Source organism: Micropterus salmoides, unplaced genomic scaffold (genome assembly GCF_014851395.1).
Source record: "Micropterus salmoides isolate LMB-PRFRI ecotype aquatic unplaced genomic scaffold, ASM1485139v1 Ms_hic_scaffold_4, whole genome shotgun sequence".
NCBI lineage: Eukaryota > Metazoa > Chordata > Actinopteri > Centrarchiformes > Centrarchidae > Micropterus > Micropterus salmoides.
This window is the reverse complement of record NW_024043372.1, coordinates 24,576,626-24,701,393: the sequence shown is the minus strand read 5'-3', so window position 1 is coordinate 24,701,393 and position 124,768 is coordinate 24,576,626. Positions and strand designations below refer to the sequence as shown.

The following is a 124,768-nucleotide window of genomic DNA, read 5'->3' as shown; positions in this document are numbered from 1 at the left end:
CACAGTGCACATAGTTCCACATAGCGATTTAAAATATTCGTGATGGTAATGGTAATAATACAAATGTCAGTGAATAGTAATAATAATGATAATAATAAGACTATAATATTAATTGTAGCAGTGGGTGTTGAGTAGAAACATAAGGGCAGTAGGTGGCTTGCAACCACAAATCCAGACTTCACAGCAGAAACACCTGCAGAAAGCGTCAAAAGGAGAGAGACAAGGGACGAGAAAGCACACAACTACGGGAGAGGAAAGAAGTCGAGTTAGTAACATGTATTAATGGGATACAAATGAAGATGGAGAAGAGGAGAGGGAAGAGAGGAGCTCAGTGCATCATGGGAAGTCTCCCAGCAGTCTAGGCCTATAGCAGCATTGGGGTCAAGTACCATTACTTAAGATTTGTCTGAGTTTAACATAAGCAAATTCCAGGTCATCCAGGTTTTTATGTGCTTGAAGTTTAGCTAACTGATTGGTTTCATCTGGCTTGACCAATATAATTGGGTATCATCTGTATAACGATGAAAGTTTCTGAAGTGTTTCCTGATAATATTGGCTAAAGGAAGCATATATGAATTAGATTGATCCAAGCACAAAAACTTGTAGAACTCCGTGTTTCACTCAGGTGTGCAGGGGTGATTCATTGTTAACATGTACAAATTGAGAGTGATCTGATAAATGGGACTTTTACCGGCTTAGAGTGGCTTAAATGTTCCAGTTTCTTTAATAGAATGTGATGGTCAAACAAGATAATCTAACAAGACAAGTGCTTTGACTAATACAAGTAGACGGTAATTTGTAATTTTCACAAGTGCTGTCTATCATGTAGAGCCCTGCGCGGGACTGTTTTCTTGATCCCGCTTCCGCTGATTTTGTTCCCATTACTGCCTGCTCCCGCAACATGTGTATCCACTCCCGCCCGCACCCGCAAACATTGTGACATGCAGAGTGAAAAAAAGGACACATATGTTTGTGCAAACGTTCAGAATAACCGACATAAATCATTGCATTCATTTTTGTCAGTAACAACTGAGAAGTTTTCCAAATTTTAGACTTGGCTTGCTTTGGTATTGTATTGTATAAGCCCACTTTAATCTTCTTTTCAACTTCGTTTGTTGACTCCATCTTACAGGTTGTTTTTTTTTAACAATTGCTAACAAGCATTTTTCAATAATGAGTTCACTTTTTCAAAACTCTTCACACTGTTAGCACAACAGAAGTCTATGTGGACCAAACTGAGACCGACTCTTGCCTTGCTGTAATACAAAAAGCATTGATTTAACACAAAAGACATTGAATGACCTCAGATTTCAAAATTCAAGAATTCTTTTCTCACTCAAGGTCAACCACCAGAAAAACCATGTATATCCACAGCCAACTTTGCAAATGCTTACATAGTCTTTTCAAAAACTGCATTCAAATGGACAGTGATTTGCCAAATTACCCCATTGAAATACATTCATCCTTAAAAAGATGGTTATGGAGACAAGTAGTGATATAGTATTAACTGAAATTATTAGGGCTACTGTGGTAACCAGGTAATCAACCATGGGCTATCACTGAAAGAGACTAGTCTCAGAGAGCAGCTAAATGTGGCCCACTCAACGGTGGCATCAATTCTCAGAATCTTCCAGTGAACCAACAGGTAAAATGTGTATTCTGAAAAGGCATAATTGGATACAGTCTCCTCCAAAAGTATTGAAACGGTAAGGCAAATTCCTTTGTTTTTGTTGTTCACTGAAGACATTTGGGTTTAAGAACAAAAGATGAGTATGAGACAAGAGTTCAGAATTTCAGCTCTCATTTCCTGGTATTCACATCTAGATGTGTTAAACAACTCAGGACATACCCTTTGTTTGAACCCACCCATTTTTCAAGTGAGCAAAACTATTGGAACATGTGACTGACAGATGTTTCTTGTTGCCCAGGTGTTGCCTTTTAGGTTGATTGTCCAAACATTAAGTAGCTCTGCATGACTAGTCTAAGTTTTCATCCTTGGTTCAAACCTATAAAGACTGCATTTCCTGTTAAAGAGGATAAATCAACATGAAGACCAGAGAGCTGTCTATGGGAGAAAAGCAAGCCAATGTCAAGCTGAGAAAAGAAGGAAAATCGACCAGAGCCATTGGACAAACATTGTGCGTAGCAAGTACAACAATTTGGAATGTCCTGAAAAAGAGAGAAACTACTGGTGTACTGAGCAAAAGACATTGAACAGGTCGGCCAAGGAAAACAACAGTAGTTGATGACAGAAATATTGTGAAAGCTGTGAAGAAAACACCCAGATCTGTAAGTGACATCAGCGGCGACCTCCACAGTGCAGAGGTGAAGGTATCACAATCCACTGTTCGAAGAAGACTCAGAGAGCAGAAATATAGAGGCCACAACACAAGATGCAAACCACTCATCAGCAGGAAGAATCGGATTGAAATTTGCAAAGAAGTACAGAGATGAGCCGCAAAAGTTCTGTAACACAATCTTATGGACTGATGAGACCAAGATTAATATCTACCAAAGTGATGGAAAGGCCAAAGTGTGGAGAAAGAAAGGAACTGCTTATGATTCAAAGCATACAAGCTCATCTGTGAAGCACGGTGGAGGTAATGTTATGGCTTGGGTGTGCATGGCTGCTTCTGGAACAGGCTCATTAATATTTATTGATGATGTAACTGATGATGGTAGCAGCAGAATGAATTCAGAAGTGTACAGAAACATTTTGTATGCCAATTTACGGTGAAATGCATTGAAACTAATTGGGAGGAAGTTTATCATGCAGTAGGACAATGAGCCAAAGCACACTGCCAACAAAACAAAGGACTTCATCAGGGGAAAAAAGTGCAAGGTTTTAGGCCCCATCCACACTGCTGCTTTTTCGAATTAAAACGGAGACCTTTTGCTATGTTTGCACCTCCCGTCCAGACTACAACAGCGAAAACGAAGACCTTAAACGGAGAAGTTTGGAAACGCTGCCGTTTTGCGTTTCAAATCTCCGGAGGGCGTTTTAGTGAGAACGGGCCAAAACGGAGGACTTTAGAAATGATGACGCAGCCGCTCAGGCTCGGCTCTCTGATTGGGTCTTACAAGTCATGCAAAGCAGAAACACGATGCTACTAACCGGGTTTTTAACATGGTATTTTTATTAAAATATTCTGTACCGTGCAAATAACACTTATCTGCCTACACTTGCCTACTGTGCATGTCGGCATTTACTATGCAACGACTCCCAGTCTGTTTTCCGCCGCCACAGTCCCGTGTTGCATTCAGTAACAGTCCCAGCTCGTTATTGGTGCATGCAAAAAACCCCTGCTCTGATTCTTCATCTGTATTTATTTATTCTTTCGCTAAATCTTCTGTAACTACGGAATAAACCATCTGCTTCATGTTTACACTGGCATGCGCATGCCCAGTGTACCTGAATGGCCAATAGATGTGTGTTTTCAGTCATTTTAAAGTAGACGGAGATCAACTCCAAAACGCAGCTAAAACGCTGGTGTGGACGGAGATCAGATTCATTTTAATTCTCTGTTTGTAAACTAAAGTAGTGGAGTAGTGTGGATGGGGCCTTAGACTGGCCAAGTCAATCACCTGACCTTAACCCAATAGAGCATGCATTTCACCTCCTTAAGAGGAGACTGAAGGGAGAAACACCCCGAAACACACAAGAACTGAAAGAAGCTGCGGTAAAAGCCTGGAATAGCCTCACAAATGAAGAATGCAACAGTTTGGTGATGTCGATGGGTCGCAGGCTTGAGGCAGTTATTGCAAGCAAGGGATATGCCACCAAATATTAAATGTTATTTACTTTAAGATTCTTTGTTCCAATACTTTTTCTCACCTAAGAATGCTGGGTCTAATACAAACAGTGATATGTCCTAAGTTGTTTAACACATCTAGATGTGAATACCAGGAAGCAAAAGCTGAAATTCTGAACTCTTGTCTTATACTCATCTTTTGAAATTAAACCCAAATGTCTTCAGTAAACAACAAAAACTAAGGAATTTTCCTTACTTCCAATACTTCCAATACTTCCAATAATCCAATACTTTTGGAGGGGACTGTATTACCAATGCATTCTCATCTCAATGCGTCATAACTGACATTTTTAGACGTGAGAAAGCATAAGGATTTTACGCTAAAGGTACCCTTCAGCGTCTGTATGAAACACTCCCGTTTGCTACGTTGCAGCAACTCAAGGGAGGTTAACCCTACCTGTCACGGCCGATGTACGCAGCGTTTTTGCAATATGCAACCAACAGAGTGCAAAGGATGCAGGAGAAAATTATTATTGCCATTAATGTTATTATTATGTCGGAGGTGGATGTGATACACAGGTGCACATACACATACAAGCATTCATGTACACAGTGTGATGAGTGCAAAGAATGCTGGAATAAATAAGTTTTATGTGCAGGTGTTATGTACATAAGGCATGGATTTGGTATACAGTATATATACAATATGACAATATGAACAGTATGAACAGCTTTGAAATGAAGAATGATGAATAAATAAAGAAATGGTAAGTGGTTGCCAGTAAACTGGAATTATTGCACAGGAATAGTTCCTGACACTGTGAGTCAGCTGTTCATCAGAGTGATGGCTTGTGGGAAGAAACTGTTCCTGAGTCTGTTGGTTTTGGTGTACAGTGCTCTGTAGCGCCTACCGGAGGGGAGAAGCTGGAACAGGTTGCGACCGGGGTGAGATGGATCTGCAGTGATGTTTCCTGCCCGTTTCCTGACTCTGGAAATATATAAGTCCTGAATGGAGGGCAGGATGGTGCCGATTATCTTTTCCACAGTCCTGTCTGTCCCTGTCCTTTTTGGTGGCAGATCCAAACCAGACAGTGATGGACGTGCAGAGGACAAACTGGATGATAGCTGTGTAAAAGTGGATCAGCAGCTCCTTAAGCATGGTTGTGCTTCCTGAGCTGGTGCAGGAAGAACATCCTCTGCTGGGCCATCTTGATGATCGTGTCAGTGTTGGGCTCCCACTTCAGGTCCTGGGATATAGTGGATCCCAGAAACCTGAAGGATTCCACAGCAGACAGAGGACTGTTGAGTATGGTGATGGGGGGCAGAGTCGGGGGGCTCTTCCTGAAGTCCACGGTCATCTCCACAGTTTTGATTGTGTTAAGCTCCAGGTTGTTCTGGAGCCAGCTGATCAAGCTCCCGTCTGTAGGCTGACCCATCACCGTACTCATCAAACCTACAATAGAAACCATTCAGCTCGTCAGCCAGTCATTGAGTACCAGCAGAGTTGGGGGATGGTCTCCTGTAGTTAGTGAGTGTACGCAGGCCTTTCCACACTGACGCAGGATAGCTGGCTGTGACGCTTTTCCTAGCTTTTCAGAGTACCATCTCTTTGCTGCTTTGACCTCTTTAGTCGGAGTGTTTCTGGACTGGTTATACAGGACTCTGTTCCCACTTCTGAAGGCCTCTTCTTTGGTCTGACGAAGCTGCCTGAGTTTCGCTGTGAACCAGGGTTTTTGGTTGTTGTATGTGCGGTAGGTTTTAGTCTGCACACACATGTCCTCACAAAAACTGATGTAGGATGTCACAGTGACAGTTAGTTTGTCCAGGTCAGTGGCTACAGCCTCAAAAACACTCCAGTCAGTGCAGTCAAAGCAGGCCTGTAACTCCAGCTTTGACTCGTTGGTCCATCTTTTCACACTCTTTACAACAGGTTAAGCAGATTTCAGTCGCTGCTTGTAAGACAGGATTAGATGAACCAGACAGTGATCAGAGAGTCCCAAGGCTGCACGGGGGACAGAGCGATAGGTGTCCTTTAATGTAATGTAGCAGTGGTCCAGTATGTTAGTGTCCCTGGTGGGACACTTAATATGCTGTCTGTACTTTGGAAGTTCATGGCTGAGGTTTCCTCTGTTGAAGTCCCCGAGAACAATGAGCAGGGAGTCTGGATGTTTTTTCTCCACGTTAGTTATCTGGTCGGCCAGGTGTAGTAATGCCTCATTAACACAAGCCTGAGGTGGAATGTAAACAGCCACCCGGACAAAGGAGGAAAACTCCTGCGGTGAATAAAAGGGTTTACAGTTTATGAATAATGTCTCTAAGTGAGGACTGCATGATTTCTTCAACATTGTGACATACACCAACCTTCGTTTATGTAGAGACAGAGTCCGCCTCCCCTTTTTTTTTCTGTGAGCTCCGTTACGCGGTCCGCCCGGAAAAGATTAGACTTGGAACTTGTTGAGCTGACAGTCACCAGGAGAGAGCATCTACTGCTTCAGGGAAGGACTGTGTGAATATCACCATTGCCCCATGCACTCAACAACTATATCAGCTAAAATATTAGCCTTATATACATAAGAGTCTAATTGTAGCAATATTGTAACTCCCAGTTAATGTATTAAACCAGAACCAATTAAGTGAACCAAGTTAAGTGAACCAGCTCCATGTACACGTGTACGAAAAGAAAATGTTGAAACATTTATTGAAGAAAGTGATATTTATTTTGACCTACAGTTCCAGATGGTGTTCCAGGTATGTCCAACTGGGAGGAGGCCTCGGGGAAGACCCAGGACTAAGTGGAGAGATTATATCTCCACACTGGCCTGGGAACGCCTCGGGATCCCCCAGTCAGAGCTGGTTAATGTGGCTCGGGAAAGAGAAGTTTGGGGCACCCTGCTGGAGCTGCTGCCCCCGTGACCCGACCCCGGATAAGCGGATGAAGATGGATGGATGGACGGCTACAGTATTTTTTATTAATTGGCACTGATAGTTTATAGAAGCCATAATGTATTCTCTTATTTGTGACCTACTTATACTAACCATTTGGAAAAACAATGTTAACACATTTCAGAGCAATTTCTATTTCAATGCATTTTAAATCACTTGCATCCCAGAACATTATTTTGTTTGCTACTCTAAAATAAATAAAACATTATCATCATCATGTTTGCTTTTCCTCATTTATTTCTTTTTCATTTGCACGTGATCATCACCAGCAATGTTTGGTACATTTATTAAATCATGAGGTCAGTACTGTCACAAGCTGTGACTCACTTCTGCTTTTGCCCTCTGTTGTTTTCCCTCCTTTTGTATTTGTGTGTGTGGGTCTTAGCCAGGCATGGATGACTATGTGTAATAAGAAAGCAACTTGTGAGACAAAATAACTGGACGTTCATTGGAGAAAGATCACCACAACTATACAATTACCTGTTCTATAGGCATGAAGTGTATGGAATTGGATTGGTTTCAAAGTAATCAAACAAAACTTCTTAAATATCAAACAAAAATAAAAATTTGAGAGAGAATAAAACAAAAAAATGTAATCCCAAAAGTAAAACTTGCAATCAAACTATTGGACTATTACTTTTTGGATAATATGTCCCTCTGTTCACAGTTCATTGTGCTTCTTTCTCACTGAGCTCCCTGTCTCTGCCATGTTGCAGCTAATCACTACCCCGGATGCACCCAATGAATTGTTTCCTTAGCCAAAATGACCGTTACAACCCTCAACCCACCTTTACCGGAGCTCGAATTACTGCAGCAGACTCTGGTGTCTGAGTTGCTGCAAATTCTTGTTTCCCTGGAATCACTGACTCACCTATTAGGCCCCCTGTTCTCATTGGTTTCCGGCCCGGCTGCCCTGTCATCGGCATCCAGCCTGGTCATTGTCTTGCCAGCCTCCAGCCCTTTTGCTCCGTCGTCGACCTTGAGCCCTGCTTCTCTGTAGCCGACCTCCAGTCCAGCTTTCCTGTCACCGGCCTCTAGTCCAGCTGTCCTGTCACCGTCAGCCTCCTGCTCTGCCTTCATTGCCTGCCTCCAGAGGGTCTCCGTCTTTGCTGCCAGCCTCCTGCCTCCTGTCTCTTGCACGGCCTCCTGCCCAGCCTCCTCAGGTTTCCAGTCCTCGTCTCTGGCCTCCTGTCTGGCCTTCTGAAGGTTTCTGCCCTCTCTCTCAGCTCCCCAGCTGACCCCCAGACCTGATTGTGTGCAGTCCAACCCCCAGACCGCCCGCCTGATCTGCTCAGCCTGTCTGGTCGAACTCCAGCTAATTCCCCTGAACTGTTCAGTCCCCTTGTTCTGTCGTTGGGCCGTCCGCCCTGAGTCTGCTATGCTCTTTTCTGATCATGGACTAACAGACTCTATTTTCGTTTGTTTTCTGTCCCAGGACTTATCTTGCTTACTTCCCTTTGCAGTCAGACGATGTCCAGCAGTGCCACCCGCTCAGAACTGATAGAAAACAGTGGCACCCTGGTACACCCATCTACTGTCCATGGGCCAAAAAAACATACCTCTGACATGGAATCAAAAGGCCGAGCGACTCAGCTGTGCACGAAAACCCAAGAACTGGTGTGCAGAAAATTGGCAGCTGGTACTCTGGACTGAAGAGTCAAAATGGAAAATATTTGGCTGCAACAGAAGGCAGTTTGTTCACCGAAGGGCTGGAGAGCGGTACAAGATTGAATGCCTGCAGGCAACAGTGAATCATGGTGGAGGTTCCATGCAGGTTTGGGGATGCATTTCTGCAAATGGAGTTGAGGATTTTTTCAGAATATATGGTCCTCTCAAAGCTAAAAGGTACAGGCAGATACTTATTTATCATGCAATACCATCAGGGAGGCATCTGATTGGCCCCAAATTTATTCTGCAGCATGCAGTATATGGTACAATTTCAGAGACCCAAATTCGTTTGCAACATTTGTATTGGTGTTTTATTTTCACATATAAAGCAGAGCTTTGTTAGTGCACAAAAAATTGCTTCACCTCCGCTGCTACTGGAAACACAGATAATCAAACAAAACAGTTGGAAACCAACACTAGGAGTGGCAGGAATATGAGTCGAACAACATCAACGAGTTGGACAACGCAAAGTGAATATGGATATTAATATTATTTACATGTTGCTGAGTGCGAGATGGAGAGAGATTAAGTTTTTCCAAAACAAGGAACTACTGTCACTCATACCATATTTCTCTAGATCCTGATTATTTTATGATGATATTACTGCACTGTATATCTGAACATTGGTCTCAAATACTCACTAAATTCATTATGTAGTATTGTATTATGATATTATTGTATTGTATTGTAGTATTGTTTTATTATTATACTATAGTATTGTAGTATTGTATTATACTATTGTATGTATCAGTGTCTAAAGTGAATTAATAAAGATGAAAATAAAATATTTGAGATTGAGACAGTATTAATGACATTGTTTGTGTAATGGTACCTGTCCAGACTGCAGAAGTGGAGTTATCATATGTGTCATGGGCTGTACAGATGAACTGACTAGAAGTTCTTCTCTTCACTGGAGTCAGGAGAACAAAAATAGTTTACTTGATTGATTACTTTATTTTATCATTGATAAAATAACAAGCAAGCAGGTGTCTTTAACAATATAATAAATATAGAAATCTACATTTTTGGAGAAACACAAAAGCTAAGATTCGAAATAATTTACTTGATGGTGTCTATTCATAGATCGGAGCCTGCATGTCATGGTAAAAGACTATATACATAGTATAAAAAAAGTGGAAGTAGCCATTGTGACTCACCCATTGGTTTGTGGACTACCAAAAAATTAACAGCTCACTCCTATCTTTTAGTACAACTGACCGCTGAACAATACATTTTTAGGCAACCAAAAAGTTACCATGAAACATGAAAACACAGAGTTCTTAAACAACAACACCGACAGCATGCAAAAACAAGTTCATTGCTAGTTAAATGTACACAGTGCAGTGGATATGATTCGCCTCTATCCTGATTGACAGGTCACTGTGGTAGCAACATGTCAATCACAAGGTAGCCTAAAGCATACTTCGCTTTATTGTCTATTTTACTCCAAATGGGACCATAGTTTACATCATGTTGTATTAATGAAACTAGTGATTGAAAACATAAACTCATTAGGAAGGTGTTTACTGAGGTAATAAATCAAGTGAGAAATATGGCCATTTTGTACAGAGACCTAAGGGGACAAGGGCAAAGAAAAAATGCAATTGGACTCCTTTTTGCAACCAGCGGAGTTGCCCCCTGCTGAGGGAATGCAAGTTTATGGCCCTTCAGCATTTGCTTCACTTTTCAGACCCGGAGGTTCCTGCTTGGTCACAGTGGAAGGTGTGGCTATTTAGAAGGTTAATGTTTCAATTTCATATACCCAACAATATTTCATGAAAATTGGTTAAGAATTAAGTGAGTTACAGTTGATTTTGCAATGAAGTCTGCATCTCTCAGTACACATTGTATTTGTTTACTAGCAGACTGTGACCTCTGCAATATGACGGATAGCGGCAGCCAGTCCAGGACACTGAGCTGTCACTTAAAAACTGACTAGCCAATGGGAATGCACCACTAATTTTTTGCTAACTTAAAATTATTGATTAGAGTTTTAAGAAAAAAAGACTCAAAGAAATTATGATAAAATGCTGTATATAATTATAATTCCAACACTTTGTACTGCTGTATTGATTAATCAATTTCTTATTGTTCTTGCCATAGTGCCGCATTGACCTTATAATTTAATACATTTACCAAACTTTGCTGGCAATGGTCAGATTGAAAATCATTGCCACTTTCATCTGCTCTTTTCCCTCTTGACATAAAATCATATGAATATCACATGCAAATAAAAAGGAAATAAATGGGAAAAAGCAAACAAATTATGGTGATAAAGTTTTGTTTTATTTATTTCAGGGTGGCAAACAGTTCAATAATGCAAGTAATTCTAAATAAACTGTAAAGAAATTTAACTGAAATATGTTAACATTGATTTTGGTGGGTTTTGATGGTTTGTATAAGTAGGCCACAAAAAAGAGAATATGTTATGGCTTCAATAAACTATCAACGCCAATTTTAAAAAAATACTGTAGTTAAAAATATGATGATATTCAAGCAGTCCTCCCCTGAAGCAGTGGACGACTCTCTCCTGGTGACTCTCGGCTCAACAAGGTCCACAACAACAAAGGCACTGATGTTACCGCCGAGCTGCCTCCAAAGTTGTCTTCTCTTAGTGGTTGGTACTGCTTGGACCGTCTGTTTAGAAACATAAAACAGTTGGAACAGATTTAGAGATCCCACTAATGAAGTGACAAAGTTCAACTAAATTATGTAGTTTTCCCCTGTTAAACGTTTGAGTTTACATGAAATCAAATGAAGAATAAACTGCCTGTCAACAACAAACAAAATCATAAAAATAATAAACAAGGAATCAAAACAAGATGAAAGATAGATGCTTCTTGTGTTGCAGTAGTGCTAATTATACTGCATGAAATGGTTGTTTTTGTTTGCCTATTTTGTCTTTGTTTTAACATCATTCTTGCAGTATCATTCAGTTACATTATTTTTTTGCTAGAAGATATTATTTGGACATGGGGGATGGTAAGTTTTTTTGGTCAATATTGGCAATGTATGAACAACACTAGCTGTGTGACTAGATGGATGGCAATGTTGGCCTGTTGGTCAACATCTATTTGATGGATTGTTACAAACTTCTGTACAGACATTCATGGATGCATCCAGAGGATGGATCTTACTGACTTTGGTGATCCCCTGATTTTTCCTCTAGCACCACCAGAAAGTTGACATTTGTGGTTTTGAGTGAATTTTCTCAACAAGTATTGGGTGGATTCCCATGAAATATGATAAAATACTTTTTTGAGAAAATATGTGCAAAAGTAATACAAGGCAGTACTTTGATTCAGTGCTTGTTAGTAAATGATAGCATGCTAACACGCTAAACTTAGATGGTGAACATGGTAAATATTAGGGGTAAACCGGGGCGAAAGTAACACAGGACGAAAGTAAGTAAAGAAGGCGATTTTCTCAGAGCCCTGATTGCATTTGCAGTCCAAGCTGTGAGAGCACCTTCAGCATGCAACCCTTGATAAAGCTGTCAAATATCAGGTGATTTCGTCATCGTTTCCCGCGGCAGTCTCCGGAAAACTGTTTTTGAGCACGGTAAATAAATTTCTGAAGCGGGACTGTTCTTCGAATTACAAGTTGTGTCTCTCATTTCATGTGTCACAGTAATGATTAATTAACAGGTTATTTAGTGCTTTAACACACCCTGAAGTAGTGCCCTGTCACAGTTGTTCAGTATAAAAATAAATCGTGTTTATATCTCAGGAGTTCCAGTCGGGACTAAAGTAGGCCTAACACTTGTTACTTTTGTCCCGCTACACCTGACCACAAGTGTTTATTTTGTCCCGCTGCTAATGTGGTGACTTTCTCTGCGTTGCAGCATGTATTGAAACATGTTTATGTTATATTATACCAACAGAATATGCCAAGAGTGAAGGTCAGAAAGACAGACAGAGGTCTGATTCTGCACGATGTATGTGAGACGGCGTTTCTGGACATCTCTGTCAGAAACATCAGTCTCAGGGCAGCTGCTAAGTCGCATGGCATATGCCATGTCACTTTGCTCAGGTACTGCAGGAGGAGGGCAGAGACCAGTAGGGAGAAGACCAGACCGCCAGGGTACAGATCATATTCTAGAGTCTTCTCTGTGAAGAAGCTGCAGGCTTACATCAAGAGGGCAGCTGATATTTATTTTGGCATGTTGACTAAGGAGGTCAGTAAGCTACAGTTGTTAAAAAACACTCAACATGCAGCTCACTCACACTGCTCTTACTAAAACAATTTTAAAGTCATTACAAAAATGTGAAATTTGTATTTGCTCTTATTAGCTTATTGGTTTTTACCTTATTTTTATTTACATTTAATCCATATCTTTCTACATTATGTTTTTTTCCATTTTTTCCACTGTCTCTGAAGCTGCTGCAACATGCAAATACCCCCAGTGCAGGATCAGTAAAGTCTCTTGTTTTATGTTAATCATGTCAGGTTCATAAACAATGTCCATCTTACCATTTCCCCCTGTTTTAGGTGCACACATTTGCATATTTATATATTATATTTATAATATATCCTTAATATAATATGAAATATTCTAAGCAATTCAAGTTTAGGCTGTCAGGTTACTTTTGAAAGTGAATATTTAAAATAAAAATGTAATTTAAATTATTTTTTAAAGATAAAGGATAAAAGATATTTGCAGTTACACATTAACAAGGTCACAGTCATGTTGTTGACCCACCTGTGTGTTACTTTGGTCCAAGCTGACGGGGTCGAAAGTAACATTGTGCCACTTTTAAAGTTATATTATACAGCAGTCGTTCTACATTTGTGCAAAATACCACCTGATATTGATAGACCACACCTGTGACTTCACAGTGAGTGATCACAGCAAAAATATATCTCTGTCTGAAACCTTATCCTTTAAAATCATGTTTTTCTGAAAAACAGTACTTTCGCCTTCGCTCTCCCCTACCTGTTAAACATCAGCATGTTGATCCTGTCATTGTTAGCATGCTGATGTTAGCTCAAAGCATTGTTGTACAGACTCTGATCAGGAAGCTGTCCATTTGGACATCCACAGGGATCCCTGGCCCCCTAAACTTCCTAATACTGTGTATGTAAATTATATGCTGCTGATGCTGCAGTTTTGAAAATATGATTTGATATTGTGCATGCTGGCTTGCTGACATGGCTTCTGACCCTTAGCCATCATTAATGTTAACACCTGTGCTTTTCCTGATATGATAAGTAAAAAAATCGTATGTGAGCAGGGCTGGACTGGGAATCTGGCCACTGGGGGGACGCATCTTGGGGACGATATCATTAAAATAATTTATTTATTAATTATAAAAAAAATTATAATGGGTCAACAGCTGGTCCATAAAGCAAAGACAGGCAGTGGCCCACAAATAATTTTCTGTACTGACACTGGGCTGGCCCAATCACATCTCTTAATAGCCCCCAACTGCCCTCATGTCTGTCATGTTTCTCATGTCAGAAGCTGCAGGTTTAGAGCCAGAAATCTGTGGATGGATAAAGGCGTCATAATAGACAAAGCAAAGTGCAAGGGGGGGCCAGAAGCGTTTCAGTCCCCGACATTGTGCAGCCACAGGTACTTGAAGGAGGAAAGGACAGCCATAACCACAGAGGAGGATGCATGTGACTGTGACTTTGATTTGGAAAAAACAGCTATTTGCTCATTCCCAGTATTATATTGTTGAAACTGTACAGCTTTATCAGGGAATTCCAACAATTCTGGACCTACTACTAATTTGAAATGACACTGTGACTTGAGTTTTTTTTCTTTGAGAATTACTTGTACTTGTACTTGAGTATGCGTTGTGTACTCCCACCAGGAAGTCAGTAAAATGCGACTGAATATACTGATCAACCTGCACTGGTACACTTATCCACTGCTCTTACTACTCAGATTTATAGTGGTTTAGGGGAATATAACAGTAAGTGCATATTTAAGGGGACTGCAAGGATGGTGTATTGGTGAGGGGTGTCTGACCGATTGGGGTGGGCCACCTGGCCCAAAAATGACCTGTCCAATGTCCCAATCCAGCGCTGCATGGGAGAAAGGTCTATAGGACCCACCCACATTAAAATAGGTTCAAAGTATGATGATTTAATGCTGAGGATAAGAGTAACGGAAACATGTTTTTCACAATGAAACCAGGATAATCAATTTATCATAATTACAGCTTATAATGAATGATTTATTGGTTTTGTTAATCACAAATTTTATTTGTCTAATGTTTCATTAAACCTCAAATTAAATTAGATTGATATATTAGGAACTCACCTGTGCATCAAACCAATGCAACAGACAACACAGGCGAGAACCATAACGCCCACGACTGTGGCTGCAGTTCCAGCTGAGGAACCACCAGAGGCTGAAATTGAAGCACATTATACTAATGAGAGAATTATCTAGAGGTACTTTAGTGGCTATTAATACATTTTTCTTTCACCCACCTGCTGCTACACTGACTCTGGCACTTGCCACAGCTAGACTGACATCATTGGTCAACGAGACATTGATGCAAAATACTCCGGTGTCATTGAAGACCTGACGAATGATCATCTGACAGTCTGGAGAGGGTGTGGCTGCATTACAGATGGTCTCCACCGGTGTGATACAGTCAGCATCAGAAATGGTTGTGCAGACCTCACTTGGCAGACTGAAGGAAGGATAGTGAAGGTACAGAGACATAGTTACAAGGAGAGCAATCCTAAATGGATATGTTATTTTCACAAATGTGTTTCAGTGTAGGCTAACCAGAAGATCATTTTTGTATTAGTTATAAAGAACGTCAAGACAAATCAATACACTTGAGCTGAACAGTAAGTGAACCTCTTGATCCTCTCTGTGTGCTCTGTAGCCTAATTGTAGACTGATATAAATTAACAAACTTTCAACTAGCTTGTGTAATTGATGAATGTCACTGCTCACCTTCCCTGACAGTCAATGGTGATGTCCACAACATTTTGATCCAACTCAGTCGCCACTGATACAACGTTGGACACCTCAACAATCTCTACACTTTCAATACCCTCTGGAGCGTTAAAAGAGGTAGAAAAAAGTTAAATTATAAATTTATTATTATTATTAAATCATACTGTTTCTACTAAAGCATAAAATGATCTGTTTAGGTTTAAGGCCATAACTACAAAAACTATATTGACTTACGGACAACATCTACAGTGGTGGTGAGGGAGCCATTGCGGAAGATCATGCAGTCAGCCATCAGCTCTGGAGCTTGTCTTTTAACCAGAACAAGGGCAACCTGTGCTGGATCTGCTTCCACCTCTGCTTGAACAGCTACTTCATCACCCGCTGGTTGCACTGGAAAAATAAGAGACAATTTGTCATAATGCTTTTGTTAAAAGAGCTTGATTTTTTATTTTGTGTTGTTTTAATTTACATTAAGTACTCACTTGCAGGAGCTGCAACCTCATATTCAATTGCCTGTACTGCGGCATCAGCTGGTGCTGCATCTTCTATTGATGTGGTTTCAGTGGCAGCAGGGGCTACGACATTATCAACAGGGGCTTCTGTTACAACTTCAATAACCTCTATGGCAGCAGCAGCATCAACAGTATCAGGAGCCACAACATCAGCTTGTTGCTCTACAGCTACTTCTGCTACAGGAGCAGCAGTGACAGCATCAGCGACCCCAACTGCTGCTTCTTCTCCCTCTGCAACAGAGGCAACAGCGTTGGCGGGATCTTGTTCCTCTGGAACAACAGCTGCATCAATTCCTGCGGGTGCTACTGAAGCAACCTCTACTGCCTCTGTGTCTGCATCAACAACTGCTTCTCCATCTTCTGTGGCTGCTTCAGCTGGCTGCACAGAAGCAGCAAGTGGAGTGGCATCAGCAACATCCAGAGCAATTGCATCTCCTCCCTCGTCTGGTGCTGCTGGGACAGTTGCAGGGGTGGAGGCCATCACATCAACTGCTGGCGCAGCTACTGCATCAGTAGGAACAACTGAAAAAAAAGTTTGAAACAACTGAGCAAAACTTAGTTCAGACAACTTATAGGACAGTACATATGTACTTAACATAAACATAAAATATAATTAGTTTAAAATCTCACCAGCAGTGGGGTTTCCACAGCTGTTGGGAATGCTTGCCATGAGAACCACCTGAGGTGTGAAGTTCCCGACTGCGAGGTATGTGTGTGTGACAGTGAGGTCTTTGGATATCAGAATATCAGTGCTGTCACCAAAGTCCCAGCTGACGCTGATGTTGGCGCTGTTGAGATACTGGCTGGGATCATGGAGATTGATGCTGAAAGTAATAGCTTGGTTCTGGATGAAGTTCTGGTCGTCCTGGTTGACATCAGTTACTTGAGCGAGTGATATGGTGAATGGAATCTGGTCTGATGACGGAGCATAACAGTGTTTTTAAAAAAATACAAACATTGTAGAATCCTTTTCCTCAAGTTAGGTTAGAAATTGTTTGGTAGGTCACCTGTGATGCTGAAGACTGTGGAGGCATAGCCGAGAGGGATGAACTTGTCTTTTCCACGGTAGTGATAGATGACAACCTCCATGTTGTAGGAGCCCAGGGGGATGTTGTCTGTACCGATAGAGAGGGAGGAGGATGGTCCATCTGCCACCTGCCAGTAACGCCCTTGAATAGAGCAACATTTTGATTATTTAGGATGGTTTGGTAATCAAGGTGTCACTTTCATTATATAATACATGAGATACTATTGTAATGGTGGTAAAGTAAAACAAAGGCCTGCATTTGATTCACTGTGAAGCAAAACAGAATAAAGTGTACTTTTTGTTTTCAGAATTGTTCTGAGGAACAGACTTTTAGTAAAAAAAGCCAAAAACGTCTGCAAACGTTGTGACCTTTAGTACAGGTGAGGGTTTTCCACACTGCATAATTAGCCCAAGAGTTGACCCTGTGATGACAGCCCCTTCTCACATACACATTGTTAACTGAAGCTATAGGACTCATGCTGCCCAACTACTTGGACTGGTAAAAATATCATTTAAAAGACAAGACTAATGTTTACATTTTTGTGTACTTTAGCCCCGAAATAACAGCTCCCTTAGCCTGGGGCTAAGTGCAGTGTGAAAAGTCCTGCTGGCTTCTTCTTTGCTGGTTAGGTGATCAGCTATTGTCACAACAGCATGTTCACTTGAATATTGTTAGACTTCATAAGTCGTTTACCAAAGCAAGTACGCCTGATGAACTAAAAATGGTAAACTAACACCACTAATTTAATCCACATAATACAAATTATTCACAGTGCAAGTTAACAACAACATCATTTTCTTGAGTTAACAGCACAATTTAAGAAGGTCTTCAGGTGTAAAAGTGATTTTTTTCATGACAAATATAAAATGTAACAGCAGATCATTTTTAGGGTAGACAAGTTTTTCACTGAAAAGGTTGTGTTTGTGATACGGCCTGAGGCAAATGTTAAACTTTAACTTCACTGGCTGGAGGAGAAACTTCCCTTTTATTCTCTTACAGAGTTTTAATGGTCTTTGTCTCTATGGAGGTTTGACATGTTAATGTAATGTTTTCAAAGCTGCAGTTGGTCCTTTTTCTCATCATTGAGGGTTGTCTGTAACATTGTAACTGTGAGTTGTTTTTTGTGCTCACAAGGAATTACCTAAACTGAAGCACAATGTTACTACTGCAGCATTAATTACAACTAATGAGCAGCCTATATTTAGCAGACTATTTATTACTAAATTAAATATATTTACCCCATGTCTTCCACACAAACACGTAGTGGGGTCTCCTGTTCTGACTGATGGGGAACGGTGTGCCGTCAGGGAAAACTCCGGTCTGCTCGGTGTCCTGGTCAGGATACACAGCCTGACCCTCCTGATACTGCTGTCCTGAAAAAGACGATGACCATGGACCAACATCAATAACAACAGATACATGGTATTTTAGATCAATATGAGGCAACACAGGTGAAATAAAATAAGAATAACTTGTCTTTTGTCCTATAATAATGAAACATCATAAAACATTGTCAGTTAATCAGTAATTAACAAAATTATCATTTCTACCACAAACAAAGTGTCTGTAAGTTATTTATTTCTTTAGGAAACACCATCTCAAAAAATGTGACATGGTGTTGAGATGAAGATCATGTTGCCGTCACATCTGAAATAAACTGATCAGCTTCCCGTTCATAATTGTTTGTTACTTCTTTTGAGCATGAATGAAATATCAAAAATAATGACATCACACTAGGCTACATAGTAACCTGCGGTACGTGCCCTCTGCAGAGTCACTTGCTGTTTCTGGAAAGGTTGTCTTACCGTTGATTGTGGTGTTTTCCGCCCAGACCACCTGCCCGTCAGAGAGCACTCTCTGGCTTGGTGGGAAATTAAGATTAATAGAGAAGGTCACTCTTGCTCCAGTCAGAGTGGGTGCATCATTTTTGAGATCGAAAGTTACTTCACCACCTGGAAAGAAGAACATCTTTAGATTAAATGGCAGAGAAAATCTTTTGATAGCATTTCTGTTTTTAGAAATAGAGGAATGAGCCTCACCAAGCCAAGAGTTCCTGAATCTCCGGTCTCCATCTCTCCACACCGGATACATTTTTGAGTTCCATGAGCGGTAACTTGCGAACTTACTTCTCGGCTCTGGAAAAGATAGTATTACAAACTCTTCAGGAAAAGAAGCCCCATCATGCAACATCATGTTATTCTCCCAAGTATCATCATCAACCAACACAATCGATAAGAAATAATCCAAAGAATCCAAAGAATTTCAAGTGAGGCAACATTTGCAAAGCATGTTAAGATTTTTAGAAAGCTATTTTATCTTTACAATCTATTCCTTAACTGCAAAACTATGTTTCAGTTTTTCAGTTTTTTGTCAGTTAGTTAATATGATATTTATATTTTTGTTGGTGAGAGATATTGGTTATACCATTAACTACATATTTAAGCAGAGTTGCTTTTTAAAAGGGGCACAACTTTTCCATGATAATCATGCAGGTTTTGAACATAATGATAGAAATGTTGATGTTTTCACACTATTATCAGCTGTTATCAGCAAAATGCCTTTGAAATCACATAAAAATGTTTTGAAAGTCAAAATTGGTAATAATTGTCATAATGCTGGTGGTTTAGCATTTTGGCAGCCCTGAGTAATGGTTATTACACACAAACTACCGCAGGTTTTTTCTTTAGTGTCTTTCTTTAGCTTTAGTGTTATAATATGGTATTTATTACCAATTTTGACTTCCAAGAATTTTCATGTGATTTTGAAGGTATGATGCTGATAGTAACCTTTAATATTATTAAAACATAAAGGGACCTATTTATGTCATTGCTATCTTCAAATGTGTTTCCCCATTGTAAACCTTTGTTTTTGGCCCCTCCTTACGCTGTTACATATATTAATAAATATTACCCAGCTATAACCATTATCAGTACCAAGCTATTTGCTGTTTATTACTTTGGTATTACTTAATGTTTACTCTTAATCAAACTCTAAAAAACTAAAGGGGAGAATAGTGTATTTCCACTTTATCCCTTTGCAGTTTCTCTTGTTTTTAAATCTTTTGTGTAAAATGAAATAGAAAACAAACTCAATGTAGATGCACAGTGACAAAAAGTTGTTTTCTAGTGGATTACATGTACATTGAAAAATCACTTTTTTGATAGCAGGGCTGATGATTACTTATTAAACTATATATTTAGTCTTAGAAAGAAAAAAAGTATGTTATGGTCTTGTCAGGAAATTGACCTGATTCAGATGTACTCACTTGTCGCAGTGGCAGATATAAATGCCAACACCAGCAGCACCAGGTTCAGAGTCGTCATCCTGGATTTGGTTGTGTGTCTCTTCTCTCTGAACCCTGATCCACACCCAGCAGTCCTGAACCCCAACACAACTCCCAGACAGACTTAGCAAACGTCTCGTCAGTCTCTTTAAGAAAGCCTCAGACCTGAATTACCATAAAGTTTCTTCTCACCTCTGACATCATTGGGAGTCTACAAACTGGCACCGCCCCCTCTGTTCAACTGTAAGAACAGATATGAGTACTGTTTTCGTAATTATTGTTGTCTTTTCCAAGAACTGTTTTGATATTATTATTAAACTTTATATTCTCACCTGAGCTAACAATGTTTTTACTTGTGAACCACAAATTAAAAAACTTTTTCTGATTTCCTGATATAGATGCAATATCTCCAATGAAGCACTCAGGAGTGTGTACAGTAACCTAAAATGGAGAAAAAGCTGCAAAAGATGGATAAAGTGAATGTTAATTATTCAAATGAACACAAAGTAACAAACAGGCCTGAAGCAGGATAATATTGTGCATTATTGGAAAATCAGTGGATGTTTTCTTCCCAGTGCAAATCAAAACGCACCTGACGTGAAGTCTGGTTTAGGATGGAGAGAGTGGTGAGATCTGTGATCAAAGCTCCAGTCATGCCTGTTCTTGACATTAAAGCTACTTATGCATGGTTGTCACTAGGCCTGGGCGAAAAATCGATTGAATGAATTAATTCGAATTTTTTGTTGCGGGCGATTTAAAAAATAAGTAAATCGAGTTTTTGTGTAATAGCACATTTTTGGCTCCCCGGGGTTTCCGTAGTGTTCGTTTCCCATAGCGACAACATCATACACTAAACAGCAACAGCAAGCGACAAAATGGCTACCGGTGAGAGCGGGAAGTTTGTTCCCAAGAAAGGAATAAAGTCATCTGTTGTTTGGAACTGGTATGGGTTTGCTGCGACAGATGTGGAACAACAGACACCACGCTGCAACATTTGCCTAAAGCCTATCGCAGTGAAAGGCAGCAGCACCACAAACCTATTCCAACACCTGAAACAGAGACATCCAGCCGAATATGAAAAATGCCAGTCTCTCCGCGATGAACAAAGCCGCACTGACCAACAAACCTTATTGCTTTCCTTAAGTAGGGGGGAAATCGGAAAAAATCGTAAATTGAATTAAAGTAAATAAAATCGGAGATTTTATTTTTAGGCCATATCGCCCAGCCCTAGTTGTCACAAGATGAGTGTGTGCATGGCAAATCAATAGCATCCTTTTGTTTACTCAGTCATTCCTCGGTATACTGATGTCCGCCTCAGGCTGCTGCAGCTCTAAGAATCGGCTTGTAGCAATGCAGAGCTCAGTTTATGAGAAACATCCTTCTCCATAAACCTCTAAAATTTAAACTCCATCCTCCTTTAAAATGTACTCAGAGTAAAAGTTACTTAGTTACTTTTTAAATAACTTATTTATAGTGATTTAATATCTTATTTATACGTATTAAACTTCCATCCATCCATCGTCAACCGCTTTTCCTGCATACAGGGTCACGGGGACGTATTAAACTTATTTAAATTGCAGTCTTTTGCGATTTGATAGGGGAACAGAGCCATATGGTGCTTTGAATTTTATTTTCTTTGACAGATATTTTGCCAAAACAATGGCAAGAAACAATGACATTTTATGTTATAAGGAGAAGTTTCACAGTGTTTTTGCTTCATTAAGAAGAAGAGTGTTAATAATATAATAATAATAATCTTTATTTGTAGAGCACTTTTCAAAAACAAGTTACAAAGTGCTTTAACAAGTGTAAAGACAATAATACCCAAAAGACAATAATACAAAAACAATACAAGATAACCATCCAACAAAGGATAAAGTCAAGATAAAAGCAAGAAAACATTGAAAAGACTATAATACAGTAAATATAAATTAAGTAAAATAGAATAAAATAAAAGGGATAAGATAAAGTCAAATAAAATCGGGAAAGGCTCTCCTATAAAAGTATGTTTTAAGAAGGGACTTAATATATAACAAGGCGAGAGAGCATGAAGAGCTTTAAAAGTGATCAATAAAATTTTAAAGTCAGGTCTAAAACACATTGGGATGTGGTCATATTACTTTGTTCTGGTTAAAAGCCTGGCAGCTGAGTTCTGGACAGTCTGGAGTCGATCAATAGATTTTTGGGTTAAACAGGTGAAAAGGCTGTTGCAATAATCCAGGCGTGATGAGATGAAGGCGTGTAAAATGGTCTCAGTGTCCTTAAAAGTTAACATAGATCGAATTTTTGCTATATTTCTAAGTTGATAAAAAAATTATTGAACAAGCTTTGTGGTGTGCTGCTCGAAATTTAAATTACTATCAAACCAGACACCAAGGTTCGTTGCAACAGGCTTAATGTCATTTACTAGGGAACCAGCAGATGGCAGTATTTGGTTTGCCATCTGCTGGGACCCAATGACCAGGATTTCTGTTTTGTCTGAGTTCAGCTGGAGGAAATTATTTGACATCTATTTTTTAACTTCACAAAGGCAGTTGTTAAGTGATCTCAGCATTCCAGGATCTGTGGATCTGACGGGCAAGTATATTTGTGTGTCATCAGCATAAATATGAAAAGAAATACCATGTTTATGGATAATATGTCCAAGGGGAAGCAGATACAAGGAAAACAAAATGGGTCCTAAGACCGACCCCTGAGGCACACCATATTTAACTGGACAGAACGAAGAGACATAGTTGTTTACAGACACGCAAAACTTCCTATTTGACAGGTAGGATGAAAACCATTCTAGGGCAGGACCAGAGATCCCCACCCAGTGCCTCAGTCTGTCTAACGTGATGTTGTGATCAATGGTGTCAAAAGCAGCGCTAAGGTCCAGGAGTACCAGGACTGAGCACATGCCTTCATCAGCAGACATTAAAAGGTCATTGGTGACTTTAAGCAGGGCAGTCTCAGTGCTGTGGTACTTCCTGAAACCAGATTGGAACTTTTAAAATATATCATTTTCTTCCAGTACAGTGAGTAATTGTTTGGACACAATTCTTTCTAAAATCTTTGCAATAAAAGGCAGTTTTGAAATTGGTCTAAAATTTTGTGGGAGGGAGGGATCTAAACCAGATTTCTTTAAAAGTGGGTTCACGCAAGCCATTTTAAAATAATCAGGGACACAACCAGTAGATAGGGAGCTGTTAAAAACAGAGATCAAATGGGGCCCAACAGAATCCATTACTTTCAGTAAAACCTTTGTAGGTATTACATCAAGTGGGCTGGAGGACATTCTCATTTGTGATACTGTTTTTAAAAGCTCAGACAAGTTGATGAGATAAAACTGGTTAAAACTCTCTTGTTGCTGGAGAGGGACCTCTGAGTAAGAGGCCGTGGGGGTAATAGAGGCTCTGATTGACACCACCTTATTGGTAAAATAAGATAAAAACAATTCACAGTCATCATTACTTCCAGCTGAGGCACAAGGAGGGGTTGGGTTTACCAGCTGATCCTACCCTTACCACAACCATCAGAAATGTTAGTGCCTAAACCTAAGTCACTGACTTTATGCATGTTGACCGACCAAACCTATAGCTGTGCACATCGGCCGCTGTAGGGTACCTTTAGCTTAAAATAATTAGGCTAGGCCTATGCGCTGTCTGAAAGCATTGGTAATGAGATGAGAATGCATTGGCAGTCTCTCTAATAATGAAAGTAATTTGTTAAAGCACAAATAGGCTTTAGAAATCTATTTACCATGATCCATCAGGGGAGCTATCGTCTTGTTAAGTGGAGCTGAGCTCCCTGGTAGTTGCCAACAATTTCGACCAACAGGAAATAACGTTACTCTTTTACTCATGGATTTATTTTTCTGCTGCCGAAACTTGGTGTTGGTGAATTATTAAAAAAACAAAACACCACTTTTTAATTTTTTTTTAGTAATGTGTAATATTACTGTGTTACAACAAAAAGCAGTGCATTACTGTGCTTGCCTTACTTTTGTAACGCATTACTCCCAACACTGATTAAGAAACTGTGGTGGAACATTTTTTGGGCTGCACTGGACTGGGAAAACAGGAAACACTTTACTGTAGGCCTATATGAAGTCATATCCCTAGTTACATTCAAACAGTTTATTAATATTTTATGGGGAAAAAAATATTTTTTCAGTAGCTTCCATGTCATGTGATTCATGGACTCCAAACCAATTTTCACAAATATTTATATAAAATAAAACAAGTACTCAAATCTAAAATGAAGAGGTGTGTCTGATTTGCCTAATGTACTACTACAAGTCGGCATTGGTTTGGAGTCGGTAGGTCACATGACATGGAAGCTATTGAAAAAAAAGCATTACTTTAGATTTACATTTACATTTGCTCATTTACATTTGTAAAGTGAAAACCAGCAGGCAGTCCACCCCTCAGCTACACTAAAACAAAGCAGAGTGATGCTGCTGTCTTTGTTTTATACTTCATCATCAACAGCAAAACCACAGAGATCAGTGGTTTTCAGGTGATTTCACGCCTTTGAGGCTGCTCAGGCTTCACAACATGTGACACCTCATGTGCTAAGAGCTGCAGACTAACAGCAGAGATCCTTACCGCAGAGATCCTGAGTTTCAGGGAATTCCCAGAATTAACATAGATTTTACAAAGCTGTATTTCACACAGGGGAAGTCATTGGAAACTGTGAGAAAAACTAGTAAATGTTTAAATTTTTTTCAGAGCAAGCCAAAATGAAATGATTTGCCATTTCAAAAAAAGAGTTAAAAAATATAATATATAACATAATTAAAGAGGTGGTATTGTGCTTTTTGGCTTTTCCTCTCTCCTTTATTGAGTTATGTCTTTTTTGTGCATGTAACAGGTTTGCAAAGTGAAAAAGCCCAAAGGGAGTTCCCATCTCCCACAGAAAGCACTGCTCTGAAAACAGCTCCTTTGTAGTGCAGCCCTTCACTTCCTTTACTTGTGACGTCACAATGAAAACGCATCATAAAGCTTGCCAAGCGGCCTGCTCAAACCGAGCTAGTCTGAGCGGAGGCCCTTTGGCTTGACTCAACTTTGTTTGGTTTTCCATTGTAGAAATTTTGTACCTGTACCTACTTACAGGTACTTTTTTTCGTATCACCTCACCTCTGTGGAGGTTCCATGCGAGCTGAGGGATACTAAAATGTAACGTGAAAACACGACAGACTGCTGATTGGTCAGAGAGAATATTCACTATTCACTGCATCATCATTGTGTGCGCCAGACAGAGGCCAGCAACAGAAGGTTTTATATTTTACAGTTTTTGTATGGAATTTCATCACTAAATCCACTTCTGAGAAGTTTTGAGGTGAGAAATCAACTGTGTAGATTTCCAATATTGACAGTTATAGGAATATTTTCGGAGTTGAGTAGCTCTGCAAGTGGCTGCGGGAGAAGCCTGTGCCAACCCGCGGGAGGAGCGTGTGAGGCCGGCCAGCCGCTCGTTCACAGAGCCCTCTGCTCCCGCCGTCACACAGACCGCTGCAGCAACAACGGCAAAGGAAAACACAGCTGGAAGGTTTTCATACCGCTTATCTGTCTTTACATTCTCAGTAATGTTGAAACGTTTTAACTTAAAAAAGAGAAAGCTGTGTGGATCGCTGGTGTGTGTGTCGCATTGAACATAACGTTGCAGTTGTGTGTAGCTATGACGACAAGCTACGCACTATCTCTTGGTACTATCTGTAATGGAAAACGGAGCAGGGCCGAGTAGAGTCGAGTCGAAAATCGATTTGCGCTACGGTAGCATTTTTCGGCAAGGCAGCATAGATCGTCAGAACACCGGCAACAGTTCAACGTTTAGTCCTAAAAGACGATGCAACTCCGACTCTGTTTTGGCCTGGAAATTCACAATCACAACCTGTAAGTATGCTTTATTGATTGTGAATTATATTTAAAATAAACATGGCAATGTAACTTCACAGACTGTTCAAGTGCGGAGTTGGTGTAAACGTTGGCAAACACAGCTAAAGTTATAGCTATAATGCTAATGTTACACCTGATGTGAAAGCTACTGAGCAAACGTTCAAATTGTTTGGCCAATTTTTATGTAAAATTTAGTTGAAATACGGTGATTTTTGTAGTGGTTTATTGTAAGATGTGGAACAATGATGTTGTGTGGTTGTGGACTTGTGAGTAACTTATACCATCTGCTAGGTTACGGTCGCAGTAAGAAGCAGCTTTGATTTGGATCACACTACCTTGTTTCTTACAACCCGCCCTTCTCTGCTTCTGATTGGCTAGTAGTCCTTACCTGGGAACTGCGCATGTGCAACTCCCAACAAAGATTTTGTAAAAGTAAGATGCATCACTCTGTAGCTCAAGAGCGGAGCGTACAACACATACGGTGAAAAGAGGAGCTGCAGCAATGTGCAGTATGAGAAAAATATGGTGTTTTTTCAAAATTAAACCATGTAAACCTGTTCTGGTACAACCCCTAATTAAGATTTTGAACATGAAAATGAGCATAATACCACCTCTTTAACAAAACTGCTTGCTGCAAATCCCTGTCACTGAAGTACTGCAGCTATTGCCGGCCTCAAGTCCATCTGTACTGTTGCTGGTCTCTGGTCACACACTCCAGCCATCAGACTCCGGCCTTGGTCTCCATTCTTCTCGCCAGCCTCTAGCCCATCCTCCAAAAGGTCTCTGCCAAGGCAGTGGCTCACAACCAGCTATGCAGCTAACCCCTATTTGGGTTTCCTCAACTATGCCTACACAAGCATGCGCCAAAAAGCTCTTGTAAGACGTCTCTCTGACACCAGCAATTCCTAACAAACTAAGCAAGAAAGTCTATTCTAATTCAAATCCAATTAACTCACATCGTGGCCTGATAGCCACTCGACATGCAGAGTGCCAGCTCTTTGTTTGGAAGACAAAGCATAACAGGTGCTGCTTGCCAACAGGTGCCTCTTTTTTGCAAGTCACTTTTCCACACCAAAAGCAAGATCAATAAGGCCATCTGGTTTTTTAAATGGCAGTACAAGATCAGACCAGAAAAGCAAATCTTTTCACAGATACAGCAAGTGTAAAAGTTATTCAGTGCATCCACAAGGCTTACATGAACAAAATGTCCTCCTTTTTCCTCATTGCCTCAAACACCAACACTCAAAATGGGACAAAAGATTAGCATAAATAGAAACTTAAAAGAAGGGAAAACAGCATACGCACACTCACAAAATTTCACGACTTATATCAGGGTAACTTTCAGTTGTTAGAAATACGATTAACAATGCCAACACAGATTATTCCAAATCTGTGAGTGACCAACACTTTTGGACGTGTACTAGAAGCCAGAAAGAAACGAATCACACAAAACTGTTCAAAGCAGCATCTTAGCCCATCCCTTCACAGATAAATCTGCTGGATGGATACATGTTGAGCCTCTGGGCTTTGATCACGTGCATTACTGGTATGAATGCTTCCATGTCCAGACTGGCCCAGGCAGACCAACAGAGGACACCCAATGCCTCATGACCAGTCCTGGTCCATTGTTCAGATTAATATAGGCCTTTTTCACTGTGGACATTTTGACTTGTCATAATAGGAAAAGCACAGGTGTTAACTTATAACATTAACAATAATGTGGCCTATTGATTTAGGGAGGGCGGGGCATGCATGATCCGATGGGAAATTAAACTGAAACTTAAATTAAAAAGACCTTTTGCACAGGAATCCTTTCACGTTGCCAACACAAGTGTGACTAACAACATTGTTATTGCTTCAACACATTGCATTAATTGGTGGAACAGAACCATCATTAATGTTATTTGCTCCACCTGCTGTGACAAGTCAGAATGTTTGTGAATCATGTTTAGTTAGGTATAATAAAGAAACAAGAGTTAACAAGAATTTTTTTTTCAGCTTCTACAAAGGGGTATGACCAACATACCAGACCACATGATTTCTGTTTTCTTCAAAAATTATATGAAAATAAACAAAGTTGCCAATCTTTTCATGACATGTAACTACCCACTAACCTACAGTAGTGGAGGAAGTACTCAGATCTTAAGAAAGAAGAAAAATATAAAGTCCTACATTCACAATTTTGAAATAAAACTACATAGGTCTTAGCATCAAAGTATTCATCATGCAGTAAGGCACATTTTAGAACAATAGATATGACATATATGATATTACTGAATTATAATTAGACCTATTACTTACATAACTTTAATGCCGTAGCTGGTAAAGGTAGAGCTAATTTTAAACATTTAACATAATACGTTTGGTAGCTTGTGTATTTTCCATCTGGGGATCGATAAAGTCTTAATCTTAACGTATAATAATGCATAATCATTAATTTATTTACTACATTTTGTATTATTAATCTGAAACTGAAAAGTAAGTAAAAAGTATAATAGAAGTATTAAGTAGCAGAAAATGGAAACACTCCTGAAAAGTACAAGTACCTCAAAATTGTATTTTGTACTTGAGTAAATTTATTAAGTTTTACTTTTCACCACTACTAAGTTAAAAGTGCTGTTTATGTGCACTTTATAATGACCACTTGTGTGTTGTATGGTAGGCTACAAGAAGTTTGTATTTGTTCTTTTATTTCAATTAAAAACACTCCGAAAAACATAGCTGAATGTCAAACTGTCTTGGTTTCATCGGATAATTCGATAAAAAACGATTAAAGTTAACTAAAGCTAGAACAAAGTATTTGTAAGCACATAGCCTATTGGTGACCTGTAAGAGACCTTAAAAACTTCTCATTGTAAAATATTGATTTATGTTAATTACAAGGGCGTCACTTTGTGTTGGAAAGTGGTGGGGACATAGTCGCTCAGATTAGGGGTGTGAAGAGACACTTGAAGAGAAACTTAAAACAGTGTTTTAAAGATATCCTCAATTCTGAGATGTATGAGCAGGGGGTCTGGGGGCACCTCCCTCAGGAAATTTTGGATCATTAAACACTTAATTTCCTGTATTCTGGTGAACGTTTCTGCACCAACGTGACATTTCAATATATATAAATATAATAGAATCTAAGTCAGTGCAGCTCTCAGGCGTTCTGTGCTGCTTTCAGATCTGTTTTTCCCAACTTTTCTCATGTAATATCATCCCTGCTGAGGCAACACATATGTAGGCATGATTTAGTCTTCCGTCCTCTTTTGTCAGAAGAATCAGAAGGAGCTTTATTGCCAAGTAGTGTTTTACACATACAAGGAATTTGCTATGGTGATAAGGTGCTACACGCAGACAAACATACAGTCGGCATAAATAAATGTCATGTTCAAAGGGAAAGACCGTATAACTTAACACAAAATAAACTGTCAAGAAGTTGTTATAGTTACTGATTGGTGCAGCACGTTTTTGGGTCATTTTAAAATCAGCAGCTTGTTTTGATTTTTTTTTAGCTTAAGTTACTTTTTTTGGATACTGCACCTATTTTAATTGCATTGCATGTTTTCTTAATGTGCAAATAAACTTTTCTAAAAGCATTTTCATTTGTTATTTAACTGCAAGCTACACGTTTTAAACAAAGTATGCTTTAAAAAAGTGATGGGGACAAAATCAGCGATTTCAGAAAGTGGTGGGGACATGTCCCCAGCATCCACAGTGTAAATGACACCTATGGTTAATTAATTAATTATATTAAATATTTTAAATGCAGCCTGAGGTATTGTTTTTCTCATTTACTTACCTGTGAAACTTGGTGAGCATTACTGTGAGTAAACAAGCATTGATAGAGTTATTTAATCTATTATTTCATCAGGGAAAGGCAGTGCTCTGCATTGTGAAGTTAAATAAAAGTGAAATTTAGTCATTACATTTTTTTCCACAATTTCCATGGGACTTACTCCAGGAAGCTCATGCGGCTCACCTCCCCACATTTACCCAAAGACCTGGGGGATCTGAGTCTGTGCAGGGTTTGAGGACTGATGATAGTAGTAAGACCACCACTCTGTCTTTAAATAACTGCTAGATTGACAGGACAAAACAGCGCACAACTTCTTCCTCTTGCACCATAAAAGGACCATAAAAGGGTCTTTCTGGTCGTAAAAATGTTTTATAATTGTTAATAATATAATAATATTTACCACACTGGTTTAATGAGGATGCTAAAATGTTCTTTAAAAAAGCCTCCATGTTGAATACCCACATATTTCAATATCCTATCTCTTTGAGCTCTCTGAAGCAACATGTGAATGTGACCTACTGACCAAAGTACATTATACTGTATATGATATTAATACATACTGAAATACATTATCTTTATGTGCAAAATCAGTGCCACAATTACAAAGTGTGGCTTATCACATATCGTTAACTAAATATACAACAGGTGCTGGAGAAAGGAATGGTGTCCTGCTTTGTCCTGCCAGCAGTTATTTGAAGAGAGAGTGATGTTAAGTGACTGGGGCCACAGTTACTACTACTACTAGTATAATAGTCGACGATCAAGTAATATGTCTTTTTTAAATACTGTCAGTTGAGTTTAAATTGATGTTTAATGATGTTGTTTCACATTATCGAAGTCGGTAGACAGAAGCGGTAAGAAGAAAAATGTAGCAAGCGTTTTTTTTGCCTTTTTTGTTGAAAAGTAAAAAGTACGTATAAACTTCTTGTACCATACTACACACAAAAAGTACTCATTCTAAAGGGCACATTAACAGCAATTAGTTTAGAAATATTGGAACATTTACTCAAGTACAAAGTACAATTTTAGGTACTCTACTGAAGTTTTTCCCTTTTTTGCAACTTTATATTTCTACATTTCAGAGGGAAATATTGAACTTTTTACACCACTAGATTTCTAGATAGCCTACTAAATAGCTTTAGTTACTTTGTAGGTTTAGATAAATAATACAAAATGTAATCAATAAATAAATGACTATGTATTAGTAAAGTTTAAGATGAAGACTTTATTAATAATAATAATCTCTGGGAGAGAAATTTAAAGGCTATCCAGCAGTATGTAAATGTTTAAAATTAGCTCCACCTTTACCAGCTGCAACATTAAAGTTATGTACACATGCATTGATTTGTTATTAACAGGCCTAATTACAATTCAGTAATCTCACATATATTGTTCTGAAATGTGCTATACTGCATAATTAGTACTTTTGCTTTTGGTTAAGAATTATAGAATATTTCAACAGCTTTTAAATTTATAAAAAAAGGAATGAGTCAAAAAAAAACAATGTTTTCAAATGTGTGGACACAAATTTCAACACAAGAAAAAAAAATAGCAACACAGTTTACTAAATTACAAAAAAGGGATTATTCAGCTTCAGACATCACCATTTTTACAGCCTGTAAAGTTGTTTAAAAATACTGTAAATGATATGTAGACTGTCAGGTTCTTTTATTTTCATATAACTTTTGAAGAAAACAGAAATCAAGTGGACTGGTATGTTGGTAAATGTCAAATAAGGTAGTAAATGGCCCCACATTGAATTTCTCAGTGTACCCAACAGGGCAGGATGAAGGAGAACACAGTTGCTCCCTCTAGAGGCAGTAAGTGTAGCTGTGCAATTTCCAACACATTTCTATCCCCCTCTGTAGAAGCTGAAAAAAATCCTTTGTTAACTCAACAAGATTCACAGACATTTTGACTTGTTACATCAGGGTGAGCCTGTAACATTAATGATGGCTCTGTTACACCAATGCAATGTGTAGCAGAAATTCCCTAAATCAATAGGCCACATTATTGTTAATGTTATAAGTTAACACCTGAAAAAGGCCTATATTAATCTCAACGATGGACCAGGACTGGTCATGAGGCATTGGGTGTCCTCTGTTGGTCTGCCTGGGCCAGTCTGGACATGGAAGCATTCATACCAGTAATGCACATGATCAAAGCCCAGAGGCTCAACATGTATCCATCCAGCAGATTTATCTGTGAAGGGATGGGCTAAGATGCTGCTTTGAACAGTTTTGTGTAATTTAGTTTAATTTACAGAGATTGTTTCTGACTGTCACTACTCCTTCTGGCTACTAGTACACATCCAAAAGTGTTGGTCACTCACAGATTTGGAATAATCTGTGTGGACATTGTTAATCGGATTTCCCACAACATAAACGTATTCTGATGAAAGTCATGTTGTTTTACTTTGTGCTTTTAGAAGTGTGCGTATGCTGTTTCCCCTTTTGTCAGTGCTGGTGTTTGTGGTAATGAGGAAATCAAAATTACAAACTAAAAATCTGGATCTCTGGCCAAAATGAGGGAGGCTTGTAAACGTAAGCCTTGTGGATGGACAAAATGACTGTTACAGTTACTGTATTCGTGAAATGATTTGCCTTTATGGTGTGATCTTGTACTTGCGTTTTCACAAACCAGATGACCTTATTGATCGAGCACATAGATAAACTGGAATGATAATCATAATTGTAGCAGTGGGTGCTGAGCAGGAACATGGGGGCAGTACGTGGCTTGCAACCACAAATCCACATTCTACAGCTCCGGAGGCAGAAACACCTGCAGAAAGCGACAGAAGGAGAGAGGAGAGGCACAAGAAAGCAGAAGAAAAAGAAGAAGTTGAGATAGTAAATATGCATTAACGTGATAAGAATGCATACAGATGCAGAGGGAGAGGAGCAGAGAGGAGCTCAGTGCATCATGGGAAGTCTCCCGCCAGTCTAAGCCTATAGCAGCATAACTAAGGGATGGTTCAGGGATAACCCGAGTCAGCCCTTACTATAAATTTTATCAACCAGGAAAATCTTAAGCCTACTGTTAAACATGGGGATGGTGTCAGCCTCCCAAACCCAAACTGAGACCTGGTTCCACAGGAGAGGAGCTTGATAGCTCTGGCTTCCAACTTACTTTTAGAGACTCTAGGAGCCACAAGTAACCCTGCATTCTGGGAATGCAATACTAGTTTTTCTGCATCATTTTGAGCCTGATTTGTGTAATGTTATGTAGGTGAAAAAAGGCAGTCCTTGAAATCTGTTTTATATGGGAGTTAAAGGACATATCCTGATCTCCAAGATTCCTTAGTCGAGCTGGAGGCCAGAGCGATGCCATCTAGACTAACTATATGTTTAGATGATGTGTCTCAAAAGATTTATTTAGGCTAACATATTCTCCATGTAAGACAAATAAATAAATATTATAATCTGAAAATAAATAATTTCCTAATACAGCTTTATGACAGACTCTGCATTTCATTCTCATATTTTTTTTTGTTCAGCAGTGCTGTCAGATTTTATCAGGTTTTTATGCACAGCTCCTCCTCCGTTTGATTCAATTAACTGAAGTGGTCGGGGGGCAGACACCGTCACTCTGAGGTTTTGAGTAGGTAATTGCTCTAAATAAGCGCAGAGAAGCATGTAGGACTTCAACTTTGCCTGCTGGTCTCAACTCAACTGGTTTGTCTTGGATTTGGTCCACCAATGAACTCGGTCAGATTTCTAGATGTGAGAGCTGCTCCATCCAAAATGGGATGAATGCCGTCTCTCCTAATCTAACCAGCTCTACACCAGAAAGTCCAGTAATTATCTACAAAGCACACATTGTGTGCTGGACATCACATTGACAGCCAGCGGTGGAATGATATGTGGCTAAACATATAATCAATGATCAGATTTTACAGTCCACACGCTATATTTTGACAGTTCCACAAGCTATAAATGTGATTATTCCCTTCTTTGTTTATATTATATTTATTTAACTCAGAGAAAATGTATTATGGAAAATCATTTCACTTTGGCTTGCTCTCAAGAAAACTGTCAAATATTTCAATCTTATTATTAGATAAATCCAGGAATCTGTGGGAAGGATTTTTTTCTGCTGTTACTCTGCTGTTAGCACATGAGCGGTCACATGTAGTGAAGACTCACAGGCATGAGATCACCACTGATCCATGTGGTAACAGAGCTCATAATGACTTTGTCTTGAGAGTCAATTGCTTTCTATTAAAGTAACTGAGGGGTGGACTCCCTGCTGGTTTTTACTTTACAAATGTAATGTAGCTTTTCTATTTTCCAGCTCTATATAAAAGAATAACATGAATAACTGTATCAATGTTATCTTGTTTCAGGATATATAAATATCATTTGCCTTGTGTTACTTGAAGATGCTGTGTGGAGTGCCTAATTAGACTAGATGTGACTCATATTTCTTCTGACTTCATGAGAGAAGTCAGATTAAACAAGCGAGAGGAAAATAACAGTTGTGGAACTTGATACAGAACATTTATGTTCAATAAAGTGAAACTTTCTGATTACTGCCAGAATCAATCACCTCATTTCCTCCTCAGAGTGAAACTTTGGATGTAAAGGAGGATGTTTCTCATAAACTGAGCTCTGCATTGATGCGAGCCGATTCTTAGAGCTGCAGCAGCCTGAGGCGGACATCAGTATACCGAGGAATGACTGAGTAAACAAAAGGATGCTATTGATTTGCCATGCACACACTCATCTTGTGACAACCATGCATAAGTAGCTTTAATGTCAAGAACAGGCATGACTGGAGCTTTGATCACAGATCTCACCACTCTCTCCATCCTAAACCAGACTTCACGTCAGGTGCGTTTTGATTTGCACTGGGAAGAAAACATCCACTGATTTTCCAATAATGCACAATATTATCCTGCTTCATGCCTGTTTGTTACTTTGTGTTCATTTGAATAATTAACATTCACTTTATCCATCTTTTGCAGCCTTTTCTCCATTTTAGGTTACTGTACACACTCCTGAGTGCTTCATTGGAGATATTGCATCTATATCAGGAAATCAGAAAAAGTTTATTTTTTAATTTGTGGTTCACAAGTAAAAACATTGTTAGCTCAGGTGAGAATATAAAGTTTAATAATAATATCAAAACAGTTCTTGGAAAAGACAACAATAATTACGAAAACAGTACTCATATCTGTTCTTACAGTTGAACAGAGGGGGCGGTGCCAGTTTGTAGACTCCCAATGATGTCAGAGGTGAGAAGAAACTTTATGGTAATTCAGGTCTGAGGCTTTCTTAAAGAGACTGACGAGACGTTTGCTAAGTCTGTCTGGGAGTTGTGTTGGGGTTCAGGACTGCTGGGTGTGGATCAGGGTTCAGAGAGAAGAGACACACAACCAAATCCAGGATGACGACTCTGAACCTGGTGCTGCTGGTGTTGGCATTTATATCTGCCACTGCGACAAGTGAGTACATCTGAATCAGGTCAATTTCCTGACAAGACCATAACATACTTTTTTTCTTTCTAAGACTAAATATATAGTTTAATAAGTAATCATCAGCCCTGCTATCAAAAAAGTGAAATAATTTTTCAATGTACATGTAATCCACTAGAAAACAACTTGTTTGAAAGACTTTTTGTCACTGTGCATCTACATTGAGTTTGTTTTCTATTTCATTTTACACAAAAGATTTAAAAACAAGAGAAACTGCAAAGGGATAAAGTGGAAATACACTATTCTCCCCTTTAGTTTTAAAAAAACAAAGTTTAAATGCTAAGGCTGTGTCTAAATAATTTGTTAAGATGAAGCTTTTGTGTTTGATGTAAGACCTTTATACCAACACAGTTTAGCAACAGTGAAAGTGATTCATTTTAATTTCTACTCTGCACTCTGTTAAAGAGAGAGAAAATGAGTCAATGATGCCAATTTTACACGAATACAATATGTTTTATGCCAATTTACATTCGTGAGTATAGGCAAAAATATTTTTCAAGGCGTGTGTTATAACTCAGAATACTGTACTGTAATTCATTATCTTTTCTTTTAAAACTTGTAAATGTGAAAATAATAAACATTAAGTAATACCAAAGTAATAAACAGCAAATAGCTTGGTACTGATAATGGTTATAGCTGGGTAATATTTATTAATATATGTAACAGCGTAAGGAGGGGCCAAAAACAAAGGTTTACAATGGGGAAACACATTTGAAGATAGCAATGACATAAATAGGTCCCTTTATGTTTTAATAATATTAAAGATTACTATCAGCATCATACCTTCAAAATCACATGAAAAGTCTTGGAAGTCAAAATTGGTAATAAATACCATATTTTAACACTAAAGCTAAAGACACTAAAGAAAAAACCTGCGGTAGTTTGTGTGTAATAACCATTACTCAGGGCTGCCAAAATGCTAAACCACCAGCATTATGACAATTATTACCAATTTTGACTTTCAAAACATTTTTATGTGATTTTGAAGGTATTTTGCTGATAACAGCTGATAATAGTGTGAAAACATCAACATTTCTATCATTATGTTCAAAACCTGCATGATTATCATGGAAAAGTTGTGCCCCTTTTAAAAAGCAACTCTACTTAAATATGTAGTTAATGGTATAACCAATATCTCTCACCAACAAAAATATAAATATCATATTAACTAACCGACAAAAAAACTGAAAAACTGAAACATAGTTTTGCAGTTAAGGAATAGATTGTAAAGATAAAATAGCTTTCTAAAAATCTTAACATGCTTTGCAAATGTTGCCTCACTTGAAATTCTTTGGATTCTTTGGATTATTTCTTATCGATTGTGTTGGTTGATGATGATACTTGGGAGAATAACATGATGTTGCATGATGGGGCTTCTTTTCCTGAAGAGTTTGTAATACTATCTTTTCCAGAGCCGAGAAGTAAGTTCGCAAGTTACCGCTCATGGAACTCAAAAATGTATCCGGTGTGGAGAGATGGAGACCGGAGATTCAGGAACTCTTGGCTTGGTGAGGCTCATTCCTCTATTTCTAAAAACAGAAATGCTATCAAAAGATTTTCTCTGCCATTTAATCTAAAGATGTTCTTCTTTCCAGGTGGTGAAGTAACTTTCGATCTCAAAAATGATGCACCCACTCTGGCTGGAGCAAGAGTGACCTTCTCTATTAATCTTAATTTCCCACCAAGCCAGAGAGTGCTCTCTGACGGGCAGGTGGTCTGGGCGGAAAACACCACAATCAACGGTAAGACAACCTTTCCAGAAACAGCAAGTGACTCTGCAGAGGGCACGTACCGCAGGTTACTATGTAGCCTAGTGTGATGTCATTATTTTTGATATTTCATTCATGCTCAAAAGAAGTAACAAACAATTATGAACAGGAAGCTGATCAGTTTATTTCAGATGTGACGGCAACATGATCTTCATCTCAACACCATGTCACATTTTTTGAGATGGTGTTTCCTAAAGAAATAAATAACTTACAGACACTTTGTTTGTGGTAGAAATGATAATTTTGTTAATTACTGATTAACTGACAATGTTTTATGATGTTTCATTATTATAGGACAAAAGACAAGTTATTCTTATTTTATTTCACCTGTGTTGCCTCATATTGATCTAAAATACCATGTATCTGTTGTTATTGATGTTGGTCCATGGTCATCGTCTTTTTCAGGACAGCAGTATCAGGAGGGTCAGGCTGTGTATCCTGACCAGGACACCGAGCAGACCGGAGTTTTCCCTGACGGCACACCGTTCCCCATCAGTCAGAACAGGAGACCCCACTACGTGTTTGTGTGGAAGACATGGGGTAAATATATTTAATTTAGTAATAAATAGTCTGCTAAATATAGGCTGCTCATTAGTTGTAATTAATGCTGCAGTAGTAACATTGTGCTTCAGTTTAGGTAATTCCTTGTGAGCACAAAAAACAACTCACAGTTACAATGTTACAGACAACCCTCAATGATGAGAAAAAGGACCAACTGCAGCTTTGACTACATTACATTAACATGTCAAACCTCCATAGAGACAAAGACCATTAAAACTCTGTAAGAGAATAAAAGGGAAGTTTCTCCTCCAGCCAGTGAAGTTAAAGTTTAACATTTGCCTCAGGCCGTATCACAAACACAACCTTTTTAGTGAAAAACTTGTCTACGCTAAAAATGATCTGCTGTTACATTTTATATTTGTCATGAAAAAAATCACTTTTACACCTGAAGACCTTCTTAAATTGTGCTGTTAACTCAAGAAAATGATGTTGTTGTTAACTTGCACTGTGAATAATTTGTATTATGTGGATTAAATTAGTGGTGTTAGTTTACCGTTTTTAGTTCATCAGGCGTACTTGCTTTGGTAAACGACTCATGAAGTCTAACAATATTCAAGTGAACATGCTGTTGTGACAATAGCTGATCACCTAACCAGCAAAGAAGAAGCCAGCAGAACTTTTCACACTGCACTTAGCCCCAGGCTAAGGGAGCTGTTATTTCGGGGCTAAAGTACACAAAAATGTAAACATTAGTCTTGTTTTTTAAATGATATTTTTACCAGTCCAAGTAGTTGGGCAGCATGAGTCCTATAGCTTCAGTTAACAATGTGTATGTGAGAAGGGGCTGTCATCACAGGGTCAACTCTTGGGCTAATTATGCAGTGTGGAAAACCCTCACCTGTACTAAAGGTCACAACGTTTGCAGACGTTTTTGGCTTTTTTTACTAAAAGTCTGTTCCTCAGAACAATTCTGAAAACAAAAAGTACACTTTATTCTGTTTTGCTTCACAGTGAATCAAATGCAGGCCTTTGTTTTACTTTACCACCATTACAATAGTATCTCATGTATTATATAATGAAAGTGACACCTTGATTACCAAACCATCCTAAATAATCAAAATGTTGCTCTATTCAAGGGCGTTACTGGCAGGTGGCAGATGGACCATCCTCCTCCCTCTCTATCGGTACAGACAACATCCCCCTGGGCTCCTACAACATGGAGGTTGTCATCTATCACTACCGTGGAAAAGACAAGTTCATCCCTCTCGGCTATGCCTCCACAGTCTTCAGCATCACAGGTGACCTACCAAACAATTTCTAACCTAACTTGAGGAAAAGGATTCTACAATGTTTGTATTTTTTTTAAAAACACTCATCATAACAGCTCTACATGTTATGCTTCGTCATCAGACCAGATTCCATTCACCATATCACTCGCTCAAGTAACTGATGTCAACCAGGACGACCAGAACTTCATCCAGAACCAAGCTATTACTTTCAGCATCAATCTCCATGATCCCAGCCAGTATCTCAACAGCGCCAACATCAGCGTCAGCTGGGACTTTGGTGACAGCACTGATATTCTGATATCCAAAGACCTCACTGTCACACACACATACCTCGCAGTCGGGAACTTCACACCTCAGGTGGTTCTCATGGCAAGCATTCCCAACAGCTGTGGAAACCCCACTGCTGGTGAGATTTTAAACTAATTATATTTTATGTTTATGTTAAATACATATGTACTGTCCTATAAGTTGTCTGAACTAAGTTTTGTTCCTACTGATGTAGTAGCTGCGCCAGCAGTTGATGTGATGGCCTCCACCCCTGCAACTGTCCCAGCAGCACCAGACGAGGGAGGAGATGCAATTGCTCTGGATGTTGCTGATGCCACTCCACTTGCTGCTTCTGTGCAGCCAGCTGAAGCAGCCACAGAAGATGGAGAAGCGGTTGTTGATGCAGACACAGAGGTAGTAGAGGTTGCCTCAGTAGCACCCGCAGGAATTGATGCAGCTGTTGTTCCAGAGGAACAAGATCCCGCCAACGCTGTTGCCTCTGTTGCAGAGGGAGAAGAAGCAGTAGTTGGGGTCGCTGATGCTGTCACTGCTGCTCCTGTAGCAGAAGTAGCTGTAGAGCAACAAGCTGATGTTGTGGCTCCTGATACTGTTGATGCTGCTGCGGCCATAGAGGTTATTGAAGCTGTAACAGAAGCCCCTGTTGATAATGTCGTAGCCCCTGCTGCCACTGAAACCACATCAATAGAAGATGCAGCACCAGCTGATGCCGCAGTACAGGCAATTGAAAATGAGGTTGCAGCTCCTGCAAGTGAGTACTTAATGTAAATTAAAACAACACAAAATAAAAAATCAAGCTCTTTTAACAAAAGCATTATGACAAATTGTCTCTTATTTTTCCAGTGCAACCAGCGGGTGATGAAGTAGCTGTTCAAGCAGAGGTGGAAGCAGATCCAGCACAGGTTGCCCTTGTTCTGGTTAAAAGACAAGCTCCAGAGCTGATGGCTGACTGCATGATCTTCCGCAATGGCTCCCTCACCACCACTGTAGATGTTGTCCGTAAGTCAATATAGTTTTTGTAGTTATGGCCTTAAACCTAAACAGATCATTTTATGCTTTAGTAGAAACAGTATGATTTAATAATAATAATAAATTTATAATTTAACTTTTTTCTACCTCTTTTAACGCTCCAGAGGGTATTGAAAGTGTAGAGATTGTTGAGGTGTCCAACGTTGTATCAGTGGCGACTGAGTTGGATCAAAATGTTGTGGACATCACCATTGACTGTCAGGGAAGGTGAGCAGTGACATTCATCAATTACACAAGCTAGTTGAAAGTTTGTTAATTTATATCAGTCTACAATTAGGCTACAGAACTCTAATATATCGTCAACCTACTGACACACACACAGATTCATAAAAACAAACGCAGTAATGTAAGCACCTGCATGTTCACAGTCTCCAACATGGAAATAAAGTGGCTCCAACTCAATGTATAGAGCACACAGAGAGGATCAAGAGGTTCACTTACTGTTCAGCTCAAGTGTATTGATTTGTCTTGACGTTCTTTATAACTAATACAAAAATGATCTTCTAGTTAGCCTACACTGAAACACATTTGTGAAAATAACATATCCATTTAGGATTGCTCTCCTTGTAACTATGTCTCTGTACCTTCACTATCCTTCCTTCAGTCTGCCAAGTGTGGTCTGCACAACCATTTCTGATGCTGACTGTATCACACCGGTGGAGACCATCTGTAATGCAGCCACACCCTCTCCAGACTGTCAGATGATCGTTCGTCAGGTCTTCAATGACACCGGAGTATTTTGCATCAATGTCTCGTTGACCAATGATGTCAGTCTAGCTGTGGCAAGTGCCAGAGTCAGTGTAGCAGCAGGTGGGTGAAAGAAAAATGTATTAATAGCCACTAAAGTACCTCTAGATAATTCTCTCATTAGTATAATGTGCTTCAATTTCAGCCTCTGGTGGTTCCTCAGCTGGAACTGCAGCCACAGTCGTGGGCGTTATGGTTCTCGCCTGTGTTGTCTGTTGCATTGGTTTGATGCACAGGTGAGTTCCTAATATATCAATCTAATTAATTTGGGGTTTAATGAAACAATGATGGCTCAGTGTCATACGTCATGTCAGCAAGCCAGAATGCACATTAGCAATCATATTTTCAATTTACCAGCAAAACTGCAGCATCGGAAGCATATAATTTACATATACAGTATTAGGAAGTGTAGGTGGCCAGGGATTGATCCCTGTGTCTGATCGATCTGATTGAGCGAACATCAGCATGCTAACATGCTAACAATGACAGGGTCAACATGCTGACGTTTAACAGGTTATATTCACCATGTTCACCATCTTAGTTTAGCACGTTAGCATGCTAACATTTACTAACAAGCACTGAACCAAAGTCCTGCCTTATATTAATTTTTCACTCAAAAAGTATTTTATCATATTTCATGGGAATCCACCCAATACTTGTTGAGGAAATTCCCTCAAAACCACAAATGTCAACTTTCTGGTGGTGCTAGAAGAAAAATCAGGGGATCATCAAAGTCAGTAAGATCCATCCTCTGGGAACCATGAATGCCTGTACAGAAGTTTATAACAATCCATCAACTAGTTTATATATTTCAGTCGGAGAACGGACTGACCGACAGACCAACATTGCCATCCACATAGCCACGCAGATAGCATTGTACATTGCCAACCTTGGTATTGACCAAAAAATGACTTACCATCCACAATGTCCAGATAATATGTCATGTTATTCATGATCATATGTCATGTTAAGACAAAGACAAAATAGGGAAGCAAAAACAACCATTTCACCCAATAAAATTAGCACTGATTAAATTAATTAAATTAAATTTTTCATTATGTTTACAGTTTTCATTTCTTGTTTACTTTTTTTATGATTTAGTTTGTTGTTAGTGGGATCTCCTCATCTGTTCCAACTGTTTTATGTTTCTAAACAGACGGTCCAAGCAGTACCAGCCACTAAGAGAAGACAACTTTGGAGGCAGCTCGGCGGTAACATCAATGCCTTTGTTGTTGTGGAACTTGTTGAGCCGAGAGTCACCAGGAGAGAGTCGTCCACTGCTTCAGGGGAGGACTGTGTGAATATCATCATATTTTGCCAGTATTTCTTTTTAATTGGCACCAATAGTTTATAGACGCCATACCTTACTATGTTATTGTGGCCTACTTATACTTACCCATTGCAAAATCAATGTTAACACATTTCAGTTAAATTTCTTAATAATGTATTTTACATCACTTGCATCATAAAACGTTATTCTGTTTGCTACCCTGAAATAAATAAAATGAAACTTTATCTCCATCATGTGTTTGCTTCCCCATTTATTACTTTTTCATTTGCATGTTATCATTATGTGATTTTACTTCCTGAACCGTTAAAAGAGCAGATGAAAGTAGCAATTATTTTCAATCTTAATATCATCACCAGCGACGTTTGGTAAATTTATTAAATCATAAGGTCAATGAAGCACTGTGGCAGGAACAATTAGAAATTGATTAATCAATACAGTAGTACAAAATCTTGGAATTATATTCATATATGATATTTTCTTTTGTTGTTGTTGTTAAAGCTCTAATAAATAATTTTATATTAATGATCAAATGAGTGTTGTAGTGTATGCTATATTTCTGCATTTAATAAAGGATTCACTTGTAGTTATGAGATAATATCATCTGACTCCAGTTCCCATCAGTGTTTTAGCCTTTTAGCAACAATAAAGCTCTGATACTAACTGTACCAACAGCACTTCTTCCACAGACAAGTTGGGGGAGACCAAAACTGAGCTGAAAGTTGAGAGAATATTGGATCAGGTGGCCGTTAATATATATAACTCCCAATGAATTCCAGTGTTTTCTCCCTATCTGCTGGATGTGTAAATAGATAACTGTTTGCTAACATGCCACCAGTGCTTGTAACCGCTTAATTATGGCTGTCAAAGAAAAGCACAAATAAACAGAACAGTGACATGGCAATTTACATTGAGTCACATAGAGGATTAATTAGTAGAAAGAGAACATTTAGACAAGACACCAACACATAACACTAAATAATTCTGTCCTACACATTACGCAAAGTATAATATTCTAAAAACAATTAAAAAATGCCTTGCTTGTACTGAATACACAATTTTATAAAAATACATACAGGCATTTCATGAACATTTCACATACTGTACGCTGTCCGAAATGATGGTTATAGGAACACTACAACTGAGTATGCTAAAAAAAAAAATACTGCCATCGCGTTCTGCTCTCTGCTTAATTAAAACGATTTATTAAGATGTTGCCAGCTACCTTAATGCACTGAGCTGAGAAAAAAAGCTTATTGTAACATGTACTACATATGACATACTGCAGTGCGGGGGAAAGGTCTGACGTCACTGCAGCAAAATCTTTATTGGAAGAAGCTATGGCTCGGCCTACACAGTAGAAACAAAGATGTGGAATGGAAGTTGAGGAAAAGATGGCTCTTGATTACATGGTTTGCATTTATGAATCAAAGTATAGCTCAAAGTGAAAGTTGTTTTTGTGAAGGCTGTTGCATCATGTAATTTTACTGACTTTTAAATTCAATCTATTGTAATATTGTAGTGTGGGTAGTCATCTAAATCTCTGGGCAGTAAAATATGAGATAAAAACATACCTTTCTCAACAAAACATTTTGGGATATCAGGAGGCAATTTGTATTGATTTCACCCATGCATGCACTACTCCACAATATCCTCTTTCTGTCTCTCTTTTTACTTACATACACAAATATTCCAAATGAATATCCTTCCAACAGACATGTGTAACACTGCAGTACTCTATTACAGTAATTACCAAACACAGCCGTTAATCATCCTTAACATGTCTCTTGGTCACATGTTCCAAGTGTTGTTCAGCCATCTCTGTTCACCTCCGGACGTGCACTGCAGCCAAGACAAAACCCCTTAGCTTTGCTTGAAGGCCATCATTTTTCACAGATGATTTCTATCTTGGACCTGACAGCCCTCCCAGATCTTACCAGGCCTGCAGCTTTTAATAGGTCACAGCATCCTCACCACTTGTCCCAGTCAAACTGTCTGGACTGTCACTAAGCTCTAGGTATTGGCATCTCCTTTCCAGATAACCAGACCAGACTTTTCTATGAGTCCTCTCTAAACAGTGAACCTGGAGATGAGTCGGTAGGGTGACACCACTCAAGCAGCTACACAGCTCTGATTCACTTACACATTATTGCTCACCACTCCCTAACAACTGATCTTAAAAAGGATACTGTTTCCTTCATCTGTCCTTTACACTGCAGAAACCTACCACAGTGAAGGATTAAGTGATAAGTCTCACTGCGGCCCGTAATTAGCATATCCAGTATAATAACCGGTTCTTGCCAGAACGCAGTGTTCTGACTGAAATTGTTCTTCTATATTTTACATATACTACATATATAGATTTATATATATATATGGTATACTACCATTATGAGTTGGCAAGATCTTACACATAGGGGCTTTAAATGTTAAAAGGCTACAGTGAATAACATAAACGAAACTCAGTTTTCTACGCAGCAATGCTCTATGCTTTTGTCACTGCTGACTGCTGTTAAGTTTGATTAGATTTCTTATCAGAGACCAGACCTCGACCAGTAATTGTTTTTTAAATTTATAACACAATATTTTTCCCTATATTCGCTATTATTTAGTTTTGAAACATGACACGCATGCTGTGAGTTCAATATGTGAAAATGGGAACAGATATTCTAGACTGTCAAAGAAGCATTATTGAATTAGAGGCCCCTTTGGGAGTTCTCAGAGAACCAGGAGGATCAATTTCTAATGGGTGATGGTTAGCATTACTAGCATTACTTATGCAGTCCAGTTAAAAATTGAGCTGCATGTTTTATGCATGTGTGATGAGTAAGTGTGTGTGTGTGTGTGTGTGTGTGTGTCTGCCATACATGCTGTTAATTAAAGTGTAGAAATGAAGATATCGTCTTTACACTGATAAGACAGTTGGACATATGGGCAGATTGAAGCAGGATCTAGTGAAATAATTGAAAGTGAAATGTGCTCTGAGGATAGAGATTGAGACAGAGGGTGAGATAGAGGGGGCGGGAGAGAGAGGAGAGACTTACTGACCATAAAGCAGGTTGATTAAATTACAGAGCCAAGACTAACATGGGCCATTTATTACACAGAAGACCAGGCCTCGGAAAAAGCAGCCATGCAGACATACAAAGAGGGAAGAGGAAACGTGTGTAAGTTTGTGAATGACAAAGAAGAAAAGAAGAAAAAGAGATAACGATACTAGTGTGCTCCAGATGCTCCATTAGGAACAGGAAACAGGAAAGTGAATCAGAAAAATTGCTGAGTATAGGTTAAAATAAGTTAGGTTAATAAATTTGTTTTAAACATATATGAAACAAAATGTTATATTGGGTTGTGTGTTAGATATGAGAGAGCATAAGTGGACACCATGAAAGGTACCAATCAGCATGGGGGACACAAAGGGAAGAAAGTGCCACACCTATTCACTACAGAGCATGCTCAGAATTACGTCAGCTTTAGATGAGATTGGTAGCCTGTTTGCAGACCTCAAAATTACTATATACACACACACACACACACACAGACACATGCACACAATGTCTCACATATGAGCGATATATTATAACAAGCTCTTATATCTTAAGACCAAATTACACTTTTTTCTGAGTTACAGGTGCTATAAAGTTGTGAGTTTGATATGAAGACTGACTAGCTAAAAGAGCATCACTATCAAGCATCGACTTTATTGCAACAGCTATGATTGTTTTCAAAGTTATTTTATACTCAGAGCAATGAAACATTTTGATAATGTCTTCCTAAACTGCTCATTATTTGTGCTCGGTAAGTCACTGGACCTGCTAAAACAACAGTCACTATTCAACGAGGGTTAAAATGAAGGGCAACTGGACTTGGTTGAAGATACTGGAAGACGTTTCGTCCCTTATCCAAAGGACTTCTTCAGTTCAGAACTGAAGAAGTCCTTCAGTATCCTTCCTTCATTTTAACCCTCGTTGGATAACTATGACCTGGATGACTGAGAATCTTCATAGACAACAGTCACTATTCTTTATGTCTGATTCAGACTCTATATAACTTTGTCAAAAATCCGATGTTCACCAGAAATACAGACAGAGTTATTTGACAACTCTAACAGGGATTACTGGATCTAGTGCATTTCCAAAGGGCAAAATAATTGCAGAGTCATGGCTCTGCCCTCAACGCCCAGAATATCAATAAAGTATTCCATTACTGTAAAAGGAGAAAGAGACAGAGAGACATAAAGGGGGGGAATCAGATCAATGTATCCATGTGATTCAATTTAGGCCACAATTTCACAGTTTCTTATTGACAACCAGGTAACAGAATCATTGGGACTCACTTTTAACTTAGTAAAGTTAGGAATATTACACGTGCAAGTAAAAGTGAAATCATACACGTACGAATGATATGGAGAACCAACAATCCAAAGTGAGTAAGAACCAGTGCAAAGTGACAATGAGGGTATTAATCAAGATAAGGAGGGGTGGGCGTGAGGAGACATCTTAGAAATCAGAGCAGTAATGAGGAGGCCAGTTTGGCTTCCTGCCAAGTGCTCTGGTTAAAAGGGTGGAACAGTCGAGACAGAGAGTTGGAGAGAGAGCCGGTGAAAGCACAGAGAGAGGCAGGGTCTGTGTCTGAAGGGTAGGGAGTGGCCAAAGCTTGTATGCTGATGAGTGATTGAGAAAGGAAGGGTTCATGTGGGTGGGGTGAGGAGAAACGAGCTAGGGGGAGGCGAGAGGATGATGGGATAGCCAGCTTGTGTGTATAAAACCCCCAGCACTCCTCAGTCTGATGTCCTGTTGCCTCACGAGCATCTCCAAGCCTCCAGCTCTCTATATTTCCACAGCGACAGAGAACAGAATAAAACCAACCATGAGCCACTCTTCAATGCATACCTCCACTTCCTACAGGCGCACCTTTGGAAGCCCTCACCCCATCTCCATGTCTTCTTACTCCCCTGTGTCCTCCCGTATGCCCGTTTCTGGGGTGCGGTATATGCGATCAGCGTCACCAGCGGTGATGTCCCGCTCCACCACCTACCACCAACAGCGTTCCCGCCCCAGCGCCCAGGCTCCTCGCCTCTCCTATGACAAGGTGGACTTCACCCTAGCTGAAGCCATCAACCAGGAGTTCCTAACCACCCGCAGCAACGAGAAGGCTGAGCTGCAGGATCTCAACGACCGCTTTGCCAGCTTCATCGAGAAGGTGCGCTACCTGGAGCAGCAGAATGGTGCATTGCAGCAGGAGCTCAACCAGTACAAGGGCCAGCAGCAGCATGGTCAGCCCAACCGCGCCACTGACCTCTTCCAGGAGGAGCTGAGGGAGCTGCGGCGCCAAATGGATGCCATCGGAAAGGAGAGGGACCAGTACCAACTGGAGAGGGACAACCTGGCTGAGGACCTGGTCCTGCTCAAGCAGAGGTTGGTACCAACAAGATAATAAAGAAAAGTATTAATTAAGATCAATAGATAGTCAACAGTTTTCTCTCCTCTTCATGCCAATATTTCACTGTTTTGAGTTTGTCAGTCATATACATTGAGCCATGGGTGTGGGCTACTGCGCTTACTGCCAATCCCGCTACCACATCATTCAATGACACTGTTGTAATATACTGCACGTGGTCCACTTTGTGTACAGATAAGGTAGAGAGTCCCTGGGCGTTTACCACTTGAGTCCAGTAATGATGGTGGAGTAGGGCGTGGCACATCAGCAGACTGAACAGAGCGGCAGCATATACAGGACACTGCACTGCATCTTGCGCATGAGACTGTTTCTATGTATGAGTGTATATGTTTATTGAATGCCTTGTGTACTGGCAGGATTCAACACAAAATGAGAAGAGCATCACCAGCCTGATGAAACTATGACACATCAGTACTAGATGCCAAACTAGACATGGAAGTGTTTGGTGATGAATCATTCCCTTAAATAACGCTCACTTAATAACTTTTAGAAACATGCATAATTACCTATGAACACATTGAGATGTGAGGAGAGAGGAGGAGGATGGATGGGCCAGACACAGGGTGGGGCCGGCGGGAGGGGAGAGCGGGAGAGGAAATGGGAGCAGAGGAAGAGAGGTAGGATATCAGGCGTGGCGAGAATAGCGTCAGGAAAAATCAATGTGACTCAATGACTCCATTAGGTGTGTTTTCAGTGTCCCTCTGTGCTGATGGGATGGTGCCAGAGACCCCATTAGGACAAAAGGACCCCTGTAACACAACATGAATTAAAGATGAGGAAGCAGGGCCCACTGTGTGATGCTTTCCCCACTAATCTACTTTGTGTCCGGATATGACTTCTGTCTGACTAGACACATGGAGCTGAATTCAACTGCAGATCCAGACATCAACCGCACAGACAATGTATTGGTATAATTTGTGATGACTCATGAATTGTGACTGAGTTTGCTAGACCATTTCCATTTTTGCAGAAGCACCAAGTGATATTCTGGCTGAAGACAGGCCACAAATGTCTGTGTTTGCCAAAGCAAATCCCACATGCTTCAGATTATATATCGCTACCCCATAAACGTCACTCTTATCATCTGTACTCCACCATTTTTGTCCCTTCACTATATACTAGCCAATATTAAAATGCCTCATTTAAAATCTTTAAATTGATGGGAAGAGTGTGTACATAACCTTATTGAGCTTATTGAGTGTGTGCAGATGACCTTATTGAACTACAGAGAAAACACATTAGTTAAAAGGAGCTTCAGATCCCACTGGGTGCACTCCTGAACCCTTTTTACAGGACAGTGAAATGACAAATTGATCCAGAAAGCTTTTTGCCAGCTGATGCCCTGCTGCAAACTTAGACAGAAAAGCTGTTCTTGGGTAAATGCATCAGGTTCTTCTCACTCCTCTTTTTGTAAAAAAAAAAAAAAGAAACAAAAGAAAAGCACACACACATAGAGCTTGAAGGAAATCTGAACACTGTTTGAAATATTTTATCTCACTTTTTGTCCTCAAGGTTGGAGGAAGAAGCCCAGAAGCGGGCAGACGCTGAGAATAATCTGGTTGCCTTCCGCAAGGTAAACACTCAGCTCACTGGACCGTGATTACCATATTGATAACAGTGTCCTCAGATAATAGGTCAAAATGGAAAGCTTTGTTCCGTCCCCACACACATCCACAATAGTGTCTAAGTAATATGACTGGGCAGATTTCTAAAATGTCATTGATCTAGAGTACTAGACAGGATAGAGACTTTTCTATTAAAATATTTCCCCCCAAGGCTGCAAATGATTTATACGAGTGAACAATTACAAATCAAATGTATTCTGTTGTTGACTGTTATTGGCTTTCCCTCCTTCAAAAGAAATCCTTGTAAATTATATCCTGGAGTTTATACTTTTTATATACAAAGTCTATCCTTTACGTTATAACTTGAAAATATTTCTTTGCACTAAAGGAAACTTGTAATGACATTTTTACGGCCTCAAAATGAGTCGTTATCTAACATACTCTCATAATGATTTCAGCGCATGAAATATTATCTTTAAAAAGTAAGTTTATGATGCAGAGGTGTTTAAGGTAGCAACATAAACTCTGTTTCATATAAAAACTAGGATGTGGACGATGCCACATTGTCCCGTCTGGAGCTGGAGAGGAAGATTGAATCTCTGATGGATGAGATTGAATTCCTTAAGAAGCTCCATGATGAGGTAAGTGACGCTACCTCCTCTGCACTTTTCTGCTGTGCTCGTATATATGGAAAAGTCCTTTCTTTCTGTAGTCACCTATCACAATGTTGTGCAGGGACCTGTAATGGTAATACTCAACTTTGGCATGCACATTTTTCCCAAATGATTGTGGTAAACTAGTAATTAACTGATTGATTTTCCTGCAATGAGATCATCCCAGTGTTTAGTTGACCAACAGTGCAAGAGATGTGCTGAACTAACAAACTTCAATTGATTATCTACAGCTGATTTAAATAAACACATTATTTTATTTTATTTTTATAAAAAATTAAATGTGATTTAAATAAACACATTATTGTATTTTATTTTTATTATTGATTTAAATTATTTTATATGTAACTAGTTAATTTAGTTTTTTATATTAAATGAGTGGATGGACACCACTAGCACTTCGACAGCCTTTGACAGTTGAGCAACATGTAGAGAGCAAACACTAAAAAGGTGTCAGTTCAGATTTGTTTTGAGCATATGGGACATTAGTCTGCATTTGAAGTTGTCAATATCTGATGTGAAGATCTGTACTGGGAGCACAGGTGGCTATGTCTGCAAGGCAAGCAGTTGCTGAGGAAAATAAAAGATTATTTGAAGGTGTCATCTACATAGAAGAAGGATGAATTTCGATGTTAAGTGATTACAACAAGAGATCTTTGTGTAAAAAAAGAGTAGGGGTCCTGAAACTGAACCTCGGAAGATACTGTTGGTGAGATGCACAGGTCTCCGAAATAAATGTTACTCTTTGTGTATAAATTGTTGGCAAGCTTTTGATATATATAGTTTTGTGTTTCTGACAATATTTTAGACCATTTTTGACTATTTTTCTAAATATTGGTATTATCAGGAAATCCAGGATGTACAAGTGAGTGTCCAGACCCAGCAGTTGAAGATGGAGGTGGACAGCTCCAGGCCCGACCTAACTGGTGCTCTGAAGGAGATCAGGGCCCAGTATGAGACCATCGCCCTAAAGAACATGCAGGAATCTGAGGACTGGTACAAGTCCAAGGTAGGCAGACCGAAACAATGACAGCCACACATGAACGTACAAACACATACAGTATTCATTCTTCTGTGCTTCCCCTTTTATTCCTGCAGTTTGCCGATTTGACTGAGTCTGCAAAGCGCAACACTGATTCTCTGAGGCAGGCCAAGCAGGAGGCCAATGAGTCCAGGAGGCAGATTCAGTCTCTCAACTGTGAAGTTGATGCACTGAAGAATACGGTGAGGCCAAACACCACCTGTCCTTTGACTATATTTGTCTATAGTCTATCATTGTACACAGCACACCCTCTTATTAACTGTATATGCTACTGTGTTTTTCAGAATGAAGCTCTGCTGAGGCAGATGCGTGAAATGGAAGACCAGTTTGGCATTGAGATTGGCAACTACCAGGACAACATAGGCAGACTGGAGGATGAGATCCGCCACCTGAAGGATGAGATGGCTCGCCACCTTCGCGAGTACCAGGACCTGCTCAATGTCAAAATGGCTCTGGACATTGAGATTGCTACTTACCGTAAGCTGCTGGAGGGGGAGGAGAGCAGGTGAGGGAGAAAATACTGGGTCTCAGGTCCAAATCATTGCTGTTTTAATATGATTTGTTTTGTTTTTTTACTGTTGATTTCTCTCGATAAGATGTCAAAAGCTCACGTCATGTCAAGATGGGCAGCCTGTTGAATGTTTGTCACCTCACTGCTAAAATGTCCTAAACTCAATCCTAAACCCTTTCTGTGTGCAATTGATGTTAGTGTCCTCAAGATAATCTAGTTTTCTCACAAATTAAAAACAAATGCAAGACAGATGCATATAAATTGCTAATAGTAAACCTATTGTGAATTTTCTTGTGTTATAACTGACTTTCTGGATATTTAAGTTTTCATCTTACTAAATGTTACTGTTGTGTTTCTTATATGGTCTAGTCTTCAACCTGAGTAATTGATATGCAGGATTTGTTTATAACACCCAAATTTTACTTTCCCTGTTTAGGATTACCGTTCCCATCCTCAATTTTGGCATGAGCAATCACTTCAGTGAGCGAGGTAAGCAAATATACCAAATCTCTGGGATCACTTTTACCTTTCAATTATAGAGTTGTTAAATAGGAGGAGTCATTGGTTCGGGAAGTGGATTTCCCCATTCTGTATTCACATTACAAAATTTTCATAGAAAAACATAGAAATGCGGATCAATCGATCCAAGCCCTGAAATGCTCCAAATGGGAGTCAAGTTACACGATCTATGTGAAAAATCCATCAGATTCGTTTACTTCCAGAACCAGCAGTAACCAAAATAGCCCCTTCCACTTTCCTATCCAGCTTATTGCTGATTAATAACAACTCTTGATTATTCAACCTGTAAAGTGAATCTTACAAATCTCTATATTGTGAATGCAAATGTATCTGAAAAATCTCAGCAGCGCCTTAATCTGACTTTTCACAGACTATGAACAAGCTCCAGGCACTAAGAGGACTGTGGTGATAAAGACAGTTGAGACTAGAGATGGAGAGGTACATTGATCTATACAAATGTTACATGACAAATGTTACATAACTCACTAGCTAATTTGCATTAAGGACATTTTTAGGAATGTATTTACTTACACCATATGAATGGGAATTTCAACAAACCTGTTTCTTTTCCATCAGGTGGTGAAGGAATCCAGGAGGGAGAAGGAGAGAGACTCAAACCGCACTGATAGAAGCGACAAGGACGACAAGGACGACAAGGACGACAAGGACGAGGAGTAAATAAAAACTGATTAAAAAATGTGAAGACCACAGCCATGAGAAAAAAAAAACACATAAAAAAGGAAGAAAAACTCTGATCTATATAGTCCTCATTCCCACTAGTTATGTGTTTCATTGTCTAGCAGAGTCTCGCAGTAGGTGCAATGCTGAATGAATCCCTTTAGACCAGAGGTTTTCAAATTGGGGGCCGGGCCTCCCGAGGGGGGCTCCAAACTGTTTCAGGGGAGGCTCAGTGAATTGAAGTGAATGGTTATTACATTAACTATCAAAAAGAGATTAGACCTACATAGAATAGACTAAATGTGTGTGATTTGGTTAAAGAGATGGATCAGAGATAGTAGTTTTGGGGATTTTTACTGTTTTTCCCACTTTTCCATAGTCAGAAACCAATAAAGGCCTCAGGACAGACTTTTTAAAATTAATTTAGTGACTAAAGTTATGTCAGACCGTAATATTAGGCTATCTTGGCTCAATTGTTGAGGGTCTATAGGACTAACTAACATAATTATGATCCCATAGGAATCCATGAATTGAGCAAAACTAAGCAAGCAAACTAACAGAGGTGTGAAGGGGCTCCTTTTTCCAAGCTTGGTCTTATCCAGAGGCCCACAGTCTCAGACTTTGAAAACCCCTGCTTTAGACAGTGTCACTTTGGTGCTATTTCAGCTTCCCGATTTTTGCTAAACACTTGTGTCATCTGTAGGGCTAAGCAAAACCACTTTATTAACATACCACCTGAGGCCTTGATTTACAGTGCAATCCCGTGGAATTCTTAGACGACCACATGTTAGTAGCTGAGCATTAAACTACATACTAAAATAGGAAGTTTAAATGCAGACATGTAGTAGTTTGTGTCGTAGATAGGATGTACTAAAAAAACTTCAGACACTGCCCTTTGGTCAACACACCTTAGAAGACCGACTGAGAATAAGTTAACTTTTTTGCATTTGTTTTAGAAGCTTTGCTATCCTCTTATTGTGCAAACCAACAACTCACCAAAGACATGATAAACACGTTAGACACAGGAAATGTTGACACTGAAAATATGACAGTCACGAACTGAAAAGACTTTCGCTGAATGTGCTTTGCAATGCTGTGTGTATCTGGCACGATTGATGAATGAATATGTAAGTGCAAATAAACTTAATTGGAGCAAATCTGTGTTGTCTGTCCACAAAACTTCTTATGAATGTACCAAAAGATATTTTTACTAATTTCCTCTTTTGTATAAGCAGTGTTTTGTTGCATTCATGCCAAGGTCTCTAGTCTATAACCTGCACCATTTGTCCAAGAGCAACTTGTACTTGTAAAGCAACAGGTTTTAGAAACTAAGAGTGTTTCTTTGATGTTTCTTCTCACAATGTGAATGATGGAACTTGGTGAACACTCTACAGTGATAAAAGAAAAGTCAATAGAAAAAATTAGAAAAAAAGTACGAAGCTCAACTGACATATGCCAAGGAGGTTAATAAACAGCACCAAAGACACAGGAATATTTTTATGTTGCAGCAATATGACGCTCTCTTCCTTCAGCTGCCCTAAGTTCAACCTTCCAGGCGACACCTGGCTCAACCACTGCAAGTATATTTCGCTAAATTCTCAAAGTCTGGCACAGCCAAACGTTAATCATCCCAAACCCAAACTTACGTAATTTGCCTCAACCTGACACTGCCATTTAATTGATTTTGGTTAGTTTGTTTTTTGTCGGGTAGGTAAACCTTGGAGGGCGCTGCCTGAAATGCTCTACTCAGGGCATGGAGTTTGTCAGTGTGACGACATTCTACATCCGCTTCTTCTCGCTGGCTTGGCGCGAGACTTGTCCGACAGACAAGCAGGTTAAAACCGACTTTACTGGAAAGGCTCCTAACTTTATACGCCACAGGCTGCTGAACACGACACCTGCAGAGTAGCTTCATTTGAGCGATTCGGTGAGATAGTCCGTGTTGTCTTTCTTCCTCTGAACCAAGACTCGTTTCAGATGTTGTTAGTAAACTGAAGCTAACTGCCCCGGCTACATAACATTAGCGATATGTGGACCTCCTATGTGTTTTGATTAACGTTAGATACAGTAGCTAATATAAACCCAGGGATAGTTTTATAATATATATATTTTATAACCTTATAATAACAGTAAATCATTTTAAATTTGATATTGCTAAAAAATGTTTGTATGGCATGTTGGATAACTGACTTGAGCTATAACGCTAACCCAAGTTTGGGATCTTCAAGTGAACGCCAGGTCAACATGTTTATCTGCTTCTAAGTTTACACATCATGTGCAGGTTCACGCCCATTAACAAATATTAGTTAGAGTTGATCTGGTCCTTCAAGAATAGCACACAAAATCTGAAGTAACTACGTAGTAAACACAACTTGATGCATTGGTCTTGTGTCCTGTATGGCTGATCAGACTGAACCTTCACCTGCAGGCTGTCTGATGGTGTGTGGACTCACTCAGAATGAATTGCGAGCTTTTGGCAACGTGCAGTGCTCTTGGCTATCTGGAGGGAGAGACCTATCACAAGGAAGCTGATTGCTTAGGTGAGTGGCTTTTATATATTTGTGTACATATTTTTTATTATAATGAACAAAAGATTTCCCCTGCATCATTAGAGGGATGGGGAGTATATATAGGTTACACATTAAGAACAGGAAAACATTTGCTCTTACCCTCCTCAAACTGTCTTTGTGTTGCAGAGAGTGTGAAAGACTTAATCAGGTATTTACGCCATGAGGATGACACCCGTGATGTCCGCCAGCAGCTGGGTGCAGGTCAGATTGTACAGAATGACCTTCTCCCTATTATCATTCAACATGGACAAGACAAGGCCTTATTTGATGCCTGCATCAGGTATAAACCCTAACATGAAACTTCTCTCGAACTTGAAATGTATGCTTATAAATATATATAACATGGGCAGGACAAACTATCAAAATGTTTATATATCCTGATGTGTTTTTTAAAGTAGATTATTGATACACAAAAGGCAATATTATACTGTAGTATTGTAATACTGGTACCTGGTATTATTTTGTCTATATATAGAAATGTGTTATTTTAGCTGTAGAAGTTGGTGAATAGGAAAAACTGTTGCTCCTCTTTGCTTTTTCTCAGGCTCATGGTCAACCTCACTCAGCCTGCCATGCTTTGCTTTGGTAAAGTCCCTGATGACCCGGTGTTCAGACATCACTTCTTGCAAGTGACATCCCATTTACAAGCTTATAAAGAGGTACCATATTCTCAGTATAACAATACCATATGTAATAATATTAGTACAGTGAATATTGGTGGACAAGTTCTGCCATTACTATAACTAGTTTAAATAGTACTGCATTGTGTAATAATGAGCACTTTTTGTGTCCTCTACTTCCATTTTAAGGCATTTGCCAGTGAGAGAGTGTTTGGCATTTTAAGTGAGATATTATACAACCTTCTACAACTGGTGAGTGTTTCACTGGTAAAACAAAACATTACTTTCACCTCACCTGTTTCCTACCTTATGTCAGTGAAATGTTTCATCTGTGCGTTTGTGCTTTTGTCTGTCCTTCCTCACCGTCTTGTCTTTTCAGGACTGGGAGCAGAGACAGGAGGAGGATAACCTGCTGATAGAGAGGATCCTGCTTCTGGTCAGGAATGTGCTTCATGTACCCGCAGACCCCTGTGAAGAGAAGGTCTGGCTTTAAAATGAATGCCAATGTGTCTTTATTAGACTTGTCAGAAAGGCAAGTTATTTCCCTTACCCTTCATCTCACCTGTACTTCTTCCCCAATCTCTGTCCCTCCTGTAGAAAGTGGACGATGATGCCAGCATCCATGATCGGCTGCTGTGGGCCATTCACATGAGCGGTTTCGATGACCTGGTCAAGTTTCTGGCGTCGGCCCAGAGTGAGCAGCAGTGGAGTATGCATGTGTTGGAAATAATCTCCCTCATGTTCAGAGACCAGGTAAGACTGAAGAATCCCTCGGTGGTACACGTATGGACCTCCAGCTGTTCTGTTTTTGAGCTGTTCTCCTTTCTTTACAGACACCAGAAACTTTGGTCAGCGCCGGTCACGCTCGTTCAGCAGAAGAGAAGCAGAGGGATTCTCAGGAGCTGGAGGCGCTGAGGCAGAAGGAGCATGCAGAGAAACGTTCCCGCACATTACAACGAGGAACTAGGTACAATCAAGCTGATATACAGCCAGCATTTGTAAAACGGCCTTGCAATCATACTGCTAAATACATTTCCTTACTGTGCCTTCACAACACAAACAAGTATTTGCCTGCTAGGGAGGACAGATCTTATTTCAGTCATAAAAGGGTTGTAATTTCAACCTCTGAACACCTCAATCTGAATTACATGAGTGACTTGTTCAGTCACAAGAGTCAGTCAAGAGATGAATGAATCTTTGCCTAAAAAATGTCACGTAAAAACCCCTGCATGTTATTTACAGATGACTTTAGTTTGTGTTAGATATATAGTGACTCCTTAACCTGTATATGGCTAGTTTGACGAACTGGACTGTGTGTGTGTGTGTGTGTGTGTGTGTGTGTGTGATGTATTTCTTTCAGACACTCTCGCTTCGGCGGGTCTTATGTTGTTCAAGGCCTTAAGTCGATTGGGGACAAAGATGTGATCTATCACAGAAATGTTCATAATGTGAGTAGTAAACTCCTGCAGCTCATCTGTGATGCAAAGCAGCCTTGTTTTAGGTGTGGTGATCCTTGCAAAAGAATGGAATAATTGACAATATCTCTGGGGAATTTTTGTCTTTTTTTTAGTTCAAAAATTATACTCATGACATAGGCAAAGCAGTGAGACGTGTTCCTAAGAGGAATCGACAGGCTCAGGAATGTAAGGACAAACGCCGTTCAGCCTTAAATGTTCGACTCTTCCTGCGAGAGTTTTGTGTGGACTTCCTGGAGAACTGCTACAATCGCCTCATGTACCTTGTCAAGGTCAGCCGCTGTAACATTAATGACTTATTTTTTGTATCATAGACTGACAGAGGCAATAAAATGTGTTTTTAAATATATGTGTTTTATAATGAGCTTTGTCGAAGGAGAATTTCTGTCACTGCTTTGGCACAGTCTCTCTCTCTTTCTCTCTCTCTCTTTCTCTCTCTCTCATATATATATATATATATATATATATATATATATATATATATATATATATATATATATATATATATATATATATATATATATATATATATATATATATATATATATATATATATTAAGAATAAGAAGGGTAAAGTTAAACAAACTTTACAAGACGCTCTGGGGGATGCACTGAAAGAGTTAAAATACTTATTTTATTATTAAATTACTTTACATAAAAATCATTTTACAGTATTCATCAATTTCTATATCCATGTCTCCTCTACAGGAAAGTCTAATTCGAGAGCAAACTCAGCAACATGACGAGACGTACTACCTCTGGGCGCTCAGCTTTTTCATGGCCTTCAACCGTGGCAACGGTTTCCGTGCTGACTTGGTTTCTGAGACCATGTCCATCCGGGCTTTCCATTTTATTGAGCGCAAGATCACCGACTACTATGAGATGATGCTCACGGACCGCAAAGAGGCCACGTCCTGGTCGCGCAGGTAAGAAGGACATTAGGAATCTGGTTAATAGACAAATGTCACATCGGTGCGTTGGTCCCAGACTGATATCACTTGTCCTTTCTAGGATGCACCTAGCACTAAAGGCCTATCAGGAACTGCTGCTGACTATAAACGAGATGGACCGCTCACAGGATGACAGCATCCTTCAAAGTTCCAATGTTATTAAAAGTAAGATGCCAACAGCTCAGAGTACTTTATTAAGTGAATTTGATAATATGTGGATATGCTACTAAGACAATATTGAGTTTAAAATCTTGTTTTAAGCCTGAAAAATAAAAAAATGTTTGTATGTAATTGTAGTGCCAGTTGCCTCATCTATTTACCTTTCCTTTATAGGTAACATATTTTACCTGATGGAATACAGAGAGATTTTCCTGACCTTGCTGAGGAAGTATGATGAAACCAGACAGCCCCACTCTTACCTCAAAGACCTGGTGGAGTCAACCCATCTCTTCTTGCGCATGTTGGAACGCTTCTGCAAGGGTCGCAGAAGCTTAATGGTTCAGGTAAGTTATTGAGTTAAATGTATATTGTGTGAATTCTTGCTAATAAATACCTGCTTAAAATATTAATGTCTAGCTCCGTTACCTCCACAGAAGAAGAAGGTGAGGCGGAAAAAGTCTCGAGGTGGAAAAAAGCCGTCAGCCGCAGAAACAAGCCCAGAAGCCCTGACGGAGATCTGGAAGGTAGTAGAGGAAGAACTAAAGGCGACAGGGTTTCAGGTCAGTGTGAGACCTCAAGGGGGGAGCAGAGAGCGTTTATTGTCAGAAGGCAGAGTCTTCACTTTTCAAAGAGCCTCTCTAAAGTTGCACAGTAAGGATACTCTCTAAGGATGCTCCCTAATTTACAAAAACTAAAACCCACCTCTCTGTCTTCTGTGTGCAGTTGTCAGAGTCTTTAACTGAAAGCATTGTGCCTTTTGATGCCACTTCTGAAACTCCACTTGAGGAGCAGCGGACTGAGGCCATGGTGCGGGTTCAGGATGCCCTGCTGGTCCGACTGGGACCAGAAGCACTGGCGCTGCTGCGTGCTGCCAGGTCAGCCATACTCGACACGCCATTAACCCCTGTGCCTAATCACACAAGTTTAGGTATTAAAGGATTGACCATCTTCTTGTCGTACTCAGGGAGGTGTGGCCAGAGGGAGATGTGTTTGGTTCAGCTGATGTGGAACCTGAAGAGGAACTGGAACTCCTTAAGCAGATCCTGCATGCCAACCTGCCAAGTAAGTTTTAAAAATGCATATTTACGTGACCCTTTGTATCACAGCATCTGTGCAGCATTCAAACCTTGCATTTTAATTTTAGGGTCATCTGCTCCTGAGCCTGTGGTAGAGGAGGAGGATTTTGCAGCTGAGTTAGAAGAGGAAGAGTTTGAGTCCGTCCAGATTTCTGAAAAAGAGTTCAACTTTCTAGACTTCATCAAGAGGTGAGGAAAGGAGTTAATCACTGCCAAATAGTACTTTTGTGACCTTCTTGATGGGGCACCTTACCCTCCTCTTAACCCCTCACAGGTTTGCCAACCCCGGTATTGTGCGTCCATACCTCCTCTTATTAAAATCGTATTCGAAAAACACACCTCACACAAATCACTGCATCGCTCGAATGCTGCACCGCTTAGCTGTCGACCTCAAAATGGATGCCCTGCTTTTCCAGCTATCAATGTTCAACCTTTTCAACAAGATCCTGAGTGACCCCGCCGCAGCCGCTTACAAGGTACAGCAATGACATGAGAAAAAACATTGCTCCGTGTTAATAGCCAGCTATTGGTGATATAAGGTCAGCTGTAGATTGAACACAAGAGCTTATGTTGATTCTACCCTTCACAGGAACTGGTGACCTTTGCCAAGTATGTGCTGAACCGTTTCTTTTCACTGGCAGCAGAAAACAGCAAGGCATATGTTGAACTGCTGTTCTGGAAAAACGTAGGGTCTGTACGTGAGATGACTGAAGGCTACAGCAAAGACGGGTTGGTGCTCTCTTTTTTGTTTTTTTCTCTCTCTAGTTTTTGTTTACCATCACGCGTCATGTTAACATGACAGTTACAGGTTGAAGATTGTCATTATAAAACAAATGGCATTTACATTAATTGCAAATGAGCCTTGGCTTCTGCAAGTTGAAATATTGCATCTCGTTGTCAGAGGGGGAAAGAAACCAACATGGACTGAAGAGGAGGAAGAAGAGCTGCGCAAGCTGTACGAGGAGCACCGTCATTCTGAAGGTCTGCTTTGTTTTTGTTTGTTGCAGTTCCACACTATTGACTCAGGTCTAGATGCGTTCATTGACTGTTGGTTTTTGTGTTTAGAACCAGACATAGTGGAGGCTCTGTTGCCACTACTCAGCAACAACACTCGCACTCGACGCCAGGTAGTGACGCAGCTGGTGCATATGGGTCTGGTGGACAATGCTAAGGAACTGAAGAAACAGAAGTATGTTTTCCAGACAGGATGAGTGATTATATTAATGTTAATATACTGAGGAATATATTGCAGAATGGCTCTATACACTGCAAACCCACTTGTTAAAGGGCGCTTTTATTTTGTTTTTCTTTTACAGGAAAGGTACCCAGATTGTTCTTTGGACTGAGGAGCAGGAGGGGGAGCTGGAGATGCTCTATGAGGAGTACAAAGACTCTGACGGTACCGGACGATCGATCGATCGATAGATAGATAGATAGAAAGAAACTTAATTTATCCCATGGGAAACTGTGCAAATTTTATCGTTGTGCAGTGCATTACAGGAAAATTAAGTAGCCTTTCAATCTACGTCTGTTCTCAGTTCCAGGCCTTGTACAGCTGTAGTCTCAAGAACACTTTGTTAGTGATCATAACTGTATTTTCACAGATGTGCTGGGTAATATCCTGAAAAAGCTCACAGCCAAGCGCTCCCGTGCACGTGTGGTGGACAAGCTGCTCAGTATGGGCTTGGTGTCCGAGAGACGAGAACTTTATAAGAAGAGGAGTCGCAGTGCTCAAGGGAAGAGCTCTGGAAAAGGAATGGTAAAGTTCATTTAGACGTATCTGATCCATGTTGTTATTCTAAAAGATCAATCGTGCATTTAATACAAAAATAAGTATATATCAAAAAAACCATGTAATATACACATGTTGGGCATAGTACAACGTAATAAATTATATTTCAAGAAATGGTGCTTCGACAATAAAGGTCACTCTTTCTGCCACAGACTGAAGAAGAGTTCCTGGAAGGACTAACACAAGATTTCCCTGATGATCCTGTGGACAGAGACGATGAAGATGATGATGGGTCTGAAGAGAGTGAGGAAGAAGAAGAGCAAGAAAGAGGACTATCACAAAATGGAGGAAGGAGGAGCCAAAGCCTGCACTTCCCAGCAGAGAGGAGAGAGGATGTAGTCTCCATGGTGTATGCTGTACAACAGGAAGGTGAGACAAAGGCCAAAAGGCACTTTGTGCTCTGTGCTTTCTTTAGTTGGGTGGAGATGGAAGATGGTGAAATGTGAAATATTTAAATAATATCCGAGTCTTATTGTTAAATAAGAACAAAGAAATGTACAATAAATGTGTTGTATGTGTAAAGATGCTTGTGGTATGTGTGTTAATTCCTTGTATCTTTAAGATTACAAGAATAAAATATTCTTCCAAGATGTACTCATAAGATTGGTTTCATGCTGTTGTGTTTTTTTTATAACAGGCATGTCTGGACCCCTGTTGTGGCTTCAGAAGTGCCTGAACAGAACAGCAGAGGACCGTGAAGAAGATGGTAAGAGCAACTGTCAAAAGTATCCAAACATTAGCATGTTATGTGATCAGTGCTGTTTGGTCTGTTAATAAAATACTTGTGGTTCTTTCACCAGGTTTGTCCCAGCCTGTGCCACTTGTTCCTCTGTCAGAGGCAGATGAAGACGCCATGGAGAACAAGAGCTTCCGCAAGCTGTTGCGCAAACTGGGAATAAGACCACCTGCAAATGAACAGGTATGTTTTTGTTTTGTTTTCTGATTAGAGTCCCGTGATATGGTCTTTGTGCTTTCATTTGAGACTGTTTTGGAGGTGCAATTTTGATTGCAAAATTAATTCTTATTAATGTATTTTTATAAAAACACCTGATGGTAGAATGCTATTACAGCTGATACTTTATATTAATTTGATTTTTCACTGTTCCGTTACCAGGAGAGATTTTGGAGGATCCCAGCGAAGATCACTACATCCCAGCTCCGGAGTGCAGCTGCAGCTCTTAGTCCAACAGAGGAAGCTGCAGCTCTTAGTCCAACAGAGGAAGAACCTAAAGGAGGCGAGGAACAAGACGGCTCCAAGAGTCCAACTGGAGAATCCCAGGAAGAGGAGGAAATCTCAGGTGAACAGAGAGCTCAGGCTCTGAGAGCTCTGCTGCTCACACGCAAGAGGAAACACCACACCTCGAAGCATACCGGTATGTGTCTCTCAGCTGACAGAAGTTAATTACAGCTTTTTCACGTTGGTACGCGTTGAGTTACATGGTGCTTGCCTCTTTAATAGTATGCTTTGGCTAATCTAGCAGCCAAGAACACGGTATTGAATATTTTTAAATGTAAAAATTCTTTATGCTTCAGTTTCCTGAGAATATAACATTCATTGTAAAGAATATTTTACCTTTGTTGTGCATCTCACTCGACATAACTCATATTCCCACAAGGTTAAAAACGGAAAGTGAAAATCAGATGTACTAATAACATACCTCTGGTCAGTTTAAAACTGCAAGATGGGAAGCATCAGCAAAACTGCCACTGTTCACTTTTTAGGTGTAAAACATTAAGGATGCAGCATTTTACACCAGTTGAAATCTGCTGCTAATCAAAGATGAGTCAGATGACTTTATATTTACTTTTTTGTTGTTTTTAGTGCCCGTGTCAAATTTCACCCCTAATGAGGATACAGACAGAACAACTGAGAGGTGAGGCATCGCCCTATGTTTTTGTTGATCTGTTAAGCCAAACCACAGCTGAGAAAGTTCTATTTTTAAACTAATTCTTAATTTAACTCTGCCTCCACTCCTGTTCACATCAGGTCCCAAGAGAAGACCTCAACTAAAAGAAGCAGAAGAAGTGTGCTGGACGATGATGACCATGAGGAGAATGGTATTTTACTGTAACCAAATTAGTGTTTTAATGTGTTAGTTTAATAACTAGGCATGCAGCCAGAAATCTGGTACAACAGAAGGTTAAAAGTAGGTTTAGTTTTCCCTTCTTATTTCATGCTAAGCTTAACAACAGCTCTGACAGTGGTGATTTTGAAGCGTGACTGAACAGCAGCATTTTGGCTCACACATTACTGTCTTTACAGAGGACGACTCCACCACTGCATTGCATATGGACACCAATGGTGATGCAGATTCAGACACGGAGGACATCTCTGCTCCTGTGAAGCGTAGACGGAAGATGGTCTTAATTGATGAAGAGGAAGATGAGGATTAGAGACTCTCTTTAATGGACTGTAAAAACTGCAGACAGGGGAGACATTAAAATCCCTTACTTTGCTCAGAGGTGGATGCAGAGGGCCCTCTTGGGGGCTGCAGTGCAAACAGGGGAAACTCTATTAATGGAATACCAAACAACCCAAAGAAATAGACCCTTAGACCTGCCCCTCTGGATCCAGGGATCCTGTTAAGCAATTAAATTTAGTCATTGGTGCCTTTATGTTGTTATGATATATAAGTTCTGTCAGCCTTCTATTTTGTTAGTCATTCTTTTTCTCCCCAGCATTCGCAGCACGGACGTCATACAGATTTTGCTGTCCTAGAAAGTTACATGACTTTGTTTATAACTCAATAATTTCATCTTTGATCTGAAATCTTTACGTTTTTATATCTCATTGTTTTGATAAAATTGCATCCATACAAATACTTCTCGAATAATGACTTTTGATTTTAGAGTAGACTACTTAATAAAAAAAAAAAGCACTGTTTTCAAAAAAGTGGCTCACTGCTGGATTTTGCTTTGTGACTTTGTTGCACTGCATCGTTTTCAACACTAGAGGGTTACATGCACAGCTCTTCAGAAACCTAAGGCTGATGTCACAGGCACAGGTCTATTTATTTGAATATGTACAATATCTCATTTGAACTATGGAATATATTTTATATCCCTTAAAATGGAGTTTTTGAACAAAACGTTAATTAGCATTGTACCTCAGTAGTGACTGAGGAGCAGTTCAGTGAAAACGGGGACTGATTGAAATCTGATTCTGTACATATTTGTCTTATAAATGACATGAACTAATGTTTTTAGATTGAGCTCCCTTGAACATGGGGATCCTGTGCATGTCTGCAGTCACTGCCTATCCATGTTTTGCAGCTGTTGCGAAGGTGGTCTCTTGTCCTTACATCTGGACCATGTTAGTAACTTCCTGTCACAGTATCTGCTCTGCCCCCATCCCACAGGGCCAGAAGCAGACCTGACAATCCACAGAAACTGCTGTGAGCTATGCATGTGAGCACAGTGGTGGGTCGTTCAGAGGTATACACTTCCTCTGCACATAGATATGTCTCCATGTGTTAACCTAAACCAGGCTTGGGCAGTCTGTAGGTTTAATATAGAGGGGCGACTCATTGTTTTGTAAACCAGAACATAAAAGCAAATGCCTGGAGCCTGTATGTTAGTAACATATGCATTATACAGTCATTAAATCATGCAAACTCTCCTTTTGTTAGTGAAAATGAACACCTGATTTTTCATTTAAAAGCTGCAGAAGTGTTTGAGTTGACACATTTTATTCCTTGAGTTTTAACACACACACACACACACACATATTACTCAGTTTGAATGTGTGGGATTTTTTGAAATTCATAAGAAAAGAAACTCAGCCACAGACAGAACTGCAAAGGTTGTAAAAGGCCTGTGTAGTGTTTCTCCTGCTGTACGTCCCTTTGGGGCACAGACTGGTGCTTATGTAAATTCTCAGTGAAATGTACTTGTCTGCTGAGTTTGTCAGGGCTGGAAACAAACAACCTGATTTGTTTGTGGCATAATTTCTTTTTCCTAGAACTCGCTTGGATTGGAAGTGAGGTTTATGTCGCAACACAACAAGAGGCACATAGCTTTTAAAATGCCACCATCTAGTTTTGTGTGTGTCAGCTAGTCCATATGGGAGTATTTGAAATTTCCTTTCCCTTTGCTTTGTTTGCTTTTGTGTATTTATGGATTACACAGACCAGTCGTGATTCATACCTTTCGGAGATGAAGAGGTTGTAATGGAAAGGAGAGACTTTACTTAGACTTTACTTACTTTTCCAATAGAAGAGCATGAAAAATGAGTGTGGGGCTTGTCAACAATGACATCATTGCTTCACTATGGCAAGAGCAGAAGAATGTGCAATTGATCAACTATTTATGTTCTCGGCAATATAGCCAAACATTTGTCTGTTGCTAAATCCTCTTGGAAATGCAGTGAAAGGGGGTGATGTAGAATAATGTGCCAATAAATTATCAATCAACTGGGCAAACAACTGTGGAATTTATAAGCCACGTCACAGTAATACTCTGTACACATAGACATTTTTTTCCTGAGGAAAAGAAGCTGCCTAAAAATGATGCAAACCTTGATATAGGGTGCTGATCTCCTCAGGCCACACCTTCCCTCATTATACAAATACACCTGATATGCATAAATCCAATAAGCATTCAACTTTCTACAGCTTGGAGTTAGAAAGTATGCATAAAAATGATGATATAGTCAAAATACTCACTTGCTTAATAATTGTGCACACAGTGTGATCTGCTCAGTCCAGTCAAACCTGACAAACCAGATCATAAAATGACCTTCATAGACTGTGAAGTGGTAAGTAATGAACACCTGTGGGTGTAGTTAGTTGTTTAAATTGGCCGTGGCTAAAAATAAATAAGACCCTGTCCTTGTCTCACACACACAACCACCCTCCGGTAGACCCTGCGGTGAGAATGGAGTGCTCCTACAGTCTCAGCACTCGCAGCTGTAGCTCATTCCCTCTGCAAGTACCAGCACACTCCACAGGGTCCTGTGTCACCAGTTGTTACTCTCTGGGCACCAACCCCAAATTCCCAACCTGCCTCAGTGTGTAGCTATGAATACAAAAGCAGAACAGAATAAAATATATACAACTTGTCTGCCTTTACATTCAAACACTGGTCACAGTCGTAACTCTGTGGAGCTCATTATAGGCATTTAAGACAGTTTTATATGTTAAGTCATGTCTGTATCACTTTCTAAAGAGGCACCCTTTAAAAGGGTTTAGAATTTGTAACAAATGTATAAATGGTTAAATAAGTTAATTACTAATATGGGTCACAGGTCTCTCACTTTCTACAAGAGCACCAAAAGACAACAGCAAAAATTAGTAAGTCATCTACAAATGTTACCAGTCAATAGCAATGAGTTTTAATTGTTGTTATGGTGAACCCAAGACTCCCTGGAAAGCAGTACTAATACTGAGTGGATTATACTGGCGAAATAAAGTAAATTGAATTAAATCACTCTATAGTTGTGCAGTTTAATAACTTGTTAATAAATGGATTCTGGCTTCTGCAGCACTTTCTCACAAGGTCAGAGGTCATAGGTCCTTCTGAGACATCTGAGATAAACTAAGGAGCTACAAGGACAAGAAGTGTCCTGCTGGAGTAAGAGACAACCTGGCAACCCAAAATATGTCCTAAGTGGTATAAGTGCCTTATAAACGGTTAATAAAAGAGTTATTCATTATTAATAAAGCTATTATAACTCACAAATCCTTTAAAAACGGTGGATTTACTTAATCCTTAAAATGTGTCTTCATCATCATAGCTGCTGTAAGATAGCAAGGTTTTGCTGTGACTCCTATCAGTTCATTACTATTTATTCTATATCCAGCTGAGTGTGAAAATTAACACTACCCCCCCCCCCCCCCCCCCCCCCATGTTAACGTTAATTGCGGTATATTTAGCGAGCTCATCAACGCTGCGGCCTCATCTGTCGCTGTGCCTCCTCGCCCCTCCTCTCCCCGACCAACGGTCCAACGGACGACACTGGATGGAGATAGAGAGGGGATTACCTCAGAGGGGGGGAAAAAACTTTTTCACCTTCTTTTGTTTTTTAAGTGCAGTTTACTTCGGCGGAGAGAAGGGGAGAGGGGAGGAGTGTGAGGAAGATTTTCCAGTGAGGTGGATTTGGAGTTGTTGGTGAGGAGTCACAGACGGGAACTTCACCGGTTAGTTTGTTAAACCCGGGCCAGAGTGGAAACTAGCTAAGCCCTCCTCATATCTGTGGGCAGAGCCTGTTTCGCATTTTAAAAAGATTTGCATGAGGCAGGGAACAAAATGATTGCCGTTGTTGTCGGTTTAGTTCAGCCCTTGAGTTTAAAAAGAGCCTAGGGAAAAGTTGGGAGAAAACCGGTTTTCCCTGGTACCCTGCCGCCGCTTTTGTGTGTGAATGGTGGGGTGTTTTTCCTGGTTGACAGGGCCGATTGTCAAGGAGAAGTTAGCGTTACAGCAGCCCAACACACAGGCTCATCGGTAAGTTTTTAAATCACCTTTACTAAATAAAGTGTGTGTGTGTGTGTGTGTGTGTGTGTGTGTGTGTGTTGCAGATGTCCTCATCACTGGGCTACTCTTCGTTTTAAACCCCAAGGTGTGGTTGTCTTGTAATTCTCTGCCAGTGTACATGTGGATGCAGTTAACTCCAGTTTATCCTTGTGAACAATAGCCGCACACTTCTATACAGATGATGATTGATTGAAGTTGAGAGATTCCACCTCCTGACTGATCAGTGCCAAACAGCTGGAAATGTTTGCAATAACACGTAGCAAGCCAGGCTGCTCCCATGGCTGCACAACTTTTAAAGCATTTTGCACTTGAGGCACATCATGCAACTTATTCTTCAGCCTTTGAGGACAAATACATAATGATCCAGGATAATAAAGGCTTTATTGGTGTGCACTGAACCAAAGATTTAGACCACAATCCCCCAGTACAGTGCTTTAATCAGCACACTGGCTAACAGCTCCAGGTTTTAAGTTAGTGAAGCAGGACTTGTGCTAGTGGAAGATGGTTAGTAGCTTACAGCTCTTGGTTTGTTTTTTTGTTGGATTTAAATCCAGTCATATGTTAGGTAAACAGGTTGTTCAACAATTCTTCACTCTTAACATAACTTGTGTTTCTTTGTCTTTATATTTACCCATATATGCATAAACATTTGTATATGGAAACATCCTTAATCTTGTGATGCAAACATTTAATGTTCCTTTATGGCCCACGTAGCGTGCAAGAAAGCCCTGGCCCTGCGGTTCTGCTGTGTGATCCAGGGTGGGAGTGCCTCTTGGGGTTTTGGGCAGTTTGATGACAGCCTACAGGTCCTGTCTTTACTGGGAACTACAGTCTGTAGTTACACCCCCTCAGCGCGCACCCCCCCCTACTTGACCTACTCTGTCAGCCTGCACCAGATGGTTTTGCCCCTTTGAAAAAGTAGAGAGGAAGCCCTTCCCTGCTTTGGGGGGAAAAAGAGAAGGCAGGGAAGGAAGCACGAAGAGCAGCGGTTGATGAAAGTTAGACTGCACATGTTGTTTTGCACGGTAGCTTTTAATTAGCAGTCTTTGTCATTAGAATATGCTGACTTATCTTCAACGATTAAACACGTGTAATGAAATTAAACAAACATATTGAACAGTATACTCTGACAATGTACTGAGTGTTGTTGGGGAGAGAGTGTGCCCATTAAGAGCAGCTGACCCGCACAGCAAAGCAGGAATTCCCATTTTATGAGGAGAAGCTTTAGCTTGAAGTTTGGGTTAATTACTGTGTTTGGATCCACTTTCTTCTTTAAACACAAGCAGTCTTTCCCCCCCTCTTAAAACAACAGGGCCATAGGCTAAGGTGTATTCTTCTAATTAAGGTGTTGGCTGGCTAGCCATCTCTACATCTACAGCTTCAAACGTATGTGAGATGGCAGCATTAGTTAACTTTGTGTATTGTAGTAAGTAAAAATAAAAAACACAATTCTAACTTTTTAGTTCACATTATAAAACAAATCTCTGTGTCTAAAGCTGCCATAGAGCACTTATTTGAAGTTTAGGGAATGTCTTGTTTTACTCCCCAGCTGTTGTAACAGCTGAAAAAGATGAACTTCCTTGCTTTCTGTGCTTACTTTAAAACACAATTAAGTCATTTATTCAGTAGTATTATAAAGTGTATGTTCATGAGTATTCAATAGGATCCAATGACAGAATCATTCTTAGTATACTAAGCTTCTCCTCTGTCGTTAGTTGTTGTTGGGATGTATAGAAATTATGTAAGATCATAAACACAGTTACACAAGTAATGATTTTTTAGCAGGTTATCACAGAAGTCTTCAGAATATTTTGGATAGCTCTCCAGCTCTGTGGGGCCTCGTGCTCACGCCTCCTCCATCTGTCCATATGCACTGCACATGGACAAATCTATACTCTGAGGAGTGATTCTAAGCTAGGGCTGCTCAATTACGGCAGAAATCATAATCGTGAGAATTTTGGTCAATATTGTGATTACGACTATTTAACACAAGTATTCATTGAATTAGGAAACATCATGCATTTGTTGAACTTTTTAAAATTGAATGCGTCGTTTCAAAAAATGATTATATATCATTGCAACAAAATTCCTAAATCCCACAGCTAGGCTAATTCATGCAGTGTGAAACAGTCTTAACGAGGCTGAAGCTAATGATGTTGACTAACAAGTTATATCAGTTATAAACCACGTCATCTTGGCTCAAATTGATCTAAACGCGCCACAGCCTGGCTGAGAGCGAGTTTGGGCTTTTAGGGATGGGCGAGAACCACCGCTGTAAAGGAAAGGAGGGCGCTGTGTTTATAACGCAAGACAAAACGAGAGCATCATTGCAAATCCTGGCACAATAATAGCTTTATCTCAATTACCTTGTTTTTATAATTGTTAATTGGGAGCTGAAATCATACAAAATAAAATTAGATTAATTGCACAGACCTACTCAAAGCTTATCATTATGAATAAGAGAAGTGTTGAGGAAGAGCTGTGCTGTATAATCTGTACAAGACTTATCGCTGTGGTTAATCTAGGAGGCCGCTTTGCTTTGTACCTGTAACTTTCTCCTGTTTTAGGAAAGTGCATCTGGTGTGTTCCTATTTGATACCTCAAGGAATATTTTTAAAGTAAGGGAGAAGAAATGCAGAGGAAAATTTCAGTAGTGCCAAATGCAATGCTTTATGTCTTTGTTATTTTAATGTAGTTAAAGGGCATAAATTGAATACACCTATGGTTGTAATTGTTTTCGGCATTCAGCGCAGTCGATGTCCTCACTTCCTAAATCACTCACTAGTCTTAACTGAACCAAGACCTGAAATGGCTGATGAGCAAACCTGAGTTTGTGTTAGACTCTGAGATTGAAGGATCTGGAGACTCCTGGGTGCAAGAAAAAAACCATTGTCACATGGAAACCACATAAAAACTGACACCAGTGATTTTGAAACATCCATCCATAGGCTCCTTATAGCACTTTAAACATTGGTTATAGTTGAGACATGAGAGTGGTGTTGAGTCGGCCTGAAAAATGAAGGACGCGTGATATTTTAGGCTCGTGACATCGCTGTAGGAGGTACAATTATTGTTAAATGGCTTGCTCTAAATGATAGAGCTGCAGACATACATAGGCACTGCATGGAGGTCTGAACCACTACTGCCTTCCTACAACAAACCTTTCTACAAATTATCTCAATTCAATCAGTGTCTTACTTGATTTTACTTTGGCACTCTGTCTAAGCAACCGTGTTTCTTGTACGCCACCTCCCTGTTAAAACAAATAAAAACACAGGTTTGATAAGAGCTATACTAAGATTAAATATACTGTACATTTTATCATATCCCACTGAAATTTCCCCCAGCTCGACTTCATGTGGAGGTCCGATGGATCTTGTCGGATGTTGGCGTCTTTTTCAAGGACACTTCTGCACGATGGGTGGTTACATTTAGGTTCTTTACGCCGAACTAGTGTTCATCATCAGCATATATTATCATACACAGAGCTGTACTGTCATGCTCTCACTAACATATGGACATCAGACTCCACCACACCGCCTACTAAATGCTACTCTCTACCACAAACCCAGTAGAGCGATGCGCAGCTGCCCCTCCTTGCTGCACTCACTGTACGCTCCTTCCTCTGCTGCTGGATCACAACTCCAACTTACTGCAGTACAGAGTTAACTTGGACGTTACTATGTTAATGACCATGTGTATTTCTGATTTACAGTATGTACACGCATGCGCCGTTGACATGTGACTCTTCAAAAGACTGCTCATTGTGTTTCTGATTTTCTGTCTTTTAAGGCCTCCCTATAAGTAGCTGTTGAAGTTGAAAGACCTCTATTGTTTATACTAACGTCAGGCCTGCAGGAGATTGAGCGATTATGAGGGGGAAAGAAGTTAGATACTAATAAAATATTACAAAGTTATTGTTATTGGGGTCCGTGGCCACAGGGCAAATGATTTGTGAGAATTAAAATCTTGATCTTTTTTAAATGATCTTTATTCGGAAATAGGAGACTCAGAAATCTTACAACTGCCAGTGAGATTGTGAACAGCTTGAAGTTGGGTTGGGTGAACTGAGTCAGCTTTGGGAGGCAAATAGTTTAGCATAAAATTTACAATTTTGGAAACTGTGTTCACAGATCTGTGTTAAAAGTGAAACATCTTTTTTCTTCAGATTCTTAGGTAAAGAAAGATCCACATACACAGTGCACCATGTATTGGTACATTTCTAATTGCAATGGCTTTGGTATAAGCAGCTGATGACTGGGAAAAGGCCATGTGACACCCTGGGAAGACAGCTTCACAGAAGAATAGACCTGACTATGATTATATGAATATGAATGAGTTACATCCCAGATCTGCACAGCAAAGCCCTGTCGAGGTAGTTCCTGATCACAGTTGCCCCTAAAATGGCACAATGTAATAACACAATTGTGAATGCACCAATAAAATCTGGATTAAAAAATAAAAGGTTTAGAGCCCTCACCAGCTGCAAAATTGAAATGACAGGAATGTGACTGGGGCATGTGACAGCGGAGACGCGTGGCACCGGCAGGTATTAACTTTTGGATAAAAGGTCTGCAGAAATTTGTAACATTTTTACACCTTCATGACCAGTGCATCATTATGGTTTGAAAATGGCTGCATGGAGCAGCAGAACCAGAGTATTTGGATAAGAATTACAAAACTTCTGGGCTTTCAAAGTCTGGAAAAAAGTGTAAACTGATTATCACGTGGTGCTTTGTTCATTATGCAAGTTGTTACTACAATAATACACAATAGCAAGTATTATGTAGATCAGCCTGCGAGCCATGCAGATTACAAGCCTATTATGCGAAGCTGCCTTCCCAGCTGTCTCCTTGAATGGCCAGATTACTCTTGTCCAGTCGTTCGTATTGACAATCCTAAATTTTCTGGCAGTGCAGCGTCCTACCTAGCTGCCTTGTGTTTCCTGTTCCCAGACTCTCAGTTGAAATCTAGAGAATGGTGTTGTTGAGGTGAAGTGATGTTTCAGTGCTGATGATCCAGCATTTTTTTCTTGTGTCTGCTCCGTGTCACAAACACATGGGTAAGTTCCTGCCGAAAGCTGATGCTCCACTTCCTCATCTTCCCCCCGAGCTTCCTGCTATGGAGGGAGAGGAAGCTCAGTAGTGGCCTATATGATGTCTTGCTTAATATGACTCATGGTGAAAGCAGATGTCATTGTGATGATGAGCATAACATTTATCCATGTTTATCCACTTTTATGCTTAACACAAGATGGCATTTTAATAACCCCCGCTGCGACAGTTAGCTTAATGGTTCCTGTTGTCTGGGCTCGATCAGTCTTTCAGCTGGTTGGGGTGTTCAGCTGAAGGTGGCATGATTTATGGCCCCAGCAGAGCACAGACCCCGGTGCATCTCACATTCTTGGTAGAGTCTTCCAAGTGAAGCTGTCAAACAGCCAAGCCATAACACTGCAGGTTTTCAGCTTCTCAGCTGGCCCTGGTCGTCAAGTTGGAGGAGCACTTGCAGAATCCTTGGCTGTGATTATCACACACACCCACCCTTTCATTAAACACACCCAAATTAGCTATGTGGGGAAGTTGTAGTCAGCCCTGCCTGTTTCTAAGCAGCTGAGCACTCAAATCTGCACTACTCAGCCCCCTGTATTGTTTGTTCAAGGGGAGTATACTCCTGACTTGGGCAGGTTTTTGTTTCAAGGGAAACTTAATATTCCAATAGCTCATCTGCAGCTGATGCTTACTGTGTGTTAACACACCATCCCCACCTATTGCCTCTTAAGTAAATGCAAGTGATACTTCTGGAGGTCATTATGGGTGCTTATTGTTCTAACCATTCAAGTACAAGTAAAGAAATGTGACACTTTTCGAGCCTCTAGTAGTCAAGCTAGTCCATGCTGTAAATGAAACAGTTGCTAAACTTTTGACCTGTGGTCAGTCAGTCGGTTGACCCGCCACTTTGCTCCAGATGGAAATATATCAACAATATTTGGATGGATTTTCATTGTATTTTGTGGAGTTATGGTCCCCAAATGATGAATCTTGCTGACTTTGGTGATCCTCTGACCCTTTCCTCTAGCATCATCCCTTGGTTCACATTTTTGTTTCTGAGAGAAATATTTTGGCAACTCCTTGATGGTTTGCTGTGAAATTAAGTGCGGATATTTTAGGTACTTAGAGGACAAATAACTTTATTGATCCTCTGACTTTTCTAGCAGTATCATCAGTTCTGTTCAAAACCTGAAAAGCTAATGACATTCCCATGAGCCTCAGCTTAATGGTTAGTGCTAATTAGCAAATTGTTAGCCTGCTAAGTGGCTAAACTTGGTGATGGTGTACCAGGTAAATATTACTTTTTAGCATTGTCACTGTGAGCATGACGATGTTAGCAGCTAGCTACAGTTACGTACAGCCTCTCAGAGCTGCTAGCGTGGCTGTAGACTCCCTAGTCTAGTTGACTTGTATTGGATTAGTTGCCAGGCAACTTTTGCTAGTGGAAAATTCAGCTAGGAAGCATTATCAAGGTTTTGGGGCCTCCAGTCATGAAGATAGATAGTTCTGTGTCTAGTTAGGACCCCCCCTCCCTCCATCACTCACCAGCCCCCTGAAGGCAAATACTCGGCACCCAATTTTAAGCAAACACTTGGGACCTACCAGTCTCCTTGGTGCTCTCAGCTATCTTTATGTGGTCTCCTTTTTCGTCTGCATGGTTTCCTCTGAGGGCCACTAGAGGTCACAGCATGGGCCTCAGAGTCTTTGTCTTGCCCCATAATGGCTCTATTCTCCCACAGCGGCGAGGACTTCCAAGCCTGCTAAACATAGGACGCCATTGTGACTCACGGAGGGGTAACAGGAGGCAGACGCACAGAGGCATGGGAGTGTGTATATGGGTGTGCATGAGGAGTTTAATAAATTACTGTTAAAATGGTGAAATATTAACTAGTTAACACTAAACTGGTAAACTGGAAAATAGTTGTTTTACCTAAATAAAATGTAATAGTAGCCAAATATGATACGTGGTAAAAAGAAAATAGGAAACTGGGCTGGAAACTTGTGAAACTTATGTTAGTGTTGATGAATTATTCTCATGGTTGAACTATATTAAATAAGTTGACCACAAAACAGTAATTCAAAGTCCGGGCAGGCTAGAAGCAACAGGACGTTATTGGCAAGTTTTGTTAGTGTCCAATTACAGTAATTGCTGTCAAAATAAGTTACTGTGTAGTGTGAAAACTACAGAAGAATTACATGAGTTTAAAATATTCAGTAACATACGCAGTATCTCTGGTCTCCTACAAAACTACAAAATGGTGCCGGTTTATATTAAGGTTTCACATTTCCCAAAAGGAAAAAAGGCCCACAATTGCAAACAGCAAAAGGTCACCAAGCAGGTAAATGCTTAAGAACAGAGGCAGTCACAGAAAAGCTCTACAAATGACAGGAAGCTAGCGGGTGCAGGTGTTTCATATCCAAACCAACCAGGTGGCCTTATGCTGCATTCTTGTCATACTGGACAAGGGCAGACTGGGGCAAACATTTGACTTAAGTAAACTATCTGCTGAATAATATCTGCTGAAGTTTGTTGGCTCATTTTTAAAACATACATGTCTTTTGAAAGTACACATTGACATGTTAACAGTTTCACATTGTAACGTGAAAAAAAACCCAACTCCCATATGACTGTATCAACACCAAGGCCGATCACAGTAATGAGACCAAAGAGCGGGACAAAAGCCCATAACAATGAGTTTCCTGTGTCAGTCAGTCCATTTTCTAACCTCTTATCCTGTTCAGGGATCACATGTAGTCCTCGCTTTTTGGGCATAGGGAAGCCAGTCTATCACAAACCCACACTCATATTCACCTCTACTAGAAATTTAAAGTTTAATCTGAGTGTCTACAGACGAGCAGTAGAGGTAACCCCTACAGATATGAAGAGAATATGAGACACAAAAAACCACTAACAAACATATTCAAACCCTTCTTTCTTTGAGGCGATAGTGCTAACTGCTGAGCCGCCGTGCTGCCCTGTGTGTACTTTCACATTATCCCACAAGATTTTTAAATTGGTGTGAAGATTATAGTCTTGATTGTATACAGAGATCTCTCCTGCAGGGCTCATTTTGTTAGAAAAGTTAGATTTTATTAATGCTCTGTCTCATCTATCCAGTCTACTTTTCTTGTTATAGTCAATAAGATGTCTAACGTCTTTCCTCACATTCACTATAAAGGTATTTTTTTCCCAACCTTTACTTAGGTCATCCGTTAGATCTGCAAGTCATTTAAAGTTTTGTAAGTAGAAGTAAAAACAAGTTAGTTGCATATTATTATTATATTATAACTCAAAAGTCACTTTAGTATGTGATGTTTTTATTAGATTTATATGTATAAATATAAATATATAACCTCATTACTGCTCCCACCTCATATCATTTTACATAGATAAGATGTGCCTTTATTGGTGATGACCCAGCAGCATGCGGGAATGTATTAAAAAATTAAATAAGATAAAATAGGAATAATATACAATAAATAGACCTCTTATATACTATACATATTATCTTAATTTCAACAATTTTCATGTATCCTTTTAATACACTATATAATATAACCTACAACAAACCTCTGTAGACTTGAACTGGACACACACATTTGTGGACACATTTTTCCAAAATTTTGTCTTTCAGCGAATAAATGAGACATTGCAGTTGTTGCTGATGGAAAGCAGAAAGAGAGGGAGATAGGAACTGGAGAACTGCGAGGGACTGTAGAAGAAAAGAAAACTTTCCAACGGGCTCTCATTTTTTCCGTGTAAAGTCATTGATAGGCAGGACATACAAATTACACGGCATTGTGTCTGAGAAAAGGACACAACAACTGAGGCACACTTCAGTGTTAAAGAGAGAATAGATATCAGGAAGCGAGAGCTCCAGGTGAAGAAAGAGAGGGAGCAGGTAGACGGGGCGGAAAGAGAAAGTAAATGCAGGGCCGACTGTTCCTGACCGTTGTCTCAAGTAGAAAACGTGAGTTAGCTGTAATCGGATCTCGGCTGTGGTGAGATCATGCATGAGGCCTGCCAGCAGCCTCAGAGAGAGAAGTCCACCCATGCGCCTTTTGCCCCACTGCCGTCCTCTGTGGCTCTGTACAGGCTTGAAAGTTTAAGTATCATATATATCTTTTCAAGAGTACTAGTTGGTGCGCGTTCTAGAAATGACGAGGAAGGTGGAGGTGAAATGTAAACTACTCGAAAAAATGTTGTAGAGCATTGTTTTGCAGACAATCAGATTAAAAGGTTGGCTTCATGCCATTTTAGACATGTGCATTTAGTATATAAGCTTGTTGCTGTCCACTGAAGACCATGTATCTCCAAATAAGTGATGGGTTTTTTTTGACTAGACTGAGATTGAGCCACACACTTTATTTTTTCCTAATTCATCAACACATTTTCTCCTCTTACAGTCAACAAACCTGCTCAGATGGACTTGAGATAACGCCAGCGGAAGTTCTAACCTCGTCCCAAACTTCAGCCTCCTACATTCACCCAGAATGGCAGATCCCACTGGGCTGAGCCCCGAAGGGGCCGGGGCAGGCATAGCCGAGGTCGACGCCTGTAGTTTGGAGATAGAGAGGAAGTATGATATCATCCCTGCCGTCATCTGCTCCATGTGTTGCCTGTTTGGCATCATCTACTGTTTCTTTGGTGAGGTGATCCCTGCTGGCTCACAGACCTTGACATTATACAAGCTGTAACGTACTGTTTTTGGGATGACGTAATTCACGATCAAAATGTCACTTGTAACTGTAAACTTGTGTCCACAGTGCAGCCATTAAATATATCATATCAAATCGGGTAAAACTGTACATGTTACTGATTTCCTCTGCAACCAGGTTCTATTAGTAATACTTTATATTTATAAAATGAAAAATAGTAATTGCTTATTCACTGATCTTTCCAACTCCTAACTCCTAATTCTGCATTTTATCTCCCCTGTCTTCTAGGTTACCGCTGTTTCAAGGCTGTCATGTTCCTGTCTGGTCTGATGTTTGGCTCCATCATCATCTTCTTGCTGTGCCACAAGGAGCACGTGCTGGACACCCAACTGAGCGTGGAGGCCAGCGCGGGTATCGGGCTCGGCATTGGCCTGCTGTGCGGTCTGGTCACCATGCTGGTGCGCAGCGTCGGCCTCTTCATGACCGGCCTGCTGCTGGGCTTCCTCTTGGCTCTCGCCGCCCTGCTGGTAACTCACCAGTTCTACACTCCGACCACAGTCTGGGTCCCACTGGGTGCACTTCTGGGAACAGGCATGCTGTTTGCCGTGCTGACCCTGCAGTGGCAAAAGCTCTTCACCATGCTCTCCACGGCTGTGTTCGGGGCAGCTATCATGACAGTGTGTGCCGATTTTTTTGTGGAGATGCTGGCTTTGGCCAAGTATGTGTATGAATGCTTGCGCCTCACACCTGGGCCACCTCTCTGCTGGTACAGCTGGGTCATTCTGGGCATCTGGCCCGCCCTCAGCCTCATAGGAGTGCTGGTCCAGTGGAAACTGACCGATGACAGCTTCTCACACACTGAGGGTAAGGAGGAGATATCGTGACACTTTGAGGTTGGCTGTAGGGGTGGGTAATAATTTCACTTAAGAATCCTCTTAAGCAGTGGTTCTCAAACTTTTTTTTACATCACCGACCCCAATACTGACACAAAACAGACAACAAACCCCTTTTTGTTTAGCTTTTGTCCCGGAGTCCCCCATCTGAATGCATTTTTGCTTTTAGATGTTTTATTACTGAAAGTGTTCTGCAACGGGCTTCGAGGTATGTTTGCTCCTATTTGCTGGGCATGTCTCAGGTGTTACCCAATCAGCTGTGTAAACGTTTTGCTACGTTTTGTCTGCGCTGAACTCGCCCTTGGTGACTCTCAAGTGATCACATGATTAATCGTGTGCTCAGATCAGGAACAGCCAATCAGAGATCATCTGACCATTTCCTCATTCTTGTTCAAAAAAAATCTTTACATTTTCACAGTGACCAAAAGATTATGTGATTTTGGATTTTTTTTGTGAAATCCTTAGCATCTCCACTAGCAATGAATATGTGGCATTAACACCAATCTAATAAACATACATATAGGGAAACAAAAACAAATCAGGAGATATGTTCTGCTGCTGAGAAAACATGTAATAGGGACAATTTAATACCACATAGAACATGAATTTGCATTGAAAGTGATTGCAAACAAAATTGCTTATTTTAAACCCGGATATATGAAAATAAATATAAACAAAGGAAAAAGAAAAGATGGGGTTATGTCCTAGTAAATGTTCAAATCAAGTGCAAATAAAGGTCTAAAATGATTTTATGTTGAATATAAGGTTTTATTCATCATGACCACTTAAGACACCTCCTCTGCTCTCTTAAATTTAAGAGCATTTTTAGGTCTTAAGAAATCTGATAAAAATCTTTGATTTTTACGTTTGCTAGAAAAAGTGATAGATAATGATTTATTAAGTCCAAACAGTTTGATTAATATGATCCCAGATGTTTTAAGTTTATATTTTACAAACACACAGTGACTGTGATGAGAGTGGTGATGAAGTGATGTTAAAAAGCTGCCTCTGAATCTCCCTTTCTCCTCACAGTCGTTATCAGTCGGAGACAGAAGAGAGTCCAGCTGATGCGGATTCGGGAGAAGGACGCCAAGAAGCGACAGCAGGCAGGTGGGCAGGAAGGCACGTACCGCCGTAAACCCACCCCAGTGAAACGTTACGCTGGGGATCTACTGGCACCGGTCAGTGTCACCCAACATGGCGTGTGCCGTAGATACCGATACTGATTCTGATGTCATAAAATCCTTGTCAAGTTGAGTGCACGTAAACTCATCTCTCCCATCTCCCTGTGTTGTTCTTCTCAGAGCTACCTGCAAAGTCTGCGGGACAGACAGATGGGCACAGGCACTTCCCTTAGCAGCCTGGGCACCGCCAACCACACTATGGTCGACTTGGACTATGAGACCGGGTCCACTGCACCCCTTACAGCTACAACCCCAGTCGTCAGAGTCTGAGCAAAACCATGATAAGAAGGGACTACTTAGTGCTCTCTGGTACTCCTACTGTGCCTCCCTAACGTAGAGTAGAACCAATAAACCGCTCCCCATCAGCTAAGGGTTTATTCTGCAGGATTGATCAGTCCTGGGTGATCAGTAAAAGAGAATGCTGCTTTTTGGGGTGAAGTGAGAGGAGTGAGGCTCCTGTCTGATGAAAGCTATAACCACTGCAACCACTGTGTTTCTCAGAGAAACACTTAAAAACAGATACTAACAAAGTAAAGTCCTCCATTTCCTCTCATCGTGTATTAAATACATAAACAGCAAGTACGAGCCTCAAACAGATGTATTTCTATGACAAAGCAATTTGTTTGACATTTCATGTACTATACTTAAAAAGTTAGTCATTGCCGTGAAGTGTTGTGTTATTACCCGTCGTACTGTTTAACCGTGTGGTCGTAGGATTTGTCAAAGTTTATCATTAAAATGAGATTTCATTTTGTGTATTTTTTTTTTGTTTTAGATGGAGTGTGTTGAGAGAGTAAAACAAAGTGAAGCAAAAACCGAATGATGCAAATAACAGTTAACAGTTTGTATTTTCAAAGCTCTTTGCATGAGCTTTGAACAGGATCTTTTTCAGCAGGACTCTTAATTCTGTGACATTTTGTGTTTTTAGACTGTATGCTTGTGGAGTAAACGTTTTATAACTTAATTTATATAATGAAGTATGTGGTAGTGTTGAGAAAAAAAGGACAAAAAAAACAAAGCATGTTTGTCGTTAATTTGTAGATTTTTAAATAATTACCTTGTTGTTTGAATTTTGCGGGGACAACGCACTTGTTACCTGAATCTGTACATACCTGTTGATAGAAATCTCAAAGCTAAATAAATTTGTTTGATACAAAGTTTTCGCTCATTGGTTGAATCACATTAATTGCATTGTTTGTCTCTTCAGGCTCCTAGCAACACTGGCAGAATTAGTCGCCAGATTTTTCATGGGCAAGAAAGAGGTCATAGGGAGGATTTCCTACTGGTTGGGGTTGCCATGGCGCTTCCAACGTTTTGTTTTTGTTTGTTTTTTTTGCAGACAACACAATGCAGGACAAACTGGCCTTTCATCATAGTGAACACTCAATGTATTTTTTATCCTTTTTGTGGGAATGCTGAGCCACTTTTCTGGTGACTAGAAATTACAATCAGAAAAATAAAATAAAATAAAAAATACATTGTTTAATTGTAGAAAACGTAACATTTAATTTCTTTAAAAAAAAAAATCATGACAGATTTAGGTCACATGGCGTCTCACAGAACAGTGTGATTCATGAAATAAGGAACATTTAAGAGCACTGAACATACTTAAACAAAATCTCTCAACAGAGTGCACACTCCCAAATCTCACTGAAAGTATTAAGACACATAATCCAACACATATGTTAGAGAGAAGAGCAGAAAGCCTCCCCTTGATTTCTTCCTGAGCTCATGCAAAATCTTACGTAATTTTCTCTGTCACAAAACACACGTTTGTGCTCAAGAACTCAAGTCTCACAAAATCCAGCCTGCTTCGTAGGGCGTGAGTAGATTAGTTACAATCTGATCCAGTGAAATAAAAATCCAATCCCCATACTAGCTTTTTGTTTTTAAAATGGTAGATGAGAAACCACAATCAAGCACTGCTGTTGAGGTTGCATGGTTGTCAATGCCCCTGGAGTGAAACCAGCACCCCTGCAGTAGACCTCTTGGTACCTGCTGCCCCCTGATGGTCGACCATTAGCATCGCATCCAGCGCTCCTTAGTTCCCAGTGGGTATCCTCTGTCGACTCTCAGCTGCTCATTTACGCGCCAGTACTCATTTCCCTTGAAGAAGAAGATTTTGCCATTGGTCCAAGTTAAGGCTGCATCCGGACTGGAGGGCACTCCGGAGAAGAGCACAGAGAGCGGCTTGGGGTAGAGAGTTAAGTCGGTATACTTCAGCTCATCCCACTGCCAGTGCTCTGAGCCCTACACAGGCAGACAGCACAGAGATGGGATATAAAAATTGAGGATTTCTACAAGAAGAATGATAAATATAGACGCAGTTACGTGTTTTGATCATACCTTGATAAAGACCAGCTTCTTGTTCTTCTCCAGGTACAAGGCTGCATCAATATTAGGAGGGATCCGTTTGACCTTTTTGGGGTAGCCGTAGTCCAGCATGAACATGGTATACTTCCACACTTTATTGTCTGTGACCAGAAACAGCACAAAACATTTTCCTAAGTTTCGGACTCGACAGTTGGAGAACAGACACATGACACAATATTGGACAACAACTGCACCTTTAAAAAAGTATGTCTTGTTGGTTCTTTGAGAGTGCACAGCAGCGTTCAGGTTTCCAGGGAGTTCCCTCCACAGCCTGTCAATCTTCATTGGTGTGTTGTGTCCCAGATCCGAGATCGTCCACACGTAGTCACCACTGAAAGCAAAGGTTTTCCTCCATGGACCTGGTGAAACAAACAGTAGCACATCCTGTGATTCTGCTGTTGTCCTAAACAAAAGTCTTTGTATGATGGTGCAGCAAGTATTCATTTGTTGATGCCCGTCCCCTTGCCCTCACACATACAGGAGGTGGAAAAAATAATGTAAACCTGTCTTGAAAATGGACTTGAAGTAAACAAATCACCATTGCAAAACTGTGACTGTCACAGATGATTTGATTTACCTAGCATGATGGCATCCAGTGTGGCAGTGCAGGGGTCAGGGACGTTCTCAGTGTCATGGCTGCTCTTTGTGGGAAACAGACTGTCTGAAGTTGTGGGACTGGCTAAAGTGCTGGTGATGCGTTTGCCTGTAAAAACAGGGAAGTTACAAGTTTTAGAATGAATGCATTCTTTCATTATTTTGACCTTTGCAAACGACATGAATGATCTTTCATTTTATGACTTTAAATACTCAGACTTTTACACTGATATGGGTTAATGAGATACACAAGTGAATCTAAAGACATCTAACTAGGGTGTCTCAGACCTCTCAAAAGAACAGTTGTTGATCAGCAGACATATTGATAAACATTACCTTATTTTGAAATGAGTAAAAAACAGCCCATAATACAGAATAATAATATACATTGGTTGCTGAAAGCACCAATGCAGGATTTTTGTAGCTGATACCAATATTAATATTTGAGTTATACAAATTGTAAAAAATGTTTGACCAAGATAAATATATATGAGGTATTTTAATGTTGATAAATAAATGTGATGGCATCACTGTTTATCATGGGCATATCTGTACTGCAATTCCTTGATACGTATCAATCAACATACATATATCAGTGATAGCGATATATATGAAATAAGCTAATATCGGCGCCAAGATTGATCTGTCGCAAACGGGACTGGTATCATTCCCCAGACCACTCTCTTCAGAGAACATGAAACCTCTACAGTGTTTCTCAGATGGTAATGAGATTAACAATGCATCTGTTATTATATCTGCAGTTGCATGAAGAGACCACATGAAGTGTGAGGTCTAGTCACAGGTACTGATTCATGTAAATTCACCATCAATACCAAGTTGAGAGCTCTGATGCAGTCCAGTAGGCCATCTTGATGCACTCACCGTATAACGCCTGGATGCCTCTGATATCATCTGTGTGCAGCCTGAAGTTGGCACGGTAGCCAGAGTAGACCGGAGCCATCAGAGCGCTTCTGAACTGAGAATGACCCAGGCCGAGGGCGTGGCCGATTTCATGTGCAGCTACAATACGCAGATTAGTACCATAATATGTTCCCTCAGTCCAGAACTCATCCTCATCAAAGTGGACAATGCCAGATTCTGGTGACTCAGCGTGGGCCAGTACATGACCTGCAGGTGGTACAAATGAACAGTTTTAGGGGACAGCAGGCCCAATAGTAAAAAAATTAAGTGTTTTACAGTGAAAACATACATTTAAAGAAAAATACTAACCACGGCCATCAAATGGGACAGAACAGTAGCCGTCGTTCTTATGGAAGGAGATCTTTATGTCTGCTCTGCCATAGTGGATCTCTCTGAAGGCCAAAGCAGCCACGTCACTCCAGTAGTTGAAGGCAGAGCGGATAGCCATCTTCACATTTGTCTTCTTCATGTCAGGTGTGTAGTTGTAGATGCGATAGGTCAGACTCCTCTTTCTCCAATGACCTGTAAAAGAGGAATCCAACACAACAAAACGGTCTATATCACTAAAAGTCTCACAGTTTTTTGAAAAACAGTGTGGATTTTGACCCCCCATCATTTGATGTTTTAGTGCCAGTATGAACAGGAGGAATGATTACAGCAAGAAAAAACCCTGTTTTAATCTTCACATGGGCACCTGACTATTGTTGTAAACCAGACTTGACAGACTTTTATCGATGCATGGTCTCTAACTGAGTTTTGTGATTTCTGACCTTTAAAATCTTTTCCAGCTCTCCATAAACAGTGGAAACTCAACAATGAAGACGTATTCAGTCAGTCAGTCAGCTCAGAAAAGACTTTATTTTGTAGTTCCTAGTTTCCTAGCTGTTTTGTTTATCATTGTCACATAGCAAGGATAACATCTAATGATTTTCTATTTTATAATACACTTTAAATAAGGCTCTTAACACTGCTACTAAAGTGGAACATTTCATTAGTTCCTCGAATACGGGTTAAAATGGAGAGGATGAAAGTTGCTGCTTTTAGAGATCCAACCATTTCTCCTAAGCTTTAAAGGTCTCTAAAAGACTAAAAATTGATAGAACGTGAAGACCTATCAGATATATATAGGTTGCTGATCCAGACCTTGAAATCAAGATTTTCTCCTTACGCACCCATCACTCTGTACTTGTGAAACTTCTTGTTGAAGGGGTCCTCCATGCCACAGCGCGGCTGTCTCATCACCTCCAGAGTAGCTTCGTCTAATTCTCCAGTAGTTGGCAGGTCATTCACCCTCTGGAAAACCCTGGAGACAAAACAAACACAGCACACTGATTTGGCAATGCAAGGAGGGCAGCTCACACCCTCCCCCACTGTAATAGACCCTCATACAAATCTAACATGTGCTATAACATTAACTTATTGTCATTAGCTACCTGTTTTTTCCCTTGAAAGTGCAATAGTCTATTTTACCTGAGCGCTTCAATGATCTCCTCTAGGTAATGAGGGTCCTGTGGGTCAGCGGGGTCATTCAGGTAGCCATACTGCCTCAAATAGGCCTGTGAATGCAGAGACAGACAATAGAGCTCTCATGCACTTAAAAGAACAATTATTTACTGTACACTATATATACCTGCTGTTGAAATAAGTCAAAAGCATCTTGCATGTATACACGTTTAAACAAATTACAGAGCAAACTATGTCTCACCTTTGCTTCATTTAATTCTTTCCATTGCACCACGGCACAAATTGCTCCACTGAGGTTGAGCAGCAGCAGCAGCAGCACCGTGTAGTCCATATTCAAGTTTAACATCAAGAGTTTCTGTCCCAAATATCCAGGGCCGATGTTCGGAGAAGTGCTCAGCGGAGTCCCTCCCTCAACAGACTCTGTTTGTTCTGTGAGCGCTCCAGCAGTTTTTAAACCAGCCCAGAGTATGAGTCAGCCCTGTGGCTATGATGATCCATCTCTTAAGAATGAGCATTACAAGAGCAGCCAGTTGACCTCAAGCCAACACGTCTGCTGTTAAATTGTACAGCTGTTTAGAAGAGGACGTGGAGCTCCAGAAGTGGTCGACACACTTGACTAATTTATAGGGTCAAGCTGCTGTTTAACACTCTGTCAAGAGGTAGTTCAACCTGAGCATAACTATCATGACAACACGCCCATATTATTCCTTCAGGGTCACTGCTTTTCTGTTGGTTCCCTGGTGTTAGCACAGTTCTGTATGTCCTACGTATCACAGTTTAATTATAGGCCCAACCCACAGAATGTGCACTCCATCTCCACATTCCTGTCGTCCCCACACCTTCCTGACACGAATATTTACGAATGTTTACTACTCAAACACAAATTGATCTGTTACTGGACCCATCCATGCTGAGAGGTAACAAAAGATGGATCAGATATAGGTTTGGTATGCCATTACATGTTGTGTAAAACAAATGTGATCTGAAGGGTTTTAAGGCATCAATCCATGTTTCAAATGCAAACAAAATTGTCAGCCAACCACCAACATAAAAAACACAGTTTTGTGATGTCACTCCATAAATTGATTGATTTACGTTTACATTTGTTCATTTAGCTGACGCTTTTATCCAAACCAACTTACAATTGCTATATATGTCAGAGGTCCTCTGGAGCAACTAGGAGTTGAATGTCTTGCTCAGGGACACAATGGTGGATGGGTCACAGTGGGGGATTGAACCCAGGTCTCTCACACCAAAGGCATGTGTCTTATAATGATGATTGATGAGTCTTTTACAACATTAGACCACAAAATAATCTAAGACATTAACTGCTGTTTAGAAACACATCAGCAAAACATGCTAATAATCTTAAATGTAATTAGTTCATGAACAAACAAAATGCTTGTATGTGGAATAATAGTGTCAAAGTCAATTTGGTACTGTAGAGTCGCTCTCAGGGAACCAACAGAGAATCATGACCTGACTCTTTTCAGCCTCTTTAAGCTCTTTGTATTATTTATAAATATCATTTTTTAAAACATGTTAGCCATTATAACTTCATATGTGAGGACTGTCTTTGTCAGGTTGTTGTGAAGTTCTACTGCCACCTAATGGCCAAAACCTTATTAATGGAGCTTTAAGTTTGCTATAAATGTAAATATACATTATATGCTTAAAATAGACGGGGCTTTATAAATGTATATTTCTTTCTGAGTTGACATTCTAATGATTCAAAACTTGTTAGGCTTTATACAAGCTACAATATAAAATAATTATAACCGAACAATGATGCTAGTGGGTCCATGCTTTTAATTTGGGTGTTTAAGTATTATATACCCTTTTGTTTTTAAATAATTAATTCAAAGAGGAAAGAAGCAAATGTCTGATGCATTTGGTGTAACTTTGTCAGAAATTTTGTTACTATTTCTGTTTTGGCCTTCTCAGCCAAATTTACTTCCTGCTTGTTTCAGTTCATCCGAGCACAGCAACTATTAATTTGTATTTTTAAATTTAGGTTGGTTTGTTGTTGTTGTGTTGAAGTGTAAAAGTCTACAGAAGGTTGATGTTGTCGTGTGAAAGTCTCGCACTGGGTAGACTTCAAAACTTTATTTTTACAGTGTGTATAGAACTGGTATAAATGCTACGGTAGCATAGGCCGACAAAACAGCTGGTCTCAAGATGTGAGAGCATAGTGGATGGCTGGCATCGTACCTCAGAGACTTTAGCCTGAGACAACACACTAACAATAAAGCTTTGTCTTTGTACGGCAACAGTGTCTGATGGGCTGTAGACAAATCCCTAGCGACAATAGGTGTTATCAGGCCTTAGGATTTATTTACAAATTGGCATTAAGATAAGAATTATTCATACCGGGACTTAAGTAATGCTTTTTCTTGTATATTCCTTTGATCATCGTCACAGAAAGTCTTCTTAACAGCTATGTTCAACCAGTCCACATGCTGCACATTCCTCACTGTATCACAACTTACCACATGGAGAAATTAAACCAAAGCTTTAGTGCACTTGTGTCACATTGGTGGTAAATGCAAACATGTCTCTGTGTTTGCTGACCTACAGAGGAGTAAATCTAAGAGTCAGCTTTGTTTGTCTGCTTCCTAGTTACTGCATATGTCACTCATTAATCATTAATATGGACAATGAAAAGAAAAGGAACAGAAAGAAGGAACGAGATAAATGTGTGAATTCTATGGGCTATTCTGGATAAGGCTGAAACCAGCTGTCTGAATCTAAAACACCACACAGCAGCATTACACTGTATATGTTTGATCCAAGCAAGGGTGAACAGGATCATTTAGACCAAATGTTCTACATGCTCTGGTACCACAAATGTTGTTTGGAAGCCATTTCTTAAGTCTCTGTCACTTATCCTAAGACTGTGAGTAGTGCATGGTTGTACTCCACTGCACACATACTCATAGCAGCGTCAAGTCTCTGAAACCAACAGAATACATTAGTTCTCACAGCCTGGGTCAACTGCAGAGCCATAAAAATGTGTTTCCTTTATCTGTTCCACGCAAATCTGCTTACCGCCGTTTTAGTCATTTATGACTCAGAAACAGATCAGAGTGAATAGTTTATAACAAACATGATTGCCAAACAACGTACCCCGCTGGGTCAGTCGCCTCAGGATACTAATAAACAACGGCATTTATCGTGCATGGAGACTCATGGAATATATCTGCTTTTGTTGTATAAAAAAACTTCTGTTTACTTCTACTTCTTTCAGTCAGAGAAAACAACGTGCAGCAGAACATCTTCATAATGTTCAGGGCAAAATGCGTCACCATGACAACACCATGACTCCCAGTTCACATGTCCATGAAGAAATCACACACATTATGGACTGACTTAAACACAGGAGAATTAAGTGTAGTTTTGGACTAATAACTACTCAAATTATTGCGGATTAGATTATATCTTTAATCAAATTTTCTATTGCATTCTGTTACATCTGCAATCATTGTTTGTGCTGACATGACAAATCATCTTTTACATTAACGTTTCCTCCCTTCTTTCACTTGTTCACCTTCCTGCCAGCTGAAACATCTTTTTTTTCAGGCTGCGGTCTGAGACACTTCATTTCCTGTTTCCTCTATTACCACATTGAGGAATCACTAAGTAAAAGTAGCAGCAGAATATATCTTGAAGCCACCTGGCAAGTTTTACAATTTGAATAAAAGCCAAAATAACAAAATCCAGGAGAGGACCCAAGATTTTGGTGCATTAACTAATCAAATATGGTGAAAAATATTTTAATCTTACATTAAATTATTTGAGATTTTAGAGCTGTACTCAAACACATTACCAGTGTTCATCTGTTCATTTAAAACTAACTTCACCTTTCAAACAAACAAAATGTATCACCAACATTTGAGAGCAATGTCACCTTTTAGGTTACCTAATTTCTACTGTGAGGTTTTGAATATCCGCTGTAAGTGGCTGGGGCTGCAGATATGGTAAAAAAACAAAACAGAATGTCATTATTTTGACAGATATTACAATTTGTGATATGATTCACAATTATTGGGAATGATTAGTGCAATTTCTGGTGAAATTGCAGTGTGAAGGCTGGCTGTTGAAGGCTGAACTGGATTGCTAACCTTAAACTTTGTATCATTTTGAATGATTCAGAGTTTTCAAAAGTAAATTTCTGGGTTACAGCCCCAGAATGCAAGCTCTCATTTCAGCCTGAAACGAGCTGTAGATGCTCTTGTCTCTTTGTGTGTGTGTGTGTTAGTTGGAGTACCAGGTAGTACTAATAGTAATTAGTGCAGTAGTAGTGGTTGTAGTAGAAGATGCAGTACTCTGGATGTAGTACACTTAACTTCATTCAAGAAATAACTTAACGTCTGTCCACCAATCGGAACACAGGACCGTGTGTGTGTGTGTGTGTGTGTGTGTGTGTGTGTGTGTGTGTGTGTGTGTGTGTGTGTGTGTGTGTGTGTGTGTATCTCCCTTTGATCTCTCGCTTATTAACATCACCTGGGCAACCAGCTATCCTATATAGACAGATAGGAAACTCTCTCTGAGACTTTGCCTCAAACAAACCTCCCCAGAGACTAAACTATAGGTCGTATCGACGAAATGACTTGACTGGGAGGGCAGAAGGCTTTTTTTTTTTTTTGGATAAAGTTGAAAAAATTGGTACGTTCTGCTCTGGTCAAGAAAATTTCAGGAGAACTTGCTATGGCAGCCAATCGAGAATTTTCTCTTGAGTATTACTCTTGTCCTTTGGAAGGACACGATAAATAAGATAAATCTATAAATCCGAGGGATTTAAAAAGCCCATGTGAGGAACCACAACAAAATTTACTACGTTTCTGGTGTCAAATTATGCATGAAGAGTTAAAATTGTGGTCAAGCCAACGAATTCTAAGAGAAAAATCTAAGAAGATTTTCTGAGGCTGCTACACTGTAGTGATGATGTCACCCACTCTAACTCACGCAATACACACCCATTATAAACTCAGAAAAGAGCACAAAAAAGCATAAAACTTCGACAGCGACCGTGAACAAACCATAAAATATATCAAAAAGCTGAATGCATCATTAATAGATTAACTTCTTGTGACCAATTTACAGTTTAAATTAAGTCTGTAGCTGAAAGTATGCTTTCAAAGTGGAGTAGGTATGAGGAGGATTTCAACAGTCTCTCCATTCACTTACAATGGGATAATTTTCCTGGAAAACCTTGAATATTTTGAAAAGTATTCAAGGTATCAATGACAAAAGTAATAGCACCCCATTCCTCATTGAGACGGACAACTTGGAGTTTGAACGGAGTTTCTACGTCAAAAACTGTGGGACTAGTTAGCGCACAAAAAAATGTGATGGAAGAATAATAAAGGTTAGTAATAAAATAGGATGCGAATGCTTGCAGCATTCATACCCAACAACGATCAATGACATCTGTTGGGGTCTGTACCAAACATGCTTTCTTATCTGGAGAACAGGACGTGTAGGCCGGGCATCGCTGCCACACTTACTGCCTGCCCTTATAATGCTGTTTTATCACATATCACATGCTACAAGGAATTGAAATTGTGACCCTACAGGCTACGTTGGAGCTCAAAACAGCAGTAGTTAAACAGTAAATGGTTCATACTTGATTTCTCTTTTGAAAATATTTAAGTCAGTCTGCTCCAACAGTAAAAAAAAATACAAAAAAAATATATTGTGTTTTGAATTAATACATTGAAAAGCTGGATGAGATATAGAGATATTAAACTTTTTACAATTAGTAATATTCTTAATAAATGTCCTTATTAAAACCCTTTAAAGAAAAACAATCTGTGATGAAATGAATTTGTCTTTCATCAACTGTAAAAACTTGTGACTGCCAGCCAGGATCTCCAGCTGACCTGAATAAGTCAACATGTTAAATGAGTGGAAAAAACGTAAGAACTGCACATTTCTTTGAATAAGAAAAAATAAATACAGCTGACTATTTTTTATTTCCGCAAACAAAACAAGAGCTAATCAAAGATTTGCTGTACAGCACTGACACTTCACAAGTTTTTAGCAGAAAAACATCAGTGTAAAATTAGAGCTCTTTATTCACCATCTTCAACAATAAGGTTCATTTTCCACAGACAGTGCAATGTAAGTGCTGATCACAGGGCTATTTGGCTTGACAGGAATTCAGCAACTTTGACAGATTCAACTGGCCATATGACTTCAATGAATCAACATTAATATGACTAAAAATCTCAATGAGTCAGACTTCTGCATTGTGCAGTAGTGTTGCGACAGAAACACGGCTAACTCTAGCTACATTTATCTCTATAGTGAGGTGTGGTACGTCATATCAAACAGGTGGGGTCACAGGTCACCTCCGATTTGCAGACTAAAAACAAGAATAGATAATCTAAACCACTGACAGCTGCTCCCAATTATTTTCCTTGAAGTTCCTCAAACGTCTCCTAGAAAAGGTTATTAATCAGCATCGTGTGCATAGCTGCACATAAACAAATGCTCACAATGTTTTAAATGTTTCAACTTGATTCCAGTCTTAGTAAGTTGTTCTCTCTAAAGTGAACAGTCAAAACATTTCATATTATCTAAAATTAAGATTTTCAATGATGATGAATTTAAGGGTAATTGTGTGTACATCTTCAGCATTAAGAATGTCAGTGCTGTCTGCAAAAATAAATTCTTCTTTTCTTCTACAACCACTCAGAATTAACTGAATCTTGTGTTCACTTTGGACCAAAGTGTAAGGGAATCAACACTTGAAAATAGCTGCACATGTTTTGGTATAGTCATTTACAGCCTTTAGATTTGCTTGAGGTATGCAGCGCTGAAATCTTTCAAATCTCACAGGCAACGTGACGGAATAAATACTTTGAGGCTGTGCGTCAAAAAATCCCGTATTGTGTGTATTTGTTGTTTTACTTCAAAATATTGTGCAGCAGTGTTTTTGTTTTTGTGACAGATTTAAAACTGTCCCCTCTGGTGACACCGTTTGAGGCGTAAACCTTTTGGATTTTGAATGTGGATCAAGCCACGGAGTCTATTTCTTGCTCTCATCCTCGTTGATCTTCACCTTCACTCTGTGCCAGGCGTTACTCAGTACGCCCCTCAGGTTCCAGATGGGAGGAATTGTGTCCGGCTGCATGTTGTAACTGTTGTCGACCGCCTTGCAGACTATCTCCAGCTCCTGGGCCTCAGGAGGAAGAGGAGCCGTTATCTCCCACAGCTTCCAAGCCCAGGCCCGTCCCAGTGGGGGCGAGGGTTCTGGCGCTTGTCCCGTCTCGCTGCTCCTCAGCTGGGCCACCTGCCACGTCTTTCCACCATCCAGAGAAACATCTACACGTACCACCTCTCTGCCCCCGCCACTCCAGGCGTAACCCTTCACCGTCAACTCGTTAACACTGCGATCAACCACAGTGCCGTCTGCTGGTGTGGTGATAGCCGACTGAATGGGCAGCTCTTGGATGGCCGGGGCAGACTTGAAGTCCACATTGTCCCAGTCGGTCCCAGGGGAGAAGCCCTTGTAGTCGTTCTGCTGCCAGTGGCTGCTGCTTTCTTCTGCACTCACTATGATCTTCCCTAGCCACTTAACGTTGCGCGCCCCCACTATGCCTGGAACCACAACCCGGACAGGGTACCCGTGGTCGGCAGGGAGATCCTCGCCGTTCATTTCGTAAGCCAGCAGCACATCACCTTCCTCACTAACTGCCTTGTTTAGAGGGATGGAAGCAGCGTAGGCAGTCCCGGTCGCGTCTTTGTCCAGTCCTTCAAAGTGAACATGGGATGCCCACTGGGCCACATCTGGCCTGTAACCCGCTGCCAGCAGCACATCCCTGAGCCTCGCACCGCTCCACGTAGCGTTACTGATCGCAGCGATGCCCCAGTTCAGTCCTTTCACCTGCTTGACCTTATTCATCTCAGAGCGGCGGTTACCGGCACACTGCAGCGTGGCAGTGACCGTGTGTTTGGGGAATCGAGTCTTCAGCTCTTCTAAAGACAGCGACAGCACTCCTCCGTGTAGCCCCGCCACGTGCAGCTCATATGAAGCCGGGTCCACCTGGGGAACTGGCAGGTGGTTTCTTTTGAAGAAGATAGCGGAGGGGGTGATGAAGCTGTCAGAGAGGATTTCAGGAGGTGGCTCAGCATTGAAGGGTTTGAGGCTGTTGATGCGCAGGACCGGGTGACGCTTAGGGTCGGAAGAGTAGGGGTCAGACGTCTGAACGGCCTGCTGCTTCTTCAGGTCTTCTGCACTCAGCTCACCGACCTTGTAGTAACCACATACACAAATGTTTTATTAGACCACACGGTACTAACTAGAGCTGTCACGTATTTTCAGCCAAACTTTTCTGTTCATCTCAAACGGTCTAAAATGACAAATCAAAAGGCAAAGAAAGACAAAGAGCTGTGTTTGTTTACAAGGAAACTCCACAGGAAAAACATCAGCAAAACATTTTTCTCACCGACCACTTGAGGGAGTGCCAGTATTTAGTTTACAAGCTGTCCTTAGTAAACAGCACGCATTAGAGCTTTTCATGTGTATTCAGTGGAATTTATTTAAGGATCAGTATAACGGACATCCACTGCTAAGAAGCTGCAATAGATTCACATTAACCTCCGTTTCTATTTCTGCAAAATACAGCAAACATTTTAATGTCTACAGAGGTGGGTAGTAACGAGTTACATTTACTCCGTTACATGTACTGAAGTAACTTTTTTGAGTAAATTGTACTAGTCAGTAGTTTTAATGAATCATACTTTTAATCTTACTTGAGCAGATTTTTTGAGAAAATCATTACTTTTCCTCGGTTACATTTGGATGCATTCATCATGCTACTTTTATTTATTTTATGCAATCATGATCTGTTAAGAGGTAGGCGGTCAGCTGGTCTAAAGTCTGCTAATGCAGATAAGTGCAGTGAAGCTACAAATACAAATATTGCTAGCAGCTAATATTTACAGATGAAAATGTAGTGCACAGTGCAGCGGGATACGTTGTGAAGTCAGTACATCAGGGAACTGTGCTAACTGTCTTTGAACTGTGCAGATCAAAGTCAAACCAGAAACTGCGTCTGTAAACTGTGATGCGTGTTTTCAACGGACAGACTGGGGAATCACCTTTGTTTCTCCTCCATATAAGTTTGGAGGTTTTGCAAGGGGAAGCGGTACACTGGGTTTGCTGCTTTTTTAAAAATTTCAAATGGAATTTGTATTGAGCTGTTTGGTGAAACTTGAAATGAAAATGCGCTGAAAACACTTTTACAAGGTTCTCCATTGTTAATATTCTACCAATAGTTCACTGAAAAGTTTTTTTCTGCCAGTTCAAGTCACTCGGAACAGAAATGTACCTATTCACAGACATAAAGTGCTTGTAGTCACTAGACATTTTATTTTTTGAGGATAACTTTGCAAGTCTTTTTTTGCAGTTTGGTTTCAACACAAACTTTACAGATAGACACAAAGTGAAGCTCGTCCTGACATTTTTCACTGCCATTTAGTTCAACCATCAACAGAAACCAGCAGCTGGCCCACCTTATACTCTGAGAGGATTTCCAGCACATGTTCCTGTTTGTGAACAGCATACAGCGCCCAAAAGGGTTCAAGGTCTCCACCTGCCGCCAACAAGATTTTATCCCCACCGGGGTGCATGGCCACAAACTCAGTGATGTCATAGACGCCACCTTTGTAAGTGACCCACACGCCATCTTGCAGAGAGCGGTGTCTGGTGACCTCTTCCTGGGTGAAAGTGGGGAGAGCTGAGGTCTTCTCTATGGTCTGCACTCTAATGGTGTTTGCCTGCTCAGCCTGCACCGGAGAGAAGAGAGGAAACATTTGTTCTGTGATCCATCAAAAAGGACAGGGAGGAAAAGGCTTTTATTTACCTTGAAAAAAAAATACATTTTACTTAGTAAAACCATTTGGATCCTTATTATTAGTGTTGTATCTGTACAGTAATAATTTGTCACTATTGGGCCTCTAGTCTTACTGGCTGTAACTGGCTGTGTGTATGTTCTCTTGTTTGCGCGTGCCTTCACCCTGTGGGCTGGTAGTGTTGATCCTGATGTGGGTATATTATAAATATTTTGCCTCCTCTAGGACACACACATAAGTCCTTTAATATTATACTGATACCATTTGAATAAAAAATGAGAAACTCACTGTTGAGCAGCTACAACAGAGCCAATTTTAAAATATGGTATGATAGACTGAAATTAAGTATAAAATGCAATACTGATCAGAGAAATGTTAAATTAGTTAATTAGTTGTTTATTATTCTGAGCGCCGGCCTACTCAATGATAGATCTGCATACTGCTTCCATTTTAATGCAGTCCTGTTATATAACACTTTCCCTGCTGCTTTCAGGCAGGAAAACACACTAAATAATAAAACAATTTTACATTGATTTTTATTTCCCCACCAGACCATTCTGCCAAACCAAACCACTGTGTAAAGGTCATAGACTTAATTGTGCTAACACTACATGTTGGCTCCATAGCCAGATGGCTTTTGTTTGTCATGCTTTACTCATTTACAGCTCTCTCACTCTCTCTCTCTCTCTCTCTCACTCTCTTGCTTCCCACTCTTCTAATCAGCTGACTATGGGCATTCACTCTTTAGTTACACCAAGCAGATTTTGCCACAGTCTCCATCGGACAATATAGTAGTTGCTGTCAAACTTTAAACATGTTCTCCACTCTGCTGCTGCCAGCTGTCATTTTTGTGCAAAATCACTGTGGCTTAATATACAATAAAATATAACTTTATTCACTTTATTTATTCACTTATAAATAAAGATAAAGTCTCTCCTGACTGAACCGCTACAAAGTCTTAAAATAGACATTTTTCAGCATCACTGTGTTACTTATTCACACTAATTTACAGGAGAGCTGCACTGCTGCTTGGAAAGGTTAATGTTTTCTACATGTGCATATGTGATAATTTTCCAGTATTTTCAGTGATGATCCATCTGTCATAACAGACAGGGATTGCACCATACACTCATGTGTTCCTCTCTATGGAAGTCTGACTTAAAAGATGACAATCTATGGCTAGAGGACATGTGAAACCTTTGCTGGCAAAAAAAACAAGCAAGCAAGTACATGAACTATAACAACTGAACCAAATGTGCTATCCACTTTAACATTATTCAGCTGTTTAAAAGAAGTTACCTAGTTACCAAACCTAATACAAACTCCCACAGTTAACAGCAGTGACTAATATTTACATCTGAAGAATAAAGCAACTAAGTTTTGCCATTTAAGTTGTAACATCATCCAACCTGAATCACGATATGACTTGAGGGTATGTTCCCCATGTCTCCACAACCTAACCGAGAGCAACCCATTCAAAATACTCTCCTCCATTAACTTCCATTTGAACGTTAACATGATCTTGAAAATAACTTGAATAGTTTCGCAGCTAAAGGAAAATAGGCAAATGTTGAAATCATTTTCCAGAACGTGTGGGAACCCTGATGAGAAATTCATTTGCCCTTCACTTTTATCTGTAAAGTGAGTCCTGTGACTTTTCTTTCTTTTCTCTGAAGAGGTGAAGCCTTCTGCTCAGCTTAAAATGTGTTTGCATATTGAGTCACATTAAATGTGGGAGTGAAAATTGAGAAAAAATGAGCTGACACTGCAGACCAACAGATGAGACAGGTCACTGCCTTCAAAAGGCCACAAAAGGGTGCGGCTAAAAAGGAATGCTTCAAATTCTCTCCCCCTAAGTGTAAGGTAATAAACTGTTTATACTGGCCAAATTATAAAACTTTTATAACTAAGATTGCAACATACACTGTACATTTACGGGGTGTTTTTCTAGATCAACACAATCCATTGTGAGGAACCGACCTTACAGACAAAGCGTGTGTGGGGCCAGTGAGTTGCCGAGCTGCATCTACATTTAATCTAAATTAATCTATTGATATTTGTTTTAATAATAAGATTTAAAAAATAAAAAGTGTCAAATGCCCATCAAAACTTGTCACAATCAAAGTTGTCTTTGTATTGTTAAAATACATAGTTTATATAATTTAGCCTTGGCACAACAGCTAATTAAACATTGACCGTCTTTACAGATCTCATCTCCTCCTGACCTTGTGGTGGTGGAGGCCATAAGCCAGCACAGCTCCTGTACCAGCCAGCAGTCCTGCCAGGGCATGTCTCCAGCTGGGGCCGTGGGTTCGCTGGTGTGATCTCTGGTCCTCACTGCTGCTCCAGAGACGAGCTGCACACGATGCCACGCCGGGTGCCACTTGATGCCTATGAAATTTAAAAGATATATATCTAAATGTAACTAAATAGGCAAAAGGTATAATACCTGTTATAAATGGGCATTTTGCTTCAGCACTGTACCTTTGAGTGTTGAGAGGGCCAAATCGAGTCAGGCTGTGGCAGCGTCTGAGAAGCAACATTGCACTGATGTTCTAATAGAGAAAAGATTTATGTCACAGTAAAAAAACACAAAGCATCGTGCAAAGACAGCTTGGATTTCTATTAACAAGTCTCTGAAGTTCCTTTATTTTGAAACATAACACAAAAAACACAGTGAAGTTCAAATGATTTATTTTTTCTTTCACCAAGCAGACTGAATGAACATGTTCCTGTATTACCCACAGTGGAAAGTTAAAGGTTAGTACACCAGCAGTGTGTTACATGCTCAAAACACATGCAGCCGTTGATTTCTAATTAAGCTCTCATGCTCTGGCCTCAGGATATGCCACTGCTCTGTTTCCCGGCACTGTCATGCTGCAACTTTTCAGAAAATCGCCATCTTATTTCATTCTCTCCACAGAGTGGCACATGCCAGCTACTGTACCTTGACTACATGGTCTGACTGTAGGACATGTTCGCTGTGCGTCCGGTTTATCTAGAGCAGCAGTTTCCAAAAATGTTTTGCTTGTATAATGAAACCATGTCTAAATATCTTAATAGAAAAAATAAGTGCTATAGCGATAATTATCATTATTGTTTTATTCCCCAGCCTTAGCAACAACCCTACTCCCCGTGAGGCTCACCTGCTGCTGCTGCTGCTGGAATTGCGGGTGAAAAAATCCAAAATGTGAGTTGTGTTTTTTGGGGCGACTTTATAAAACAAACTGCTGACGAATTAAGTCAACAGAGCAGAGAGATAAAGGGAGAGAGAAACAAAAAGAGGCGAGGTGTGGCAAGCTGGTGTGTGTGCAGTAAGAGGTGTAGGTGTGCGCAGTTCACTACTATTGTCACTGTGTGGGAAACGCTGTGCTATGTTTTACTGCAGTATAATGTCAGTTGGATTTTATGTGCATTTTAAAACAGCGCTCTCCAGTAGCCTGACTTTTTTATTTTGATATTTGTTTTAGAGGGAGGAATGGCAGTATTGGAGAAAATGTACAAATTATTTAACAGTTAGTGCTTTATTATGAGCATACAATTGAATGGACACCAGGAAGAATAGCCAATGCTTATGCTGGTGCTAACGGGGATCCTAATAAAGAAAGTAAGAAGAAAAGCATTTCCATTAAAGAAAAGTTTGTGTATTATGTCAAATTCAAGTTCTTAGAAAGATAGAAAATCAAAATCGGCACGTCAGACTTTTAAAAACTTGGAATCGGCCAAGAAAATTGCAATCTGTGCATCTCTAGTATTCCTGGAACGTTTTTCCTCTTTCTTATAGTCAATCATCTTGAGGCCCTTCCAACTGACCTTTTGACTCCATGCGTGTCCCAGACAAACCCAGCCTTCACAGCACAAAAAACATTTACCAGCATTTGGCTGGTGGTTAATGTTTTTCCTATCCATATCACATTACATAACTGTTGAAGAATTCAGCAGCTTCATATCCTTATGTCACATTGCCACGTGTTTAAAATGAGCACTGAATCAGAATGTACAGTCGGTCTGACAAGAGGAATGTGCAAACTGTACTACAAGTTAAGATAAGCTTGCAAAGACATGTAACTGCCCTGCTGAATACAGGTTTTGTCAGAGAGTGTCTACGTCTAACAAACAGTGTTTTTTCATTATAGATCAATGAACCTGCTCTCTCTTTACTGCCATCATGTGTTCCTGTTAAGATGACCAACTGAATCTTTAAACTGTCCGCCTCCTACTGAACCGACCAACCGGCTCAGGGGGAGTGAACGGCTGAGCTTCATGTCCCTCTTCTCTAACCACAGAAATGTTACAGCTACAGTAAACAGTTTGTCCAGCGTACGTTTAAGAATCTAACTGAAAAATATAATTTAGCAGGACTTAATCTTCTTCTGTTGACCATACCTTGACGTTTTGACAATAGGGAATAAAGTTGTGAGTCAGTAATGACTCCAGCCTGAATAAATGAGAGGACGAAATGTCTCCAACCTTTAGAAAACATCTTTGGGTAGGGCTGCTTTATAAAGAAAGATCTGTGACTGACTGGAAGGATAACGTATAAATATATCACTGTTACCTGGAGACCAAAAAGACCAAAATATAATTTCTGTGTTGCAAAAAAGAAATAAAGTGTTGCAAATTGCATGGTATTAAATAATTAATTGCAGGTTGCACCTAAAATGACAGATAGCATGTGGAGGAGCGCTGCTTTATCAATCAATTGCACCGGTCTTATCACTGACAGCCATGAAGATTAGTCCCGGTTATCAACCAGCTTTCACTGAGGCAGCGTGCCTGGCAGCAGCCAGGGCAGTGCTACTTAACCTCCGAGGATGAAATGGGAAGCTCTGACTGGTTTTCTATAGTCTCTCTGCAAACATGACTCAAGACTATGCAGGAATCATTCACCCGTGAAAGTTAGGGAGGGGTCAACATAGTTGAGAAAGGTTTTTAAACATACAACAATATGATACAAACAAACATAAACAATACCAGCTAGAGTGACTAGAGTAACCCCAATGTCCCAACTGAATTTAATCATAATACACCTGTAGGTCAGTCAGAGACTATATGAGGGCCACAAGATCCCACATTTAAAAAAAGACATTTCAGTTACATGAATTAATAGATATAACGACATTGAGGCTGAAGATTACTTTCACAACATCTGCAAATTATTTGCTGTCCTACAAGTCCTCTCTTCCAGTTAGCAGTGAGCCGCAGGAGTGGTAGCCTTGTAGGATCTGTGTCTCCATTAAGACACTGACAAATCACCAAAAGTCACTTTGTGGTTTGCTGTGCCTTAAGAAGTTATGTAACGTTACGCAGCAACATTAAATCTGACACTGTAGCGCCTTCTCATCCTCCTCCTCCTCATGGCTAACTTAGCTAACACTCAAGTAGCAAGCCTGCCACCTTTGCGACCTTACCGGCTCATTCACATCATGTTCATGAACAGTAGAATCGTTCGCGTCAGTTGTTCAGTTGTTAAACGAAACTATACTACTCACCTCTGCTGGGTCCGTCGCCGGCGTGATGCTCTCCTCGATGAACCGAAACAACTAAAACGTTGCACGGATCTGAAAACGTCACACAGACCGAGGTGCGTTCAAGACACCTAGTACTTCTGTATTTCTACCTCGTTATGGGGCAACCGACCAAAGTCTCTCTGCAGCCCACCACCCGTCCATAATAATTAGGTTCAATCAGACTGGAAACAACCATTTGGATGAGTTGTGCTTCAGTGGGTTTTTTTCAAGAAGAATAACTGAATTTATTGATGAACACTGACTACCAACAAATAAAACAACAAAGGCACTCTTTATAAAGGATTTCTAGTGATCAATGCTATTAAATCTTTTACTGACGCTTTATAGACCCGTTGATAAGCCGTTGACTTTTGGGTCCTCTAATTGGGACAACTTGACCACTTTACTTTCAGGAAAATGGCTGCGAACAAAATCAATTTATTAGCAATTAAAGAATATGCAGTTATTAATGTATTATCTACATTTTAACTGCATTGTTACCAAATACAAAGGATAAACACTGGCCAGAGGGATTTTTTTCACAGCATGCCTATAACCCCAAAATTTGTTGTTATTAATGACTCATGATTAATGAGGAATTACTAAGGAATTACTTGATGACCTGCTGTTAGCTACAACCCTCAGACCCTTAATAAATGCAGACTTATTAGAAAGTGGTACAAGTGTCCATATTTAAGGGGCCTCGGGAGCCCTTAAATTCCCACGTGTCAGTTGTCATGTGGTAATTTTATTTTGTTTGTTTGAGAGTATGCACCAATTAAAAGATGTACTACCATAGGTCTCCGTTTTGTACTTAAACTCTCTGAGCAAACCCTGAATGCACCTGAATTTACATGGTAAACAAGCAGAGGGGAAGAGCACTGGAGGTCTGCAGATAAGGGAATATTTAGGGCCTGAGCACTAAACGTGTGAAGTCCCTATTGAAACTGAAGGAATTATATTTCTTTCTTTCTCAAAAGTAACCTAAATTTTGGGGGCCTAAACATACTCGAAAACTCACCAAACTTTGCACATAATTCAGACGAGGCGAAAAACTTTGTATTTTATGGGTTTCGCGCATGGCCGTGGCAAAATGGCTCACTAGCGCCACCCACAGAGCAGCCCCCAGACTAAGTTTCACCGACTTATATGAAATTTCTGTGGTATGTACAAAAAGCCTCTTGGAGCCGTTGTCTAAACCCAAAAGGAATTCGGCCATTTTGGATTTAATGGTCGTTTTTGGTGATTTACACACTTTGTACTAACGAACTCCTCAAAGGGATTTAGTCCGATCAACTTCAAATTTTTGCTAAACGCTAAATTACCAGTCAACCAGTTTGCCCGTGGTGTGCTGTCAAAAATCAATGATTAGCCCTGAAACAGGAAGTTGTTATAACTTCAGTATACATGCTGACATCTGGACCAAATTTGATATGTATATTAAGAGTCACGCCCTGAACACAGCCACATGCCAATATTCACTCAATGTCATAGCGCCACCTGCTGGCAACAGGCAATGACACGTTTTACACTGTAGTACTACTCCTAGCAGGTTGGACATATCAACTTCAAAACTGTCCCAGAAAACCCTTAACACATTGATGAGGCCATGATGTAAAACTTGTGAGTTTTCGGTTAACGGCGTGGCGGTCGCAAGGCGGTGAATCCCACGCTTTGCCATGACGTTAATTGTAACTTGACTGTACAAGCTCGAATCTGTACCAAATTTTACATGTTTAATAAGAGTCCCGCCCTGAACACATGTACATGCAGACATTCACCCACAATCATAGCGCCACCTGCTGGCAACAGGATATGACCTTTGACGAAGCAGCGCCCATGGCTCGTTTCATCTGTATGACATTTCTGTGGCAATTGTATCATGTCCATATGTACAAAAAAGCCTCTTGGAGCATGCCCTAAACTCAACAGGAAGTCGGCCATTTTGAATTTTATGGTCATTTTTGGATGATTTACAGGCTCCGTACTTTAACAAACTCCTCCTACAGAATTACTCTGACCGACTTCAGATTGTCACTGTCTACTCTAAACCCGTTGACGATTAAAAGTTGTACAAACAGTGAGTTTTTGTGGAACAGCGTCCCCATGGCGTGACGCCCAAAATCGAGGATTAACACCTTTGTGCAGCCTATGAAGCACGTGGCAACACCGGCAGAGCTCCAGAATCTGGAATGTAGCAGCCTCACACTTCGACGCGCTACACGTGCGAGGGCCCGCCTAACGCTGCTTGCAGCTTTAATGTTATGTATAAAATACAGAGGCTGTTGAGTTTTAAAAAGTTACAACAAACTTAATTCCAGTGTTTTTCTTCAAATGTAAAACTGCAGGATTTTAGGCCAGGCAATTGCATTAGAATGTTGATTAAACCATTGTTTGTATCCTCTTTGTAATGTGAAGAAAACTGACACCTCTTTGTCTATGAAGATTCTCAGTCATCCAGGTCATAGTTATCCAACGAGGGTTAAAATGAAGGGCAACTGGACTTGGTTGAAGATACTGGAAGACGTTTCGTCCCTTATCCAAAGGACTTCTTCAACAACAAACATAACATCAGGTGAAGATACCAACGATGGTCGTTCAGTCTTGGCCACAGGTAGTCTCAACGACTGTAACGACTGTCGTCACAACACCAAGGAACACTAACGAACCAGCGGTATCGATGACCCGGGATAACGACCCAACTGAGGTTAAATAGCTGAGTTTCCCTGCCAGTCAGTCAGAACTGAAGAAGTCCTTTGGATGAGGGACGAAACGTCTTCCAGTATCTTCAACCAAGTCCAGTTGCCCTTCATTTTAACCCTCGTTGGATAACTATGACCTGGATGACTGAGAATCTTCATAGACATCTTGCTAATCATTTTGGGATGAACACCCTCAGATTGGTACGGGAGTATGAAAGGACAGCCAGGAAAATTGCAGACTACAGGAACCACCTACGATTCAACCTGAGATGCCGACAACACAAACTTATTCCCAACAGCCTACACTTAGGCTCCACGGTAAAAGGACACAGAGCCGGAATAATCCTGGAGAAAGCACAACACCAGCTACTGAACGAGAGAGTGAGACAGATACACTTCACAATTGAAGCCCTGAACAAAGAAATGGACAACATACACCCCAAACTAGAAACATACCTGCCCAGTACAGCACTGGGAAAGGTCATGGACTTCATCACGAAAGCACAGCTATCTCAGCACAACAAGAGCAAAGAAAGACAGACCCGGAAATTCCAAAACCTACAGTCCAGAGCGAGCTGCACTAACAGAACAGGAGAATTGTCTTGGAGGAGAAAGGACAATAACCCCACAACACTTGAAACAGACAACAGATGGGTGAAAAACTTGTCAGATGGGGAACTCACCCAACCAGAGAAAGACGTTCTGGCCAAAGGATTAAACTTTGCCATTACACCACAGCAGCTACCAATAGTAGACCTCATCACAGCCACAGAATCAGCCATTAGGAAAAACAAATTAACAGAAACAGAAGCGGAACAGCTCAGACTAAAGGTATCTGCAGCCCTTTCTAATGCGAAGGCCCCCCCTTCCAACCTCACCATCCAAGAAAGGAAGGCTGTGACATCTCTGAGCAAGGATCAAAACATCACTATCCTACCTGCGGACAAAGGAAGATGCACGGTAGTACTTAACACAGCGGATTACCAGAACAAAGTCAACACACTACTAATGGACACAAACACGTATGAGACACTGAGACGAGACCCAACCAGCGGATACAAGAAGGCCATAGAATGTCTACAACAGTTACAGAAGGACAACACCATCACCCGTGAACAATATTACCGTTTGTATCCTGGAGAATCCATTCCATGCATTTATGGACTACCCAAGATTCACAAAGAAGGAGCCCCACTCAGGCCGATTATCAGCAGCATTAACTCGGTCACCTACAACATTGCCAAACACATTTCCACCATCTTAGCGCCATTGGTGGGAAACACGCCTCACCACATTCAAAACTCTATTGACTTTGTAAACAAAGTTCGAGGACTAAAACTGGATCCAGATGAAACCATGGTATCCTATGACGTGACTTCTTTGTTCACCTGCATCCCCACCATAGCAGCAGTAGAAACCGTTAGGAAACGGCTAACACAAGACAACACCCTGGACAACAGAACTAGCCTCAGCCCTGACCAAATCTGCAGATTACTCGACCTCTGTCTAAACACCACCTACTTCCAGTATAACGGTGGATTCTACAGACAGAAGCATGGCTGTGCCATGGGCTCACCGGTATCCCCGATTGTGGCCAACATCTACATGGAAGAAGTGGAGAGTAAAGCCCTCAACTCCTTCAGAGGAATAGCACCGAGCCACTGGTACAGATATGTGGACGACACCTGGGTCAAAATCAAAAGCCAGGAAGTGCAAGCCTTCACAGAACACATCAACTCTGTGGACAGTAACATCAGGTTCACACGAGAAGATGTTCACAACAACAGTTTGGCCTTCCTGGACTGCGCTGTTCACATTGAAGAGGACAGGAGCCTGCAGATTGGTGTTTACAGAAAACCCACACACACAGACCAATACCTACTCTTCGATTCACACCACCCACTGGAGCACAAGCTAGGGGTCATGAGAACACTGCATCACAGAGCAGAAAACATACCAACAAGCGCCCAAACCAGAGAGAAGGAACAGAACCACCTGAAGGGGGCACTTACAGCCTGTGGATACCCTAAATGGACCTTTGTGAAAACAGCCACAAGATCCAAGAAGAACAAAACTACAGGGGAGGAGGAAAAGAAGGTCAAACGCAACAACATTGTGATTCCATACGTGTCTGGAGTATCAGAGAAACTCAGGAGGATTTTTAACAAACATAACATCCCTGTGTTTTTTAAACCCAAGAACACACTAAGACAGATGCTGGTCCACCCCAAAGACCGCACACCCAAACACAAGAAAAGCAATCTAGTGTATGCGGTCCAATGCAGTGAGGAATGCACAGATCTGTATATTGGGGAAACTAAACAACCACTACACAAACGCATGGCTCAACACAGAAGGGCCAACTCCTCAGGTCAAGACTCTGCAGTTTACTTACATCTGAAGGACAGAGGACACTCGTTTGAGGACCACCAGGTGCACATTTTAGACAGAGAGGATGGATGGTTTGAAAGAGGTGTCAAGGAAGCCATCTACACCAGGGTTGAGAAGCCGTCATTGAACAGGGGAGGGGGTCTACGCCACCACTTATCCCCCACTTGCAATGCTGTCCTTTCATCACTTCCCAGGAAACTCAACAAACGTAACCTATTGGCCTCAGGTGAAGATACCAACGATGGTCGTTCAGTCTTGGCCACAGGTAGTCTCAACGACTGTAACGACTGTCGTCACAACACCAAGGAACACTAACGAACCAGCGGTATCGATGACCCGGGATAACGACCCCACTGAGGTTAAATAGCTGAGTTTCCCTGCCAGTCAGTCAGAACTGAAGAAGTCCTTTGGATAAGGGACGAAACGTCTTCCAGTATCTTCAACCAAGTCCAGTTGCCCTTCATTTTAACCCTAGTTGGATGACACCTCTTGTTTAGTGCCAGAAGGACTGTTTTGTTTTGACTGTTTCATTGACACTTAAGATAGGTCAAGGTGTCAACCATTTTGGAGACAAGCCCAGTTGTTCTCTATGATTAGTTTAGAGCAAAAGACTGTTTATTCCTGTAGATTGAAGGGGGGTTTCACGTCTGGGATCGGTGCTCTTTTGTTCGACCAAAAGGTAGAACAGTAAGGTACACCCTTCCCAATTGGGTGATGACCAATGGCTATGGACCTAAGCCATTTGGAGGAAAATGGACCCTCCCACATACCTGGAGGATATTAACAATTTATTTTGTGAGAATCAGGACTGTAAGCTGTGGATCTGGGAGGAGAAGCAGCTTTTCAGTCCACTGCTGGAGGCGGCTTTAGCTCAGTCTGTTCGGACTTGACTGAAAGCTGTAAATCTGAACGGAGGACCAACTTTTCAGTCCACTGCAGTGTTATTTGTTTGTTCTGTAATGCCATCTCTTTATTCACTAATTTTTGTAATTAAATCTTTTTGTTAATTTTCATTGAACTGAGCCTCTCCTTTCTCTTTTCTTACCCTGTACACTTCCGGGATGGTCGGGGTAGAATGAAGCTGCAATGGAAGAAACACTCGCCTTTTCCCCTCTTGGATATATTTTTTTTAGTTTGAAGTAGAACCTCAATAGGCTGCTCTTCCTGGCTGGCAGCCCTTATCAGCAGAAATCAATGAGGAAGTCTTTATCAGGAAACTTTATTGCTCCAGTCATCTGCAGGTACACAGTAGACAGATGTGTGGAAACATTAGCCTACAATATCAGCAGATATGTCTCGCTGCTGTGGTAATGCAAAAGTGGAAAAAAGATACCAAATCAGCAGCAACAAAAATGATTTGAAATAATGAGATGTTAGTGCACACGAATATATAACTTCAACTTTCAACAGTTACACAGCCACATTAAACTATACCATTATCACTACAGTTTTGCTTTAAGAAACTAAAGAATGGTTCATAAAACTCTATCTTACACTCAAAATGCCAACCACAAGAACACTGCAAATTCACTTAAAAATGTATTTTTGTCTCATTTTTTAAGCATTTACCGCTGTAAAAGCCCTGAAATGGCACATAGTTGAAAAGCAGAATATTACAGAAGAAATGTAATGTTTGGATTTGACCACTGCTGGTCGTCTGTTTCCCTTGTTTAAACTTGTGAGCCACGACATGTTTGGGGAATCCAGTCAAAACACAACCTGTGGCACATGTTGAGTTAGGATTTTGTTTCTATGGCAACAACAGACTCACTGGACTGTCTGTGTTTTGATGACAATATTTCCAACATCCCTGGTATATATATATATATTACTTTTTTTGTGTTTTTTTTACACATGCCCTCATGAGTCTTAACAGTAAAAAGTGTGTTTTCTTTGTATTATGGTAATGATACATGCAGTTATCCAGGTCATTTCTCTGGATGTTTAAGTTGTCCAGTGTCCTTACTGACCTCTGGCACCTTCACATTGGTGAAGTACACTTTGTGAATGGACCAGAACATCCCGTTGATCGCTGAAACACTCCACAGACAACACAATTCCTTAAGCTCACAGGTAAGGGGTCGATCTGTCTGACATTGCCACACACAAAGAAAGCCAACGACCGGGTCATATTTAAACTTTACACACACCTTAAATACATATTTGTTTGGTAAGATTAATGATATGCAGATGGCTGCAATCTGTTAATGTATTAGGGCTGTACAAGATACTTAATATTTACTGTTGTAAATGTATAAGATTATTTTTGTTGTGGTGTTCCCTTTAGGTGGAAATGTAAGTTTAATGCCACATTTGGTTTTGAATGTCGTACCCAAGTATAGTTTTTAATCTGTGTAACTGCCCTGTGATTGGTGATCAGTATTTCAGCATGACCAGAAAAAATAAACAAATCTCGGAATAGCAGTTCATTAAACCAAGAGGAAGCTGAGACAGTGCTATGCAGAACACGGCGAGGATTTCCTTCAATTGCTGCAGCAGGGAAACCCTCTCCCTTTTATGTGCAGAGTAAAACCTACAATATCCTGGTTGTCTGTCACTACGAGGCTCTCTAGCACTACCTGTTGGCAAAGTGTACAGTAACAACAGTGCAGCAAAAAAAGTTTGTTTTTAATTTAAATACTAAATGTCTCTTCAAATTATTTGTAGCAGCTTTTGTTTGTAAGTTTTGGTCACTCTTATACTTTGCAACACTGTTTTTTAAAAATAAAGTTTTACTTGCATATTAATAAAATGTTCTTAGCCCAATCACGGTCATATGCTACAGACAGTAGTGAATATTTCAGCCTCTTGTGATTTTGTTTGTGTAAAACTGAAAACATAATAGATAAAATAGGAAAGCCTTCCCCAGTTTATCATTTCAAAGCATAGAAAGATCATATCAAAGATATACTATGAAAGATCTGGGCCACAGATAACATGAACGACACCCAGACTCCTTTTCTAATATCTTCATGAGTGCAGATTAGTCTGCGTTTCATTATTTTTGCATTAACTACTTGTGTAGAGCTAGATAGATGACAGAATCCAACCCAAATGCAGGACGTGTTGTTCCTCACAGTGCAGCTTTTTGTTAATATGTTTCAACAGTGGATTGACACTAAAGAGAACTGTGTGTATACAAGTTTAATATTTTGCAAAAGCTTTACCACAGCATTTAAATACAATATTCTGAAAAACTGGAAAAACAAGGCTCTACACCATGAGTGTCTACATTACAACATGGAAAATGTCCAAACAACAAGTAAAGCCTGTTTAGTTGTAGTCTGTGTAAAATTCACATTTCAGGTTAACATGGCTGTTGTCGGTCTGATTCGTGGCAGCACTGCTGTGCTTGAGGAGAGAAACTGGATCCATTGGCCTGCCAGTCTATTCCTGCACGTTCATCCCTCTGCTGGTTGGCTGACACTCACTGCTGTGTCATCTTGGCTGCTTCAGCTTTTATTAGTGAAATGAGTTCCAGGTTAATTAGAAACACAAAGCGAAGACCTGCAATCTGGAGAGACAAGATACAGTATGTCAGGGCCATGTCTTGCCACTCACATAAAGGCGGTTCAATCTGAATCATATACAACTTGGCCGACACCTATGAGGTGCCCCTAGGGACATTCAGAATTACCATGCATATACATGTACTTCACATACACTACTGAACCAAACACACACACCTGAAATGCTCACACACACACACACACACACACACACACACACACACACACACACACACACACACACACACACACACACACACACACACACACACACACACACACACACACACACACACACACACACACACACACACACACACACAAAAATGAAAACCTTACACTTACGTGAAATTCTATGGTTGGTCCCAGCCAATGATCCCAGCTTGCACTTCAGGTAAGTTAACATTAGAGCTATACACCAAAACTTTAAATAATGATTTATATGTTATTGACATTATACATAAGATTTAAAATTAAAAGTATTTACTGTAATTGTGGTTTGCAACACCACAATTGTCTAAACGTGAATTAGCTTTAAACTAAGTTCTAACTGTTAAATGTCTAACAAACTATTTGAAGCAAATCAATTAAACCTGAATTCAGAATTCCACATAACTTTAGTTATGAGTCAATAATTTGGATGTCACTTGATTATAGTGTTTCCTTTAATAAGTCAATGGTAAGCTAATGTTAAGTTAAATATGGTAACATGAGCTATTTTGCTTGCATAATGTTAGCCGTAGTTATTTCCAGTTTTTGGCCTTAAAAAAGGCATTAAACGGCCTTCTCTACTTCTTTTCCCACTCCCTGCTAGGAAGAGCAGCACTGGATCTCCTCATCACCACTGTGGTTTTAAACATCTGTGTTTTATGTCCATTACAAAAAATGTTTTATGGTTCCCATTGCTATAAATTCTAAATAGATTTATACTTTAGACTTATTTTGTCTTTACTACTTACTGAAAATGTTCATTTTACATTCTGATTGTCAATTGAAAGAACCAGCTCATCATGCAACACAGATAAAACATCGAATATAAAATCTTAACTCTTTTGCTAAGGGAGAGCAGTCTAGTATAAGTTGAAAAGTGAAAATAAATACTTTTTCGTCTTTTGACCTTGGTCAGAAAACAAAATAGTTATGCAGTTTTTTAACATTGTACCTTATACTTGAAGATAACATAGGAGCCTTACACTCAGCAACTAGAGCCAGAGAAGGTTTTGAAGAGTGCCTTGTTTGCTGCTCTCATGTACAGTAAGTCTAGTTTAAAGACAAGAGAATGAGCACAAATCCAAACAACACTGGGTAAAGTGCTTAAACAAAGAATGACCTGCTGACTGAGAAATTATGAACCCCTCTAGATGTACCATTAATTGCAATGTTGCAAACTCTGAGGTATTCTCAGGCAAGTGGCCCACACAGAGCAAGCTGTGAGTCAGCAGAGCAAGCTGTGAGTCAGCTGATCGAATGCACTTGTAGCAAATATGTGCTTTCTATCAGTTAATGTTTTTCACCCTTTTGCCTCACTACACACTATACAGTAAGCCAATAAACATGTAATATCCACAAGACCTACTCAAAGGTCACAATAAATGACACCATCTATAGAGCTTCACAACTATACAGTGTACAGATAATTCTTTTTTTTTTTTTTTTTATGTAACTTCTGAGTGAATGTCACATTTGTCTCTTAAAGAATTTCTCCTTCTCTAGCTCTGCCAGGAGTCTGTCTGGTCAGAGTGCGCCTCCCTATGGCGACTCCCAGCGCTGGTGTGCTTGCATTTGATAACTAGCAGTGGGCTAAAGCCGACCCATCTGATTAGTTTGAAATTGAGCATATACTTTGGAAGAAATCAAACTATGCGCCGATGCTTGTCAGAAGCAATAAACATAATGCCGTTATATGATCAACAGTTGTTAGCTTGTATTGTGAGATGTGCACTGTTATTTAAACAACTTCCTGTTCAACTGAAATCCTCCCATACAACATACTGAAATGCTTTTATACAACATGCATTTTACTTGAGTGTGTGTGAGAGCATTTCAGTATAGTATGTGAATGAGTTTGGTTTCATATGTGTATGTGGGAGGAAAAGTACATGTATATGCATGGTAGTTCTGAATAATGTCCCTAGGGGCACTTCATAGACACCCTCTGCGCACCTCCACCACAGAGTTGTTGTTGAGTTTCCACTTGTTGCCCGACAGGACCGGTCTGCCATCTATGTAGATGGGTCGTCTGCCCTCATTGGCGATGAAGAAGTCTCCATTATTCTTTAGTTTAATAATTCCTGTAGACATCAATGCATATGATTACCACTGACTGAAAACCTACATCAAGATGACTGAGTGACAGTTGGTAGTTTCGTTACTTTCAGCGATAACATCTTTAACATGAGAACAAATCAAAAATTACATACTGGTCTTACAAACTGGTATTAAAAGGCCTTGACCTTAGCGATGCAGACTGCTTGAGACTAGTGCTGGGCGATATGGCCAAAAATGTTTTCACGCTAAAAAATTTCATATCATTAGAGATCGATAATTATCACGGTAAATGTCAAATCCTTATTTTCTTTTAATTCTCGCTCCTGAGTGAAAATTTAAGAAACCAGATGGTTAATCGTAGTTTTAAACTATTCTTTGGAGGCCAAAACATGACAAACAGTTGAGGCCAAATCATGGCTCGCTTAACAAATCTGATGGTAGATTTCAAAACAATTATGATCCAATCAAAAAGCATGAGCATTTTTAAGTCATCTTAAATAAATCTTTTTTCAGTCCCTTCCCACAAAAATAAATATCTTAACAGAAAAATTCAGTGCTAATTTGTTTGTTATTCAAATGAATTAAATCAAACATTTATTAAACATGAGGAAAATTAGATCGCAATAATTATCATTAGTTTCAAATACCCAGCCCTACTACTGGCACAAACCCCTTTCTGTGCAAATTCAGATTTGATTGAGGCCAAAGCAGCAGTTTGTTTTATTTTAAGATGAAACAAAGCACAATAAATGTATATTCCCCCTACGACTAGAATACTGGAGTGTACTACCCTGAGAGCTGAGACATTTTACAGGCCAGGAACTACAGAAGAAGAAAAATCTAGACCCTGGTTCATCCACGCTTATTTAACACAAGCATGGATCATGTTTATGTTCATGTTCAGTCTTAGCCAAATACAAAAGAGGTGACTGAGGCAGAGAGCTGTGTGCAAAATTCACTTTCAAAAAGTATAACAGATGTTGTAATCACTAGGCTAAATAATCTCAATATCAAAAAAGTATGCAAAAATTGCTCTAACACTCCTGAAAATTGCGGGAACATTTTACTGGTTTTCCGTTCTCCCAGCTGCAACATGTCACATTACAGCCTGACAGTGTGAGTTTATTCACCTTGTTTTCTTGATATTTTCCAGGCAGGTCCCTCTAGCGATAGATCTACATCTATGGGTTTGTCCTTGGTCGCCCTGCCCAGCGTAATCTGTGTGAATATGAATAAAAAGACAATTGGCGTCCTAGTGAAAATACATCTTCACAGAAAAGACACTCCGCTCGCTGTTCACTTCCATTTTCTTCTCAACGTGACACTTCAACAATGCCTCTCTGCAACAAGCGTTACTGAAAAATTTCTCACCTCGCGCGATCTCATGAGGTAGCGAACCATCCTTCCTCGTAATGCTGCCAGCGTCTGGTTGTCAAAGTCAGGCATGCTCATCCCTGGTGGTGCAAACACACGAGTTCCATCAAACTTGACTTCTCAAAACAAACATACCTAAAAAAAGCCACCTGCTGGGGCTCGGTGAGCGAACGTTTACGTACCTGTGATGCTGTCCACGAGGACCTGCCAACGGGGCAACTCCTGCTCTAACTGTCTGATCTCCCTTTTCTGGTGACGATCGGAAATCATCAGCTCTGAACAGGAAGAACGAGGAGTATGGAAGTTTATGTAAACAATTTCAAGATGACCAGAGATTTACATCCATGTTATACAGAGATGAAAAATCCATTATGGCACATGTTTCTAGCTGTAATAACAAAAATACTGATATTCCAATTCAAATCATAACAAAACCGGACTTTGACTTCAGCTTTGTCATTAGGCATATCTTCAAGTAATGAACCTTAGCTCTAAACTCACAAGATGCATGATCTAACTTATGTTGCGTTGTATTTAACTTGTTTCTTCTTCATAAACCACTTTCTTACCATGTTCCAACACCTCATCTCTGCTCTCCCTGTGTGAAAATAAACAGAAGAACTGATCAGGGTTGAAAATTCACAAACACACAATACTTTTTTTTTTTATTATTATTTTTTAAATAATTTAATTTCTTTTAAATAATTAAATTTTTTAAAAATTAAAAAACAAACACACAATACTTAACTGAGAAGGCAACAAAAACAAGAGACAAATACTGCAAAAAAAAAAAAAAACAGGGGAAAAAAGTCTGATCAACTGTCGTACTTTAACTTTACGTCATCGACCATCTGCTCAGCATCAGAGAAGTTGAGGACCTGGTCGCCTTTGGGGAGAGGCTGGACTACAACACACAATCAAAGCCAGCGAGACAATTACTTACAGAACTGTTAAACTCATCACTTCTTTTAATAGGCTCACACACATTTTTTTTCTTTTTTCAACACAAATTTTTACTTTATACACTTACTCAATAAAGTGTTATTTAATTTCCATTATTATAATATGGAATAATATAGCAAATGTTGTCAAATGTCACAGATGTTGGCATCACATATTCATCCAGCAGGACTTAATCAGCTGTTCACCTCTTATTATTGCCTATATTTTAAAAAGGGTGAGGTCTTTATTGGCTATACAGATTTTTATTAATCGTTTCAAAGAGGCATAGTAAAAAGTAATGATTAACATGCTAAAGAACTGTAATTAAACTAGGAGGAAAATGACAACTATGGGATGAAATCAATAAGAGTTGATCAGCGCAGGTTTATTGGCAATTTACTGCATTTATAACACTAGGCATGTTATACCAAAAATGAAAATGATCAATTTTGAGCACCATGCTAGTTAGCTTAATAACTCTCTCTCTATTTAGGTTCACATAAGTTTGTTTTTGTTCTACACAAATCTCAAAGTCTGACTAGGCAGCTTGGACGAGTATGTTATGCTGGTGTTCATTCTGTTTAGATACACATGAAGAGTGTCGCCCTCTGGGCTTTCCAAGCATAAGTTATCGCTGCTATGAGATGTCAAAACTTCTCCTTACTGGCGAAATGGTACATTTGAGTGTCACGTTCTGTTAAACATTAAGACTATATTCCAAATCTCAATAAAACACATTTTTGACACCGTTTGTGTAGGCAACTCAACTCACCACTCTGGTCATCCAGCAGATAATACTGCTTTAGCAGCTGCCAGTGCACCAGCAGGCTCTTAGGGGTGCGAGATGGGTGAAAGACACCGGGGTGTTTGCTCAGAAGCTCCTGGAACACGTCCAATTTGGGCTGACTAGTCTGTTTAATAATCAGAAAAATAATAATACAAACCTGCTTGTGAATACAGCAGTCGAATTTGTACTTTTAAAAAGTATGCATTGAGCTGGAGAAACCAAACCTGTTCAACAGCTTATTTTCATTTAATTCTAAATATTTAGATGGGTAATTTTCAGATTACATTCTTGATATTTATGTTTATTTTCCTAGAACAGTGAAATGTTCCCCAAACAGTTTCACTTACTGAACCAATCTTAGCCAGCAGTGCCTCCTCAGGCTGACTGAAGAGAGCTTTGCTTTGGATTGCTGCAATGGCTTCTGGGTGAAGCTGACGCATGGCCTGCCATGCCAACCTAAATCAGAGACAACAGAGAGAATGTAATTTTTTAAATAAGGAAACAATACAGAAACTTGGAGGGGAAGATAAAGCTGCTAGTATCTTACTTTGAGATGACAGGATCGTAGAGGAGAGCGTACCACCTCTCTTTAATTTCCCGCAGTGTGAAACGACAGCTGAACTTGACCCCCAAATGAACTGAGGTTAGGTCTGTGGTCTGGAGACAAACACAGACTCATCAGATCATAAACTGACAAAACAGACTCATACAAACAAATTGGTCATGCATTCCTGAACATTATCCATTCACTTTTATTCTACTTACCTGCAACACTGCATTTATAAGTAGCAGGTCATCAGTGGGTTTCCATCGTCCCAAGTCTTTAGTAATATGTAGAGGCTGCTTGCTTTTCTTTACTCTTTTAGTGATGGGTGCAGGGTTTACTACCATGGTGAGGGGCGGTGTGAGAGCGGTTCCTGATTTTGTCACCTGACAAAGCCACACACAAATGCATAAAAACTATCAATCAAATCTATGTGAGCTTATCATCCTTGACATGCGATCATCCAAGAATCTGGGGATTCGTATGTACCTTTTTTTTCTCGCTCGATGAAGGTTCACTCCCTGAACAGCGGACAGGCTCTATGACAGGAGGGCCTTTGACTCTACTAGACGACTTCACAAGGCTACTCTCCACCAACTCATCGTCAAACTTCTTCCGCTTTATGGACCTATGGAAGGTATACAGTCATTCTTTAAACATCTGCAGATGCACCACTGAAAAACAACATAAAATATCTATGTTCAATTTACTGCCAACAAAATGCATTATTATAGTATAACTCAAACCTGGAGGAACTTCTGCGTTTGGGAACACCACTGCCAAACGCTTGTGTTGCCGTCCTTTTCACGTCTTTTATTCCAAGTGACTCTTCGTCCTCAGACCGACACTGTGCACCAGCTACTCCCATCGGTGCGCCAGCCACAGGGTCACCAGCTTGCATCTGTTCAGTCCCAACATGAAACACATAAGGAAATAACCCAGACATTTCTCAGCTCAGAGTAGCAGGACTCACGACAGGATAAGACTAGCCATCCTCACGTTATGAACCTTTCACTTGGCTCTAAATAGCTGCAGCGTCCATGGAGCACAAGTTTTATCTTACTCCAGGCTGCATGCATCTTTAAAAATCCAAGAATAGTTTCAGCTTTGTTGAAAGAGTAGCTAGATGCAAAGGCTGTGGTTAATTACGAGGTGAGCAGAAAGTCTGTGGACTACAGGAGCAATTTACTTTGACAGGCAGTTTAATTGAGTTGCAAGTTATCTGTTTTTAACAACACCTGTTACTCCTTGATACTAACTTAAACATCTGTATGACAACATTTTACAGTTTTACTTTCGCTAAACTGCAATCACAACATCAAAGTTATAACAAGACAGGCAGATTACGTCTCAGATTAAAGTAAAGTATTCACATCGTTACTGTTCAAGTCTTTGAAGCCCATTTATAAGTGGCTGTGTATTAGTTTAGTCAGGGGACTGGCTGGCTAATCAACTTAGCGACGCCTTTGTTTACATGTAATGTTAGCCACAGGGCCTCCACTGTTGCTTTCGATGTGCCACATTTAGCTTGAAATTAATAGCTGTGTAGAGCAACATAGTTATCAGAGATACTATTGCACCACAGTCTGTTTGTTTTGCCAACACAATTTTATCAAAATAACGCTGGTTTACGATTGGCTAGCTAGCGTTAGCTTAGCTTACACAACGTCGATAGCCTGTGTTAGTTAATTAACGAGCTCATAAAACTAGCTACGCTGTCTTGTCACTCACCTTTCCGTCGCTGTGAAATCTAATTCGTTAACCGGAGTCCGTAAGTCTATTTATGCCTTTTATAAACACCTCTTTAGCTAGCTACATGGCTAACTGGCTACAAGAATCTAACGTATGTCTGTTAGCATTAGCTGCTCTGCTAGTCTGTTTTCTTCCAGCGAGGTTTTATTATGGCGGTTTGTAAACATCTTTGCGGCGCCTCACCGCCTCCTGCTGGACTGGAGCGTCTTTTCATCCAATAAATAACTGATTACACGAGACACATCTTGATTATTTTAAACTGAAATCATCATTTTTTTTTCAGATTTCCCATGTTACTTTAATTTTCTGGCGCGCTTAAAACACTACAAAATATTGTAAATATCAATTAAATTAGTTGAATTAACATATACATTTACAATTTATTGATTTAACATCAACTCTCTGTCTCATCTTACTTTGCAAAGGACAAGCTTCATAAAAGATGGGGGCACCAGAGGAAATTACACTTTTAGATGTTTAGGGTTAGTCTTAATATAATAGATTTTTGTAATTTGCTTAGTAGACTGACCACAGCTCATTGGTTTATTTTTTTCCTTTTCCAGTGTAGTTGTCTGGTATTTCTGATGCTCTTGCAAGTTTACCTAGTATAGGCTAAAGAAAGCAGGGCTTCTCTCAACTCTGGTGGTGTTTCTCCCATTTTCCATTCCTCCACAGTCAAATATTAGTATTATATTTATCTTCACAGTGATTCCATATCAAACACCTATTATATGTTGAACACACATCTAATACACATAGGTGTGAATGCTGCAAAAGAAGTTTCAAGCCCACAAAGTCAGGAGCCCATTCATTCATATTTGACATCTATGGATTGTAACATCTACAGATTGCAGCTTTCAGAGCTGATGTCACATTTTGAATTACCCGTTGTTACCTTTGGCTTTGAGGCGGATCATGATGTGCATGGCAGTGGAGTGACTGAGTCCAAATTATTGACCTACCCCTGCTGCACCACAGCTCACACTACACAGTCCACATGGTCACGTCACGCATGAACTTTAATGCTCAGGGTTGTATTTCTTAATAATGACTGCCTACGTGCCTGGTGGTTGTTCACTGGCATCAAACTAACATCAATTAGAAACACGTTTGCTTGGTTAGACCTAATCTGATGCAGATGTTGGTGTTAAAGCTTAAAGCAAATGACGAGCCTGACAGAGGGGATTACTTATCTTGACAAGACAAGCGGGCATTACATTAACACAAAAACAGGTCATATCATTGATGTGAACTAAGCCAAATAAAATCAACACATAGGCAGAAGTCCAACATGAAACCTTTTAATGATGTTTACAGTAACAGTTTGATAATGTATTAAATTAGAATAAATACAGAGTTCAGATACTGAAGCTTATTACATGTACAAAACAGTGGTACACCACTCATTAAACATTAGTATTGGTATACAGTATATTTACATTTGAAGGAAACAGATTTACAGAGCCTAAGTTTGGCATTTTAAACAGTGGCATCATATATTCGGACACAGGAAAAATTTCAACAGCTGCCGTCACTAAAATGTGTTCACCATAAGCACCTTTTAAATAAACTTTGATTGATGTATTGAACATTGTATCTACACAAAACTCTTAGCTCAGTAAGAGCTGGAGATATTAGAAACAGTGTCCATGTGCCAGTCTGAGAGTCTTAGTATACTGGCATAACATATACAGCACGATCAGGACACTGCTGATACTGCTGCATTTAGATAAGAGCTCAGATGATCTCAGTTCATAATCAGATTTAAGAAGGGGTTACCAGATTCAGAAAAAAATCTGCTTCAGACGTGTTGCAAATTCAATGAAATGCAACATGGTCTGACTCAGTTGAAGGATGAAACGAAAGTCTGAAGATTATCTGTTGAAACGTACTAAAGGAGATCACTGGCTTGCTCTTGGCCTCTGTGCAAATAAGTGCGTGATGGTGATTTTATTTTTTAAAAAACAACAACAATATGGTATTAAATTTGGAGTTACATCGCTCCCAGTGGAAATCCTCAGAGATGAGCGTTCACTGCTCGTCCTTCATTTGTTTGTCCTTCTCCGCGTGTCATCCTCTGCACACCAGGTGACAGGTACGTTGTTGTGTCGATAGGTTAAAGGTCTGCTCTAATATGGTCCACTGCGTGCAACAGACTCATAGTTCCTGGGATAACTCCACCTGCTGGTGCTCTCTACTGCCGAGAGACTCACATTCTCCTAACAGACCGGCGCAGGAGAGTGGGTCATCGTTCAATAAACTGAAGGTTGATGACATTTTCAGGGACCAGAAGCGTCCGTGTCATGGGCTTCACGGAAATCCCTTCTGGGTCTGGCTTCACATCGAAATCTATGAGGATCTAATGAGACCAGAAGCAAGAGAGCTCAGATTTACTGAAATGAAAAAAAAAAAAAATCAATGCTCATCATGTGCTAGTAAGTGTTGGGTCGTGCCTCTTAACGGAAATCCCTGGATTACACAATCAAATTAATTCACAGGAAGTGGATTTGCAGAATGGCTTAAACCGACTTCTTTTAGTTACTCACATTATTCCTAGAAAAACATCGTAAACACTGCAGGGTCTGACAAACTGCATTCAATCGTAAGCAATCTGAATGACTTGTTATATAATCTGTGCACATGCAGCATGTCAGGGAAAATGCATGTCCTGAGGGTCTCCCAATATTGTCTATGTTTTGTGTATATATGTTACATAGAACATTTTTGATGAATGACAACTAAAACTGTTTAATACTGTTCTAATACAAATGTTCAGTCATTGTCTTACTTCTAAATAAACGCTGTAAAGCAGGGCCTTATAACTGTAAAAGTTCCTTGAATTTAAAAACTTTTTTTTAATCAGTTTACCAATCATACAAACTGATAAGTTTGTACTTACTACCTTCTTCCTTTGTCCACTAAAACTACGGACCCAGCCTGGATTAAGACCAGATTCAGGTCCTGATACCTTAAAAGCTAGTCACTCATCTCGGCTATCTATAGCTATCGGCCATCACAAGCTATCTATATCAAGGTCCAGCCAACTCACCCTGGCAAGAGCAAGGTAGAGCTCCAGCTCAGCGATACGGCGACCTATGCAGCTGCGTTTTCCCACCCCAAAGGGTACTGAGGCATACGGGTGATGAGCCTGGTCCTTGTTCAACCATCGATGGGGCTGGAATTCATCCGGATTTTGAAACACTGCTGGGTCCCGTGATGTTGCAAAGTGGCACAGAGTAATCAGAGTCTGGGTGGAAAGATTTGACCATCAGATATGTGTTGCACTGCAAAATGTGACCCATTAGCACATTATTCATATTGAGCCACGTATGAAGGCTCCTTCTGGTGTGACCATGTGGCACGAGACCGATTTTAAAACCAAATAGTCTCCACATGGTAGGAATTTAAAGTGCAGTCATTCCTTCAACACACTCACATTTTTAGGGATGAGGTATCCTCCAACCTGGATGTCTCTCTCTGTAATCACTCGTGCGTTGGCAGGAATGACAGGGTAAAGCCTGGAAAACAGAAGTTCAAGAATGTAAGCAAAATGAAGGCTGCACATTGAAAACTAGATGTCTACAAGAAATGAACTGAAACCCTTTGAGTTATACCTGAGCACTTCCTTGACTGTGGCCTTCATGAGAGGCATGCGGGCCACATCCGCTGCCACCGGTATGCTTCGACCCCCCAGTACACTCAACACCTCGTCCCGGAGCGAGGCCTGCACCTCGGGGTGACGGGACAGCTCGTACAATGACCAGGACATAGTGCTGGAGATCTGAAAAGGCAGACAAGAGGTCAATGCACGTGTGAGGGTGACAGCAGAATCCAGCAAAAAACGGGTACAAGAGCAGCCCCTCTTACTGTGTCCACTCCCGCGAGAAGCAACTCCGTGACGTTGCTGTAGACGGTCTTCATGGGCAGCCCGGTCTGCGACAGAAAGTAGGTGAGGTAACGGCCCTCCACCTTCTCTCCGCGGGCGACCTTCTCCGCTTCGGCTGTCAAACGCTGGTCAATGTGACCTTTCGCTGGAGGCAAAGAGATTAGAGGCCATCATGACAGGGAGGGTACAAGTTGTAAATGCAAATAAACTCACTCGCGTCTTTAGACGCATTAACTGTCCAATGATTATAAACTTGACTTTTTCACGCACTTCTGTGATCTTTTAGCTTAATTTTGGGAGCAAAAATAACTCAGCTATTAGGTTAACCACAGTTTGATCATCGTGGCCAATGCTTGTTTCAGTGCAGATGATCTTACAGTGCATGAGGGTTAAGGACTTTAATCTCCTGCTTTTCCTGATCCAGTTTGCACCAGTGTGATTATTTTAAACATGTTCGATTTTGACATCTCAGATGTGGATAAGTCTTCTTAATGCGCAGTGAGAGTGAGTGGGACGATAACCCAGTGCTGAGTGGAAACCAGCAGCAGCCAATAAGATTTGAGAAGGGCGGAAGGAAAATAATTACATGAAGCGCAGAAAGACACACAGTATGTTCCACCTCCATGTCTGTATAGTGCATCTCAAGCTTGAGTGTAGACTGAAGCTTCCTTATAATATCATCAAGAGTCTGTTGAATTCCCATTTTCATACATCTTTTGATATTCTGTTTCATTATATCTTCCTATTTTCTTAATATTTAGAAGCAGGCGCACATTTTGCCACCATTTCCCATGCTGACACTCAACTTACTCAAATGTTTAAGGGAGAAATAACCTACCAAAGTCAAACATGTAGTCCCAGCACTGACAGAAGACGTTCCAGGGCTTAGGAAACAGCTGGTGCAACCAGCTTGGCATGGCCATGGTAAGGAGCGTCATAACGAACATGGTGTTGATGGACTGGATGAAGCGCTCCGTCTCTTTAGGAACAACCTGATCCAGGCAGCCAATTCTGGATTCAAACAACACGGAGGAAATGCCTGTCAAAATAAACAAAAAAGTGGAATGAGGAGGTGAGAAGGACATGGCACAGGGGGCTGACAGAAGTGAACCGTTACCTCAGCACGCACAGGGAGATAAAACCACATCTAATAAGGCTTTTTAAAAGTAACATTTCATTTTTCAAGTTGTGCCGTCATGATAACACAGCATAGAAATAATATTATGGTTAAGTTAATTAACACTAAGCAATACAAATATAACAAAGAGGACATGATAACAGGGGTGGATTTTACATGGGGGGAATATTGGTAGTTTAATTAATGGATGTTTTGAAACTTTGAAACTGACAAAAAATCTTTCAGTGAGTACTACTGTCTATTTATGCATTTATAGTAAAATACATGCCACAATGTTGATTACAGTGGATCTTTCAGAATAGACTTCGTCAAAGGAATTCACTGGTGGCTGTTAATATGATTATATAATAGGTAATTAGACAGGCAAGGTCTTGTTTTTTCATCATGAGTTCATTGTCTATACGTCACAGTCCACAGTCTCAGCTTCCACTCAGCAATACAATCATTTTGATGACCGCAGAGTTTATGTTTGAGAGCTGTGCATGTGACTGCACAGTCACTTGATTGAAACTGTGTTTTAGTCTGGGAGGATCTGCGAAAGGAAAATTAATTAATGTTGCTCGCCTGCAAGAATAACTGCTGAGGAGCCTCGAGGTGGGGAACAAATTCAATTCTTCATTCTGATGTGTGTATCCTCGATTCATTTCCTTGTAAATGTGATCTGTGATATGAGTTTATCGGTAGTAAAATAAAAAATACATGTTTTTCCTTATGTGTTAATTAAATGTGTTCCAATAATCTGTTTTCTTGCAGCAACATTACATGCTGCTTACACAGTAATGCATCAGTAACATATCCAAATATTTACATAATAACAAAACACTCTAAAATAGAAAATTCTGCTTTATGAGAACTTTTACTTTTATGCTTTCCCTGGTAATAACTTTGAATGCATGTAAATTGGTATTTTTGTGTTGCAGAATTGCTACTTCTACTTAGGCTAAGTAAAGGAGGTGAATACTTTTTTCCACCACACTGGTGATAAATAACTGGTTGAAATGATTTGGGCATGCCAGGCTTTGACAAGCATGTATATTTAAAATGTCAGTGTCATCACACTAATATTGCTTCCTGCGTGCGGCTGGCCCAAGTGTCTACAGGCTGCGGTACACCCCGTAGTTATGCGTGATACTGCAACTCCTCAGACATCGTGAGAGCTTACCCTCGAGGCCGAAGCGATAGAACTCGCTGGCGATGTCGGGGACGAGGCCTCGAGGACGACTGCGGAAGCGAAGTTTGGCGACGAGGTCATCGACCACGCTGTTTAGGGTTTTATCGTAAGCTTCGACCGCCTTCGGCCGGAGCATATGCTTCCCCAGGAGACTTCTCACCGTCTGCCACTCATCCCCCTCACTAGGAACACACACAGAGTAAAAATAAACAAATGCTTATGTATAGCAGTGTGTATATAGGCTCCGTCCGTAGGCTCCGTCCGCTGTGAAACGTCAGGGTTTGTCCACTTGATTTCATTTAGAATCAGCTTGAGATCAGACATGGACAAAGTCTGACTTCTCAGTATTACACTTTGTGAATTCGTAGTCTAAGGACCTAAAAGTTATGTATGACCTCTCCCTACATTAAAGGGGAGTTGGGTCCCTTCATCCCTATGTCTTTATATTAATTAATTAAATTAGTTGAGAAGAGTTGTCTCATCTTAGATTTGACTTAGCAACTTGTGTCTTTGATTTCAGCTACGTTATTACCTCATTGGGTAACTCCACATGCCATACTAAGACATATTAGATAAAAATTCATTACAATCATTAAAAGTTACATTTAGTTTGACATTGTCTTGTGATCTGAGACTTCTAGGTCTGAATGAGTGATACTCACGACGTCAGGAGTCCAAAGTGATGTCCTCTGAGCTTTCTGTAGTCCTTCCAGGAGGAAAGGTCTGAGCGCATGGGGTGCACGCCCTCCTGCCTCAGTACCTGCTCAATAAGTGCTGGATCGGCCACATGGACCGTCAGTATGGGACCGAAGCTCGCCTTCCACATGGGCCCGTACCGCTGCATTCCTTCCAGCTGGGACATGAGAGAAAAGACTGACCTTGTAAAAAAACACCCTGCAGGCTATGAGATGATTGGCATCACCTTTGGATGCACTCTCCTTCAGTTTGAAGCCCAGTGGAAAAAATAAAGATCCCTGCAGGTTTCTCTAATCCACTAATGATTGAGTAGGCCTACCATTTCACAGTATTCCAAAAGTAATGACAAAAACGTTCTTCACCACTTCTTATTATCATGTTTCCCCCCTCTACAACCACAATCAATTACTCTTTCTTCTTTAAACCCTCCTGTGCATCAATATCATTTTATAATTTCATTTAGTTCACTATGGTGCAGCCTACATTGTATGTTTTGGTATTAAACATGCAAATGTTGTATCTACGTGATTCACAGCGCTCCTCTTTAACTTAATCCCCGTTGAACCTCATCCTACCTGCAACTCGTGCAGCCGTGACAGCCCCCGTTTGGCGAACAAGTCCCAGGCGAAGCTGGTGAACGAGGGCCCGGGCATGTCGTCCAGAGTCCTCACTGCCTTTGTCGCCTCCAGATCGGCCGATGCGCCCTCAGCCCACCTCTCCATCCACTTGACCAGGGGGAAGGCGCTCCGGCCGGATACTCTAAGAGCTTGCTGCAGCATCCTTCTCACAGAGATCATGGAGCGGTGAACTCTCGGAGGTGGATGCTCATTTTCATTTCCCCGACTTGGGGCTCTATTTATAACGCGGGGACCAGCTCCTCGAACCGCGGAGATAAAAGCTTTACATTTTCTAATTCTGGGCCAATCACTGGGGGGAATGCAGCGCAGGCCCCGCCCCGCCTGGATGGGAGAGAGGTAGGTGTGTCCAATCAGAGGGCTGAACTCAGACCATCCCAGAAACAGCACACGTGGAGGACCTGGATGCATAATACATGACTTCTCTGTTACTGCACAGGCTTATCTCTCCCCTGTGTGCAGCACTTTGCTCTCTGATAGTGCAAGAGACTGTTTCCCATAATCACGTTTCCTTTTGGAAATGGTGTCTTGAGTGCTTCACAAAACTTACCCTCAAGGCCATTGTTACTATAGATCCCATATATGTAGGCCAGCCTGAAACCCCAGCCAAATCAGCCATTCTCACTAAGCATCACAAACAGGGTTATTATAAATAACTACAGATTTGCAGAGGGCCTGTGTTAACAAACAGTTTCAAACTTAACTTGGAAAAACCTGGAAAAATACTGTGTCTTTTTCCAGACCTGGTGGGG

General features: G+C 40.3%; 9 protein-coding genes across 14 annotated transcripts; 4 read left to right on the top strand and 5 right to left on the bottom strand.

Annotated features, from left to right (window-relative positions):
- Positions 1-10,785: 10,785 nt before the first annotated feature.
- On the bottom strand, positions 10,786-20,151 carry LOC119885887 (melanocyte protein PMEL-like). Its single transcript, XM_038696199.1, has 11 exons — positions 20,094-20,151; positions 18,634-18,780; positions 18,067-18,201; positions 16,808-16,969; positions 16,431-16,715; positions 15,771-16,304; positions 15,523-15,678; positions 15,286-15,388; positions 14,808-15,013; positions 14,635-14,725; positions 10,786-11,000 (listed from the first exon to the last, which is right to left on the bottom strand). Exons 1-11 carry the CDS (start codon positions 20,149-20,151, stop codon positions 10,856-10,858), a joined length of 2,022 nt encoding a protein of 673 aa, XP_038552127.1. The 3' UTR covers positions 10,786-10,855.
- A 16,453-nt stretch (positions 20,152-36,604) lies between these two features.
- LOC119885886 (melanocyte protein PMEL-like) lies at positions 36,605-42,388 on the top strand. Its single transcript, XM_038696198.1, has 11 exons — positions 36,605-36,755; positions 36,843-36,989; positions 37,422-37,556; positions 38,654-38,815; positions 38,928-39,212; positions 39,309-39,842; positions 39,935-40,090; positions 40,225-40,327; positions 40,674-40,930; positions 41,013-41,103; positions 42,024-42,388. Exons 1-11 carry the CDS (start codon positions 36,605-36,607, stop codon positions 42,166-42,168), a joined length of 2,166 nt encoding a protein of 721 aa, XP_038552126.1. The 3' UTR covers positions 42,169-42,388.
- Positions 42,389-46,942: 4,554 nt separating this feature from the next.
- Positions 46,943-53,758, top strand: prph (peripherin). Its single transcript, XM_038697935.1, has 9 exons — positions 46,943-47,572; positions 49,128-49,188; positions 49,726-49,821; positions 50,699-50,860; positions 50,950-51,075; positions 51,178-51,398; positions 51,841-51,893; positions 52,294-52,361; positions 52,500-53,758. Exons 1-9 carry the CDS (start codon positions 46,944-46,946, stop codon positions 52,599-52,601), a joined length of 1,518 nt encoding a protein of 505 aa, XP_038553863.1. The 5' UTR covers position 46,943; the 3' UTR covers positions 52,602-53,758.
- Positions 53,759-54,383: 625 nt separating this feature from the next.
- Positions 54,384-64,065, top strand: timeless (timeless circadian clock). Of its 2 annotated transcripts, none has more exons than XM_038697486.1 (30): positions 54,384-54,528; positions 55,030-55,141; positions 55,298-55,451; positions 55,716-55,830; positions 55,981-56,043; positions 56,171-56,272; positions 56,389-56,544; positions 56,625-56,758; positions 57,152-57,239; positions 57,362-57,538; positions 57,975-58,192; positions 58,278-58,381; positions 58,550-58,719; positions 58,810-58,935; positions 59,099-59,250; positions 59,340-59,437; positions 59,520-59,640; positions 59,726-59,927; positions 60,041-60,180; positions 60,353-60,432; positions 60,517-60,640; positions 60,768-60,850; positions 61,056-61,210; positions 61,396-61,612; positions 61,881-61,949; positions 62,044-62,162; positions 62,358-62,616; positions 63,066-63,117; positions 63,231-63,301; positions 63,507-64,065. In XM_038697486.1, exons 2-30 carry the CDS (start codon positions 55,060-55,062, stop codon positions 63,635-63,637), a joined length of 3,762 nt encoding a protein of 1,253 aa, XP_038553414.1. In that variant the 5' UTR covers positions 54,384-54,528; positions 55,030-55,059; the 3' UTR covers positions 63,638-64,065. The 2 variants fall into 2 exon arrangements, with proteins under 2 accessions (XP_038553414.1, XP_038553415.1); XM_038697487.1 differs by having other exon boundaries at positions 54,395-54,528; positions 55,011-55,141.
- Positions 64,066-67,192: 3,127 nt separating this feature from the next.
- Positions 67,193-80,655, top strand: LOC119886447 (transmembrane protein 198-like). 3 transcript variants are annotated; one of them, XM_038697195.1, is made up of 5 exons: positions 67,193-67,684; positions 77,170-77,410; positions 77,710-78,285; positions 79,347-79,424; positions 79,619-80,655. In XM_038697195.1, exons 2-5 carry the CDS (start codon positions 77,257-77,259, stop codon positions 79,669-79,671), a joined length of 861 nt encoding a protein of 286 aa, XP_038553123.1. In that variant the 5' UTR covers positions 67,193-67,684; positions 77,170-77,256; the 3' UTR covers positions 79,672-80,655. The 3 variants fall into 3 exon arrangements, with proteins under 3 accessions (XP_038553123.1, XP_038553122.1, XP_038553121.1); XM_038697194.1 differs by having other exon boundaries at positions 79,347-79,436; XM_038697193.1 differs by having other exon boundaries at positions 67,196-67,684; positions 79,347-79,495.
- A 300-nt stretch (positions 80,656-80,955) lies between these two features.
- mmp19 (matrix metallopeptidase 19) lies at positions 80,956-85,281 on the bottom strand. The gene is made up of 9 exons (XM_038697192.1): positions 85,092-85,281; positions 84,857-84,942; positions 84,559-84,689; positions 83,696-83,908; positions 83,348-83,593; positions 82,449-82,574; positions 82,066-82,230; positions 81,845-81,972; positions 80,956-81,748 (listed from the first exon to the last, which is right to left on the bottom strand). The coding sequence occupies exons 1-9, from the start codon at positions 85,194-85,196 to the stop codon at positions 81,518-81,520; spliced, it is 1,431 nt and encodes a 476-aa protein (XP_038553120.1). The 5' UTR covers positions 85,197-85,281; the 3' UTR covers positions 80,956-81,517.
- A 5,525-nt stretch (positions 85,282-90,806) lies between these two features.
- Positions 90,807-100,319, bottom strand: suox (sulfite oxidase). Of its 2 annotated transcripts, none has more exons than XM_038696242.1 (5): positions 100,204-100,319; positions 97,196-97,266; positions 96,937-97,102; positions 94,373-94,645; positions 90,807-93,107 (listed from the first exon to the last, which is right to left on the bottom strand). In XM_038696242.1, the coding sequence occupies exons 2-5, from the start codon at positions 97,252-97,254 to the stop codon at positions 91,884-91,886; spliced, it is 1,722 nt and encodes a 573-aa protein (XP_038552170.1). In that variant the 5' UTR covers positions 97,255-97,266; positions 100,204-100,319; the 3' UTR covers positions 90,807-91,883. The 2 variants fall into 2 exon arrangements, with proteins under 2 accessions (XP_038552170.1, XP_038552171.1); XM_038696243.1 differs by lacking the exon at positions 100,204-100,319 and adding an exon at positions 97,858-100,102.
- Positions 100,320-108,440: 8,121 nt separating this feature from the next.
- Positions 108,441-116,629, bottom strand: mcrs1 (microspherule protein 1). 2 transcript variants are annotated; one of them, XM_038697157.1, is made up of 14 exons: positions 116,470-116,629; positions 115,485-115,639; positions 115,228-115,366; positions 114,960-115,124; positions 114,742-114,851; positions 114,542-114,650; positions 114,180-114,318; positions 113,294-113,369; positions 113,035-113,063; positions 112,648-112,740; positions 112,463-112,545; positions 112,222-112,309; positions 110,987-111,114; positions 108,441-108,828 (listed from the first exon to the last, which is right to left on the bottom strand). In XM_038697157.1, the coding sequence occupies exons 2-14, from the start codon at positions 115,637-115,639 to the stop codon at positions 108,742-108,744; spliced, it is 1,401 nt and encodes a 466-aa protein (XP_038553085.1). In that variant the 5' UTR covers positions 116,470-116,629; the 3' UTR covers positions 108,441-108,741. The 2 variants fall into 2 exon arrangements, with proteins under 2 accessions (XP_038553085.1, XP_038553086.1); XM_038697158.1 differs by lacking the exons at positions 115,485-115,639; positions 116,470-116,629 and having other exon boundaries at positions 114,960-115,126; positions 115,229-115,362.
- Positions 116,630-117,775: 1,146 nt separating this feature from the next.
- Positions 117,776-124,237, bottom strand: LOC119886596 (25-hydroxyvitamin D-1 alpha hydroxylase, mitochondrial). Its single transcript, XM_038697438.1, has 9 exons — positions 123,957-124,237; positions 123,348-123,538; positions 122,677-122,867; positions 121,215-121,415; positions 120,358-120,521; positions 120,105-120,271; positions 119,927-120,008; positions 119,540-119,737; positions 117,776-118,849 (listed from the first exon to the last, which is right to left on the bottom strand). Exons 1-9 carry the CDS (start codon positions 124,176-124,178, stop codon positions 118,736-118,738), a joined length of 1,530 nt encoding a protein of 509 aa, XP_038553366.1. The 5' UTR covers positions 124,179-124,237; the 3' UTR covers positions 117,776-118,735.
- Between the last annotated feature and the right edge of the window lie 531 nt (positions 124,238-124,768).

Coding starts and splice junctions, on each gene's coding strand:
- prph (XM_038697935.1), top strand. CDS start 46,944: ATGTCCTGTTGCCTCACGAGCATCTCCAAGCCTCCAGCTCTCTATATT. Junction 47,573..49,127: donor CTGGTCCTGCTCAAGCAGAG/GTTGGTACCAAC, acceptor TTTGTCCTCAAG/GTTGGAGGAAGAAGCCCAGA. Junction 52,362..52,499: donor TTGAGACTAGAGATGGAGAG/GTACATTGATCT, acceptor CTTTTCCATCAG/GTGGTGAAGGAATCCAGGAG.
- LOC119886596 (XM_038697438.1), bottom strand. CDS start 124,178: ATGATCTCTGTGAGAAGGATGCTGCAGCAAGCTCTTAGAGTATCCGGC. Junction 123,539..123,956: donor CACGGCTGCACGAGTTGCAG/GTAGGATGAGGT, acceptor CTCATGTCCCAG/CTGGAAGGAATGCAGCGGTA. Junction 118,850..119,539: donor TCTACCTTGCTCTTGCCAGG/GTGAGTTGGCTG, acceptor TGGTCTCATTAG/ATCCTCATAGATTTCGATGT.
- LOC119885887 (XM_038696199.1), bottom strand. CDS start 20,151: ATGACGACTCTGAACCTGGTGCTGCTGGTGTTGGCATTTATATCTGCC. Junction 18,202..18,633: donor GGAAAACACCACAATCAACG/GTAAGACAACCT, acceptor CGTCTTTTTCAG/GACAGCAGTATCAGGAGGGT. Junction 16,305..16,430: donor CTGTGGAAACCCCACTGCTG/GTGAGATTTTAA, acceptor CTACTGATGCAG/TAGCTGCGCCAGCAGTTGAT.
- mmp19 (XM_038697192.1), bottom strand. CDS start 85,196: ATGTTAAACTTGAATATGGACTACACGGTGCTGCTGCTGCTGCTGCTC. Junction 84,943..85,091: donor AAGAATTAAATGAAGCAAAG/GTGAGACATAGT, acceptor CTGCATTCACAG/GCCTATTTGAGGCAGTATGG. Junction 82,231..82,448: donor ACTGGATGCCATCATGCTAG/GTAAATCAAATC, acceptor TTGTTTCACCAG/GTCCATGGAGGAAAACCTTT.
- timeless (XM_038697486.1), top strand. CDS start 55,060: ATGAATTGCGAGCTTTTGGCAACGTGCAGTGCTCTTGGCTATCTGGAG. Junction 59,251..59,339: donor GCGCTGCTGCGTGCTGCCAG/GTCAGCCATACT, acceptor TGTCGTACTCAG/GGAGGTGTGGCCAGAGGGAG. Junction 63,118..63,230: donor ACAGACAGAACAACTGAGAG/GTGAGGCATCGC, acceptor TGTTCACATCAG/GTCCCAAGAGAAGACCTCAA.
- mcrs1 (XM_038697157.1), bottom strand. CDS start 115,639: ATGCAAGCTGGTGACCCTGTGGCTGGCGCACCGATGGGAGTAGCTGGT. Junction 111,115..112,221: donor GAAAATATCAAGAAAACAAG/GTGAATAAACTC, acceptor TGATGTCTACAG/GAATTATTAAACTAAAGAAT. Junction 108,829..110,986: donor ACAACAACTCTGTGGTGGAG/GTGCGCAGAGGG, acceptor TTGTCTCTCCAG/ATTGCAGGTCTTCGCTTTGT.
- LOC119885886 (XM_038696198.1), top strand. CDS start 36,605: ATGTTGCATGATGGGGCTTCTTTTCCTGAAGAGTTTGTAATACTATCT. Junction 36,990..37,421: donor GGAAAACACCACAATCAACG/GTAAGACAACCT, acceptor CGTCTTTTTCAG/GACAGCAGTATCAGGAGGGT. Junction 37,557..38,653: donor GTTTGTGTGGAAGACATGGG/GTAAATATATTT, acceptor GCTCTATTCAAG/GGCGTTACTGGCAGGTGGCA.
- LOC119886447 (XM_038697193.1), top strand. CDS start 77,257: ATGGCAGATCCCACTGGGCTGAGCCCCGAAGGGGCCGGGGCAGGCATA. Junction 78,286..79,346: donor CAGCTTCTCACACACTGAGG/GTAAGGAGGAGA, acceptor TTCTCCTCACAG/TCGTTATCAGTCGGAGACAG. Junction 79,496..79,618: donor CTGGGGATCTACTGGCACCG/GTCAGTGTCACC, acceptor TGTTCTTCTCAG/AGCTACCTGCAAAGTCTGCG.
- suox (XM_038696242.1), bottom strand. CDS start 97,254: ATGTTGCTTCTCAGACGCTGCCACAGCCTGACTCGATTTGGCCCTCTC. Junction 97,103..97,195: donor GGCCCTCTCAACACTCAAAG/GTACAGTGCTGA, acceptor TAAATTTCATAG/GCATCAAGTGGCACCCGGCG. Junction 93,108..94,372: donor AAATCCTCTCAGAGTATAAG/GTGGGCCAGCTG, acceptor GGTTACTACAAG/GTCGGTGAGCTGAGTGCAGA.